The 142,026-nt window shown below is 40.2% G+C and overlaps 9 protein-coding genes across 12 annotated transcripts; 8 read left to right on the top strand and 1 right to left on the bottom strand.

Moving 5' to 3' along the window:
• The first annotated feature begins 3,150 nt into the window (after positions 1-3,150).
• gck (glucokinase (hexokinase 4)) lies at positions 3,151-7,493 on the top strand. Its single transcript, XM_030737808.1, is given in 16 exon segments — positions 3,151-3,336; positions 3,527-3,619; positions 3,621-3,690; positions 3,829-3,983; positions 4,112-4,139; positions 4,142-4,171; positions 4,174-4,229; positions 4,592-4,687; positions 4,809-4,908; positions 5,020-5,203; positions 5,826-5,917; positions 5,920-5,980; positions 6,308-6,488; positions 6,490-6,543; positions 6,618-6,619; positions 6,723-7,493. Coding segments are annotated over 16 exon segments (1,464 nt in total). The 5' UTR covers positions 3,151-3,258; the 3' UTR covers positions 6,907-7,493.
• A 1,350-nt stretch (positions 7,494-8,843) lies between these two features.
• On the top strand, positions 8,844-11,476 carry myl7 (myosin, light chain 7, regulatory). Its single transcript, XM_030737807.1, is given in 9 exon segments — positions 8,844-8,900; positions 9,052-9,152; positions 9,719-9,794; positions 9,947-9,978; positions 9,980-10,052; positions 10,143-10,154; positions 10,157-10,220; positions 10,310-10,358; positions 10,447-11,476. Coding segments are annotated over 8 exon segments (384 nt in total). The 5' UTR covers positions 8,844-8,900; positions 9,052-9,116; the 3' UTR covers positions 10,489-11,476.
• Positions 11,477-15,190: 3,714 nt separating this feature from the next.
• Positions 15,191-20,566, bottom strand: agpat9l (1-acylglycerol-3-phosphate O-acyltransferase 9, like). 2 transcript variants are annotated; one of them, XM_030737737.1, is made up of 14 exons: positions 20,491-20,566; positions 19,981-20,169; positions 19,811-19,877; positions 18,353-18,501; positions 18,099-18,244; positions 17,557-17,631; positions 17,338-17,427; positions 17,153-17,246; positions 16,921-17,036; positions 16,592-16,647; positions 16,406-16,491; positions 16,172-16,300; positions 15,806-15,885; positions 15,191-15,598 (listed from the first exon to the last, which is right to left on the bottom strand). In XM_030737737.1, exons 2-14 carry the CDS (start codon positions 20,122-20,124, stop codon positions 15,490-15,492), a joined length of 1,341 nt encoding a protein of 446 aa, XP_030593597.1. In that variant the 5' UTR covers positions 20,125-20,169; positions 20,491-20,566; the 3' UTR covers positions 15,191-15,489. The 2 variants fall into 2 exon arrangements, with proteins under 2 accessions (XP_030593597.1, XP_030593598.1); XM_030737738.1 differs by lacking the exon at positions 20,491-20,566 and adding an exon at positions 20,331-20,470.
• A 2,991-nt stretch (positions 20,567-23,557) lies between these two features.
• On the top strand, positions 23,558-44,668 carry LOC115786362 (A disintegrin and metalloproteinase with thrombospondin motifs 12-like). The gene is made up of 24 exons (XM_030738487.1): positions 23,558-23,827; positions 23,966-24,324; positions 28,957-29,134; positions 29,308-29,516; positions 29,627-29,710; positions 30,292-30,416; positions 30,545-30,694; positions 31,475-31,618; positions 32,274-32,418; positions 32,511-32,603; positions 32,769-32,914; positions 33,069-33,238; positions 35,158-35,291; positions 35,470-35,590; positions 36,504-36,748; positions 36,986-37,127; positions 37,253-37,379; positions 37,920-38,130; positions 38,274-39,395; positions 39,553-39,705; positions 39,901-40,077; positions 42,231-42,377; positions 42,512-42,665; positions 42,869-44,668. Exons 1-24 carry the CDS (start codon positions 23,713-23,715, stop codon positions 42,982-42,984), a joined length of 4,767 nt encoding a protein of 1,588 aa, XP_030594347.1. The 5' UTR covers positions 23,558-23,712; the 3' UTR covers positions 42,985-44,668.
• Positions 44,669-50,269: 5,601 nt separating this feature from the next.
• Positions 50,270-57,562, top strand: fgf10b (fibroblast growth factor 10b). Of its 2 annotated transcripts, XM_030737995.1 has the most exons (4): positions 50,270-50,577; positions 50,982-51,687; positions 56,363-56,466; positions 56,824-57,562. In XM_030737995.1, the coding sequence occupies exons 2-4, from the start codon at positions 51,228-51,230 to the stop codon at positions 57,013-57,015; spliced, it is 756 nt and encodes a 251-aa protein (XP_030593855.1). In that variant the 5' UTR covers positions 50,270-50,577; positions 50,982-51,227; the 3' UTR covers positions 57,016-57,562. The 2 variants fall into 2 exon arrangements, with proteins under 2 accessions (XP_030593855.1, XP_030593854.1); XM_030737994.1 differs by lacking the exon at positions 50,270-50,577 and having other exon boundaries at positions 50,719-51,687.
• A 2,530-nt stretch (positions 57,563-60,092) lies between these two features.
• On the top strand, positions 60,093-67,644 carry paip1 (poly(A) binding protein interacting protein 1). The gene is made up of 11 exons (XM_030738299.1): positions 60,093-60,542; positions 62,178-62,329; positions 62,453-62,650; positions 62,746-62,858; positions 63,267-63,378; positions 63,877-64,002; positions 64,109-64,215; positions 64,417-64,534; positions 64,650-64,704; positions 65,164-65,242; positions 66,536-67,644. Exons 1-11 carry the CDS (start codon positions 60,344-60,346, stop codon positions 66,621-66,623), a joined length of 1,347 nt encoding a protein of 448 aa, XP_030594159.1. The 5' UTR covers positions 60,093-60,343; the 3' UTR covers positions 66,624-67,644.
• A 6,399-nt stretch (positions 67,645-74,043) lies between these two features.
• itga2.2 (integrin, alpha 2 (CD49B, alpha 2 subunit of VLA-2 receptor), tandem duplicate 2) lies at positions 74,044-100,139 on the top strand. Its single transcript, XM_030738433.1, has 30 exons — positions 74,044-74,170; positions 75,904-76,027; positions 77,696-77,805; positions 77,945-78,036; positions 80,068-80,182; positions 80,793-80,920; positions 82,091-82,239; positions 82,343-82,493; positions 82,959-83,124; positions 84,725-84,801; positions 85,349-85,487; positions 86,364-86,509; positions 86,602-86,745; positions 86,957-87,160; positions 87,273-87,403; positions 87,514-87,677; positions 88,975-89,126; positions 89,256-89,366; positions 89,734-89,819; positions 91,316-91,457; positions 91,715-91,801; positions 91,911-91,987; positions 92,080-92,163; positions 92,278-92,377; positions 92,471-92,581; positions 94,353-94,463; positions 94,807-94,920; positions 95,044-95,133; positions 95,417-95,533; positions 95,855-100,139. The coding sequence occupies exons 1-30, from the start codon at positions 74,125-74,127 to the stop codon at positions 95,936-95,938; spliced, it is 3,552 nt and encodes a 1,183-aa protein (XP_030594293.1). The 5' UTR covers positions 74,044-74,124; the 3' UTR covers positions 95,939-100,139.
• A 1,301-nt stretch (positions 100,140-101,440) lies between these two features.
• On the top strand, positions 101,441-107,528 carry fsta (follistatin a). 2 transcript variants are annotated; one of them, XM_030737570.1, is made up of 6 exons: positions 101,441-101,624; positions 102,768-102,959; positions 103,141-103,359; positions 103,476-103,700; positions 104,285-104,515; positions 106,376-107,528. In XM_030737570.1, exons 1-6 carry the CDS (start codon positions 101,534-101,536, stop codon positions 106,462-106,464), a joined length of 1,047 nt encoding a protein of 348 aa, XP_030593430.1. In that variant the 5' UTR covers positions 101,441-101,533; the 3' UTR covers positions 106,465-107,528. The 2 variants fall into 2 exon arrangements, with proteins under 2 accessions (XP_030593430.1, XP_030593429.1); XM_030737569.1 differs by having other exon boundaries at positions 102,768-102,965.
• A 574-nt stretch (positions 107,529-108,102) lies between these two features.
• On the top strand, positions 108,103-130,319 carry ndufs4 (NADH:ubiquinone oxidoreductase subunit S4). The gene is made up of 5 exons (XM_030737819.1): positions 108,103-108,245; positions 111,326-111,404; positions 128,407-128,579; positions 128,740-128,813; positions 130,125-130,319. The coding sequence occupies exons 1-5, from the start codon at positions 108,163-108,165 to the stop codon at positions 130,226-130,228; spliced, it is 513 nt and encodes a 170-aa protein (XP_030593679.1). The 5' UTR covers positions 108,103-108,162; the 3' UTR covers positions 130,229-130,319.
• Positions 130,320-142,026: the final 11,707 nt, after the last annotated feature.

Genomic DNA, 142,026 nt, shown 5'->3' with positions numbered 1-142,026 from the left:
ATCTATCTATCTATCTATCTATCTATCTATCTATCTGTCTATTGTCTTAGACTATAAATGGGCCATAAATAAACAGACATTCAGATTGTTTGTGTCATGGCTTCAGTTGGAAACAGCACGTTACACATGACAAGACTGTGTTGAAAGGTTTCCATCTCATTGTAATCTTTGGATGAACACAGTGAGCAAGCTGTCCTTCATGTACCGTTTGTGGAAATGTAACATAATTCTACAGATTTTTACGTATCCTTTTCTTGTGATTGAACAGCATAGTTGCCTCAGTCTTTGAAGTTTATTTGTGAGAGACAGCTGGAGATCCATCAGGCAGACCTCTGTGCAAACAGTCTCACAGGTTAAATTAACGGATAATCAGCTATTGACAAGCACTTGGCATACATTCAATTTCTTCCCCTAAAGGGACACAAACTAACAAACTGTGAGTGTGTGTGTGTGGTGTGTGTGTGTGTGTGTGTGGTGTGTGTGTGTGTGTGTGTGTGTGTGTGTGTGTGTGTTACAACATGCTTGTAACAATTTCATCATTCAATATTTAATAGCATTTTTATTTTAAATCTCCAAGTCAGAACCACTCAAATACATCCCAGCTGGTGAAAATCAAGTACATCAGTGGCTTCGGCTCAGTTGTTAAATGACACTTAAACTTGTCAAAGTAAAATAGATTGTTACTTCTCAGTTAAATGTTTTACACCACAAAACATTTAGAACTATTAATTGTGTGAGACATCACATACAGAACAGTCCATCTTATCAAAATCTGTTTATAGCAGGTTTAATTCATGAGTGTGTGTGTGTGTGTGTGTGTGTGTGGGGGGGGGGGGGGGGGGGGGGGGGTGATTTTTTACTGTAAACACAACAGTGTTTCCAAAGTACTTATTTTCAGATATTAATAGTAATGTTTTTTTTTCATATTTCCATTTTCTTTACTGTATCCACAATACAAGTGTTGTGTGACCATTACATATATAGATGCAATGCAAAATGTTACTTTGCTTTACAACACAGAACGTTCTGAAGAATATTCACTTTGATGAACAATGGCAGATAGTTATCCTTAGATAAAAAGGAGACATTTGGCATCAGGGAAGCCCTAAATGATGTCATACTGACAACATATCTAAACATTTTGACCAGTCTGGTTAACCTAGTGTCAAAGCAACTTCACTTTCACAGATGCAGTGTAACTAGGGTAAACTACTGCATGTGTGAGCTGTTTTGGCAGATGCACATTCAGCTCTGAGAACTTCAAAAGATTTTCCAAAAAAATGCCTCAAAGCATTTGCAATTTGTTTTTTACTTTTGAGTTAATATTTCAGCCCCACTGATCAATGTGAAACCCCAGAGTTAGAAAACATATAAGATATCCCACACAATTATTAATGTGGAAATTAATAAAGCATCAAGAAAGTTGTTGTAATCATTCATCATACATATTATACACTTTAAGAATTTTTAAGCTGTGACAAAACAACAAAGAGATATAAAAAAAAATACAAATAATGAGTTTTAGGATATTTAAACTTGAATGTAAAGTCAGTGGCACTCTTATCTGGCAGTACTGGCACTGATCCCTTATAAATCAAGGCCATTGCTAAAAAAAACTCTGAAATCAGGTCTAACATACTATTGGAGAAAAAGGTCAGAGCTAAGTAAAGCTCTAACCTCTGGACAGGTAAACTATTGGAGCTGATAAGCACAGGAGACCTTCACCTCCAGCAGACTATTTTAAGTTTTGGAGGTTATTCATCCCTCATTGTTTCTAATTTAGGCATGTTTGCAGTTTTGCAAACATACAAGATCCACTCAGGTTTCAAAAGGTCCAACATTGAACAACCCTTAGCCTTGAATGATGTCCTTTAAAAAAGAAAAATCAATAATAAGTTCAGGCTACTGGGTTATTTAACATGTCATATTCTAAAATGTTTTAAGATAAATCACTCGACACATAAAAGCAACAAATAATCTAGCAAACTTGAAACTTAACAATACTGGGTATTGAGTTATATTATTGTGACATAATTTAAAACAATAACAATAGCAGCAGTTAAACTGAGTTAAAGAGAAACAACATAAGGCACAAGTTCAGTGGTCAAACTTGAATCACAACAGAATTAGATCAAAATGATGTGGTAGCCCCAAAAATCATTATTCATAAATCCAATCCTACATTAAAAAATATTTTATTGTGATTATGTGGGGTATGTATTAAATAAAACAACATTATACTCTGTCATTATTTTTGTTACATTTTTGATACATTTGAGAAAAAAATCCATATTAATGTTTATAAAATCATGATAGAGCCTCTGTAGAAACAAATAATGACAAAATCTTCTATCCAAATATTTGTATTAGTTTTATTCAAGTTTATTATAGTTAACTCTAACTAATTAAAACACTAGTCAAATGTAATAAAACAAAAACTAGATGTTAGAAATAAAAGTTGACAACATTTTCATTGTGTACTTACAAAATAATGATTTTTACTGAGATGGTCAGTAAAATAAAATAAAAATATGCAGGATGTGCCTTCGGGTTTAGCCTTTGTCCGTGTTTATCACAATTATGAACCAGACACTGTTGCATATGTTTGCACTCAGATGTTATGTGATTGTGTGCTGGTATTATGATCCATATCATTACACAAAACTACAAACTAAGCACTGAAAGAAGCCAAAACTTCTCTGGAAACTTACTGAAATTAAACTAAATTTAAAAAGAAAAAGAAAAATATAAATAAAAATAAAAATGTATAACCGAATAAAATAAAAGATAATGGAAAATATAAAACTACATTACTTTGGGTCTATCCAAATGTTTTGCCAATCATTATATGTAAAAAATTTCTCTATGCAATAAAATTATATTTACATTTTATTTATTATATTATTATCATATATATTATATTATTTATTTATTTTATTGTATTTATATTTTCTTATGAGAAATTAGGTCGCACCAGTTTTATAACTTTGCCCAGAGGCTCTACCTCTTTGTGTGTATATGTGTGTGTGTATGTGTGTGTGTGTGCATGTTTGAACTTCTGAGACCAGATGGGGTGAGGTTGGAAAGGGGTGGGGACTGGGTTTTAGTGCATCCAGCCCCCTTCACCTGAGCATAAAAGCAGCGGATCGCTCAGTGGTACAACACACTTCACTCACTCTGCTCACACACACTGCGTGGACACACACTCACCAAACTCTAGAAACACACGCAAGCTAATTTTTTGTTAAGCCTGTGAAGATGCCTTGTGTCAGCGCTCGCCACCAGATGGTTAAGATGCCTTGTAGCTACGACTCGCTGGTTGATAAAGTCCTTGCGGTAAGATTGCTTTCTTTTCAGCAAGTTGTCTATGCTGTGATTGTTTTTTTGTTTTTTTTTTACTGTATCTGGGTTTCATGAAAATGATGTTTCACAACATGGATCGCCAACATGTGCCCAGTGTTTAAAATATGTGGTGTAAATTAGGGGGAAATGTTGTGTTGAGCGTCTCATCTCTCTCTTGAAGCAGGTTGAGCTGATCCTGTCAGAGCTCAGGCTGAATAAGGAAGACCTAAAAGAGATCATGAAGAGGCTGCAGCGCGAAATGGACAGAGGACTGCGTTTTAGAGACACATGAAGAGGCTAGCGTCAAAATGCTTCCAACTTATGTCTGCTCCACCCCTGAAGGATCAGGTAGGTCATGATTATTGAAAAACAGAATTGCCAGTTTTTATACAAAGTCTTGCTTATGCGAGCTTAGGTAAAGTTTAATGTACTGTTCAGCAGTGAAAGACGTGAATGTACTGTATGCATGGCGTTTTCTCTCGATAGAGGTTGGTGATTTCCTGGCTCTGGACCTGGGGGGCACAAATTTCCGTGTGATGCTTGTGAAAGTGGGCGAAGATGATGAGAGGAGCTTCAAGGTGGAGACAAAGAACCAAATGTACTCCATTCCTGAAGATGCCATGACGGGGACTGCTGAAATGGTTAGTAATGCTAGGAATAATTTTTTTACTCTCAATAAGTGGTGATTTTTCTTGCCCACCCTCTTGGGGGTCGTCTGTAACATTACAGTTTTGCATTGGAAACATATATATATTTTTTATGTCTGCAGCTATTTGACTACGTAGCAGAGTGTATGTCAGATTCTTGGACAAACACCATATCAAACACAAGAACTTCCTCTGGGTTTCACTTTCTCCTTTCCAGTACGACATGAGGACATTGACAAGGTGGGTGAAATGAAACGCATCATCCTTTCTACCAGAAAAAATCACTGTGTTTGCCAGACTTGTAGAAGCCTTTGTCTACAGTGCTGAATACATTTATTAGACCACCTACCATAAAAATGAGAAAACACAAATATTTTAGAAATTTGTCAGGAAGTTGTTTAAAACTAAACATTACTGAATTTGCTGACCTGAAGGGAATAAAGAGAGCAGCCGAAGAAGAATAAGACCGGTGGTGTTAGTTTAGAGCAGCTGTGGCTTAAACCTTACTTTGGGTTGTGAGCTAATAAATTTGTTAAGCACTGATAATAAAGGTCACACATTAAAGTTTAACCGTTTTTTTTTTTTTTTTTTTATCATCATAGGGAATCCTGCTTAACTGGACCAAAGGCTTCAAGGCTTCTGGTGCAGAAGGCAACAATGTTGTGGGTTTACTCAGAGATGCCATCAAGAGACGGGGGGTGAGTGAATGCATAATAATGACTTTTTCTTAAATTTTTTCTTAAAAAAATACAGCTGTATAAGTGTAATTAGACTTCTTACAGCGACTTTAAAGCCTTTTAATTTTGTATTGTCGCACAGGACATGGAGATGGATGTGGTAGCCATGGTGAACGACACAGTTGCCACCATGATCTCCTGCTATTACGAAGATCGCAGCTGTGAAGTTGGGATGATTGTTGGTAAGAAGTTGAAAACACAAACACGCGAGCAGACTGAAGGCTGACTCGTAAACAGACTCCTGAAGAAGTGAACAGTCCGTATAAGGTTTTGTGTGTTTGTTTTCTTGCCAGGCACCGGTTGTAATGCATGTTACATGGAAGAGATGAGGACTGTGGAACTGGTAGAAGGGGAGAAGGGCCGGATGTGTGTGAACACTGAGTGGGGGGCTTTTGGAGACAACGGAGAGCTAGAGGAGTTTAGACTGGAGTACGACAGAGTGGTGGACGAAGCCTCAATTAACCCCGGGCAGCAACTGTGAGTAAAAAAAAAAAATTTACGTTTAGTTCAAACATTGCAGATCACACAGCTCTTTCATTTTCAAATGGACACCGAATGCACGTGCAGTCAAGACTGCTGTTTGAGATGCTTAAAGTGGTGGGCATGTAGTGTAACTTTAGTCATTTACAACATCCAAGATGTTCCCTCCTTCACGGTCACGTGTTTTTTCTGAATTAATTATCCTTGTCTGGTAGTACTCGCCTGATCCTCACCTGAGCTCTCTGTGCAGTTGCTTAGTTACCACTTTTTTCCTCAGGATGTTGTTAAATGGCCAGAGCCCTCATACGTCAGTGGTTAGTTCAATGGCGGGAAGGTTAATCATCTATCTCTGCTTCTGCTTCTGCTTACCAGTAACTGTCAGCCTAATGGCTGTTTACCTTTTTTTTTTGCAGAGCCAACTGCTGAGCCTGGCCTCATTCAGCCTCTTTAGCTTTGACGTAGCCCTCCCCATCCATTCTCATTCTTTCCCAGCCCATAATAGTTGTTTGCTCATGTGTTTTATGACATATTTCTTCCTCATATTTCCTCACCTGTCCTATAAAATATTTTCCTGTTATTAAGGTTGTCTCTGCCTTCTTCTTTGTCCTGTGCCCTGCAGATATGAGAAGCTTATCAGCGGGAAGTACATGGGTGAACTGGTGAGGCTTGTTATGATGAAGCTGGTGAATGAAGACCTGCTGTTTAATGGTGAAGCTCAGAGCTGCTGAAGACACGTGGAAGCTTTGAGACACGCTACGTCTCACAGGTGGAGAGGTGAGCATCAGTGAATCCTAACCTGGGTTGAGAAAACACATTTTTAAAAGAAGCGTTGCCCATACAAATATGACAAAAGATCATATTTGATAAAACATGCAATCACTGCATCTGCATATGAATGAATGGAGGAAATAACAGATGTGGTGGTGACTGAAATACTTTATTAGGAGAAAATTACACAGCTATATAAGGAACATATTACGGTTGTTATTAGAATTGATGTATTTAGTGGAAAAGAAATAAAAGAACATTTATTTTCCGCATACTACATTTTATGCTTTGTGCCTCTACAACCTATATTTATATTTTATTTATTTTTTTCAGTGACACCGGGGACAGAAAAAAATCTTACAACATCCTGTCCTCACTGGGAGTTCTGCCCTCAGAGCTCGACTGTGACATTGTGCATCTGGTCTGTGAGAGTGTTTCCACTCGCTCTGCTCATATGTGCGCCGCAGGGCTCGCTGGCGTCATCAACCTGATGCGGGAGCGACGAACGCAGTGAGGAAGCCCTGAAAATCACAGTGGGAGTTGATGGATCTGTCTATAAGTTGCACCCCGTGGTAAGGAACGCTTTCTGTCTTAGACTTTTGAATAGTGTAGATTTTAGTTATCTGTGCCTTAGTATCTAAAGAAGTTAAATAATTAGATAGCTAACATTAAGGGAAGACAGTAAAACACAAGAGGAGGTGAGAGAGATGAAGATGGAACTGATTCTGACCAATTCCTTGTATGTCAGTTTCCGTGACAGGTTCCACCAAGTCGTCAGGGACCTCACTCCTCACTGTGAGATCACCTTCATCCAGTCAGAAGAGGGGAGCGGTCGTGAGCAGCTCTTATCTCAGCGGTGGCCTGTAAGATGGCAACAAATCTTAATTAAGGGCATTTATGCACTAATCGGTTTCCTGAATGGGCGATGGTGAAGAAAGCCTGAACTCCGATTGGAGAAATCCACAGATGTGCAGTTACCATGGCTGTTTGTAAGCAAACTGATCCCCTATTAGTGTAAGGTGTAAGGACAAGAATGCATCCAAACTCTTTTTGAACTCTTATTAGAAACTGTATGTGGTAGTATTAGGCCAGATTTTAGCAAATACATGATTTCTGAAATTTCTGAATGTTGTTGTCGAACATAAAAACAGAAGTTTACTGTGAGAGCTCATTTAACGTTCATGCTTCTCGTGTGTCACTTCCTGTTGGTTGAGTGACCTATTGATGATAATGTAATATAATACAGCTTACACTGGTTCATTGTACAACACAAGCATTTTGTAAATACTGCTGTAAATTATGACTCTAAATTAAATTCATTGCTTTGTTGTGTAATTCCTGTTGGTGAGCAATGAAATATGTCTTTGGTATTGTATATTTAAATATTATGTTTACAGCTTGTGTAACTCTGTTATCCAGTATTGTGTTTTTCTTTAAATGTGCTTTGGATGTGAATAAACTGTAACTGTACATTAAAAGTGCTTAATAAACAATTAAAGTTTATGTTTCCTTTCAGTAAGCAAGTCTGAATCATTTTAATAGCACAAAACACAACAAAACAACAAAACACAACAAACAATGCCAGTGCAAATCCAGATTTGTAATAGGCAGACAGTCACCCTAATGTCACATTCATGAAATAAAAGATATCAAGCATGAAAATAATATATTTTTTCCTGTAAATGCAGCAATTATTGTCAAAATTGACCCATAACATTGACAGATTATAAAAAGTTCTAGTATATGCAGTTCTATGCAGATGTTTTACTGTATACATTACACTGTATTGTCCTGAGAACTGAGGAAAAAAAAATAAAAGCATCTTTCAATTAAACTTTTTTGTGACCACTACAGAGGACATAAAGTCTCGGGAGGATAAGGATGAAAGTATTGGGGCATGTAGCCAGTCATGCAGTCTGCCTTTACAAACATTTGTGAAAGAATGCTACAAGTGCTGCAAGTTATTTAATAATATTTCTTCTCTCCTAAATATTCCATGATCAACGCTAAGTGGTATTACTGCAAAGTGGAAGCATCAGTAAGGGAGGGAGCAACAATAATGCAAAAACTGTGTGCTTGGGAACTTGATGGGGTGGGCTTCCAGGGCTGAGCAGCTGCTGTAGGTGTAATGTGTAGGTGGCTCACTACTACCTAAATTTTTATCCTTTATTTTAGGCAATAAGAGGACCAGAGTCCTGTTTGCATGACCCTGACAAAACCCTGGTCCTGACAGTACGGAGTCCCTGGGATTACTTAAAGAGAAAGAAGACAATAAGATAGCAACCTGCTGTACCTGCCAAGTACGTTTGGTTCTTAAAAGGTAATCACTCGCATAACTCACAGTTTAGAGTTATGCCAAATAGTCTGGATTTATGGTCATTTCACCAAGAAAATGTCCTGGCCTTTTTTAAAAAGAGGAGAAGAAGAAGGAAAAACAAACAAAACCTTTATTTCTTTTTTAGCTGTTTAATCTGTTACATTTTTTTAAATTTAAACATTTGTTAATAAAATGAGAATGAAACAGAATAAAAACAGAAACTTAATGATTCAAGAAAAAGAAAATCTTTAGTCCACATACAGTTTTGACAGACCCCTCGCTGTGCAGTGATATTCTATCATTTCTCTGTAAATGAATTGTGAGTATTTGTCCGACTTTGAATTTTTTTGACTGTCAAATGTCAGAAGCCACTTTGTCAGTCTCCTTTCCCCCTCTCTCTGTTCTTATCTCTATTTTCCAGCTCAGAGGAATCCTGCTTCACCGCTTATCAGGACCCTCAGCAGCGCACTGAAACAGCTATAACCATGTAAGGGTCCCGGCTGCCCAAGGCAGGCTATTATAGGAGAGTGAGAGATAAGATGGGCTATACATAAAATCCACCCTAGCATCATGCCCTGGCTGGAGTCCACCTTCATTCATTCAGACATGGTAAGGCAGTCACTGTTTTCAGTCTGTTTTTGGTGATCTTGAGCTGCTGTGTGTTTAAGAACAATCAATTATTGTGAAATTAGGAGTTTTGTTCAGTTCAGTGCACTTTCTATGACCATGTTTAAGAGTTAATTTTTTTTCATCTTCTCAGGCAAGCAAGAAGGCTTCCAACAGAGACAGAGGGGAGGACAGAAGTCCAGCTCAAATGTCTTTTCCATGTTTGAGCAGTCCCAGATCCAGGAGTTCAAGGAGGTAAAGTATTGTCTCGTGACTCCACTCCCCCTTTTTTTTATTTCTTATTTCCAATTCATATTTAACCCATTTTCCATTGCTAGTTAATGATGGAAAACGGGTTAAAATATTAAACTATGAGGCCACTCCAAAAGACTGAAAGTGGCCTCATATTGTATCACTGTTGTACAGTATCACTATTTAATGCAACAAAAAGTAAATGTATGTATAAGAATTATGAGTTAATTACATTAACTAACTTCAAAGCAAAAGCAAAGTTATCAAACATCAGTTTTCCCATCTAAAAATGAAATTATTTCATATTAACGGCTCCTCCTAAATCGTCTCATTAAAGGTCAATGCAGCAATGATTTACTTCTTTCTTCTGCAACAGAAATAATGTAGAAACCTCCCATCCATCCACCTTGTGGCTGGAGCCTAGCCCTCGGTGGTGTATTAGAATCTGATTTTAAAAAGCAATTTTATACTTAAGCCCTTTAATGAAATTGATAAAAACCTTTCATATAATTCAAAAATGTTTTTGCGTCACATTTTATTTGAAATATTCTTTGTTCTTCATGCTACAGGCGTTCGGCTGCATTGACCAAGACAGAGACGGTGTCATCAAAAAACAGGACCTGAAGGAGACTTATGCACAGCTGGGTACTTTCTTTATTTTCAACCTTTTTTCATTCACATATTTTTAAGCTGTAAAAAGTAGGTATGAATTGATATTAAATAAACTACAGTAAATGAAAGCCTGCTAATGTGCTGCATTTACTGAGCGTATATGTGTGTGTATTTTTGTGCACCAGGGAAGCTCAATGTCAAAGATGAAGAATTGGATGAAAATGTTGAATGAGGGAAAGGGTCCCATCAACTTTACTGTGTTTCTGGCTCTTTTTGGAGAGAAACTCAATGGTGAGTAATTTACAGATGCTCAGAGAAATCTTTGAAATGTCTGTGAGGTGCTTTCTGATGATGCGGGACAATATTTTTGTCTTCCTGCAGGTACTGATCCTGAGACACCATACTGGCAGCCTTCAAACCTTTTGACCCCAATGGGACAGGCTTTGTTAATAAGGATGAGTAAGATAATTTTGTTAATTAGCTTTCATGTTTCTCCATATGGGTTGTGGCATTATAGTATCTTATTTATCCTCTCCTTTAACATTCAGATTTAGACGATTACTCATGAACCAGGCTGATAAATTCACAGCCGAGGAGGTTGTGTTTTCCATTTTTATTATGACATACTCTCACAGAACTTTAAGATATTTTTCAGTTGACAGATTTCCTCTTCATAAATCTACAGGTGGACCAGGCCTTTTGCTCTCGCTCCCATAGACCCAACTGAACATTGATTACAAGTCTCTCTGCTACATCATTACACATGGAGATGAGAAGGAAGAATCATGAAAGGGACAGCTGCGTGAAGGCATCTCACAAAGTTCAGCTAAACCTGTCAAAATGTCTGATTCACTCCACCTCACACTCCTGCAAAGCCTTTTGGAACTTTCTCATTTGTTTCTAAGTTACTAAGAATAAAGTTATGGCGTCCTCAAAAATTTCCTTATTGATCACAAATGCTCATTTTGTTCAATTCTGTGATTCCAAAAGAAATAAATCTCCTGCACATTGAAAAGGTCAGTAAAGGCAGGTACATGTTTTGTTATTCCACAAATTACATTAAAATATGTTTTTACATAAGAAGAGATAACTGCCAGGATTAAAAGCTATTTTTGTCATTATATGCGGGAACAAAAACCAAAAGCAAGATTTTATTGTGTCTGATGCAACAAAAATCACCAAAATAACCAAAATTTTTAAAGTAAAATGGGAATTAAAAAGCAAACAAATAAACAAACAAACAAATCCCCCCAGAAAACCATGACAGACAGGGAAAAAATAAGAAGAAAGACACAGAAATAAACTAGGCTCCAGGAGAGGGAAACAAAAGACATCTTCACATAGGACACATGGAAGACTGGGCTATATACATATACCCACAGAGGGCTGATCAGGGATAGAAACAGGAGACAACAGGTGAATCAGGGGGAGAGCAGACAGGAAGCAAAGCTAACCTTCAAAGTAAAATGGAGGGGAAAAAATAAGAGACATCAAAACTAACACTGGACGAGGAAACACGGAGGACCAAGACAGAAACATGAAGATAAGAGGAAGGTAGGCACAGGCAAGAACACTGTGGAGACCTCTGCCATCTGTTACTTAGACGTTGCGGAGTTGGTTATTGGTGTGTTCTAATTTCTGTTCAAATTTTGTAGACCTGCAATCAACTTCCAGTATTTTTATAACCGATTCGATGTTGTGTTTACTGACCCACTGTCACCACCTCACAAAAAATAAATAAATAAAATAAAAATCACTCTCATAAAGTAATAAGACTTGAATAAGTTTTTCAAAGTTGTGTCAGTTTAATAGGACTTGCTGGGTTTTTAAACCTAATAACACCCATATAAACAGACTCACTTTCTTGGTTGGTATAGAGCAGATGCCCCTGATTGGACACAGTTTCAGCCACAATTACTGCAGTTCCATTCTTTTAAGGGTACAGTTGTCATGGATACAACAACAAATGGCCACAGAAACTCCAGAGCCACATTTTGTTACCCACACATTAGCCAGTCTACGAGAGGACAAGGAGCATGTGAAGCCCTGAAAGGCAAGCTCCTCTTTCAACAACTGCATCTGCAGCAGCATGTTTGCATCCAGATGACTGAGAGTTTTGTTTTTCTCAAAGTTTTTCTGTGGTTCTGTGGACAAAGATGCCAATTGCATCTGGAGCTGAAGGCAGGGTGGATGTAGGCATAGACACAAGCGTAACATGGACACCACAAGGACTGAAAAAGAGAACAAAACCTACCAACAAAAAATGTGACTCCTATCTGCAAAGGTGAGATTACTAAATATGACTGGAACTTTTGGAATGATCTTGATTAATGATGTTTTTAGCCTTGCAAGTACTCAGATCATTAGATAAAATCGTGATTTCTCTGAACCACTGTGAAATTGTGTTATTTTTTAAACACAAATAAAAAGCAGCGCTGTATAGTACTAATATGTTTTGGCTGTGAAATATCAGCCGCATTCACAAAGAAACGTCTGCCTTACGAATGAAAATCCTGCATTTTACTGCTGGTTATATTTGGCAATAACAGTGATTGCATGTTTATGATATCCAGCTGGCTCATGTTAGAGGCAAGGCTGCTCTTAATGCAATAACTGCTGCATTAAACTATGCTGTGGACCTGTTGGCTTTTATTGCTAAGAGATAAAGGCACCCTAATTTAACTTGGCCCATTTGAATCAACAGCGACCTGTTTGTCATCTGAACTGTGCAGAAGGAGACACAGATGTTTGACACTAATCCCACTCATAAATATTTCACCATCGCGTTTGTTTTTCCAAGCTGGGTCACTAAAAGAAGAGACGAGAAGTCATGAAAGCTGTGAAATACTGGCTGTATTTACAGTTAGGTCCTTCAGTATTTGGACAGCGACACGATTTTTGTAGTTTTGCTTCTGTACCCCACCACAGAGGATTTTAAATCAAACAATCAAGGTGAGGATGAAGACTTTCAGGTTTAATTCGAGAGTTCAAAAAAAACTTGTCCCCTATTTTCAGAGGTTCAAAATTAGTTGGACAACTGTTTTTGTTACTTGGCTGAAAATCCTTTGCAGTCAATGACTGCCTGAAGTCTAGAACCCATGGGTATCTCCAAATGCTGTTTCCTCCCTTGAGATGCTCTGTGACTCTTTTACTGCACTCCTCTTCAGCTGGTGGTTGTTTGTGGGTCTTACTGCCTTCAGTTTTGCATTTAGCAAGTGAAAAGCTGCTCAGCTGGGTTGTGATCAGCTGACTGACTTGCCCCTTGATGAATATCACATTTCTTTGCTTTGAGACACTCTTGCATTGCCTTTGCTTTGTGTCATTATGCACTTGCACTGTGAAGTGCTGTCAGATCAGTTTTGCAGCATCTGATTCATTTGGAGCCTATAGGGCGAGTGGCAGGGTACACCCTATACAAGTCACCAGCCTAACAGACAACCATTCACACTCACATTCATACCTATGGGCAATTTAGAATTGCCAGTTAACCTAACCCCCACTAACTGCATGTCTTTGGACTGTGGGGGGAAACTGGAGTACCTGGAGAAAACCCACGCAGACATGGGGAGAACATGCAAACTCCACATAGAAAGGCCCGACCCAAGGTGGATTCGAACCCAGACCTTTTAGCTGTGAGGCAATGGTAACCACCACACCAACCTGCTGCCCATTCATTTTAAAAATGCTCCAGATTGTCCAATTACCTTTCAGTGTCTGAAAATGAGGACTACGTCTAAAACTGGCTGTAATTCCTAACACTTCATGCAATAAGTAATTTTTTAACCCCTTGAATAAAAAAATGTTCTTGTCCAAATATCTATGGACCCGACTATAAAACACACAAGTAATCCCTCTCCTTAAAATGTAGATTAATTAATCTCTGTAGTTTCATGGCTATGATGTTCTCTTGTCAATAATACTTGCAGATATCAGGAACTCAAACAACAAAGGAGTAAAAGTAACTTGGTGCAGGTGAGTACTTTCATCGGTTGAAGGCTGACTGGTTTAGAGATTGTGAGTCACAGTTTCATTCATTTAAGTCACACTTGTTTTTAAGCAGAGCACGCAGGACAACACAGATCCCAGCGATCGTGAGAATGATGGTGAGATTGCTGATAACTTGACAAACATATTGAAAATTCAACATTCAAAAACTGACCTTAAAACAAATGTTTCTCCAATCTGCTTTAAGGGCCCAAAGAGGAACACGCAGAGAAAACTGGAAGCAGTAAAGATGAAATCTCAGGAAAAGTACCCAATGAGGAGCCGTCTAAAAAGTCTGTTCTGTGCCTAATACTGTGAAGCAGTTACATCTTATACTGTCATTTAATGAATGGACCGTCACGCACAACAACATTAACATCCATTATTCAAGTGTCAAACTCCTCTGCTTCTTTTGTTGCTGTGGGGGGAAAAAAAAGCAGAAGAGGTCAAATTTCCCTTTTGAATAACAAATACTATCAGTGCTGAACTCAAATGTGTTTATTTGTGCAAGTTGTCCTTTGAGAACTATGAGACACATTTTGGTGTTTATCAGTGTTAATTATTTTGCAGTATAACATGGCGAGATCTGAAGGGATTTGTACAGGACAACATCAACATTTTTCTTATATAATCGTACAATGGGCAATTTGCAATTTGTAAACAAAACACACACACACACAGACACACACACACACACACACACACACACACACACGGAACACATTTAAGTCAACCGGCTGTAAAAATAGATACATTCAGGAAGTCAGGTTGTCAAACCAGCATCTCATCTACAAACACACATTTCACGTCAGTGCACACTTTGCTCAGTGGTTTGGGGGCCACTTAAATATGCTCTTTGTTTCTCATCTACTAGAACATTAAGTTGATCTGAAATGTTGCAAATGTTACCCAGCACAGGTTTATCAGAAATCTAAATGATCATGTTAGCACGGCTGAGAACTGTTAAAGAAGCAGTTCACTTGGTTAGCTGAGTGTCTGAAGCCTTTGTTGCATTTTAGTTCTTTAAAAAAATGATCATGAAACTTGCCACAGTAGGCTTCTTCTGAGAAATGAAAGCTAATCCACGTCAAACTGCCTAAAACAACAACAACAAAAAAAATCGTACAACAGTGTTTACTACTCCCTTCACAACTCAACATAATCTTTCACTTTTGTGTACAATTAAGGAACAGTGCCAGCTGAGGAATCCGTTCACAGCTGTGAATTGGTGCACCCATTTCCTATTCTGTGATTTATTTGTAATCATCAATCAGCCCTTTGATATGATGAACTTGCATTACCTAAAATAATGTGCCACTGGAATACTACAGTAATAGCTGCTGAGAAAATGCACCTGTCTTTTCTTAAACAAACAACAAACAAACAAACAAACAAACAAACAAACAAAAAAAGACTCCCCCCCCCCCCCAAAAAAAACCCCAAAAAACTATGAAATGCTAAAATGACCCCAAACCTTTGTTGTGATATATGTTAAACAGCAGTAAACACAGAGAGCTTTCCTTTTTCAGTTCCTCAAAATGTATTGCACTTGTGTTATCTGTGAATCACTGAGACTTCCCCCGTTTTAGCTGTACCTAAGTTTCACAGTGTTTGAGGAAGTATCGCTGTAGTGTATTCCCAGTCAGGTACAGGCAGAGTGAAAACACTGGAGAAGCGTGGTGTTTTTCCAGTAGATATGCTCCAACACAAGTCAAGGGCTTGTTTACTGGCCTGACTGAGGATCTCAGTCGCTGTTGCTGCTGCTGTCATCTCTCACCACCACGCTGCTGTACTTCTTCTGCTGCTGCTCTTTGAATGTCTCTTTCACTTTTGCTCTCTTCAGGCCTCCATCCCTGCGCACAGACAGGACAAAATGACTATTTGACCTCATACGTTGGCCTGTATGATAAATACCAGAGCATTCATTTTCATGAGTTTTATTTTTAGCATTCAGAGAAAGAACTGCGTGTTTCTCAGTTCCTCTTGGAAAATAAAAAATATATATATACATATTTGCATTAAGTTAGAATCCCTTTAAAAGGCACAAGGCCAGAGCTTACCACTGTAGATCTACGAGTCCTCCCTGGTGAGCAATGGCTGACTTCACTCTGTTGGCAAACTGGACTGCATCTTCACCCTCCTGATATTTTTGAAAAAACAAAAACCTCAGTCTATTGTGATGCTGTGGGTACATATATCTGTTTATTATGAGGACTAAAGGCAGTTTTAGTATAAAAACTTACATAGGTGGGGATAAGAGTAGGTTTAGGTAAGTTAGACAAGTAGGAGTTAAGCTTTAAGTCACAAGAAAAATAATATGATCAAAGTTAATGCCCTCTAAAGTCTATGTGCACGTGTGGATGAATAGTTTTATAGAGACATTCATGAAGCCTGTGCACACTTGCTTCCACACATGTCATACACACCTGTTGGTGCATGGCTGGCAGGTACCAGACGTTGCATACAAGGGCCCAGCTAGTCATCATCCTCAGCAGGTAACTGACCATGCTGTACTTGGAGCTGTTCCAGAAAGCATCTCCAAACTTTGGGTCATACTAGAAAATGTTTAAAAAGCAAAGACATGCAGTAAAGAGCACAATCGTGTGACCCAGACTGCATAAAAACATATGGAGGGTGGATGATAGGCAGGGCTGGAGTACCTTAATGGCTACTGGGTATATTGTTGCTCCAATTTCAAAACTTCCCTTTTTAAACATCATGACAGATGTGTTGTTGATACAAGTTCCTAAAGAATCACAGCTCAGTGGTCAGATTGCCATCAAACACTGAACTAAAAGAACATTAACTCAATTTTTTAAAAAATCTTTCTGCATGGTCACACTTACCCTCTGGAAATATCAATATGGGAAGCTTTGTTTTGTCATTCACATGATCTCTCAACCTGAAAGGTAATGGATACAACATTTGGAATGAGTGTCTTATTGAGGATGGGTTACAGTAAAGAATCTGGAATCCAAACTGCACTGGTCCGGCATCATCTCTCCAAAACATACTCACCCTTGTTTGTAATAGTAACGAGTTCCTGAAGCCAAGAAAATGTCAAACTTTCTGTGCACCACAGCAACCACAGAAGGGAAAATGCAAGCGAGAAAAGCAAGAACTGACAAGCCGAGAGAGAGAGACACGTGTTCAAGTGAGGAAGTAGAACACTGACCTTTTGGTCACTAGATGGCGATCTTTCATCTCTGACCTTTCAACCCAGACATGAGGACAGGACCTCACCATGGCTCTCTGAACAACTCCCATCAGACCACCATGGACCTGACCCACCTAGGGAAAACATTATATTAAAAAAATGTGAATGACAAGTCACAATTTGTAATAATAATAATAAAAACTTTATATGTAAAACTCCAAATAAGTTGATTTGTGGATGGTTTCTTCACCATAGCATAACAGCCATCGTTGCACAGAATCACAATGTCGATCGGGGAAGTGTGATTGGCAACACAGATTCCTCCTTTTTTGGGTTTATTTTCCCTGTGGTCGAGGTGACAAGAATGAACTCAAAAACATAAGATAAAACTAATCTTTTTTTAAAGAATGGTGCATAATGGGAAAGCTTAGGTACCTGTTGTGATAGCGGATAGTGGCAGAGAGTCCTCGAGCACAGATTCTGTAGCACATCACATGGACCCATTCACTAAGCCAGAACTTTATCCTACAAATAAATATTCACAAGGACAATGGAGCACAGTTGAGAAAAAGTTGAGTCATTTCCACTGTAGTGTTTTTTCTAATGTAAGTGATATAAAAAGAAAATGTTAGGAATACTTATGTTTATAATCACCTCCAATTTGGAAGCATTCCAACTGCAGATGTTCCTATTACCAACCAGCTCAGGCCAATAATGGTCAGTGTTATCCTGGAGAAAGATTAGGTCAGAAAGAGTCAGAAGTTTTTATTTAAACTTTACAGAAATATAAAGTTACTGAATTGAAGAAGTACCAGAGGCCAGCTGTCAAATGACTGGAAAATATGCTCCAAATGTAACGTTATTCACTGACGGTAAACCTCACTTATTATAGATGCACATTCACTTTGTCAGTGCATCGCTTACTTACTGGGAAACTCACATGCGAAACTGAAACTGTGCAAGCTATGTAAAAAAAATTAATTTTAATTTACAGATTTTATATTTCTGACATGTTCACAACATAAACTTCTCCCTCTCATACAGCTTGCATTTTTTACCCAGTAGGCTTTAAACTCAGCTCATTTTTTTAAACACAACAAAGGACACAGTGAGCCTTGACTCAGTCCTTTACATTACTCCTATCTGGAGGGCAGTGTTAATTTGGGATGAGCGGACTCTGTGCAGTATTTGTATACCTGAGGGGAGCAAGGATGCAGTATCTCACAATGATGCCAAGACCGTAGACCAGCGTCAGCTTCAGACTTATGTACTGGAAATCATTGTTGGTACGTGTCAGTAAGTTCCAGGATACCAGCTCCTCAGAAGTGAACCGCTGGGTCACCTGATTTCAAAATTAAAAGAAGGTAAAAAGCAGACAAGCATAACTAAAACATATTAATTTGAGACGTAAAGCCGAGGTTTGCAGATGTTTTAATAAATGAAAATTTACCTCATCATCAACAATACTCTCAATCCCACGTCGGGTAAAATAGAAACAATCACTGAGTGTGAAATCGCCACCCACTGGCGGTTTGGGGCGACTTTGTCTAAGTTCCTCCAGCTCTTTCTCCATTGATCCATTTTCCCTTTGGATGAGCCCTGACACACACACACACACACACACACACACACACACACACACACACACACACACACACACACACACACACACACACACACACACAGTAATGAAATCAAACTAGCTGACAGGAGTCTTTATCTTAGTAGCAATCTGGTAGATAAGTCGGCCTTGCCACATCTCTTCAGACAGTGATTAAACTGAGAGAAAAATCAAAGTTCAATCAGGAATATTTTTCTTGGAAGGGCCTTATGTGCTGCACTTTGAAAATATACATTTAAAAATAAAAACCAACAATTTCAAAGAATGAACCCATTAAGATAAGATTAAAAAGTCTGTAAAAAGGACAACAATGACCCTGCATCCTCTCAGTGTCACGTGGCACAACAAGCAGTCATGTAATACAGTCACTGATAAGATACTCGATCTACAGTTCTCATCACAGGAGGGACTTGGTGAGAAAAATCACCTTAAATAACCAAATGTCCCACCTGAGACGCGTCCTTACACCTTTTCACCTCGCAGTCGCGTGCAGTCTTCGATAATAAAGGTTATACTGAACAGACTGTAAGCCAAACAGGTCTGAGAGCAGTTTTAAAGACAGCCTCAGCTTGAACCCCACATTATCTGATATCTCAGCAGGCAAAGTCCAGAACCTCGACTAACACACTCTGTATTCAGCATTCAGTCAAAACGGTCCGAACAATGTCTGACCTCTCTGTTCGTTAGGCAGTTTTACTTCTTGTACACTTTGTTCATGTTAAAAATGTACTGCTGACACTTTGAACTTTGAAGAGACCACATTTGCTGACCAAACCGTCTTTATATGCTAAAGCAGGGGAAACCAACCCGTGCAGCTTAGTGATTAATAACGAGCTGAGTTATTGCATCTTGTGAGATAAGACAAAGTTCCCACAGCAACTTCACTTTGTTACCTATCATAAATGTTCCTAAGTTAACTGAGCCTCGGTGCCACAGAGAGACTTTTCGGTGCAGAATTAGCTGTCTTACGGAGGAAAAAAAACCCATTTCAACTGGCTACATGACAGAGTTATTGCTCCCTGAGTATTTTATATGTATGCAGAAAAAACATTGGCCACTATAAAGGTAAATCAGTCTCGTTTTTAAAATGTGGCCATATTGTTGCAACATGCCTGCACAGACTTGTGATCAAGTATCTGATGAAATCTCATATTGCAGCAGGTACATAGCTTTCCCTAAACCCAAAGTTTCACAATAAAGGATATGACATCAACTTATCTTAAAAAGAGTGCCCCTGAAACAAGCATCTATTTTCTTTAGATTTACCAATCATTTTTTTCTACTTACCATTAGATGAGGAGGGCTTGAGTGTTCTTTCATCTGAATTTGCCTTCTGCATATTCAGAGTGGCCCACTGTGGAGGGGAACAGACAGGATATATTCATGGCCAAGAATTAAAGTTTCGGCATAGCTTAAAGCATGTCTATCTATGAGGGACATAAAAAAGACCTCAGTACCTCCAAAGTTTTGACCAGGATGTTCATGTAGGTCTCGGAAATGCCCAGCGAGAATCCAAACATGGCTGGAATCATGATGAGGCTGATTATGAGGTACAGCCAAATCTTCAGTGCCCAAAGGGCACCTGCCCAGAAATCATCCATCTCCAGTTATTCCCTGAGGTAAACAAGAGCAGCCCTGTGGCTCAGCTGTAGGTGGGGAGAGAGAGAAAAAAGATATTTTATTTCACTTTTCAGACAATTTGGCAACATATAATAATAACGAGGGGGTAACACAACTAAAACACTGAAACACTCCAGTTAATTACATTAAAATCAGGTCACACTACACTTCACAGGTACACACTGACCCCGCGAACAAAAACAGTGACGATCAATATCACGTAACCCGTCCAGTATAAACAAATCCACAGACCACGGCAGAGCTCCGCTCTACTCTGACTACACAACTACATTCATCCTGTTAGTTTTCTAGCGGAGCTGTTTTCAAATTGAACCAGCTGGACTTACCTGTCAAACTTCAGTCCATTTCCCTTCCTACTACAGATCATTTGAGACTCCACACACAGCCAACACGCCCATTTACTAACCAGAACAAAGTTCACGACCTACAGCGCCTTCCGGTGGTCATAGAAATAAGTGCAGATCGGTGGCTTTAGGGTAGAGCCAAAAAAAAAGTCTTTAGACACTATTAAAAAAAAGAGAGAGAGATTTAAAGGTTTGATTATATTTAATAGGTAACCCCTTTTATCAAAACTAGACCAAATTAATGGGGTTACTGTTTAAGTCAAAGTTAAGGATCACACATAGAAAGCTCTTTTTTTGGAGACGTGATATTTCTGGATGAGTCTGAGCCAGGGGAAGCACTCAAAGGTTAAGTTAAAGCATGAAAGTGGGAACTATTTCTTATAATGCTGAACCTGTATTTACTAGTGCTACCACAGACTCCTTTGTTCTTCTATATTTGCTCAGCAGCCTAATAACGTATATATCATGCAAAAAAGAAAAAAAGGGGGAAAAAGGAACTAGTTTGTAATTTCACTTTTAAAATTTCAATTTAACCATTTAACTAGGTTCTATAAAGCTGACCAAACTGACTGCGGCATTAAGGGATTCAGTAATATTAATAAAAAGCTTCAGACAACTCACCACAACACAGGGAAGCCTTAATAAGGAATTTGGCAACAGTCTCTGTGTGGCAGAGCCTCCCTCTCTGACCTAAAACTAACAAAAGGTTCTGATTATTTTCCAGGTTCAGACATTTCACAGTCTGTTGCTCATTACTGTAACAGGGGACTTAAGGGGGGCAGTTTGGGTAACGTCTCTGGGCATGATAAGAGGGTGATTCATTATGGGGCTGAACCCCATCCAGAGAGCTTTCCACACCTCAGTGTGGAAACTTTGCAAAGACGAATTTTCAAAAGAAAGCTGGCTACAGTAAAACACAGATATTTTTCCATAAGATGGTGCAAGTCATCACTAAAATTTAGTCTCCTTAAAAGTGTAAAAATTTTGACTGATGACACTGTTTATTGTTAATAAATAAATCAAACTGCTTAGGCCTGAGATTCCAGATGTGTAGAGAAACTCCAGTCAACAACACACTGCCCTTTAATGGGTGTGTTAGTTCCAGTAAGGCTGTGTGTTAGTTCTTTATTGTAAGGCTCAACACAGACAGCCCACTACTTATTTCCAGTTGGTTTTACTGGGTCCTGTCAGGGGACCTCCACAGTGGCACCCATTAGGGTTGTTGTTGTTGTTGTTGTTGGTTGGGGTTAAACTGTCGTATATGGAATATTCTGAATGCTATCAATTGTTTGCTGATTTATTTTTCTCAAGACCCAAGAGAGAAAATCTTCTGTCTCTTCTTACTTTATACTTAGATGGAAAAAAAAAACTATGTATTAATGTTTAAAAGTCACTCCCCCATTACCCAGCTAGGAGATGTCTGTGGTAGGTCCATAAGTCTTCTTTTGTACTTTAGCTACATAAATAAAAAAGATAAACACTGACCAAATCAGATGAGTTCACTTTAAAAAATGTTTTTTTTTAATTTATTCACAAACCTTTAAGACAGATACATGTGCACAACACCACGCCTGTAAGATTTGTAAAAAGGAGGAACTCCCAAGAAGCTGCTTGCCTCTCTCTGCATGTCCTATGGCCAAAGGCAACCCGGGTGGCAATGTGTCATGTCTCAGTAATCTATTAGTCACACATAAGTCTTCAGGGATACATATTAGACACCACAGCAGTATGTGGTAAGTAGTGTGACTTTAAGGCCCTGAGAGGATATACCAAAGTCCTTCAAGTGCCTCATGTCCTTTAGGCCTCAGAAAAGCTAAAACTATAATAAAATGTATCTGAGGATAAATTCCTTGAATTCAGTACATCCTGCACACAAAAATCTAGCTAATATAAACCAAAAAAGAATATATCTGCGAGCCAAGCAGTTCAGAGGACACTGTAGCCACTGCAAAGTGATCTAATCATAATAAAAGCAAGGCTAGAAGAATCCATCCATCCACCCATAAGTGGAAGGCTAGAAAGACTGAGAGAAAAAAAATCCTACTGTAAATGTAACATTGCAAAGAAATTTCGCATTGCTAAAAGTTTCTTATTACGCTGTACTTGGCACCATAAACCTATTAGGAAGCTGTACAAATGTAGTGAGGGAAAAGGTAATTTTCGTATAGAGGTATAATCCAGCGACACCTCTTTAATGTTGAGGAGTCGCCATTTACTGGTCACCAGAAAGAAGGCAATCCGTACTGTCCCCTACTTTTATATAGACTCTGAGTTTTAAGAGTGGAGAAGGGCAAAGTAATTATTAATTCATCTGTCATTCATTCATTCCATTTTAATGCCCCATTGGGCCGAAAAACAAAATCTTTGGCACACAGCTTGACAGTGGAGTTACCCCGCTCCTGGTCCCGATTGGCTAATCCGTCATCCTTCACCATGCCCACTCATTGACACGTGTTTTTGTTTGTTTGTTTGTTTGTTTTGTTTTTTAAAATAAGAAACCACCTTTTGACTCGACAGTACCAGACCACTCAACCTAGTGAGGTGGGCAGTTGGCTGGAAGGGTCGGGACCCTTTTAATATCATAAGTATTGCACCGTGTTACCCGTTTGTTAGCAGGCTTATTGATATTAGTAATATTATCATGGAGCTAATATTGCTCCCATAAAACTATAAAACTGGACGGGAGTGCACGTCCTCACATCTTGCAGCGCTTTAGAAAACTGCGAACTTCTTAACGCATGATGAGAGAGCGCCTATGTACTAGTGATTATGCCACCGGTAAAAAGAAATAATCAAACAAACAAACAAAAAACAGTCTATATAGAATAAACATATGCAAACACCGACTTCGCATTAATGATGCACCAGCTGCGGCGCAGAAGACAAGTCTCACAGGACAAACCAGGTTGGTCTGTGAAGCTTGTTCTTCTGCAGCAGCTTCTTGCTCTGCTCCCCCTCGCTCCTGCAAGGAAAGTAGACACCGGTCCAAAGAACACGCCTCCCCTCCTTCCTCCACAGAGACGGAGCTTTCTCCCTCTTTAAACCATGATCTGGCTCCCAGTCTTCCTCGGCGCATGTTTCCCCTCTGAGCTTGCTCATGTCATGACACAGTGCAGCGAAGGATCGAAGTGGTCCCGTCTAACGTCACGGGAACTCCAAAGCCGAGGACTCTTCTCCAGTGCTTTCAGTTTGGTTACATGAAATATGCTATGTTCGCAGGACTGCACTGTTCTTTTTCTGCTGCACTTTGTTTTGATTTTGGCAGCTGGCCACGAAGGAATCGTCTCTGGCAGTTTCCTCTCCTTCTTTGCAGAACAAGGTCAGTGTGCTGTGGTGCACTTCTGTGCATGACCCGATGGAGTGCATGACTAAAAGAGTTTGTACTGTTAAATGCATATCAATATCAATATGCACTAAAAGTAAAATGTATAATCTATGTTTCAACTCTGTTCTGTAGGTCAGTTGTCAGAGTCCGATCCATCTATTGTCCACCCAGTAAAAACCAGCGCTGATGGAGGGTTCATCTCCCACTCTTTGTCTCACCACTTCAAGGGTGGAAGAATCAGGCGTGACGTGCAGTCCCATTCTCCAGAGAGACAGGTTTACTACAAGGTCATCTTCAAGGGAAAAACTTTAATGTTCAATTTGACTGCAAACAATCACCTGGTTTCAAATGACTACATCCTGGAGAGGAGAGATGGCAGTGCCAACAGGACCGAGCACCGTCTTTCTGATGGCAATTCCTGCCACCTTCTTGGCACTGTGGAAACCTCTGATGTGCGAGGAACTGCTGCTATCAGCACCTGCAGTGGGCTGGTAAGGTGTTCCGGTGTTTTATGGTGGTAACAGTGAAAAAAGGTCAGTTTTAACCGCACTCTCATTCATCAGATTGAGCTCATATCTTCAGGGTGGACACATGGACCTGTGAGGTTTAGGCACCCCTTCCATCTGACAGTGCTCTGTCTGTTAGTTCACTCTTCAAAGACTTCCTGCCACTATTTGCAGAAGACTGCTGCAGACCTGCTGACAGCTGCTGCTTCTCAGACAGCCATGAGACCCTTTGTAGTCTCATGGCTTCGTTGTAGTTCAGATGTTCTCCTCTTTACTTTCACTCATTCACTCACTCACTCACTCACTCACTCACTCACTCACTCACTCATACGCTCACTAACTCACTCACTCACTCACTCACTCATAAATTTACATGATCATCTGTTCCTTCAGAGACACTTCCCAAATGCCATCTGGATGTGAGAAAGCTTCAGTAATAGAATTTGGCACATTCTTGTGTGTGAGTGGTGCAGTAAAGTTTGACAGACAGCGAGAGAGAGGATGAAATAGAGCCAAACTCTGTGTCCTGTGAATGTGTGCTCTTTTTTTTTTTAACTTATAAGATGTGAACATGTCTGGAGAAATTTGTGGTTTACTGATTTCTGAGCGTTTGAGTTTTAATCCATTTATTCGGCACATAAACTTATTTCACTTATTTCACTCTTTGGGGTTTTTAAGCACGGTTTACACAATATTACTATATTTTGAAATAGCTCAAAAGTAAGAGGATGTCAAAGAGAAGGAACTTCCCTGCTTTTGAAATGAAAGGATGTGTCCGTGTCACTTTTAGTCACAAAGAATGTTTCAGTGTTCATGTTTGATTGTCTCACAGCAGGAATTCCACTCCTGCAGGGTCTTGCCTCCTGCCTCTGTGTTATGTGTGTGTGGCTTGCACTGCATGTTTACACAGTTCATTTATAACATGTGACTCAGAATGAGTCCAGAATGACAATCAGAGCAGCACCACAGTTTACATTTGACCCATTTCACAAACTCTCAAGTCATCTTAGAAGGAAAAATGTGTTGTGTCACTCTAAATTCCACTTACCCACAACCTCATGTGTTCTGGGGATTTTCCTGCAATGCTGAATACTCCATTTTATCCCTTCACTCCAACCTGCCAGGGAACCTACTATGATTTATTACAGTGATTTTCTGTTCTGTAAAAGGAGGTTTATAGCTGCTAAAACCAAACAGAGACCACTAAACAGCAAGACTCAGCCAGACAGATGTGGGAGTGAAATCCTGCCAGCTGCTGCAGAGATTATTCACCCTCATGAGACAAGTAGAAGTGGAATACTTACAAATAGATATTCAAGATAATTATTTGTTAATGTAGCTCAAAGCATGGGTTTCATGCTTTGCATGAGCAAGAAGCACAGAAAAGGAGAAAAATGCTTTATATAAGACATGATAAGCATTTACAGATGCTTTATGAAGATTTGGAATATATTTTTGACTTTATTTTTGTAATCAAACCCATCATTGATTCCTGATTTTAATTAAAATAGTCACAGTTTCTTCCATAATAAATGACTTACAGTTAAGTTACTTGACTAATATTTGACTGGTAGTAAGCTGGCAACAGAGCAGCATTCTTCATTGCTATAAGGTCACAGTGTTGCTGCTATTACATTAACACCTCCACATCCTGTGCAATTTTAACATCCTGCAATCTGATTGCAAACCAAGGGTCTAGTTGCTCAAACAAATAAATCTTTGCATTACATTATGTCTTTGCAGCATGCAGGTACCCCTTCACTTTTAGTGTTTACTGTGCACATGGAGCCATAAAGTGGATGGCAAACGGGTAGAAAATGCTTTCACTGTTCTTTTTTGTTTCTATGGGAAAACCATTAATTTAGGCAGACCAAAAGCTTTCTCAGCGGAGACTCTTCTGATCCCTGAGGCCCAACGCGAAACAAGAACGTGCAAGTTCAGACCTATTATATTGGTATTTTTCCCCCGCTTAAATGCATGTTTCTCCCACCATGCAGATGAAAAATTACAATAATGTCTTTGACCTCTCAGGAAGAAATGAGCTCACAGGTAGAATTATCTCACGGTTTAAAGAAACTGAGAAGCAAGTGTAGGGAAACCAAGAGTTACTGATAAACAGCTAAGAATAAATGCAAGTTTGTTTGCTAGAAAATTGTTGTGAGTAATCATATTGCAGTAATGAGCACCATCTGACCCCACCTCTCCTTTTGTCCAACTAATCACTGCTGAGTCCACAGGCTGTATAACAGAGACTTTATTTCAGACCTAGTTGGCCAGTATTTGGAAACCCACAGAAGCAGGAAACAGGAGTAAAGCAGTTCCACATGGCTGATGTATTTAGAACAGAGACCTGTGTTATGGTAACCTCCCCTGGCTCATCCACCTCACACCCAAACATGCTTCCTCAAAGAAGGGGGATTATTGGAGAAGTGGGGGAACGAGGGCGAAGAGGTGGTGAAAGTGTGGAGCGATCTCAAGTTTGACGCTGTTGGCACAGCATTCAGGATTTAATTTTTCGACATTCGTTGCTTTGTTAAAATGGAAAACAAAGTCCTAGTGGATGTCTTTTAAAGTTTTCTTTGGTAGTTGAGCCAGAGGTATCACAAAAGATCTGTGTCTGGTAATTTAAGGATCACAAGTAACACCATAACCATACTGTCTAAGCAAATCCACACAGGCTGTGTTTTTCAGTAGAACCGCATTTGGTATGCACATCATGCAGAGCAATGGCCTCAGTGTTTGGAAGGGTCTGCCTGTAGCATTCCTGCCTGGTTGATCTGCACTCCACCTGCCTTTGTCTGCTGGAACTGACTTGAGGTTTCCCACAGGGATGCATACAGGAGACTACAGAAAAGTAGGCTAGCAAACATTACAACACGACTGCCCCTTACATGCCATATTTATTTTTATATAATCTGTATTTGTCTTGCAGAAACACGATACAAATGCAAAAGCAAAGATATGATAATATATTATCTCAGACACACAGTGTTTGTGTGAGATATAGAGAAACAGCAAAATCAGCTTGGTGCTCTCTGCGCAGGGCCTTTGGGAAGCCTTCCCAGCTGACTGTAGATATATCACCCTGCATGCCTTGTAGATGAGACCACCGCAGCTCTGGGAACTCTGGCTGAAGGCCACACTCTGAGTCTGTCCTCTTTGACCTTTATCAAAATTGTGTTTATTTTGAGTTTGAACAAAAATAACCAAACTTCAGACATAAAGAGACGAGGTTTGCTTAGTATTTGCAACACTGTTCCTCTTGTAATGAGAGAAAAACAATTCTGAGTGGCTTAATTGTATCCTACAAAGCTAGTCCTCCAGTTTGTGGAGCACTAGCAATTTCATTGCAACATATGGATTAAGGTAATCTTTTCAGAGATCTGTAGTTCCTGAACTCCCTGAAATGAGCAATAGGATATTCAGTCAGTGACTTTTTTCTTCTTCTAAGAAACAGATGTAAAACTTGTCAGGATAACCCAGAAAGCTGAAGAGCGTAGAACTACAGTAAACAGTGGGGTAGATCCCCAGAACCACAACGAGCCAGACCGTAAACACTGCATGGCCTAATTTTTCACATCTGCCTTTGGCTGGTCAAACAATTTGAAAAAATCCAAGAATCGCATTCACGTTTAAGTCAGCTCTGTGATATTTTTTTCAGTTTATTTACTTTTTGCTCATTTGCAGTGAAGAATAAGATCATCTCTTTGCTCAGCTGCACTGATGCAGACTCTCTTCTTTCCAGTTGACTGTTGAAAGACTCATTATCATATGTCTGTCAGTCTGTGTTTTGTGAGTTAATTTAGTGAAGGGGGGGCGGGCTCATCTTGGATCCGTCTGGGCATGTTTGGACTCAGCTTGATTTAAAAAACATACAAACACTCACACAGTCACTTTAATTTAAACAACTTGCAGCTTGCATATATGCTTATAAAGGAAAAACTCAACAGATTTGCATTTTATGTCTGATTGCATGCATATACTGTAAGTTTTCATGTCTTCACCTTTGTTTTTTTAGGCTTTGTTTCTATGTGTGTGCTCATGAGTAGAGCTCACTGAGTAGCAAGTAAATAACCAGCACCAGTAAGAACATGCACAGCATACTTAGGAAGAAGTTGTATTACTGCAGCAGCTGACAGAGAATGTGCCTGAGGGAAGGAGAAAGGTTCATATTCAGATCTGTTCACTAATGATAGCTTCCACCCAGATGGAAATGACTGTGAAATGACCTATTTTAGCAGGTTTTAAAAGGGGAACACCTACCCTCTCACCTTTTTAGTGCAGGAATTGTAGGAACACTATCCTTCTTGGTGATTTATTGTCAGGCTCTTAAATGCAGTGACACAAAAGTATGCTTGATAGGCTTTTTGTTTCAGTCACAGTCTGAGAATGCCCGACATTAGACAAGAGACTTAAAGTAGCATTAAGTCTTTGGCATTATTTGGGGATAAAAGATAATCTTTTTATTCTTTATTACTGTTTGGATTTGTGACTGAGTAGAATACAAAGGCCTTTATAACCGAGTGTAGATTTGCCCCCAGATCTAAACTTTTACCCTTGCTCAAACATTTTTTTTTACTCAATGCATTTATTCTATCAATGTATTATTTTCCACAGAGAGGTTTCTTCTCCTTGCCAGAGGGACACTATTTTATAGAACCCGTCCAGAAATCTTCTGATGATCATACAGGGAGTCCAGAGCCCCACATTGTCTATCCAAGAGTTTCTACACAAAGTCAAAGAAAAAAAAGGAGCCTTGAGTCCAAAAAGACGCCCAGTTCCTGTGGAGTTCGAGGTGTGTATCAGAATTCAGAGTCAGTGAGTGGTGTGTTTGTGAGTATTCTGCTGCAGCTGTTTGTGTAATCATACATGAGCCTTTTTTTTTTTTCTTCCTCTGGCTGCCCCTGTGTCAAGAAAGATAAGCCACCAGTGGACTGCAAATAATGTCTTCCATTATTCATGCTTTAGATGCTCCAGCTGACTCCATCCAGGTGGAGAGGGAGAGGGAGGAATGGGAGAGGGAGCATCGGAGAGGAGAGGACCAGAGTCAGGCGCGTTCACAGCGCTCAGTCAGTAGAGAGCGTTGGGTGGAGACCATGGTGGTGGCTGACTCAAAACTCATCCAATACCATGGCAGCAATAATGTGGAGTCATACATCTTCACAATCATGAATATGGTGATGGGTTTGAATTAACTTTTAACTTGATGCTGCAATCAGCCATTCTTAGTTGATGCCAGGATACAGTTTTTAAAGCTTTGTGCAGTGAATGTTCTTTGTGTTAACAGGTGGCTGGGATCTTTCATGATGCCAGTATTGGGAATGCCATTCATGTCATCTTAGTGCGCCTCATTTTGCTTCATGGAGAGGAGGTACGCCTCATCTGAAGAAACCTTAATGTGCTTTTGTAACATTTTGTTTGGCAATGCTTTGCACTAAATGTGGAACAAGAAAAGCAGACATGCATTTGTGAAAAACCAGGTATCTCAGTGATACTGTTAAAGCTTGCTGTGCAAACTGAACTCACTTTCCAGGTTAGTGGCTGGACAAACTGTGAAACTAATTAAAATTGACAACATTTAAGAAGAATCCAGAACAAAACCATTTTAAATCAGTCAAACATAATGTTTTCTACAATTTACATAGTTTTCAAATGTGTAATAAGGAATTCTGATATGTAATAAGTATGTAATAAGCACAAGACATGCATTAACACATATCAGTTCTTTAATATGTGGCCTCCCACTCTTCCTCAGGCTGAGGATCTCTAAAGCTCTAAGTTACTTCTTTACACCTCATAGTACACTCTGAGATCTGAAAGTATTGAAAACAAATAGAAAGAACAATTTTATTAAGCATTTAAGTTATTTGTTAACTGTTCTGCAGCTAAAGTTTAAAAAAAAAAACCCTCAAGCATGTTGAATTATTTGTTTGATTGTGCTCGTTGTTGCAGAAAGGGTTGAAAATTGTTCACCATGCAGACACCACCTTGGCTAGTTTCTGTGCTTGGCAGAAAAATCTAAATCCCCAGAGTGACACACACCCGGCTCATCATGATGTGGCTGTGCTGATTACCAGGCAAGTGGCGCACAAATATCCATGCATACACTGGTGCTCTCAATAGCATATGTGAAATGTTTACTTGCCCTTTTTCTGGTGGCTATTAAGCATGTATACAGATGGTTTGCTTGTGTCTCCCCCTTCAGGAAAGACATCTGTGCTGGAATGAATCAGCCCTGTGAGACTCTGGGTCTGTCTCATCTGTCTGGGATGTGTCAACCCCACCGCAGCTGCAACATCAATGAGGATTCGGGCCTACCTGTCGCCTTTACAGTAGCTCATGAAATGGGCCACAGGTCAATATGTGTGTGCATGAATGTGGATTTGTAATTACTGTGAAATACTAGAGTATCATAACAAAGAAAGCATATGTAGTTCCTGTGATCAGTTGCTATCTAGAATGTACAGCTGTGTCATAAAATCTCCTACCATTAGCTCATCGGCCCATTGGTGAATTGGCTGTGGAATGACTAAGTTTCTAATAACCAGCCATAAAAGGGACGGATACCTGAGAATCCTGTTGCGGTGTAGATCATGTAATAACACTAAAAGTGGATGGACAGAGGTATCGGGTTTGTTTCTAACTTTAAAGAGACACAGAAAATGATTTTCTCTCAAGCTTAGTTGACTCAGTCAGAGGAGGCTTTAACTATAAAATGAGAGTTGTTCCAGGTCCTATTTGTGGTTAGTATTTGGTTTCTTGCCATGTTCAACTTCTGTTAAGCGCCATTAACCTCAGCAGCTGGGCTGATGTCAAACCACATCATATAATATACATGTTATGTAATGGTCTTCACATTATCCTGTTTGTGCAGTAATTTAAAGCGCTTTTCCACTTTGTACTGACGTGAAATTCTAGAGTAAGCATTATATGTACACAAACAAAAGTCAGTCAAATGGCTTCAAAAATGACCGATTTCAAATTTGGAAACAAATGCGTTACAGGGTTGGGACTCGGCGAGCTGTGATATCTCCATTATAGCAGTGTGAGCCATAAAGACCATCTATCCTTGTAAAACACCTCTCTGCGTAATCACATTCTCATGAATATTAATGCTGATTGTGTTTGAACACAGCTTTGGAATTCATCACGATGGCCAGGGGAACGACTGCGAGCTGGAGGGGAGGCATCCGTTTATCATGTCCAGACAGCTGATGTATGACAGCTCGCCTCTCACTTGGTCTTCCTGCTCCAAAGAATACATCACACGCTTCCTTGAGTAAGCCTGAATACTTTATTCTAAAGCCGTTAACAACAAGTGGTTAGCTTCATACCTGTTTGTATTTGTCAGTGTAATGTGCGTGAATTTCCATGCATTTTTGAGGAAATGGGCGACTACATTGGCAGCTGCATGAAGATTAAACAGATATGCTGATGTGGATTTGTATGGAGGTTGTGAAAATGATCCAAAACACATATTGGGTGTGGTGTGTGTGTGTGTGTTGTGGGGAGGGGAGGCGTGGGGCGGGGTGCTATTAAAACAAACATGCAGTAAATTATGGCAAGCTTAGTGAAGCAAAGAACTGAAGCCAGGAAATTATGTAAATGGCAGAAAAACAAGATGAGCCTAAAGCAGCATTTAGAGGGTGGCAAATCTTGCACAAGTAGCTGCAAAGCTGTTTTCACAGATGAACTCTGGACAATGTGGGAGGATCAGGTCCTGGCATTGTTAGCACTTGTCCTTTCATACAACAAGAAGCGTGGAAGTCAAACGCATATCCAGTGCTGGAAAACCTCAGTTTGATTTAAATGATGGTGCTGCCTGATTAAAGCATGCAGATTTTCTTTTTGCCTCATAGCCATCACACCCTTTATCCCTTTCTCCTTTCCTAAAAGGTCCCATTGAATATCACATCTTTGTTTCTCTGTCTTAGCCGTGGTTGGGGTTTCTGTCTGGATGATCGTCCTTCCAAGAGGGACTTAACTACCCCGCTGGCACGCCTCGGCGTCCGCTACACCACACACCACCAGTGCCAGCTTCAGTATGGACCAAATGCTACCTTCTGCGCTGAGGTTGATGTGAGTATTGTATATATCCTGAAACATGAATGACAGAAATCTTGTGGAAAACAGTTCTTTCTCATTGTTTTTGGGTTATGTGTTTCTTTCAGAATGTTTGTCAGATTCTTTGGTGTTCAGTGAACGGTTCTTGCCGCTCTAAGCTGGATTCGCCCATAGACGGTACTCGCTGTGGACCAGAGAAGGTGAATTCTGATACTTGCCTTGTTGGGTCTGGGTGTCATTTCTCTGGGGAAAATGACGGGTATGAGCAGCATCATGAGGGTGGTACTGTCACAAAGACATCAGCATTATCTTTTACTAGTGGTATTTGAGTTATATCACCTTTTTGTCTTGTTTTTTTTATTCAGTGGTGTATCTCAGGAGAGTGTGTGATTGTGGGTAAACTCCCAGAGACAGTGAATGGAGGCTGGGGACAGTGGAGTACCTGGTCTTACTGCACCAGGACCTGCGGTATTGGAGTTCAGTCAGCAGAGAGGGAATGTAACAACCCCAAGTAAAAGATTACTGTAACACCATGACGCACATTTGAACTATTTTTCACACTGTGTGGCTACATACTTCATATTTTTTTGCAGTTCGTTGGTTTATTCTGCAACAAAAATCCTGATTACATGGTTTACTCACAAGTCTGCTGCCCTTTTCCACAGACCTGAGTTTGGGGGCAAGTACTGTACCGGTGAAAGAAAGCGCTACCGCACCTGTAACACAAAACCCTGTCAGAATAATATACCAACTTTTCGAGAGATGCTGTGCAGTGAGTTTGATACTGTGCCTTACCACAACGAGCTCTACCAGTGGATCCCTGTGGCAAACTCATGTAAGTGGCTAAAGCCTTAAATACACAGTAAACTACCAAAGATAATTAGATGCACACTGTGCTAGTAGCGCTTCTGCTCTCTTCTCCCTGCTGTAAACCCAGTAGCTCTCAAACTGTAGGGAGTAGAGCCACTGCAGGTAGCATGAAAACAACCAGGTTAAAAATATGAAGTAAAGTTAAGTTGAAAAAAAAAGCCATTTTTACAGGAAAAATAAACAACTTTGCTGATGATGTGTGCAAAAGACTTGAGCTACCCTTCATTTCTTTATATTTTGCTCATTCTTGTCACTTTTTAAAGTGCTCTTAAGCAGTAGTTCTCCAGGCTTTCTGAAGGTCTTTCAAAGTTTGGCTTTCAGTTCAGTCCTTATACCTGACCATTATCAGAGGAATGTGTTTGTTAAACTGCTTAATACTGACCTATGAATCATTCAAGGTGCCTAACTCAGCACTGTGTCTACACATGACAGACAAATTAGCAAAGAACCAATTTTAAGTTGTACCTTTAGGCACTTTGGTACTTGCAGCCTGGCACAAAAACAGTAATAATATATAATAGCAATAATAATGTGTTCACAATTCTTTAGATGAAATATCATTGATAACACAGTTTGACAGGCATAAAATAGTATTTTAGCACCAGCGAGGTGGTTCCTAGAGAGCTATTAGCTGAAAACATGGCATATCTTGGCATGGCGTGAAGTGTGTACTTAAAAAATTTGAGGAAATGGGAAAAGTGCAGGACAAAAGAAGAAGTGACAGACCTTTAAAAAAAAAAACCCATCTACAGCTGATGAACAGTATCTGAAAGGCACGTCCTTTAGAAAGAGTAACATATCCAGTAAAGACCTGACACAGGTCCGAGATAAGCATCTGGGCATTCAGTTGATCCATCTACTCAGTAGAAGGGTGGCTGTCAAAGGAAAGGAATCAGGGAGTAAAGGCTGAGGTATGCCAAATTATGCAAGAACTGGACAGAAAATCAGTGACTACAGGTCTTACGTAGTGAAGAATCCAAATCAGTATGTATGGAGGAGGTCAGGAGGGAAGTACAACAGTGAGTGTCTATGGCCATCTGTAAAACACGGTGAAGGCTCTGTTATGGTGTTTCAGCCAGTGGTGTTGGAAATCTGGTCAAAATTGATGAAATTATAAATGCAGAAAAGTACCAACAGATTTTCATCCACCATGTAATGCCATCTAGAAAGCATCTGAATTGCAGCAGCCTCATTTTTCAGCATGACAATGATCCCAAACACACTGATAATGGCGCTCAACTTTATTGAAGCAGTGTAGGATCATCTTGACAGAGAACGAAAGGCAGCCAGCATCCAAAGAAGAGCTTTGAATGTGCTTCAAGAAGCCCGGAGAACTGTTCCTGAAGACTACTTAAAAATTTACAAGAAAGCTGCCTAAGAGATCAGACTGTGGTGAAGAATAAAGCTGGTCATACCAAATATTGACTTTCAAGCTCATTAGAATTGTTCAAGCTCTGTTTTCACCTTATCCATGTATGTTCATGTTTCAGTAAATTTCTGCAGCTATTTCCCATTTTCCTTGCAAAATATAAAGAAATGAAGGGTGGTTCAAGACATTTGCACAGTACAGTATATTTTACTAAAACTGAACTTCCTTTTTTAGAACCACTGGAAAATCAGTGGATGCAATTGTATGTGCTAAACAACAGGGGGCAGCATTTACACTTAAAAGTTCACACTGATGCAGCGACCAACACTGTATCTCAGGAGGGGCACAGTACTGTCCTACCAAATGTGTGTCCTTTTTTTTGTATTCAGATCAGTTTTATTATAGTCAATTACTATCCTTTGAATTTTACAATATTGCCAATCTCATTGTACATCCTGTATAATGACAATAAAGGCATTCTATTGTAATATGTTCCATCTCACCATCATCCTCAGTAAATCCCTGTGAGCTCCACTGTCGTCCAGTCAGCCAGTATTTTTCTGAGAAGATGTTTGACACCGTGACAGACGGAACACCGTGCTTCATGAACAACAAGTCCAGAAACATCTGCGTTAACGGCGTGTGCAAGGTAGTGTGGCTGGGTAAGAGACAAATAGAGACTGGGGAGGGTTGTAGTGAAGGATGCTGATACACTGCAGAGTTACTAAAGTATTAAAGAGGCAGATTTTTCTGGAAAAACCTGCACTGGATTGTAATGTGTTTTCTTTTTTATTTTAATGTGTTGTGTGTGTGTCTTTTGTCTGTAGGAGGTTGGCTGCGACTACGCCATAGACTCAAACGCAGTGGAGGATCGTTGCGGAGTCTGTTTGGGCGACGGCACAAGCTGTGAGACAGTTTATAAGTCATTTGATGAAGAAGAGGGCTTTGGTGAGTGCAACACGGAGCATTTGAGCAGCTGGAAACAAATTAAATTATCTCAACATAAGAAATCATGCCATGACAAAATTGTGTTGTAACGCAAAACAGACAACCTATTAATGAGGAAAGACTTTGATGTACCCACTTGGAAGAGTGTGAAAACACAGAGAAATCAAAGATGTCTACAGGCACAAAGTCATTTGAGGACAGTTCATTACCATTACACCATTGTGTTGTTTCTTTGTTGTCATGGCAGCCATTTTGTCCACACTGTGCAGCTGTTTGTCCTGCTGTACTTGGTTGGTGTTATGTGCGTGTGCATGCATGTGTAGCTGCAGGCCCATGTTTGCATTTGCCTAAAGATACACATCTTTTGTTGCTTTTACTGCGCTTGGAAAAGTATAACTCACCCGCCAAATCAACATACCGCAAAGATAGATTCATAGAAAAGAGGCTCTAAAACAATAAGAAAGTTCCCCTCCTTTCTCTCTTCTCGCTCTCTTTCTGTGTGTGTTTGCCCTGCAATGCATCCTTTCCAGATAACCAGCCCAGATGTGTAAGACTTCAAAAGGCTTAGACCAAGGGCAAACCTCCCCCTCCTTTCACAAACACACACCTTCCCACAAACATCATTAAACTCCTGAGACCCTCTCACTGCTGCTTTCGTCCTCCCCCATCCAGCCCCCCCATCTACACAATAAAAAACAGAGACAGGGCAGTGCCCCCCACGCTGAATGCGCACATATACAGTCACACACACACACACACACACACACATGCCAACCACCCCCACAGACGTGGCCCACCCTCTATTAAAGATCAGAGAGAAACTGTCTGGTAGTCTGGATGTGAGTGTGGCAGCAGCCATGGTGGGCCATCCATTATTCTGCTGTGACTCTGACTCCCCTCCTGAATCTCCCAGGGTACGTGGATGTGGGTGTAATACCTGAGGGGGCACGGGACATCCTGATAAAGGAAGTGGTGGAGGCAGGAAACTTCCTGGCTCTGAGAAGCGTGGGGTCAGACGAGTACTTTCTCAACGGGAACTATATCATCCAGTGGAATGGGGAGTATGAGGCCGGTGAGACGACATTCTTCTATGAGCGCAGCGGGAACATGGAGAACCTCACTGCTCCTGGACCTACCAAGCAGCCAGTCATGCTTCAGGTAGGTCATCATATTACAGAGGTTAAACATGTTTGATAGGTATAGAAATCAGTAGAGAAGTAAACAAAGTTCCCTGCACTTCATTGCAACCCACATACTTTAGGAAAAATAATTAAATCTCTCTGAGAACCTCTCTGCTTACAAGCAGAAGATGCAGGAGTTCAAAGTCATATTGATGAGGTGGTGAATGAAGTCTTTAAATTTAGAAGGGTACCCATTATTCATGTGGCTGTTCAGTTGCTGTTTCAGGAGAAGAATCCAGGTATAAAGTACGAGTACACCATTAAGAAGACCAAAGAAACAGAAAATGAGATCCTTGAACCTATTTACAGATGGAGACAAGGGGCATGGACAGACTGCAGCACCACCTGCGGCTTAGGTCCGAGTTACATTTCACTAAAACAATTTTATTTCTTTATTCTCCCATACCACAATTTTAGTAGGAGGATTTAAGGATTTTTGATAGGATCACGATTTTCCTTCTGGATTTTGGCCTTTTTTTAGGTGAGCAACACCAGCCCGTGCGCTGTTTTGAGGTGGATGTGGGCGTAGTGGATGAGTCTCTGTGTGACCCGGACAGCCGTCCAGAAGACAGACACCGGAAGTGTAAGAATATGGATTGTCCTGCAAGGTCTGTATCCTCAAATTGTAATTTTTATTCATTTATTTTTTTTGCAGTCAGTACTCTTAAGACTATCAGTTACCTTCTTTTATAACTTTATCCTTATAGCCTTGGTTTACACTTAACCCGTCCTGTTACACTGTGTTTGATTATAATAATTACAAACAGTGAACATAAAGTAACGTTTTGTAATAACTAAAATGTGTTTGAATCGAAAGCTGTTCAGATTTATAGTTTTATTTTCTTTGATCAAAGAGGTGAAGAAAAAAAAGAATCACCAGTTTTAGACAAGATTTTATTTAAGTTTGCTTATTTTCAAAGTTTTGCTGATTCAGTTAAATAACGAAGGAAAGGAATTTTTCAGATTTTGATACTGAAGCTCAGGTTTTATTAATACTATAAAACATTCTGAAAGATACGCAGCTCTGTTCTCTGTGTGAGAAAGATAACAATGTTATTGACTTGCCGTGCATTCCCCATTTATTTGTTTATTTATTGCCAGTGGTCTCTTTATTCACCTTCTTTTCCTTTCTAAATCTTTGCCCTCAGGTGGTGGGTTGGGGGTTGGCAGCAGTGTACAACCACCTGTGGCTCAGATGGGCTGAGGAAACGAACGGTTCTCTGTGTCCGCACAGTTTTCGGAGAAGAAAGAGTGCTCCACCCGGTGGAATGCAAGCATCTCCTAAAACCAAAGCCTGTGGTGCCGTGCAACAGGGATGTACCCTGTGGACAGGAGTGGGCTGCTGGCAGCTGGGAAGAAGTAAGCCTTTTTCTATTTGCTTTTGACTTGAATCTTAAACATTGCAGATTTTCATAGCATGCATCTCCCCGACTGTAAAACTTTCATTCCTAAGGTTATGCCTTCTTTGTGTTCTCTTTTATTTATTTATTTATTTTTTGCAGTGCCCTGTCACATGCGGAGGAGGTGTTCGCTCCCGCATAGTCACCTGCGCGCTGGCACCCAAAAAGACCTGTGACCCCTCAACTAAACCTAGGTCCAGATCACTGTGTGGCTTGCAGAGCTGCCCTAACTCAAGCCTTCATAGACGGCCCGGGGCCCCCCCTAAATACCGCCACACAAACGTGCCTAAGATTCACTCCACTAAGCATCCTGGTTCTCCATCATGGAATCCCATTATCACCACGGCCACAGCTGCACCTACAGCTGCTATCACTACAAGCAGCAAGCAAATTACAACTGCTCCCATCCCTACCACGAGCTCCCTTTCAACCCCTGAAATAATAAACACAGATGATCATGACTTTAATAATATGATAAGGAAAAATGAGGATAAGAGAAGGAAGGTTTTCCCAGCTAAATCCAAACATGCTGAAAAGGATGAGAAAGAGATGGAGGAAGAAGAGGAAGGCAGCACTCCAAATGTGGTCCTGTTCACCCCAGAATACAATTATGTTGCTGATCGGACAACAGAGGAGGAGAGGATTATTGATCTAGATGTTTTTACCACAGCTTCATCACTGAGAAATCCTGTTAAATTGACCACAACAGCACCACACTCACACATCACACCCACTCCCCAAGCAAGTCCTCTTACAGTGCACAAAACCAGAGAACCTACCACATCTACATACTCCACCCCACACACCAGCACTGAAAGGTGGGCAAAAACCACTTACTTTTTACACAACCCCCACACCACCTCACAGATTAATCTCCTCTGGACACACCAGGTCCCGCTGACCACTCCCATGCACAAGAACCACTCAATCACATCAAAAACTGGTTTCCAAACAAAACCAGCAGCTTCTACACTGGCAAGCAAACTATCCACCACTGCAGCATTGCCACAGCCCACATTAAAGATGAATAAAATGAAGAAGCTTGTAACCAGTTCTGTATCTCGTGCTAAAAAGCCTACGTCCAGGGACAAAGGTAGTCGCTCCAAGAGCCAAAAGCAGCGATCAGGACATCACAAGAACAGCTCAGAAAGTGACAGAAGCAGCCCGATGCCCACGGAGCCCGTCACCATCAGTGTATTCTGGGTTGTAGGAAACTGGAGTGAGGTGGGTAGATATTTTATGAGCACGCTCCTGCTCTCTAACTACAGGCTTGATGTTAATGGTAATGTCGAGGCAGAAAATATTGTTTTATAATGTGCAAGCTCCATTTTAAAAAATATCAAATATGAGTTTTAACCAGTAAACTCTCCTCCTTCCTCAGTGTTCAACGACATGCGGGATCGGAGCAATATGGAGGACAGTCAAGTGCAGCTCCCAGAATGATGAGGACTGTGCCAACGTGAAGAGACCTGAGCCTGCTCGTACATGTCACCTGCAGCCCTGTGCCACCTGGCAAAGTGGCAGCTGGAGCAAGGTGAGTAACGTTAGAGTTTCTCTAGTCACTGAATCTGATAATTGCACTTCTTACTTATTAAATACGCTTAATACTTAATTATACTTGCACTCATTGTCTATTACTTTTCCAGATGATGAATTTGGTTCAATCTGATTCAATTCTTGCTTGCCAATTGTTTATGACTTATTTCTTGTATTATAATTTTCTCCACAGTGTCCGGATGTTTGTGCGGTGGTGGGAAGGAGGTACCGTGATGTCCAGTGTGTTGATTCTCAGAGTAAACGTCCTCTGAGACCTTTTCATTGTCAAGCTCTGTCCAGCAGACCCCTTAGCACCTTAATTTGTCCCCACAAGCCCTGTATGAGCTGGAGTGCATCACCCTGGGGACCGGTAGGAAAAGCATGCACTCACATTTCCATACATGTCACATCTGCTATCATGCTTATAAAAAACTGGAATGTTTATCTTTTTCATCTTGAGCTGTGACCGTACAGTACCTTGGACTTAATCTGCCTCCGTTTCGAAATTTGTACCCTTAAATTCAACACTTTATGGGCACGAGCCTTGTGAACCTGAGTCTTTAATCTTTAAAATTATTATCACTGTTTCTTAAGCTGCCTGTTTTTTTTTTTGTTTGTTTGTTTGTTTGTTTTTTTAAGATTTTGTTAACTGCTCTGATGTGAATGGATCGAAAACGCTTTGTGTTTCATCTTACACATTTCATCCTGTTTTATAGGAACCATTTCCAGTAATAACCAAGGAGGAAATTGCAACTGTCTTTGTCTCTACAAATTTGTAGATTTTGTCATGTTGGTGTCCCTTACACTCCCCTCCAAAGGTATTAAAACAGTGAGGCCAATCCCTTTATTTTTGCTGTAGACTGAAAACATTTGGGTTTGACATTAAAAGATGAACAAAGATCAGCATCTCAGCTTTTATTTCCACATATTTACATCTGGATCTGATTCACAGTTCAGAAGATAGCATGTTATGTCTGAACCCACCTGTTTTTTTTGTGAGCAAAAGTGTTGAACTGGACTGACAGGTGTGTTTTGTTACCCAGGTGTGTCCTGTTACATTGATTATTCAAACAATAAATAGCGCTGATTGTCAATGCTCACTTTCAGATTTGGGTTTTGCCTCTGCAGATTGTGCGTTTATAGTTTATACAGTAACTAACATGAAAACCAGAGAGCTGTCTATGGCCGAAAAACAACTGTGAAGCTGAGAGAAGATGGAAAATCAATCAGAGCCATCAGACAAACATTGGCTATAACCAGTACAACCATTTGGAATGTCCTGAAGAAGAAAGTTGTCACTGGTGTACTAACAGATGTTGAACAGACCAAAGAAAACAAAACAGAAAAGAAAAGAAAACAGCAGTCGATGACAGAAACACTGTAAGTGCTGTAAAGAAAGACCTTAAAACAGCTGTTAGTGACATCAGCAACAACCTCCACAGGGCAGGAGTGAAGGTATCACAGTCTGCTGTTCACAGAAGACTTCATGAACCAAAGTACAGAGGCTTCATCAGAAGATGCAAACCACTAATTAGCAAGAAGAACAGGACGGACAGGCTGGAATTTGCCAAGAAGTACAGAGACAAGTCTCAGAAAGTCTGGGACAAAGTTTTATGGACTGATGAGACAAAGATGAACCGTTACCAAGGTGATGGAAAGACTAAAGTTTGGAGAAAGAAAGGATCTGCTCAGGATCCCAAACATACGAGCTCATCTGTGAAACACGGTGGAGGTAATGTCATGGCTTGGGCTTGCATGGCTTCTTCTAGGACGGGCTCACTAATCTTCATCGATGATGTCACACATGATGGCAGCAGTACAATGAACTCAGAAGTTCACAGAAACATTTTGTCTGTCAATTTAAAGAAAGATGCAACCAAACTGATTGAACTGTTTGGGAGATCCTTCATCAAGCAGCAAGATAATGATCCAAAACACACCAACAATACAAAGGAGTTCATCAGGAGCAGGAAGTGGAAGGTTTTAGACTTAAACCCTAGAGAGCATTTTACCTGCTAAAGAGGAGACTGAAGGGAGTAACCCCCCCAAACAAACAGCAACTGAAAGAGGCTGCTGTGAAAGCCTGAAAAAGCACCAAAAAAGAAGAATGCAAAAGTTTAGTGATGTCAGTGAGTCACAGGCTTGATGCATTTATTGCAAGCAAAGGATTTGAAACTAAATATTAAGTCTTATTCTCTTTAATCTAGTTTAAGTTTATCTGTTTCAGTACTTTTGAAAAATGGGTGAGTTCAGACAAAAGGTGCTATCTTCTGACCTGTGTGTCAGATCCAGATGTAAATACCTGGAAATTAAACCTGAGGTGTTGATCTTTTGTCTCATATTCATCTTTTAATGTCAAACCCAAATGTTTTCAGTCTACTGCAAAAATAAAGGGACTGGCCTCACTGTTTCAATACTTTTGGAGGGGAGTGTGCGCTGCTGATGCAGATATGGGTAGAATAGATTTTATTGCCATCTAGGAGAAAGCAGATTCACCCCTTTGAATCCTTTTGCTTCCCTCAGTGTTCTGGCAGCTGTGACAAAGGTGTCAGAGAGCGACTGGTGTACTGCCCTGAGCCTCATCGCTGTAGCAACACACTGAGGCCAAACAGCACAGAGTCGTGCAGTTTAAAACCGTGTACTCGGTGGAAGACTGAGGACTGGGAGAAGGTCAGCTGCACTTTGCACATTCAAGGAATTTTTAAATGCTTCTGTGCTATTTTAATTTATATTAATTAGGTTTAAAACAGCCATAGATGTAGACTGAACTATAGCTTTGTATGTTGTTTTGTGTAAATTTGCAGTGCTCTGTAAGTTGTGGTGGGGGCCAGCAACAGCGTGCCATCAACTGTGTAAGCGAGAAGGATTTGGCTATAATGCCAAACAGCCTCTGTGAGACGATTTCCAAACCAGAAACACTCAGGAAGTGTAATATGCAGGAATGCAAGACAAACAAAGGTTTGTATGCCAAAGTCAATGACTTGGATGGAGATTAGAAAAGCAGATTACCTGTTAAAACATACATGCAATTTCCATTACGTTTTGCCTTTTTTTTTTTTTTCTTCAGGGAGGATGTGTCTTAGTCAAAATCACTCTAATTAAATTTTACATTTGTGTGGTTTCAAAGTATTTGGCCTCAAGTTGTGTTCCTTCTTATGCAGGTCCAGTCTGCAAGAAAAACACCATGTCCTCTCGCTTCTGTGACAAGCTGAAGCTGTTGGGTCGCTGCTCTCTCAGGTCGGTTCAGAAACAGTGTTGTGCCACCTGTGGGACATAGCCAGGGCTCAATGCATCCTAACCAGAATACTTACTGTATCCTCCTGAATCACTCCTATAAAGCCATGCCATCCACAGAGGAAGAGACCAAAGTGTTAATGAGCTCTTCAACAATCAACACAAGTGAACCTGGGTTAACTATAACTTTTTTTTTTTTTTTAACACATATTTGGGGTTTTGTAACTTTTTTTTGCTTGGAAACTCAGCAAGAAAACAAGCCAAAGCACTGATGGTGAAAACACATTTGGACTGATACAAATATTAGAGATGTTCGGTGTCAGAAGAAATGCTTAAGGTATACAATTTGAAATATTGTTAAATTTATTACATTTAATATTTTTTTAAGGGCATCGTGCAAAATTTGCCACACAGTGAATGCTTCTTAAAATAAAATAACTTAGTCAGTACATACTTAACAGAAAAAAATTTTAAAATCTAAATTACTGATTTAAAAGATAATTCAGAAGCACAATTCAGATGTTACACACTGTACACCTACAAATTTTTCACACATGAACTTGGTTGCAGTCATTGTCTGAAGTTGTCCTTTCTCACACAAACATTATGGAGACAGACAGTGACCTGCACTATTCATGCACAGGCTTAATTGAACATCATGTGGACTTTGTACTGTGGAGCTGGTGAGGTAAAGACACTTTAATGTCTTTTCATTTTAATTCGCTCACGCACAACTGCCGTGGGTAATTTCTAGAAACATTCAGGCTTGCAGTTCATGTGTGAAAACAGCTTAAGTTGATTTATACTTTTCACATATTAATTTCTTTTCTTTTCCTGCTTGAACATGCATTTTTGTTCTGAGCTGGCACTGGATGTTTACATTATCATTGGTACATGTGCCTTCTGCTTTAGTCATTGTTGTTACAATTTTAAACAATAATTAAATCAGCTACAGCATTTGCACGATCCTGCAGACAAACCTGTGGTGCTCCTCGTCTGGTGTGAGATTTACCAATGAGAAAGAGGTGTTGCAGGTCATCCCTCTCAGGTCATTCTAAAGTTGGCCACTGTGTTTAATGTGATGTTGTACAGGCATTAGCATTGCCATGCACAGGGTGTGTCACCTTGACTGATTTGTCCTTAGCATGGCTCCATCAATAAATGTGACGATAAACAATATTTGTAATGAAATTGCTTTGTTTTTGTTTGTTTTATTTTTACTTTCAGCATGTTGGTATGCTGTTGTCAGACTTGTCTGGGAGAGTTTCATTCCATCCAAACCTTTATAAGATTCATTATCTTGTTCAGGTTGGATGCCAGAAACATCTATTTGTAAATTTACAAGTAAAAATAAGAATATTAAAACCCAATTCAGCCTTCAGGACCATTCTTTCCATAACTGACTTCTGCTTTGGGACCTTTTGCGTTGACAAGGTCATTCTCACCTGAAAGCACCACATGCTGATGGATGTATAACACCTAAATCAGCAGCGCCAAGCTCTGTTTCAGGGATTGGGTTCAGCTGGCCCAGATTTACTGGGCTCCTCTGTGCCAGATAACTTGACACGAATGGACTTTGCCCTGCTATGAGCACCATGCGGATGTCATTCAAGCCAGAGACCATGAGTTAGTCAGCAGTAATGGAAGGAGTAACACAATACAGGGTCAGTGTGGAGCATTGTGCCCTAAAATCCGCAAGTGTGTGTGTGTGTGTGTGTGTGTGTGTGTGTGTGTGTGTGTGTGTGTGTGTGTGTGTGTGTGTGTGTGTGTGTGTGTGTGTGTGTGTGTTTTCATGATGAAGCAAACCGCCATCGTTGTATTACCCAACCACATGTTTTGCTTGATTTGCAGAGTTTCACACTGCATAAGCAGCTGACCTCAAAGTCAGGAAATAACTCAAAATGTCAGATTTGATGGTGATTGTGAGCTCCTTTGCATGAGATAAAATAAAAAAAAAATATTGTGGAGCTTATTTATGATTTTTACTTATGACATCAGTTTTCTAATGTAGTAGTTTTCATCAAAGCATTCTTTCATTTTTCATGCAGGAGTACGGTCTTTTTACTAATCTAATTATTACTTAAGTGACTGGCCTGGCACAGCTCATTTTCAGCTGTTTTTAAGGGAACATAAGTGTCTGATCAATGTTTTTTCATTAAAAAGGGAAAAATGTTAATGAAATTACTCTCAAAGGCCTGTGTTCTACAGCTATGGTTGTGGTTTTGGATTAAAAACTCTAATGTTTACTGCATCATTGGCTGATTTTTCCAGACGTTCTCAGCACAGTACCAACAGTAGCAAACAGATTTTGCATCCAAAGCTTTGGGGCATGTTACAGTGATGGTTAGAACATGTATGGTAGTAAGTGCATAATACTTTGTATAGAAAGTGCATTAGATGGCTTGGGGTCAGTCACCATTCCTGAATAAAAGGTGTTCAGATTCAGAATTTCTATGTGCCAACCCTTAGCTGTTAAAATACCAGGTATGCTGAGTAATCATAAAGAAAATATTGCATGCATTTTAGTAAATATTTGGAGGCCGCAAGGGAGAATTAGGCTCCCAAGCACAATGTAAAGTTATAATTCACAGGCAAACAAGTGGAAAAAAAAAATCCTCTTTGAATCTGAAGTCACTCAAATGCGAGACTCTGCGCTTGAAGCCTCAGTGTCAGCATTTCAGTCACTACCATGCTGTGTGTTTGGAGCCATGGGTGCCTTGCAGAGATGCGCATCCCTGCTAAATTGCAGTTTTCGGCACAGTTTTTTTCTTTTTTTTTTAAACCAGTTGAGTAATCTTTAATCTGATGAGAATATCTGCTTTTTGCTAGTCTTGTAAGTACCTAACAATGCAAAGTATTTAAATATTTAAAATCCAAGATTATACCTAACATAAATTATTATTGATACTGTTGACTTGCAACTTTGTACACAGTAAAAGAACAGCTGCTAAGGTGTAAACTGAATGGCATTATTGTTTGGCACTGTACCCCTCAGTATTATAAAAAGCTTAGCACTGTCACTCCATGTAGTCCTGCAAAAGTCAGAGGATATCTCTGTATGGATCAGCTGGTCCAGTGACTGACCTGTAAATAAACTCCTGTGATCTGCTGAAACTGACACTTGGTTTCAGCAGAGGAGGATGATGTAAGTTGTGTTCATGACCAGGAAGATAACATGACAAATATCTATCACTGTAAAGCAGGAAACAGCAACCTCATCTTGTAGGCTACCAGATACCCCCCCAAACACAACAGCCAGGAAGACATGAAATATTTACATTTGGTGACTAAGGGGAAAAACAAGGCCTCCAGGATGAGCTGGGCAAATGTTAGCGAGTGATCTGCTTGGAACGTGAAGCAACACATTTTCCTGTGATCTATGAAAAGCTATCATTAAAGGAGAATGTTTCTTTAATCTAATCGCTTAGCCCTCAAATCCCAGTGTAAACCCAAGCAAAGGCTTGAGGACGAAGGCAGTTCTGTGTAATCCCTACACCAACTGGCTGCTTTCAAAGGAAGAAGTCCAGTCTGGTGGCTTTCATCTGGACCCCATCAGGTTGCATGTCCCCAGGCAGTTAGACTGGTATCCCTGTACCAGGCGTGTTCCTTTATTAAAGCCTTGGCCTCCTCTGACCCAGCTCACACAGTGCAGGCCCCAGAGAATACAGACAGACAGACACATGCACACACGGTTCCCACAGGCCAGTGTGGTTGTTTGTGAGTTGTGTGTTTAATTCCTTCATGGACCACATATGGACTTTAGCTTTAGTAACTGAGAGTGCGGTGCTTTTCTTTGTAAAACATCTGCTTAATGATAGTGTACCAAAGAGGATGGGTCATTATACTCACAGCGAGGCCAAGTAAAATCAGGGACACATGATATGAATAAGGCACATTTCCACAGTGGAACTTGTTAATGTGATACAGAGAAACAGATTGAACTGTACTCAGCCCACAATCCACCTGCCACAGGGGTCATAATTACAGGAACACGAGCCAGAATGTGACTTCAGCAATCTGAAACTAAGATGAAATTGCTCCACTTGGCATGCAAGACAAAATGAGAGCCTCAATTTTTATATTTGACTTACAAGATAACTGCTATGTCAAAATAAATGCAAAGTTTTAGAAACAATCTGACAATTTTTTTTAGTCGTGTTGGTCAACATAATTAATTATTGAACCTAATCAAACTAGATTTAGGATGATGGCTTCACGGGAAGAGAAAGTCGTGTCAGCAAAAGCATTTTCAGAACTTTTCGGGTGCAGCTCTGTGACCTGTCGCAAACTTATTAAGTGTAAAGTGGCTGCACAAGACTTTAAGCATATTTTTGGAGCTGGATAATTGTTTTGCAAAGTGAAACAAAGTACTTTTTTTTTTTTTTTTAGTTAAATAAAAGTTATAATCAGATTTAAGTAGCTTAATATGGGCAAGTTGTAAAATCCAGAAATATTCAGAGCACCTGCAATAAACATACTCAGCATGTAGAATGAATAATGCAATTACCTTCAAAAGAATAGGAAGTAAAAAAATATATTTGCATCGAAAATAGAACACAGAAAAAGCAGAACATAGCGCAACACAGAAATACTTGAATGAAAGTACATGTAAATACAAGTACACTAAACCCTCACTTCATGAAATTACTTCAGTAAATGATTTCATCCAGTGGTGCATTCATTGTTCAGCTGATTTTGCTCTTCTGCACTCTCAGCATTAAGTAACTCAGTGTAATCTCTTTAGCCTAAAACGGATCACAGGGTAACTCACAAACATACACAAAACACCATAAGCTGCAACAGGAATTTCACAGAATGGTCAAATATAGCTGCATGTTTAGTTAAAAATGCATGAAACTATTAAAGTAAAAGAAAAAACACTCAGTGTATCCAATAAAATGCTTTTACAGCTAAATTTGGTTTTGGCGATGTTATAAATGAAGCACTAAACATCAGTATTTAGTTTTTAAGCCCATGAAGCTCCCATGTGATAATATTGCAGCTACAATTAATGATATTTCTGCCATACCCAAAAGTAATCTGCTGAATGGTCAACAAGGTACTAAATATGTCACTTTGTTCCTTGTACTTCCCTGTGTGTGAATGCGAAGCCCCCAAAAAATCTGAGTCAAGAGTAACTGCCGCCCGATGTGCTTTCTTGGGATGGAAAAAAAAGACCTGGATTATGTGAAAATGTTACAATTACATGCTAAAAGGAATAAAGGGAAACTTTTCCATGTGTGTCACCTTGATTCATTTTTCTTTTTGGCATTTGGAGCTGTGTGAAATCAAATCTCCACTAATGCGTATAAATTTCCGGCATTTGCCTTTATTGTAATTATGTTTTGATTTCTGAGAACAGTGTAAAAACACAGCTAGAGCCGCGGCCTGTAGGGAAGGATCAGAAGCACATTTGTCTCTTCTATTGTTTCATGTCTTGAACTTTGAAATGCAATTCAGTGAGATAGATCTATAAAGATAAAACTGAGCGCTAAAGCTGTAGAGCAAGAAGGGGAGACGAGTCCATCTCCAGGCCCTGCAAATCTCATTTATATTGCGTTTAGCAGGAGGGAAAAAAAAACAAAAACAGACAGGCATGGTTGTGTTTACAAAGAATTTGCTCCTTGGCCTCTAAAGAAATCCTGCAAATCTTGTGAGTCTGTCAACATCATTTGAAGCCTGCATCCCTCTGAGGCATCCACGGATCACACTCGTACGTGTACCGCCGGCAGGTATTTTTTTAGATGGTTGCATCTCTGAAACCTAACAGCACCTGACATTTTCACGCACTCGTCATTGTGCATGATGCATATGTCCACAGTCACTTCAGTAAATCTACAACAACTGGTCATTCACTATTATTATTGTTGAAACAATAATCAGTATAAATGACGCTTGCTCCTCGCAGCTCTGTGTCCACTACATTGACTCAGGTTATCACAGATGGAAGGGATGCAACAAAAGATAAGAGTGTTTTGTTTGCATCCTCAGATAAAACCAAGACCAGAGTTGAAGCCAGACTGCTGCTCTGGCCATAGACCGTTGACAGACGCTAAAGCAGGCCCTAAAATCGCAGACTTAAGAGAACGAAAGCTGAGACCAGGAAATATGCTGACATTAAAAAGAGGAGGATCAGGGAGAATAGATAAGACTGCCAGCAGCAAGTTTTGTTTATCACATTGGATTGTTAAAATGCCACTTAATGCTGCTTGATAATTGTTATCCTCTTAATAAGCCACAAAAGTTCAACTGGTACTGACTTTAACCCCATATATGCACAAAACAGATATTTTTTCATCTCCTCCTCGTGTATGATTAAAGTTGATAAAACAATCAAATAACACTTGATGTTATTACTATGATCTGGAGTTCCTACATAAATGTAGTTTATGAGACTACTGACCATCCCTACTATTTTGCACACATCGTCACCCTCTTAAAATAATGGCCTGAGTCTTTTTTTAATCAAAGTTTTATTTCTGCCTATATCATCAGATTTTTAATGTTTGGTTCAGTTTTTTTCCTTTTCTGAAAAAACTGAAAAAAAATGACAAAACCATTATTTTAAGAGGGTGACAATATTCTACATTGTTGCCTAGTCCACTATGACACTGTCCATCCTGTGCCTGTCCTGCCTTTAGGAGCAAATAATGGTCTGTAAGGGAGTCTCGTTGGCTGATGTCCACTCAGACACCTGAGTCACAGAGGAACAGAGGTCTGGTGAGTGAAACTGGAGAGTTTCATTGCATTACAGCTCCGCAGGGGAGATAACACTCTACGATAAAGTGCCTTGAAGGAAAAAGAGAGGCCTTAGAAAGATGGTAGTGATAAGCCAGCTTCCAGACTTGTAACTTTATATGATTTTTATCTGTAGAGGAGGAAGGACACTTGTCAGGATTATCACCTTAATGAGGCGTAAGTGAATTCATTTTCAGTTTGTAATACTTATCTCTTTCACACTCATTTATACAGGTCTTAGTAGGCCCACTTTTTTATATCCAATACACTTAAAAAAAAATACTTGACAAGTCTTTGATTAACCAATAAAGCAATCACCAGTATAATCTACTGCTGCAGGGACGGATCGAGTGCTGCCAGACTGCTGCTTCCTGCATCTACAAAGATAAATCCTTTTATCACTTCTCACCCACTCTTATAAGTTAGACTCGGTTGTACATAAGCACGCACACCAACACACATGCAGAGCAGTACTTGCTCCCATATGGGGGGGTGGGGGGGGGGGGGGGTTGAGTAACGGAGGGAGGGATCAAATAACTAAAAGAGTCGCACACAGCTACACACAACACAAAGTCATTTTCAGTGATCACCCTTCAGGTGAGGAATTCTCAAATAAAGGAGAAGAGGTGAACAGTTCTGACTCAGTCCAGCCAAAAAGACCTCCCTGGACCGTTACCTCGATGCTGTATGAAGGTGGAGTCATTCTGGGTGGAGAGAGAGAGAGGGAGAGAGAGAGAGAGAAATGAGGAGAGAGCGAGAGGAGCTGGGCACCCAAAGAGGACAGATATGCGTCCGGATTGACCAACGTTCCTATTTAAGTCTTGAATCCTGTTTTTCGTCCTCAGTAAAATCTGGAAATGCTTTCCTGCACATGTGGAGTTTAGCAGCTTTGAAACAGGTAAATGGTGTCATGGTGCATCATTTTTTTTTAATTTCACTGGAACTAAAGACTTTTGCCAGGTTTTAGAAAACTTTCTACTTGGATATTATTACATTTCATCAACTGGATATTTTTTGTTTGTTTGTTTTTATCTTTTTTTTTTTTTTTAAAGTTGAAAAACAGCCTGGAACTAAAAGGCTCACACTGGAGCAGCCTTGAGTAAGACTTAAAAGTTCAGGAAAAAAATTAGAAAGAATTAGAAAAACAAAATATTTTTACTGGAATGCACTCCCAGTCACTGTTTTCTTTTTTTTTCATTTGTTTTTCTTTTTTTAATGTAAGCTGTGTTCATTTAAACTGAGTTGTTTTCCAAAACAGACTTGGACTGTCGCATTTCTGATAATTATCCTAAAACCTTTCAGCAGTGGAAGAGACCTCAGTGGAATACCAGCTTGAAAAACAGAGACTTGCTGATATTACATCATCAAAAATCATTCAGAAGGACATATAGGCATTTTATACCTGTGCTGAACAGTGTGGACTCTGCTGGGACACCTTCACCCTGGTCAGTGGAGGGCTTCCCTCCCTGCCTTCTTAGGCTATCTTCGCCCCCAGCAGCATGTCCCAGGCTCTGAGGCTGCCTCTAGTCTTCCTCACAGCACACTACCATGATCAGATGGGCTGCTGGAGGGAGTAAGGCTGCCTCTGCCTCGTCCTGCTCCAGGGCTGGGTTAGGGGCTTGTTTAAGCTCTGGGGCAACCTTCAGATTAAGGTCATCAGCACTGCTTATCTCCCCGACTTTTCCTGTACTAGTCACCCTGTTGGTTTTTTTATTATCCCTACATGAGGCTGCCTGCCTTCAGCTCCACCGTGACACAGAGAGGCTTTCCAGCCCACGGACTCTCAGGGCTCCACTGAACATTTCTGAAGCAGAGCTGATCTCCAGACCCAGGGCCAATAGGGGCCCTGTGGGTCGAACTGGAGGAGCACAGGGGAGGCATGTGCGCAGCTACAATCATCTACTGGGAGACATACGAAGGAGAAAGCTGTTCTCTTTCCAGAAGTTTTTCCTGAGGATCGATAAGAATGGAAAAGTCAATGGAACCAAAATCAAGGACGACCCCTTCAGTAAGTAAACCTTTCAATGTACAGAAGTAGGTTAAGAAGAGGGAATCAGACCCATAACATGATCTGGGGTGGCTGCAAAAGTTAAAAGTGCCCCTGTCCAAGGCTCATTCAGCCTGAAATATTTAAATTAATTTTAACTCTTAAATCATCAGTGTGGAATCAAATCTTTTAACCTCTGTAACCCAAACCTTTGCTCTTGTGGAGGTATTAGTTTATATTAAATATGACAAAAGCACCTGTCTTTAACCGGGACATGTCTAGCACCAAGAAACACTATTAAATGAGAACTCAGATGCTGGCGCTTTATTAAAAATATGTATCTATTTGACTTAACAGCAAAGTAAACATATAGATTGGATCTATAAAAATATAACTTTGTGTAAATGGTGAATTCAAAGGAAAAACGTAATTCTTCCCTGTTTAGCGAATGAACTGTTGGCAGTTCATTCATTGGTAGTTTGGAGGAAGTGATCCTAATTTGAGTTGTCTTTTTGTTTGAAACCAGACATCCCACTGATATCTCTCCTGTCTAAACACTCAGCACAATGATGGTAGCTCTCAGATGGTCTAAAAAGGAGCAGGAGCAGATAACCTAGCCATTATCAGACAGTCTTCACAGCCCAGGGTAAACAGCACTGATAACGCCCATAGAAGAACGGGGAGCTGTGGCAGGGGGAGGATGTGAATGTCCATCTCATTGTGCTTTTAGAGCCTTTTTGCTTCTTTTTCACTGTTTCTCTCTCACTCTCCCACTCAGATTGCCTTCTGCCAGCCAGCATAAGCAAATTACACACCCTCAGTCACAAATCAGACATTTGTTTAAAGCAGTTTGACGTCTTCACTCAGGCAAACATGTCTTTAAAGTGATTACATGTTGTATGTTTCAGCGTATCAGTCAGTAAAATAGCATTCTCATTAGTCTCCCAGCATTCCCACCGAGCAACGTGTGCGTGCCTATCAGCCAGCAGGCAATCACACGCTCCAGTGGGTGTGATCTTATAGTACCCAGCAGTGGCACATGTGCTCGCACACACGCACACATACATGCATGTTAGCTGTTGTCATGTGCTTCTGTTCTCCCTCTGATCTCTGTTCCCCAGTCTCATAGTAAGAGCATGTGGAACCTTAAATGTTCCTCTTGGGAGAGGTAAACCACACTTTCAATCAAACTGACTTGGGGGAAATGGCACAGGAGGCAAAATGTCAGGGGAGATGTTTGTTTTGACAAGGTCATGACAGAAGCAGCTTTATTTCCTGACCGTATTACACAGTGATGCCTTTACTGCTGCTTTTGTTAGTAGTTTCCTTTAAGTTGTAAAACCGAAGGGGTGTGAGGAAGTCTGGCTCAGCTCATCATAAGAGAGGTGGTGTAAAGTCATTCTAAAGCTTATGCATCTTTCTAAGATAATTTACCCCTCTGTCTTCCCTTTTTACTGACCCGCACATCCACATTTTTCATAGTGTATCGCTTTTTCAAAAGTCAGTTTGCATTAGTAATGAATTGAGGTTCAGGAAAGGGAGGTGAAAGTGAGATACTCTAGAGGTACAAGTTCATGAATGACATGCCTGAACATTACTGTGGCCACATCAAAGCTGTTCACCTTCAGTATCAATGGTGGTGCCATCACAAAGCTGTGTCCTAAGGGGGTCTGAGGACACTGTGTATGGATTATGTGCCCACATATCAGGTTCACATGGTAAAGAATACTACACAACAGCAGCTTCAGTCTTTACTCTGGCCCCTGAGGCTAGACATGATCCCTGGACTGACGTCCTTTGTAGACCCTTGAGGTCCCTTGAAGTGACAAAATATCACAAGCGCTGGGGAAAAAAAGCATTTCTGAATCAGAAGTTGCAAGCTGTATTGGATCTGGAGGATTTGTTTTTGGGGGCTCCCTGTGGCCTTGCAGGGACCTGGTTCACTGTTTGCTAAAGAGCCAGCATCCAGCCTCCTACAGATTTATGGGGATGCCTGTGCAAAACTGTCCCACATGGCTTTCTAACCCGCTGGGAACCTTTGCTGAGGTTACAGAGAAACAAGGAAAAAAAAGGGAGGCAGATTGTGTTAAAGTCAGCTAAGTAGCTAGCTGCGTGGCCTAAGCACAGCTGAGTTCTCTTAAATTTACAGACAACTAGCTGCTCCGAGTGAAATATTGCTAAACAAGTCTCAGGCAACGGCTTCGCAGTAAAAAAGTTTGGCTAATTATCCATGGCTGGGATGGCGTGAAAGGTTGAACCTATAAAGATTGTGTCTGTATACTTGTGTCGGTCCTGTGTGTGTGTGTGTGTGTGTGTGTGTGTGTGTGTGTGTGTGTGTGTGTGTGTGTGTGTGTGTGTGTGTGTGTGTGTGTGTGTGTGTGTGTGTGTCTTTGCTAAAGAGGCCATGTGCACACAGGACAGTTCCTGGCATATCCTGTGAATATAATAAAAATAATTTCTTTGAATATAGCAGTGACCTTTTTTGCATAGGAAAAACAAACAGATGGTGCTCTTATGGAGGTCCGAGGAGGAAGATGTAGTCAATGGCCTTTCTCAAAGGCAGGGAAAAGGTTCCCTTCTACGTAAATACACTGAGTGTGGTCCCTATCAAGTGTTATTACTATATTTCCTGATTTTCACCTCACTCCGTTCCATCTTTCTGCATGGAAAGGGTAACAATCGATGTTTTAATTCTGACTTATCTGCCCAAATGCTATTTTGTGCAAACAAAAACATCTATTTAAAAAAAAAAAAAAAAAGTCAAACTAAGAGTGAGAAAGAATAACAATACTAAGCTGGAAAACACACACTTTTTGGCATCCCACTGTGGAAAAACCACTGTTAATTCTCACTGGCATCACATGCCTCCATTTCACAACCGACGCACCACTCACTGTTGTAACTCCAACCAGAGCGTATCGAACATTAGGCGCAAAAAGCTTGCAAAATAAAAACTGCTGAACATGGCTGGCCTGCTTTGGGCTAGATTTTAAATGAGATTCGTAAAACAAACCCCATAGGAAGCAATACTATCACATTAAAGGTTTAAATAAAGCTAATTGATGAGCCCATTTTCCCATACTGGCAGCTGTGACCTTATTACTTCTCTGTTGTGAGTCAAGATAAGCATTCAGCCATTCAACAGGGAGCAGTGAATGGAGATTTTGTAGTAGTTTCACAGCCAGGATGAGTTAGTATGTTATATGCAAGTGCGTATTCACCTGCCTCAAAATACTTGTGCAAATGTGAGTGTGTGAGTGTGTGTGTGCGTGTGTGTGAGTGAGTGAGTGAGTGAGTGCATTAGTGCATGTGTGTATATACAACCTGTCTCGCCCCTGCCTCCGGTGGCTTACTTTGATCAGTGATCATTACAGCCTTTCTAATCCTCACTCCACCCCCAGTCTCACTGTCATGGCTCCTCTGTCCTCCTCTGTTCTCCTTCCTTTCATCACTCCCATGTTTACAGAGCAGCCAGAGACTGCCATAGATTGTCTTACATCCTCACTCCATACCCGACATCCGATCCCATACAGAAACCAGCTCTTCTCAGATCTTCAATGACCGTTGTGTCACAGTCCCCAACACCGCCTTGCAGCTTCAGACCTCACTGCCCTGAGGTGCCACTGTTTGAACTAGAAACTGATACAGTCAAGACCTCGCGAACGAGGAGAGAAGCTGCTGTATATTTAACAGAGGGATTGTTCTTTGGGGCACACCTGTATCCTCCGCTGTCCACTCAGGTCCAAGGCTGGCAGCCTACAAGGCCCCCCCAGCCACCGGGGAGTGAGTCTGACAGTAGAGCAGGGTGCCACACAAACAGTCATCAGACAGAGGAGGGGCCCCTGATCTGATCAAAGGATGTCGTTGACTTTCTGGAGTTCACGCCCCCATACTGAAGTGCGTGTGTGTGTGTGTTTGTGTGTGTGCTCACGCATACACATATGGGTGTTAATTGGGATAAAATGACGACAGCTCACAGGAAGTGGGAAAAGGAAGCTAGGGAGGGCGGCATGAAATCAAAGGTGCCATGGGAACCAGTGGGGTTCAATAACACACACACACACACACACACATACACACTGGTATAAGATGAGACAAGTGGGTTTTGTGGTCAAAGGACACATTAGGAAGTTATATCTCTCCGACCTTTGATACTGAGCCCACACAAATAACCACAGCTGTCTACAGCGAAAACCCTTTTTAGCCGAGGTATAAATTCACTCCCCTAATAGTTTACAATAAACCTGAAGTATTTGCACAGGGACTTGGAAACCTAAATACCAAGCTGAACATAAACAACCTGAGAATCTCTGGGAAATCCACCTATTAATCTTTAAACTAAATGACCTGAGCAGCTGGAATCCTTTACACAGGTGTAGGCTGTAAAGGAACTTTATAATATCAGAAATGAGAAATGTGCCCAAGAATAATTGTAACCTTGCACAGAAATCCCACACATTCCCCCCCATGTAAATGTCCCAAAATCCCAATGTAACATGCTGCTACTCATTATACTGTTACTGAAAAATCTGTGGATTCCTCCAGGTTTATATCTGCACTTCATGCGGGTGGTTTGTGACTTCAACCGGAGCGTTAATTCTTTTAAACTCTGATCTACAGCATTCATTCAATCATTCATGACATAAGCATATTGCTTACACATATTAATGCAGCCTTCTTTTTTGCTGAATCCTAGGTATTCTGGAAATCACATCAGTGGACGTGGGAGTGGTGGCCATCAAAGGGCTAAACAGCAACTACTATCTGGCTATCAGCAGGAAGGGAGAACTGTACGGCGCGGTTAGTATCCGAGTCAGAGGTCAATCTGGAAGCTCCAGAGAAAGAGACCTGATGTTAGAGTCTTCAGTCCTTATCAAAGGAAGCCTTATCTATACTTCTACAACTGCTGGGTCAACTCTGAATCACAACCAGACCAGTGCACACATGTGAACCACTGAGAAAACTATGCACAAGTTGCACACAAAGCAAAGCAAAAGCAAAGCATGCAGTGTAGACTGAGGAGTAGTAAATAATCACACATGACCACAATGCATTTGCACCAGAAAATGATTTGTGTTTTGCCTTAACCTCACATGCCTGGGTTATAACACTGAAACATGATGCCTGCTGTTTTTGGTTTTTGGTTTTTTTTTACAGAGAGAGTTTGGTGTCGACTGCACCCTGAAGGAGCGGATTGAGGAGAACGGCTACAACACGTATGCATCAGCCAAGTGGAAGCACGGGAAGCGGCAGATGTTTGTGGGTCTGAATGGCCAGGGGAAGCCGATGAGAGGAAAGAAAACCCGAAGGAAGAACACAGCCACACATTTTCTTCCAATTGTAGTGTGAATTGGTACACTCGACCAGAGAGGGACAATATGAAGCTCTGAAAATGGGAGGTTTTCAACACTGAAAAATGAGAAATCTCTCATTTGAGGCCTAACACTGTCATGCATACAAGTGGTCCCTGCTCCTGACTTTAAGTGAGACCATGTATTTCATTTTCTGGGAGATGGTGTTACCTGTGTTTTCACTGGCACAGATGCAATGCTTATTCCTTTTTTCTTTTTTTTTTTTCTGTGCCAAACAGTTTGCAGCTGGACTAAATGTGTGTGATGTGGACACAACTGAAGCTACTGTTTAAGTAAATAAACTGTAGTAGATGCAGAAGTATCTCAAGATGTTATTTATATCCATATTTCTCCTGTGAGACACATAAATGTAAGGTTCAGAAAATGCATAATAACATGTGGGAAACAATCAGTGAGTCAGTTTATCGTGGCAGCATTAAATAATAAAAGATAGAACGCATTTAAAGCAAATGTTCAATACTTAACCACTGTGTTTTGCTTGAATTGTAATGATTTATTTATTTTGTGAAATATTTAACTGGAGGGGAACACAAGCATTTCTTTGCATTCCTTTTGTTTTATAAGAAATCTATTATGTGAAAATAAAAGTACCATATCTCCCCTGCAGCGCAGTGACCTTTCTTCTGTCATATTCCAAAGACCGAAAGAGGTGCAGGAAAAACAGTACCATTTAACAGAAGTACTGAGAAACCCTGGCAAATGTTCAGGTCATGGTATCCTTATCTGGCTCCCTGAGGTAGGAAGGGACAGAAGGCAACCATTAATTCCTAGCCAGATATACCATGTGGCAACCATTGCACTAATGATTAGTGCACAAACAAACTGAAAACACAAGACCAACCACAACAAAATGGGAGGGAGGAAAGTTCCCTGGTATGGCCTGTAGATGCTGACATCATCAGTTGCAACCTTCCCCGAATGCAGAAGGACTTACTTAGTAAAGTTAGCTGCTAAAGCACCTGGTTATAAATATGAAAATTGATGCCTACAGGTTTCCAGAGGGCCTTGGAAGAGGATCTGAATGTATGCATGTGAGAATAGAAATATAAAAGAAGTACATAAAGAAATATATGACCTGTGCCTGACCACCCACTTCCTTCAGTAATCATCTGCACACTAATCATAAACACACTAATCAATGGCAGCTGCCTTAATCCCAGATCAAAAGACCATAGGGAGAACATTAACACCACAGGCTTCCGGACCTCATGTTCTCTTATCCTGCCTTTTAAAACAACTATCTCTGGACAGGCATCAAAAATTGGGAGATTATAGGAAGACAGCCGAGAGAAGGGCTTCAAAAGGTTTCTTTTGTCTTCAGTCCTAAATTCATCCAGTTTGGTGTGCGACTCGAGACCGGAAGGAGTGAAAACAACAAAGGCGATCTGATCTATAGCTTTAGTATATTGTCCTTTAATGGCCGTTACTGTGCTGAGTGATTTATACTGAGGAATGCTGCAGTGCATTCCACCAGTAAGGGCCAACTGAGTGCTGTCTCGTGCACATCTCTGCACCCTGCACAGCTATGTGTGCTCTCGCCAGTTCATTCAGCAATATGGTATGACCATAGCACCTCTGAGACCTGACTCACAAAAGCATCCTAAAGATAAACCATTAGATATTACCCAAGAAGAAAGATTAGTAAGGTCAAATTAAGGTGCGACTTCTGAAGAAATGCTAATTTTGTAATTTACACACGTCTTGGTCCTGCACAGACTTCCAAGTGTTTTAAAGGTGATTTTGAATCCAATGTATCTATATTTCAATAAGGACTAAAGAATGGCTATGCAGCAGGAGGTTAATCACACCACACACAGTAGCATTTGCTTTGTTGGTTTGTCCTTAATTGCTGTGTATGTGAGATAAAGATCCAGTCAAATAAATAACCAAGGATATGACCTACATAATGCATACTGCTGACCCCAACCCCCACGTACTCACCCACACACAAACACACACCAATCCAATTCATTTGTCATCTTCTGCATTCCCTTGTGAATGTTTGAACTCTCTCCAAGACACTGGCATGGGGAGAAAAAAAACAGCAATAACACAAAATAGGCGCAGCAATCTTCTATCAAAGCATGTCTCTACATTTCTGGCGCTGGAATTCTCTATGGCATAATGTGATCCAGCTTTAGGAAACAAGTGGAAAAAGACTGGAGGCTAAAACAACTAATGAATACTTACACTGAGATGTCTGGTAGAACACATGTTTGCAGTGGGCAGCTACTGAGAGAGGCTTGGGAGAGGCACATCTGAGGGGGTTGTTCAGGTTCACAGCCTTTCCTCTGGGATGGATAAATAAGCATTTTAGATCAACATGAAGCCCTTCAGCACGTGCTCACTGTGTGCAGACAACCACAGATACAGCAGATTACACGCTCCGAGGTCGTGACCTTAGTTTTTATTTAGAGTTAGTTGTTTTAACAGAGCAAACATGAGTTTATATGCAATGAAAATTTTTAGATAAAGTTTTAGAAACATTTTTATCTAAATGCAACTGAGAATTAAAGCAAAAATGCAACTAATTATAGATGTTGATTATTATTTAAGAAATTTCAAATTTCTCCACCTGAATTCCTGGTGCAGCAAATGATTGGAAACAGAATTTAGACTTTTACAAGAGTTGAATTTGTAATATGATGGTGAGCAATCACATTTAACTTCTGTGAGATGTTTGTAAGTTTGTCGTCGAAGTTGACGTCGGCTGTGGGAATTTTTTTTTTATTTTTTTTTTTTCTGAACCTCCTTCAAGAAGCATGAAGAAGTACTTTAACTACTTCCTGAAGGCTACTTAAAGAAACGTCAAGAAAACTTGCCTGAGAGAGTTCAGGCTGTGTTGAAGAATAAAATGTGATAATACCAAATATTTACTTTCAGGTAGAGTTGTGCGAACTCTATTTTTTACCTATATGCTGTATTTCAGTTTATATTTGCACATGTTTCAATAAATCGCTGCAAAGAAATGTGGGCTGGCGCAGGACGCAGCGATCATCCAAGACGGCGTTTACTGCAGAGTTTCCACTCCATGCCACTAGAGGGAGACATGTTTATTTTGATTCTTTACAGCTGATAATGGGCGACAGCAAGTTTGTTGTTAAAGGAAGTGGTCGAAAAAAGTTATGTAGCGTTATATACAGTGATACTATCCGATAGAGAAAAGGCCACCATGAAAGAGAGATAGGGTGTGTTTTACTGTCATAAAAACACAACCACTTGCCGCTACGCACGTGAAACGGCAGTTGGAACATCTTTGTTTACATCAGATGCTGTTTTACAGTCCAGGCTGACACCGAGCAGTCATGAACGACAATTTCGACCGAGCTCCCGGAGCAGGGAGAGCCCGTAGTTTTCCAGCAGACTCCGGGCTCGTGACCAGCGCTGGGGACGGTGACACCATGACCCCTCTCTTCAGCCAAAGAGAACCGCTGAGACAGCCGCGAACAACCCCTCCTTTTACCGACAACAGCACTGGCTCGTTCGGCGACATACCTGATGGAGGTACGGATCTGGTAAAAACAACTGAGCTAATTCGGCTAGCTGCTTTCAGATTCGATTACTTGTAAATGCAACTCGCTGGCACGGAGACTTAAGGCCCAAACCGCGTTTGTTTGATTTATGTCCTCTGGTTGATATCGTTCCATTGTGGAATGCTTGGGGTTGTGATAAATCTGGAGTTGTTAGCAACAGTAGCTGCTAAAAGAAGGCTAACCTTAGCACGATTGCGTTGTGAAATCCACGCATTTGTTGAATTTCACGTGAGCTTAGGCAGCATCTAAATAAAGCTCCCACTCAGTTAACTCTGTTAAACCCAGGTTAAACTTGTGCTTGTACTTGTGGAGTTGAGTTAGCTAAAGCTAGCCTATCCTCAACATAAAAAGGGGAAGAACCAGTCTGACACTGGGGAGTGGAGCAATGAAAAAAGCTCTCAGGGCTCAGTGTAAGTCCAAGTTATGCACGATTGGAAGCCCTGTTGGGATCTTGTTTCTTAAGGGGTTACTTATTAAACAGGCCAACCAAATTTCATGAGATGTCACAGCAAGAAAATACTTCACAGTAAGAGGAAATGATCTGTCATGAATATAAGAAATACTTCATGCAGGAAAACGCAACATTAGTCATGTAAAACCTCATGAACTGTCAGGAATACGCGAATTATCTGTACATTACTATACAATTTTTCAACCCAGTCCTTTTTAGCCACTTAAATAACTTTACAGAACTGTTATGTTATACAGGATGTCCCATAATGATGGAAGACATTTTAAATACAAGTATCTTGGATTACAATAATGTTGTTAAATACAAAATATATTTATTACATAATTAAAATACAGGAGTTCATCATAGCATCTTAGATCTGAATATCACTCCCTTAGATGGTCACCACCATTAAGAGAACATTTGTGGGCTCTCTCTGTCCAAACACAGGGTGGCTTAGCGTATGAATCGGAATGGCCACAGTCTCTCTACAGATGCTTTGTTTTAACTCCACAGCAGTGCAGGACTTTCCTGTGTGCAACCCTTCGTTGAGGTAACCCCAGAGGAAGCAGTCTACTGGGGATCTGGATGGCCAATGGATATCACTGAATCTCAAAATGAAGAGTGCAGGGAATTGTTCTGTGAGGAGCTGTCATTGTCACTTGTGCTGTGTGACGTGCAATTTCTGATGGAGTCCACGACATTAGAGTCCACCATCTGCAAAAAATATATCAGACACCTGTTAAAAATATATAAATTAACTCCACAGCATAAACATTAAAGTACACGTTTCAAATGCAGATGAATGACCATGCTCTTGTAAATTAATAAAAGCATGCATCCCATCATTAAGGCCTGAACTTCCATCAGGTCGATGACTTTTGGGGCCGGTGTCATATACATCGTCTTTCTTCTATAAACAGTCGCCTTGAACTAAGTCCTCCCCACAACATGTTTAAGTTGTGTTTGCTCAAAATTAGTGAGCCTAGCTGTTTTGGAAATTCACTGAGCTTGTTTTACAAAATAGAATTTTATATTTGTAACCCAAGTGGCTATTGTTTTTTTGGCAGGTATTCATTTTTAATACTAACAAGAAAATAAAAAACAATATAGTATCATGTACAGCAAGACCTGAAAACATTTTTGTTCTTCCAGATTGTAGAAGACAAAATAAACCCCCACAGAGTGCAAATACCAACAATACATCTGCCTCAGGAGATTATAATGATGTGGATACCTTGGTCAAGTCCTCAAAGCTTTCAGCTAGTGCTCCAGAGTTTGTCCCCTTGGGATTTAACCCATATGATGTAAGAGGAATTTTTACACCATCAACACGTTTATTCTGATGCATTTTATGGTGATAGTTTGTGGAGTTCTTGTTGCATTTTCCTGTTTTATCTTTTCCTGTTTTTCTTTTGAATTTTGAAAAGGACTCTGCTTATTACGATGACAGCGATGCCTATTACGGCGAACAGACCCTGGCCGATATGGTCACAGAGTTTCTTGCCTTCCTGAGTTCCTCACCAGGCTCCTTTGAGTCAGATGTTGAATACATGACCAGTAATCTCAATTCCTGGGTTACTACTGAAGAGTTATTGAAGGAGCTGGTGGAGCTGATCTACACACAGGTTCAGAGATGCACTTTCAGTCCTAATTTTAGCCATTGTATAATATAATTTTAAACTTTTAGAAACACATTTCTTTCTTTTTCTTTTTATTGCAGTCTACTTCTATTCCAAACTTCGCTTACACCGGTGCCAGGCTTTGTAACTACCTTTCCCATCACCTCTCTATCAACCCGACAAGTGGCAACTTTCGTCAGCTGCTTCTGAAAAGGTCTTTTTTTTTCTCTGACTTTGATATGTGCATATAAACTTTTAGAAAAGCTCTTATTTAAAGTAAATTAAGATGTATTTAAATATTTTTTAACAGTTATACTGTGCAGAAGCAGTAGAAATGATAAGAATACTGGCACTCTGCATCTCTCTCTGTCGTAGGTAATTAGCCAGCTCTGGCACAAAGATGGAAATTTAATTTTCTTTGCAGTTTCTGGCATAAAGTTGTTTTTTTTTTTTTTATGGGACTGGATTGTTACCCTTTAACTATCTTTCCCAACCTAGGGGACCAGATTTTATCTGGCACCTACACTTTGACCTGCCTGGCATATAAATATAAGAGTTAATAATTAGAACTAAGGTGTACAGCACCAAAGAATATTATAGTTCAGAATGTTGTTTGTTGCAGATGTCAAACAGAGTTTGAACAAAGGAATGTAGCTGTCCGTGGAGATCCAGAGACTCAGAAGAAATTCCACTCCTATGTGCTATTTCTGGGAGAGCTGTACCTGCATCTGGAGGTAAGAACCCACAGTCACTGCAGTCTTTCCTTTGGATTCTACTTGTGGGTAGCTGGGAGATGTGTGCCCACCCCAGCGAGACTTTTGTCCTATGGTCAGACGCCAACTCAACTGTCCAGGAGAGCATTTAGCGTTGATAGTCCTCAACCTCAGTGAGCCTGGTGCAAGGGCATAGGAATCAGTTGTCCACCTGCTGCAGGTCCTGGTTAGAGTGGCTCTATGTTGCAGCAGAACTACAGATCACAACAAAGACTATAGTCACTGTCTGCAGTCAGAAGAGGTGGATGCCATTTTTCTCTAAAACAGTTGAAAAAAATGCCAAAAATGAGTCACTGAGACCCGTCTCCCAGGCCCCCCAAAGACCTGGGAGACAGGTAAAGTCTGTGTATGGGAAGCAACTCAGCATAAGTCCCAGACACCGGAATGCTTATCAAAATGTTGTCAGCTTTTAATTGTGTCGTTTACCTTTCCACATTTGTGTGAATCTTTTATGTTTAGATAAAGAGCTTAAAGGGACCCCCGGCTCGAGCACGTGTTCTCCTCGCTGCTCTGAAAGAGCTGCTGATCAGTCTGTTCTCCTGTCCTGTGGATGCAAATCTCATCTGCGCTGTCAAACTGCTTAAGGTGTTAAGAGCTCCCTTGAATATTGTTACCAGATATGTATTAAAATCTTTTTTTTTTTTTTTATGTATTTCCATGGAGGAAATGAGAATGTGTTTTGAATTTACAGTTGACAGGTTCTGTCTTGGATGATGCATGGAAAGAGAGTGGAGAGCAGCACATGGAAGAACTGATCAAAAGAATAGAAGATATTTTACTTGATGCTGCCTGCAGCAGGTGTGTCTAATCTTTGTGTACAACATATGTATTTTCAGAGTTTTCTAAACAGGAGATTGAGTTTTAGCTTTCTGTCATATACACAACGTTAAAGGCACATGTACCATCATTTAAAAGGTAGCCATAAATTGGCACATCAGCTTATAATTAAAGTTTTATAAACCTCCTGGGTAAAGCTTTCTGATGAATTTTTTGCTTCAGAGATGTGAGACAGATGCTTCTTAAACTAGTGGAGCTGAGATCCAGTGACTGGGGCAGAGTCCATGCAGCTGCAGCAGCCAGCAATGCCACACCAGACAACGACCCCAACTACTTCATGGTCAGTTTCAACTGTGGCATAAGCTTCATTTTGGTTCTTGGCTTTTCTTTAATTCTGCGTCTTTCACTGCCTTTGTATTTTCTTATTGTACTACTTTTGTGTTTTGTCCCCTCAGAACGAACCTACCTTCTATACAGAAGACGGTACCCCCTTCACAGCAGCAGACCCAGGTGAGTCTACAGACATGTCCATGCATACAGAGATTTCTGGAAACACAATCCTGCATATGAATATGCCCAATTTGTAGGCAGGGGACTTTTTTTTTTTTTTTTTTTTAAACTGGAAGTTTTCAGGTTTCTGTTAGTAGTCATCGTGTTATTGTCTGGTAGCATTTGAGCAGACCTTGGTTGCATGCAATTAAAAGGTCAAAGGACAGCTTGTATTTGCCAAAATAGAATCTGGAAATCATCAGCTATAGTCAGACACATATTTGACTTTTTATTAATTGCTCTAAATTTGACGCCTGTACCGCAGAACACCACATTTTGAACCACACGCTTTGCTGTTCTTCATCATCCTGGTTCTCAGGTCACTTTACTGTATGTCATTTACATGCTGAGAAAAACACTACTACTACTTGAAGAGGGCATATACTTACGATGTACGGTGTACTTCCTCTGCTTTTACAGATTATGCTGAAAAATACCAAGAGATCTTGGACAGGCAGGACTATTTCCATGACATTGATGGTGAAAATGGAAATGAAGTGTAAGTAACCCACCTACTTTACTGGCTTATTTATTGAAGCTTCTTGTTTTGCTAACCAGATATGCCTGTTAATTTTTACATAAATAGAACACGTTTCTGTGATATTTGTGTTGTCACAATTGGCAGGCATTTACGGTAATGCTTGTATGTCATCTATGGGTGATGAAAATAAATAAAATAAAAAATAATTAAAAAAAAAATCTATATGCAGAAAACATGAACTCAAATGTAGGCATTAATTCATAAAATGTATTTTTAGCTTAGTATTTGTCTGCATATTGATTTAGTCTTACAATTAATTCTGTTTATTTACAAAGCAAATGCATATAGAAACATTGAAAGAGTGCAGAAACACATATTGGGGAAAAGTGCAAAGGGAAAATTATACAGTAAAAAATATGTAAGTAGAAAAATTTAAAGAGGAATAAATTTAGAAATGCAATGGGGAAAAAGTAAATTAAAATTAAAACTAATGTAGACTAAATACTTTTTTAAAAAGACCAATTCTTTCTGGCGAATTTAATTTATTTACTGAATCATTTATTCATTTTTAATTTTGACGGTGTTTGCCCTCCATAGTCACTTAGCAAATGCTGAGGTTGGAAGTTGAACGCAGCATCAGCATTTTTTTGTACACCCAAAGGCCCCTCAGGAGCGCAATTAATCCACACATGTAAAATGGTGCAGACATTAATTTGGTTCAGTTACATTTTCCTGTCTGACAGCAAACTTTTTTTTTTTTTTGGACAAGTATGTGTGTAAACATGCAGAATTACAAATGTGAGGGTAAAATAGGGATGATCAGTGCATTACTTTGAGACAAAAGCTGAGCATTTCTCATACCACACATACACTCAGTAACACTAGAGTTACACGAATTAGCTTAATCTTTGTATCATATTACCATGGTGTCCTTTAGAACACCTTTTGAGTGAATTCAGCCGTGTCACCGTGCTTGCACACCTTCAGCCATGTGATTGGTTAGTAGCTTCACAAGACAAGTCATGTGATCACCACTGACCTGTGGGCCCCTGAGCTTGGCAGCTGAATTTGACTGCCCCACAATGCAACAGGGCTGACCACAGTCTCAGATTCAGTTTAGTCAGCAACTGGGTGTCAAAGAGGGCTTAACACCCCCCACACCCCCCTGAGCTGAGTGTGTCTTTGTGTATATGTTTTAAAAAGGTTATTACTTCCACCTAATGTAGGCTATGCAAACAATTAAAAACACATTTGTCTGAAGGAACAGGTAACATTTGTGCATTTAAATCCCTCACTGTGTTGTGTTCACAGATACGACTTTGAAGACGAGATGGAGCCTGAGATAGAAGAAGCTTTTGAGAATTTTTGTTTAGAATCAGAGAGGAAGCGACAACAATGACGTGAGAGTGAAAAAAAATCCGTGAGTCTGAAGCAGGCATATACCGTACTTTTCCCACTCCGTGTGCTGAAGAAAAAAACAAAAAAACAACTACCATTTGATAGGCTCAGACTTTTCTTTTACTGCAAGCATTTTAACAAAATGAGCTGTTCTTAGTTGCACTAATGACACTGTTTTCAGTCAGTGTTAATTAGAAAAAATTGGGACAATCGGTGGGATAACTGTTCAGAAGGTTGTGGAAGACTTCTCTTTGTTCTTTTGAATAGATTCCAAAATTTGCTTTCCTTTATGCCTAAACTAAATGCCAAGAGGGAAGTAGTGTGCTGTGGATTTTCTTTTTTTTTTTGTTATTTTCTTAAAGGTGGATGTGTGTTAATCAGATGTGTGCATAATTTAACTGTTAATTAATTCCCCAATCTATAGGTAGATGCCAGAAATGGAGCATCTCAGAGATGATCAGAGATGCTTTATCCTCATTCTCTGTAAATGAGTGAGGTGGTTGTTTTATTACATACCTACAACCAGCCTTTATCTCTACTGTTGTGACATTGTGTCACACTGTCAGTATTCAACACTATATCTTGGGCTGTTCACCTGTTCATCTGGTTGCAGCTAGCTTATCTGAAAGCTGTGCAGTTTAGAAAAAGTTGTATAGCACCTACATTAAATACATATATATATATATATATATATTTAAATTCATACACAAACTGTGAAGTGGACATTGGTTAAAAAATTGTAAAATTCCATTGGGGTGGATCAAAGCTATATAACTTTAACATTTTCTGAGAGTGCAATGCATCAAAATCCAACTTATTTCCTGAATGTACTTTCAAGTATGTGCACACATCTCACAGGTCAGGGTTGCATAACTCATCTGCAAAAACAGGCTCGTTGTTATCCCAAGACTGAAAGACTGTTTACCAGCAATCTGTGGAGCCCATAAAAAGGAATGTTGTTTTATAGTTTGTAAATATTATTTATAGCATTGTTTGCCTGCAATAAATTCTTTCTAATGTGAGACTGCATTCGTTTGATTTGTGTGAGAGCCTTTTATATAGCAGTTGTGTTGTACCTAGTTGCAATAGCAGTTGCTTCTTGCAAATGTTGGAACACTGAGCTACGAATTGTTTCGATGTCAGTCTGGATGTTGGGTATTGAAGGATCCATAGGTCCCATATCTTCTTCATGTTACCCCTTCCACCGGGATTACATGCATGGTAGCATTCCAACAGTTCTCGATGCTCATCTATGCCATATCTTCTAGTTCCAGTAGCCCACTTACAGTCAGTATGCCCTGGTTCCTCAACATCTGATGTGGACCTTTTTAATCTGGGCAACATCAGAGCTGGTATGGCTTCAGTCATGTATCTCCACAAACCTTTTCTGGCAGCATCAAAGCATCGAGGCTAGACTTGAGCCTGTTGGCCTGCTTGTTTTTTGAAGTCACTACATTTTTACCAACCTGAACTAAACATTTCCGTACAGCATCATATTAAGACTCATCTGGAAGGAGACTGAACTAAATCCATAATCAAGGGGAACAACAGAAGCCAGGTAGGCTTACCAGTGGGCATGCACATCAAGCTGTTGTTTACTGGAAAGGGTGAGGCTTGTACACTGGGAATGACTGTCTAAATTAATGGTTGTATATCTATATGTCACTTATCTGAACAATACTGAAAATTAAAAGTGTAACTGCTCTGTAATGAAATAAATCCTGGATATTCCCCCAGAAACATTTTCTGAACAAACTCTGCCATCAACTGGTAACTTTGAGTCAGTGCAGCGCTGCTCAAACAACTGGATTTCATCAAACCAGGCCCGTACTCATTGCTACATCGCTACCTGCCACCAGCAGAGCGCTCTACCAAATTTTAGAACCACATTGTGTCCTCAGAACATCAAACATTAAGCTCAATAGTCAGAATATTTTCATTATATTAGTATAATGAAAGTACTATTAACAGGGATGGCAAGACAAATAATCCTCTTATGCACTGTTTTAGTTATAATGGTAAAACACTGAGCCCATGCAAACTGTAGCCTCAGTTTCCTGTTCTTAGCTAACAGGAGTGGCACCTGGTGTGGTCTTCTGCTGCTGTAGCCCATCTGCTTCAAGGTTCAACGTGTTGTGTGTTCAGAGATTCTCTTCTGCATACCTTGTTGGTAAAAGTGCTCACTGTTTCCCTCCTATCAGCTTGAAGCAGTCTGGCTATTCACCTCTGACCTCTGGTATCAGCAAGGCATTTTTATCCAGAGAACTGGCTGCAGACCAGCCTGTCTGGCACATGTTCAAACATATGAGGTATCTGTGTTATAATAGCAGTTGAACAGGTGTGCCTAATTTAGCAGCCGGTGAGTGTCCATATATAGAGAAAGATGTCTTTATTCTAACATAGTTCAAGGTATTTGTAGGTTTTTGTGGGGTTTTTGTTGTGTATTATTGTTTTACATAAAGTGGGAAAACGTGGAAAAGCACATAGTGTTGTATTAAAAATTGTTATCTTAATTGCACTACGTATTTTGGTTCCACCCCTTTAACTGGTTCACAGTTTACAGATATATTAAGTTTTTTGATTCAAAGTCACTTCACTTTACCAAAAGTGTGAGAATACGTACTAATAACTGTTACATTTTATTTTAAATAACTATCTCTTATCAGAGTTTGGTTGTGTTAAAATCTGCAAATTACACATTACTCATTGCTACCATCTGGTGAATAAAGTGAATAATGTTTAGAAAGTGAGTAAGTCATTCACTGGAAAGGAACTGCATCAACAGTGTAACACAGGACATTTGATACTTTGGTAACTTTTTGTTTTTTCTTGTGATTTAAATTATTGCATTAAGAAATGATCTAGTTTCAGTCCTGGCTGTAGATGCTATGAAGCTGAGTCGCAAGGGACAATTGTACGTACATCGACAGTGAGGTGATTGAGAGTAGAGTGGTGAATAGTGCCAAGTTTTCTGACAAACACAAACACAAAATGACAACCTCTCAGCCTCGCATCTCTTTTATTGCCACTTTTACATATTTATTCATTCTTCTGCTGCTTCTTTAGATATCACGTGCATGTCAGAAAGTTGTTACATGTGTTCAGAATGGCATTAAAATTCTTAGTTTTTTCCTTAGTTGGGAGGAAAACAGTCATGCTGTGTTATTCCTTCAACCACAGTAACACACCGCAGGTATTTTTCTTGCTTTGTAACCATCAGTACCAGCTGATCATGTAAAAAGTTTCAATAAGAATATATTTTGTTCTTTAACATAGTTTGTATTTCTCTCATGTCTGTCAGGGGTGCTATGTATTTAAAGCACTGTAGTGACACATTTACGTGAAATGCAGACCAACAATAACAACCACAACAGTTATGCTGCAGTCTGAGCCTTGAATGAGGCCCATATTAGAGCAGCTGCCCCGTAATGTTTTAAATGTGTTTTCAATTACCAATTCACATCCCTACTTAAAAAAAAGAAAATAATGTTCCATGGAAATAAACAGGATCTGCCAGTCGTTACCATTTTTTGGGCAAATGTGGAAACACTCGCCTTTAAGTCTGTATACAATGTATTGCCAGCAAGCAGTTATCTCTTCAAACTGCTGTGCTAAAAATGATCATATATATGTCTAATTTTGGATCTCAGAAATAAAAAAAACTACTCATGAGTGCAGTTTACATGTATGTGTCATCCATAGGGCTGCTGAGGAAGCACACTGCACACGGCTGATATCTTAATCCACAAACCTCTTGAGTCTGTCACCTCATGACTGGCATAAAATAAAGCTGAGAAAATAATCCCTCTTTTCCCTTTAAGTGCTTCTCTTGAGTTGAAAAATACACATCCACAAATCTTGAATATGTATGTATTTATTTATTTTTTTGTCATGTGGCAGAATAGTAACTTCATGCAGTCACATTTCCACCACCGTCTGTGTGCAGTCACTGACTCGTGAGCCCCTGTGAGCCTGCTGGATGTGACTGTGTGGCTCAAAATGCAACAGGGCAAACCAGGGCTTGAGATTCCCATTGGTCAGCATTTGGGTGTGAAAGAGGGATTAGCTCTGCGCTACAATTCACTCACCCAGAACCTGCCCTCATTCCTGTATTCATGTCTCTGCCATCCACTGTATGATATGTTTAATAAGCACGGAAAACAGCAATAAATGCCCCGTGTCGCAAAGGCGATGACAATAGGAGCACGTGTATTTCTGCATTGATTTGTGAAAAATTAAAGAAACTTTGGAAGCGCTGTTTATGTGTTTGTAGTGGTCATTACGTTTCAAGAGGTGGATGATAAAGTGGTGATTTATATACAGATGCTACACGCAGGAAGTAAATGAGATGTGTGCTCAGTTTGTCACTCAGCATCACAGAGCTGTGAATCAACACTGTGAGGCTGAGGTTTGTAAATACATATGCCTGAGTATATTAACTTTGAATGTTGTAACTATGTAACCACAGGTGTAAATAAATCACCTCTTTTATAGTGGCGTGGTGGGTTGCACAAATCTCCACACTGCAGATGTCAAAACCTGGAAAAATACGCACTAAAACCAAAATTACCTGACTGCCAAGATGCTACGAGAGACCAATAAGGAAAATAAGTTTACATAAGGAAAACACACGTACGCGTGTGTGTGCGTGTGTGTGTGTGTGTGCGCACGCGCCTCATACTATGAAACAAAAGGCTTGGCCTGTGATTACAAATGGTCTCCTAACATCCTGACCAACTTGGAATGATTCATGCTCCACCTCAGAGGGGATTTTCATTCTGTACATGTCTGGCAGGAAAATAAAGCATCGGGTCATCTGTTTCAAGATCCTTCCTTAAATTGTTCAGTATTATTTAACAAAATTAGCTCTCTAAAACCCTTGATGCTGCCTTTGTGAAACAATATATACAAATAAAGGAATATAGTATCCTGTTAAAGGCAGAAGGCTTTAAAAGGAGGAGTTTGCTTTGTATGAATAACACCACTGAGTCAGGCATTAACTTTTTCACCCTTGTGAAAAGTTACACTTTGAGTTTCTCAGTGCAAATCTTATTAAAACAACCATAAGAAAAGAAGGCCGGCCCCTTCCAGGAACTTCTTCACGTCACTACTACAGAATTCCTTGGACTTGTTCATTTTGACCTTGAAGTGTGCTCCAGCTTACAGTACCAGATGTCTTACACATTTGTCACGCTGTGCAAACAGAGGAGGTAGTTCTAGTACAACACTTCGGCTGTGAATACTGCCCTGCATTGTTTCTTCCCGTCCTCCTGAAAATCACTGAGTAAACTCAGTTAAATGAGGGTTTTGGAGCAGAGGCCCACCTTCCCAAAGTCTGCAGAATATCTGATTTGGTTTAGAACATTTACTGCGTCAGTGAGTAAATGAGTTAAGTAACAACTGCTACACAAATTCATGGTGTCTTGATGTTATTACATTTGTATCGCACCTCCTTGCAGAGCTTCTAAGAGAGTAACATTAGTGTATATTTATGTGAAACCCTCATATCAGTTGTCGCCTAACTGTCATTTAAGATTTGACTCCTGGAAGGGAGGAAATGGCAAATGATGTTGTTTGCCAGTGAGTTTTTCAGACTTTTCAGAATCCCAACGCAGATTTCTGTGTTTCATCTGATTAGACAGGTAATTATTCTGTATACTGTTGGACCCCATGATATGAGATCAGTCAAATATCCAGGCTTTAACACCTCAAACTTCTAATGCTGAGTGTGGAAATAATTAGTCTGTAATTACTGTCTGTTTAACACCAATACAGCACTGTGGTCCCTACCTAATTGGCTTGATTATAACCAGTGGTGTTGTGGAGTAAAATTAATGAGCCTGACAGTGGAAGTGGTTAAATAGGTGCTTGTTTTAGTATTGTGCTGTTTAACGGGACAAAATCAAATGTAAGTATTTTTCCTCTGGCCTGTAGTGCTATGTATTCATTTTAGGTAATTTCATGTCTGAAGTTCTTTATTTCTACTGTCTGCATCCAAAACCCAGGGTGCTAATATTATAGCTCAGCTGAAAGGGGAAACTAGTCCTTTTTTAGATAGTCAGCTGTGATTACCATGAGCCACCCACTGAGTTTAAACTGATACTTTCTTTTATAGTCAGTGTCGCCTGTCGGGTGAAATAAATTTGATTTCCTTCTTTTATTTCTGCAGTGAATCCACGCGACAAAACGTACTACAAGCCAGATGCAAATTTGATTTTTGAGTGCATGACCCTATAAATGGTTCTCCTTAAATGTGTGGGATTAAGCTGGAAAGCCAGGTTTCAGACCAAAAGACAGTTTGACTCACGCTTTCCTACTACCTTCTTGTAAAAAAACAAACACAAAATCTACATTTTCCAAAATAGAACCTAAATCCTTCACTTGACCCTCACTGCTTGGCAAATGCCAACATCCCTCAAATTCCACAACCCCTGTCCACAATGCTGGCTTTCTTTTAAACAGATCCAGCACAGATGAAGTGTGTCATTACTGTTCTTTTCAGTCCTGCTCTGCACCCACAGACTGAGTCAGACTTCTGAGTTAACGTGAACAATCTGAAGAATCCTTTAAATAATAATAATGATGTTGAAATGGTTTCCCTAAGCAGCCTAACTACGATGAGTTACGCTCACTAAACACTGTGACATCAGAGGACGTAATTATCTGTCTGAGCACACCGAGCAATGAGCTCCAGCCAAAGATCTTTCCAAATTAGCATTTTGGAAAAGAACCACTGTTTCAACTCTTTCACCACCCTGACCATTTCCTTTATGAAAGGCCTTACGTCACTGTTTTCCATTTAATGTAGAAAGGCTTTTGGTTAGTCTTCAGAGACATCTCATAGAGTTTTCTATTGTTTGGGCATCATTTTATAGGTTCTGGATATTTTACAGCTACCCTGTCATGAACATAACTCTCCGCTCTGCAGTGATTTGTAAATATATAGAATATAGCCAGAGCTCAGGAGGATGAGAAGAACTGTGAACTTGTTCTCTGTTAACTGATTGATGATAATTACTTTTATTTGGCAGCGGATGATTTAAGTGTTGCTATTCCACAAATGACAAAGCCCTGGAATGATGATTAAAGGGGATTTAAATTAAGGCTGACGGGTGTGGGCTCGTTTGGAACACTCACATTTTCTTTGTTTTCGTCTTGGAGATCCCATCTTTAAAGCGCAGGACTTCAAACTGGACACTGAAATCTGTCCGGGGCTCTTTTCGGAGCTTCTGTCTGCTCTTAACATGTTATATACAGTTGTATAGATCGATAACTTCACCATTCGCCAGACTTCCTGTGATCCAGTTCATCTGAGTTTTATTGCCGATTCTCTGAAGTTACTTTCGGGTCCAAGTTTGTCTCGGCAGGTAAGAGGAAGACAGGTCCTTATTTAGAAAATCTGTCCGGTGCGTCACCGCTGACTTCGCTGCTGAGCCACTGTCTGTTTTGACAAGTGTGGTAACTTTATTTTTGCACTTCACACAAATGGAATAAAGACGAGGATGGAGTCCTTCTGGGGGAATATCGTCTTCACTATAATTGTCATAAGTAAGTACCAAAATTATATTTTTGGACTTTGAATATATTAATAACATTCCCCCCCTCGTCTTTCCGCCCCCTTTCGAGAGTTATAAACAGATTATTCTCGCCGGGTAAAGTAGCTGTTTCATAGTTTTTTTTTCAGAAGATCTTGTTCTCTAAGTTGTATTAGTAATTCACTGCAACTTTGACAACAGCCTCTAAACGGTTTCACGCACTTTCACGCACCTGAAAGATGTTTGAATTTACTGAATAATCATTCGGGAAAAATCTCCGTTTTTAATTAGATTCCAAATCGTACTTGTATCTTATAGAATACATGATCATAGTCAAGGTTCAAAGTTTTGTGGATCATAGAGGAGAAAGCTGACATAATTTGAATTGCTCGCTATCGCTGCCCCCAATCTGCGGTAGTTGTAAAGCACCCACACTAAAACGGACACTTTTACATCCAAACTCTATTTTCTGTTCGTGTGTTTTGCGGGTTTCAATGGACGCAAAGTGCTACTTTGTGCTGCAGGTACAAAGGCGTGGCAAGAGACGGGGCTGGTGGAGATTTCTGAATCCAGTATCATCCAAATTCCTCTGTCTGCTGATGGAGGGGAGAGGAGGGATAAATGCTGAGCTTTGCCTGTTTGGGCTTGTGGGTCTAATACTGCAGCAAAATGTTCTACCTGAGGGGATCTAAATGGCTTCGATTTATTTACTAAGAAACAATCTGTTCCCTTACAGTTTCTACCAACGCAAACTTCAGCACATCATCAATTGTATGAGTTTGGAGTGTTATGACACCTTTGAATGCTCTGCTTTTCTTGCATGAGTCAATGTGATGTGGTTTTTTAAAACTGCATGAGCCACAGAATTACCTCACAACTCAAAGGAGGAAGTCAAGATGCCTCAGATTGCTGCTGAAGATAAAATTTAAACTTCCTTCCCACAACCACTTAAAAATTCAAACTTCTTGCTGTTTTGACATAGTTATTCGCAAAAATTCCCTGTGTGTATATATATATATATATATATATATATATATATATATATATATATATCGGGTCCTCTGGTAAAGGTAGACCCTTGAGGGTCCTACACGGTATCTGTTCTCTTCTGAACAGCGATCTCAGATGTTGATCCAGGAATCTGCTGGAGCCATTCTCCCAGTTTGGGGGGGTCACTGCCCCGAGTGTTCTGATTACCACGAAGACCACTGTTGCCTTCCACATCCTTTCTAGCTCTTCTCTGAGCCCTTTCTTCGTGATGTTATAGCAGCTGGATAAAGTGGTGGCAGCATTACGGTCTTTGGAACAGGAGATCGGGGGTTCGAGTGAACATACAGTAAGGGTCCTGAGGCTAGACGCCCCCCCACCCCCATGCTACTCAAGGCTACCTCAGAATATGAGCGAGAGATCCATGACTGTAGCCATACTGGCTCGGATGCCGCCCAGATTAACAAGGTCTGCATCAGATGTTGAGGAACCAGGGCTACTGGATACGGCATAAATCTACACGAGATGAGAATCTGGAACTGTTGGAATGCTACTACAAATGTAATCCCAGTGAAAGGGGTTACAGGAAGAGGATGTGGGACCTCTGGATTCTTTGACACACACACACACACACACACACACACATATATATCACAAATGATCCTGCTCTGACATCATAGAGTAATATATGATCTTGAAATGCAGACAGCTGTCTGTGTTGTCACACTGTAATGCTAACTCCTCCTTTCCTTCCACCAGCTGACAGCATCTGGCAGGCACAGTCCTTCAACCTTGGTACTGCAGGTGCTAAGATCTTCAGTGGATCAGCAACAGAAGAGTTTGGTTACACAGTCCAACAAGTCGAAAACCATCAGGGCAAATGGTATGAGTTTCTGTCACCACATAAAAAAAGCTTTTTGAATGAAAGGAGAAGTGTCATAGTCACATTTTATTCACTTTTATCTTTTATAGCAAAAATGTCAAGCTGCTATAGTCTTCAAGTGGTGTGCATATTGCTTTGCAGTTTTGCTCGAAATAGCATTAAAAGTGGGAGAGATAATGACATTCCCAGAGGACAGTTTACTCTGAGGTCATCATTACAAGCCTGCACGCCACAACAGGCTGAATTCTGTGTTAAGCAGCGTCTGACATGCTTCTCAAAGATCTGTCTGGCTCCACACTCACTCAGAAGTTTCAAGCAGTTGCATGCTTAGGAAGGAAAAAAAATCCTGTTGTTGTACACAAACTCTGATATTTCTGGCTCTTTGAATCAGGTACTGTATGTGCAGTCACAGTTGTTTTCAGAAGCAGCAAGTTTAGAAATGATAGCCTGTTACTGCAAAGAGTTGGACCTAGTTATCAGTAATGTTTAAGCCATTCATTGGCATGCAAACATGCCTCCATGCTATTACACTACCATCAAGTTCAAGCAAGCTTTCAAAGCAGTACATTCCAGTGCAAAAACGTGGCCTAGTCTTTATTTTCTTGCAACATCCAGCAGTGATTACAAAAGTCTTAATTAATGTGTGGCCAGTTCACTTGCATTATTTAGTTTTTAAGTGATGTGGATGGAAATTGCAGTGGCCTTTGCTCATTTCATTCCAAGCTTTAGGAAGCTGTGCTTTGTTGTTGTTAAACACACAGCTGTTGTTCATCTGCACTCTCATACCACCCTCTTAAGGGTTCTAGTGGGTTGACGCTGCCTTTTCTCAGTGCATCATGAAGTTCTGTAGAAATTCAGCTCTTTCCTTCCCATGTGGTATCACCACGAGGCCGAGCTTTTTCAAGCAGACATGAACACGTAACTAAACACGTGTTGGTGTTACCTGTAAAGACACCAAAAAAGGCCTCACAGACTTGGATTATTCATGTATAACAGCTGATGAATATTGAACAAGTTACAGATTTTTTTAGACTTGAATATTACAAGTTGCTGTACTTTGTTAAACAACAATTCTAGTTTAATTACATTTAAGCCAACTATCACAGGCAATCTTCTTATGTTTAAAGACTCAAATGCTTTGCATTACTCATGTGTAATAGCAGTAAAGCAGTAATAAAACTGGTGTCTGAATGTTGAGTCACCATCTTTCAGAACAACTCGCCGCCTGAAGGAGTGTCCTGTTTGTGTAACTTGGGGAGAAGCTGATATCTGATGTGATAAAGGCCTCCACTTGTATGCTTCAGTGCAGTGTCAGAACTAAACAGGAGATACACACTATTACATGTCATTACCATACATGAAAAAAATGATGCATCTCACTTCCTGTGCCTTTTTTGGCTCTAGATTTGAGCAATGTCCAAGTAACATCTGGATGTTAAATGTAAGGATAAAGTACATGAAGTACACAAGTTATTAAAAACAGCCCCCAAACTTATTGTTTTCAAACTCAAAGCCTGATATAAAATCAGCTTCCTGTGTTTTTTTTTCCTTATGTGAAATTCTTTTTGTTTTTGTTTTGTTGCCAATGTTTCACATCAATAGACAGAGCTTTAGGGATAACCCCAACAGTGCACGTTTACCAGAGATAAATATTATTGTTTTCTGCAGGCTCTTGGTTGGTGCTCCTTGGAGTGGTTATAGTCAAAACAGGAAGGGGAATATTTACAAGTGTCCCATCACAGGATCCCAAAACAGTTGCGACAAGCTCAACCTGCAAAGTAAGTTTTGCTATTTTGTTTTTTAGCCTTGACCTCTTGATTACTTCATATTTTGAGCTTTTGATTTTGCAGATTGTATACATTTCTGAAAACAGCTTTAATCTGAACTGCGGTGTAATGTTATCTCTTATTTTAACAGATTCTGTCAGTATTCCAGATGTTAAAAATGTCAACAACAACATGTCACTGGGTTTGACTCTCACTCGGATGACTGATGAAAAGGGTTTGATGGTATGTTGATTTGAGTGTGTGCGACACTCAAATCACAACTCCCTGAGAGGTTATATTAGGAGAAGGTTTTCTAGTATATATGCTCAGTAATGTATTTTAATAACCACCTCAGTTAGTGACACTTTATAGTCAGATGCAACTAGTTATTCCTGATCACATGCATATTAGTAGCCATCCTGGCTTTTTAATAGTTCTAATGAAGACCTTATTGCCCATGACCATGCTCAGCTGCAACTACACTATTAATCTCCTAATTACTTACAAGATGACATAACAATATTGTGTGACTCCATTCATAAAAATATAGGTGGTCTCCTTGGGCTGCATAGCTTCCAGCCGGGCTGCTGTTTTTAGATTGTTCTCCCTGGAAGTCATATTCTGACCAAAGTAATTATGCGGTATTCCCCTTGGATGACAAAGCAGCAGGGAGCTACATCTGGCAAGTAGAGCTGGTTGATGGATTGGAATAATGGCATACATCACAGTTCAGATGCTTTGTCTCTCAGATACCTCAGAGTGTTATAGCACAACACAGTCTGACTCTGAGGGACAAATTCATGTTTCAGAGCCCGGTCCTAGATAGTAGACACATTTGGGTATAATCTGTACACGTACAGCAAATGCTGTGTAGGTGAGACAAGTAACATATGTCAAGTTAGGCTTGACATACATTACTGAAAGTGTAGTGTGGGTCAGACATGGCTTCACTGTCACAAAGCTATCACAATGCATGACATCCAGCCCACATTAGATGAGCCTGTGACTGAGTTGTGTGAATACCATTAGTCAGGGCCAAATATGGCCCTTAGAAAATTGCCAGTTTGAGACATTTGCTGTCTGGGAGGAAGAGTAAAAGAATATTGAGCTCACTCCCAGTTGTACCTAATGCAGAGATGTCATCACCAGTGATGATCCTCAACATGAAGGTTTGAGGTTCTAAATTTTAGGTCTGTGATGAAGATACAGAGCATCTATGAAAGTGTTTGAAAATGGGATTTCCATGGAGTGATGTAAAAATAGCAGCCATGTTGAAAGTTGTCCAGAAGTGCACAGAGAGATGAAGGAGGAATTGAACAAATTTTTAAAAGCATGATGTGATATCAAGTAAGGAAATTGTTGTTCATAAATTTGTAGTAGCTCAATATGCTTTGCTCAGTATGGGTTTTATAAGGTTGCAGTAACATAAGTATATTATTTTCATAGCTTTTGATAAATATTACCTATAATTTCTGTCTATATCTATGGTCCATCCATAGTCTAAAAAAACACAAAACTACAAGTGTTGATTGTATCCAAATAACTCTAAATTAAATCTTTCTCTATCAGAATATGTATCCCATTCTAAAGTCAGCTCTTGTTCGTAACTACTGTACCTCACTAGCGGTTTGACACCTAACAGCTCACATGGTTCCCTTTTCTAAAGATGCACCTTCTTCACTTTGAGTAATCCCATCATATCACACAATTACCACAAACTGAAAGACCTCATTCTTTTTTTTCTTGGGTTACACCTTGAATATCATCTACTCTGGTGGGCAAATTATATTTCAATTTGGTATCAGAGGAACAAAGTTAAAACAAGAGTCATCTGATTTATTAAATAACCACTTCAGATATTTCCAGACAGACTTATTAAAAGTTTTTGTAATCTTTTCTTCAAGGATATGTAAGGTAATATTATTAGCCAGTAATGTGAGGATGTACTTGTTAACTCAGGATTTCCTTTCAAATTTACATGAAAAATATTTTTAGGTTGAAGGAAGTGTGCCAGTTCTTTATTTAAATTTGTTACTGATACAGGATGAAATTATTTCCAGACCACTGAGTTACTAAAAAAAAAAATGCACCCAATGAATGTTGTTATTGGTCCCACTTTGTGATTATTTCCCAACAAATAGATTAATGTGTGTTCAGACATATTTAGGACAAAATACTCAGGCACAAGAGCTTACTGGGAGCATTTAAAGGCACCGATAACCCCAAGCTTCCTTTAAACTTCTTCGTTTCTTCTTCTGTGGTTGTCTGATACAGATGTGCGGTCCTCTTTGGGGTCAGAACTGTGGGACTCAAAACTTCTACCCAGGAATATGTGCCAGATTGGACCCCCTCTTTCAGCCTCAACCTGCCATCTCTCCTGCTGTCCAGTGTAAGAAGTTTTAATATGTATAGTTAATTCTCTTTCATGCAGTATTTACCTTTCCATACATGATTCACTCAATACTGACTAAAGCAAATAGAGGTTTTTGTCATTTTATTGCTTGTTACTTACTTGTTGTTTCACATAAATTTGGGTGCTGATGTAAAAATGTGACAGAGATTTTAGAACTGGCGTGCAACAAGCTGTCTTTTTAATTAAAGGCCAAGCTTTAAATAAATGTTTTCCCCTCTAGACAGTGTTCTTCATTTTTAGGCTTCTTCGTGTTTCATTGTTAGTCACATCTTTACATCTTACCTTCTGTCTTACTGTGAACGTTCGTTTTTTTTTGCATGCCTTGTTGTGGTTTTACTTCCTGATTTTGATCGTTTTGTTCCTTTGTGATTCTCTGCGTCTGTGCCGCGCACTACGGACCCTCTCTCTAATGAACTGTTTAAACACACGATAATGTTACCAAATGGAGAAAAGCAACTAAGAGATAAATATAGCATGTTATGTCAAGCAAGTGTCAGAACTCAAACCAGTGACTGATTGAATGCTAATAAATAATTTGCATGAACACAGTGCAAATAATTACTACAGACTTTTCTTTTTTTTTCAGCATGTGGAGGGCCGATGGACATTGTGATTGTTTTGGATGGCTCCAACAGCATTTTTCCTTGGGAACCCATTACAGATTTCCTGAAGAAACTATTACCCACTCTCGACATCGGACCCCAGAGTACACAGGTGACACTGAAACTAAAGCTGAGAATAACTTTGACTTATAATCATGGTAAAAAGAAATTACACCCTCTTTCATTTCTGTGGTTTTGAATATCAGAACATAACCACTTTTACCAGGTCTTAAAATTAGTTAAGTACAACCTCAGATAAAAAACAAATTACATATCACACCATTATTTACTTACCAAAAACTAAGCCAAAATGCAGATGCAATGTGGCAAAAATTAAGTAGAGTCTGTTGCTTAGTGGCTTGGCAACTTTTTTTTTTACAGTGTTGCTTCAGTTTGCGGATTTGTTGCCATTTTCTTATGCACTGCTCTCTTGCATAAATGTCAGCATTTGCTGTCCCGCCACAGCATCAGTTTGAGGTTTGGACTTTGTGACACCTTCACTCTAAAATGTGAATGTGCAGAAAGTTGAAGTCACTTAAAATTTTAAGTGAAAACAATTTACATTTCAAGCTGAAATGTAGATCATTTTCACTCAAAATTTTAAGTGACTTCAACTTTCTGCACATTCCCTTTTTTATTGTGTTGATTATTTCCTTTTTTGAGCTACCCTGTTGTAGATTTGCAGCTGTCCTCTGGATCGTTGTCCTGTGGCATGGCACAGTTTTGGTTTTAGCTGTCGGACAGAAGGCCTCACATTAACATCAGGAGTCATCAATTACATTAATCCAAGGGCTGGAATTTTTCTCGGCAGACATTATGAGTGCCAGATGCTCTCATAAAGTAAAATAAAATTAATATTGTATCCTGACTATTATATTATCGTTTGATATTTCAATTTTCCTTTCAAATTCATACTGTTTTTAATGATGTGTTACATGTTCTTCTCTGTTATCTTGACGGTTGTTATGAAAACACCGCAACTGTGTGCAGTTGTGCCAGTAAATAAATAATGACATGGCATAATAAGCCATATTTTGTAGTGCATCTGAAATTGTATTTACTTAACTTTAAGACCTGTTAAGACCAGATTACTTTTATTATGTCCTGATTACATATCAGGACATAATAAAAGTAATCTGGTGTAAAACCCTGTAACTGAAAGAAGGTGCACTTTCTTTACACCATGACTGTAATTTTTCTGGCTACTTTCTTGTCTTCTTCTTATCATTATTTCCACTTTCTGCACTTTAACACACCATTTTTTTTAATGTCATTATGCCAGGTCAGCGTCATTCAGTATGCTGTTTACCCCAAAATTGAATTCACACTGAATCAGTTTGAAACCAAAGACAAGATGATTGTTGCAGCATCAAAAATCACACAGATGTCTGGTGACATGACCAATACCTTCGAGGCAATCGAGTATGCCAGGTTGGTTGACTTTTTTTTTTTAATCACACTGGAATTATGTAGTTGTTTTATTTATTTCTAAATAAAACCAATATAAAACGTCTGCCTTGTCATCTCCATTCAGTAAAGAGGGTTTCAGTGAGAGTAACGGTGGCCGACCGGGTGCTGCCAAAGTGATGGTGGTTGTCACTGACGGTGAATCTCACGATTCTTCTGAGACGAAAAGAGTCATTGCCAGTTGTGAGAAGCAGGGCATTACTCGCTTCGGTATTGCTGTAAGTGCTGATCTGCCATTTACTCTGATTATCTCATGTATAAAAAGTATGAGTTAAGTAAAGTATTCAGTTAAGTCAGTTCAAGTCACATATTTAAGATAAATTTCCATTATTTAAATCGTACTTTTCATTTCATCATGAGATTTCATAATCATTCTGCATTTAAGCAGCCATTTTAAAAAGGAAGTGCCATCTCTATGTACATGCAAAATCTGATAAGTGTACATTGATCTACTAACAAGTAAAGAATGAATTTGATAGTTTATCCTTCTAATTTATAGTTGTAATGATTTTGCTGTCAGATGTAAATTGACTTTAAGCTGCGGTGCCTGCTGATTGCACAGCGCTGACCTGCTTTAAATTCCTGTTCTGAAAGTTTGTATCTGCTCATTAATTTGGATTTGCAACATGAACCTCACTATATTTTCTGATCCGGAAATTCTGTGTGTGTGTTTCTTTTTTTAGGTCTTGGGTTATTACACAAGGAATCAGATCGACACAAAAGACCTTATAAATGAAATCAAATCCATTGCCAGTTCACCCATAGAGAAACATTTCTTTAATGTATCAGAAGAGGCAGTCCTCTCCACCATTGCTGGAACTCTGGGCGACCGCATCTTCAACATAGAAGGTACATAGTCTAATCTTTTTGGTGTATGCATTTTAGCTATAAACGGCAGATATAATCTACTTCACACTAGATGTACAGTGCAGTGAAAAAGTATTTGCCCCCTTAATGATTTCTCATTTTTTTGCATATTTGCCATACTTGAATGTTTCAGATCATCAAACAAATTTTAATATGAGACAAATATAACCCAAGTAAGTACAAAATGCAGTTTTAAAAATGATTTTCTTTTATCAAGGGAAAAAAGTAATCCAAGGAAGAAAAAAAGGCGTCCGCACACCAGCAAGGCTCCTGAATAATAATAGTATTTAATACAAAAACCTTTATGGAGAGTAACGTTTCGGGCTGAAGTTGCCCTTCCTCAGACTTGACAATGCAGGTAACACGTTATTTATGCACACCCACCTCTGCAGAGGGTCAGTCACAATCACATGACCCTCCGTACTCTCCTTAAGGTCATTCCAAATCATCTCAATAAGATTTGAGTCCAGACTTTGACCAGACCGCTCCAAAACCTTTTTCTTTTTTGAGTCATTCAGAGGTGGACTTGCCGGTGTGTTTACGGTCATTGTCCTACTGCAGCGATCCTCAAATCCAGGCCTCGAGGTCCGGTGTCCTGCAGGTTTTAGATGCGTCCCTGATCCAACACACCTGATTCAAATGGCTGAATTACCTCCTCAGTGTGCAGTCAAGTTCTCCAGAGTCCTGCTAATGACTTCTATATTTGACTCAGGTGTGTTGAATCAGGGACACATCTAAAACCTGCAGGACACCAGACCTCAAGGCCTGGATTTGAGGATCCCTGTCCTACTGCACGACCAAGGTGTGCTTGGGCTTCCGGCCACAAATTGATGGCCGGATTTTTTCCTTCAGGATTTTCTGGCAGAGAGCAGACTTTAGGTTTCCATCTTTTAATAAAATGCTCAGTTATTTTTATGCAGATGTAATGGGACATTATTTTAATTTTTGTCTCATCAGTCAACAGAATATTTTCCCAGAAATATTTTTTTTGGTCAGCAGTGGTTTCTGCCTTGGAGTTCTCCCATGGATGCCATTTTTGCCCAGTCACTTTCTTATTGTTGAATCATGAACAATGACCTTAAGGCAAGTGAGGCCTGCAGCTCTTTAGATGTTGTTCTGGGTTCGTTTGAGTCCAGAAGCCTTAGAAATGCTAATGTCTTTGTTTCTTATCTGTTCTTGAGTTTTATTAGATTGTGACATGGTTTGTTGCTTTTTTTTTAGATCTTTTAGGCTGCTTCACTTTATCAGAGAGGTGGTGTTTAATTGATTTTTAGATTCAACAGGTTTGGCAATAATGGGCCTGGACGTGGCTATTCAAATTGAACTCAGCTTTCCAAAAAAAATGTGGTTAATCACTGTTTTTATATGTTAGTGTCAAAAATGTACAAAAAACTAAGAAACCAGGATGGGAGCAAATACTTTTTTACGGCACCTTAGATGCACGTCACAACACATCTTTCATAGCTTAAGATATTAACGAGGACTAAAAGTAAATCTGTGCACGTGTGCGTGTTTTCATCATCTTTATCTTAATCTTTTGGGTTTTGATTGTGGTGTACACATAATGCTTTGGTCCCACAAGGCACTGGAAAAGGGGCTGACAACTTCAAAATGGAGATGTCCCAGGTCGGATTCAGTACTCACTACTCCAGCCAACAGGTATAGCACCCAGCCTTTTATATTTCTGTATTGTGAATATAAAATAAATGTAAGAGGCTGTGTGGGCATGAGTAAAATGTATCAGATTTAAGAGGGTAAAAGTTTATCAAATGTCCTTTTTTTTGTCTGCTAAGCTGTGAAAATGTGTGCATAATCATTTTAAAAATAGCTGTCAAAGTATCACATGTGACCACAGTATTACGTTACAATGATTTAGGGGCACCCGGGTGGATCAGCGGTGGTGCAGGCAACCACGTGCAAATGCCACATTGTGGTGGGGGTGGAGCAGGTTTGAGTCCCAGCCTGTTGCCGACTTGCCTGCATGTCTTCCCCTGCATCCTTCCCTCATTTCCTGTCTATCTTTACTTGATAGAAAAGCCGCTGTGGCCAAAAATGGGGTGGGGGGGGGTTATGATGATTTAAAACATTCATATGTGTTTGTCAATTTTTTTCTTGGAAACCATTAAAACACTCAATCTAAACAGTATGATGCTGTCATGGATTGGTGTGATTTTTGTTGACAGGTTTTTGATCTTTTCTGTTTAAGGATGTGCTGATGCTCGGAGCAGTGGGAGCCTACGCCTGGAGCGGGACCGTCGTGCATCAAAAAGGGTCAAAAGCAGATATTCTCCCTTTCTCAGCCTTTGAGGAATCACTGCAAGACAGAAACCACAGCTCACTACTGGGTAGGCATTTGCAGTTAATTCTTCATTTATTTGACCAAATCTATAATACAAATCTATGTTTGCGTAAAAAACACTGCAGGGATGGGGGTAATGGATGGCTATTACTATTACTACCAACACAGGTACACTACAGCTGCATGGCTTTGTGGGTTTATTATAGATACAGTACTGTGCAAAAGTCTCGAGCCACCACTAATGTCTTTAAATTTTGCTTTCATGGAGCCAGAATTATTTGGCCGTTTCACGCATTCCAGTCCAGTCCTTGTACTTTTTGGAGGAATTTGTTTGTTTGTTTGTTTGTTTGTTAGGACACTATCAGTGGCAACAGGTCTTACGGAGTGATGAATCCAAATTTGACATTTTTGGTTCAAATGTACACAGGAGGTCAGGAGAGAGGTACAACAGTGAGTGTCTTCAGCTATCTGTAAAAAAACAGTGGCAGCTCCGTCATGGTTTGGGGCTGCATCTCAGCCAGTGGTGCCGGGGCAGATGTGTTCTCTTTTGTTTCAACTTCTTGGGACAGTTTGGGCATGTGCAAACTGCTCTTGACTGATATTGTTCTCATGAAATTTTATAGCGCCTGTTGAGACACGACAACTTTATAACTTTCCAAAATAATTCACAGCGCTTCTACACCCACAGTATGCCTCACTAGAGGTCTGATCAGCCACAATAATTGAAAATAACTATGTTGTTATGCAATGAATTTAAGTTCCAACATAACTTAAATACATTTTAAATAAATGTAGTGGAGTACTTATGAACAGGACTAGTTGAGGACGTGAGTAAATGTATGCAATCACTCTACATTCTGCCACTTTCTATGTCCCAAGTTAAGCTGTCAGTTAGTGAATGTGTTCCTTATGTTGTTTCCAGGTTACTCTGTCACAACACTGCGTGATGGACCTACCGAGTACTTTGTGGCTGGTGCACCTCGCTCCAACCACTCTGGACAAGTTATTGTTTACACTATCAATGCTCAGAAGCAGTCTAGTATCATAGACTCACAAAGAGGGAAACAGGTACTGACATAAGACAACGTGAGTTAAGCATCTGAGTGCATGCAGCGTGACGCGTGAGGAGTAGCGTTAACAGTGGTCTATTGTATTCCTAGATCGGCTCATACTTTGGAAGTGTGTTGTGCGCTCTGGATGTGGACAAAGATGGGACAACAGACCTCCTGCTGGTTGGTGCACCCATGTACATGAGTGAGCTAAAGAAAGAGCAAGGCAGGGTCTATCTCTTCTCTGTCACCAAGGTAAAACTGACCACTATTTTAATTACATTTTCTAGTCTGGATTTGCTGTGCAACAGTGCAAAAGAGACTGATCTCTCTCTTTGCATCATGTCATAAAGAGAGACAGGAGCAGATATTCTGCTTCATTTATAGTTTTCTCAAATTTAAATAACTGTAACAAGATACTTATCTCCATCAGCCACACACACACTCTCCATTTCATCTTCTGAAGGGCATACTGAACGAGCGGGGATTCCTCAATGGTCCACCCCAAACTGAGGATGCGCGTTTTGGGATGGCTATCTCTGCCATTCCTGACCTGGACCTAGATGGATTCAGTGATGTTGTAGTTGGAGCGCCACTAGAAGACAAAGGAAAAGGTCTTATTTACATCTACAATGGACAGAAGAAAATGCTAAACACACAGTTCTCACAGGTACAGCCAGAAACATGTAACAATTGTGTTTACATGAAATATTGCTAACACTTTTAATATAAACTTTTTAATAATATATGGGAAAAAAAGATTGTTTGTTTTTTCTTTTCAGAAAATTCTGGGCTCCAGCCTGGATCCTCAACTGAAGTACTTTGGAAGATCTCTAGACAGCTATAAAGATCTAAATGGTGATAAACTCCCTGACATCTCAGTTGGAGCCTATGGCAAAGTGGTGCAACTCTGGTGAGTTACGCCAGTGCAAGACCACGGAAAATATTATGCAATAATTTTCTACACTGTGTTACTTATATTAATCCATGCTCATGATAATTTCAAACTGAACTTGTTCTCAGGTCCCGTGGCGTGGCGTCTGTGACAGTTAAAGCTTCTTTCAACCCTGATAAAATCAACGTTTTTAACAAACCCTGCAGCATTAATGGCCGAAAGCTTTCATGCTTCATCACCAACCTCTGTTTCACTGCTGCATTTAGGCCCACAACTCCTGTTGGACCCATTGGTAAATCTGATAACTTCATTAATAATATGTGTGCTCCTTTTTTAAAGTAATGATTTGAAGGTTGATGAATTTGTGCCAGACTAAAAGAGAATTCAGACACTCAGGTGGATGTTCATGTCAGACCTTTTTTCTAATACAGAAAAGTCAAATAACAAAGTCAAGGATGTTCAGTACTTTGGGACATGAGTCAGGCTTGTTGTTTCCCCTTTCTCTCTTTATTCTAATTTATGGTAACCTGGTGGTGGCCCTAGTCTTACAGCATCAAATGGACCGAAATATAATGTTTCAGAGGTGTTCTATTAGATTTAGGTCAGGTGAGCATGGAGGCCAGTCAGTGGTATCTAGTCCTTCATCCTCCAGGAACTTCCTGCATACTCTCACCACATGAGGCCAGGCATTGTTGTGCACAAGGAGAAACCCAGGACCCACTGCACCAGCTTGAGGTCTGACACTGGGTCCAAGGATTTCATCCAGATACCTAATGGCAGTCAGGATGCTGTTGCCTAACCTGTAAAGGTCTGTGTGTCCCTCCATGGATAAGCCTCCCCAGACCATCACTGACCCACCACCAAACCGGTCGTGCTGAACGATGTTACAGGCAGCATAATGTTCTCCATGGCTTCTCAAGAGCCTTTCACGTCTGTCACATGTGTTCAGGGTGAAAGGCTCTCATCTGTGAAAAAAATCACAGGACGCCAGTGGTGGACCTGCCATTTCTGGAATACTGTGACAAATGCCAGTCGGGCTCCAGGGTGCTTGGCAGTCAAGCCCTCAGGCCACCCTCATGAAGTCTGTTTATGATTATTTGGTCAGAGACATTCACACCACTGCTGGAGATCATTTTGTAGGAATCTCCTCCATGCTCTTGAGACTGTGATGGGAGACAACAAACCTTCTGGTAATGGCATGTTCTGATGTGCCATCCTGGAAGAATTAAACTACCTGTGTAACCTCTATAGGGTCAGGATATCGCCTCATGCTACCAGTAGTGACACTGACCCTAACCAAATGCAGATCTAGTGAAAAAAAACAGTCAGAAAAGGTGGGGAGGGAAAAATATCAGCGGCCTCCAGTGAAGCCATTCGTGTTTTGGGAGTTGTCTGATTGTTGCCCCTCTAGTGCACCTGTTGTTAATTTCATTAACACCAAAGCAGCTGAAACTAATTAACAACCCCGTCTGCTGCTTAACTGACCGGATCAATATCCCAGAAGTTTAATTGACTTGATGCTGTGCTCTGATTAAAAAGTGTAATTTTTTGAGCAGCATAGGTTTTTTTTAATTTTTTATTTATTTCAGATATTACATACACTTTGACTCTGGATGCCGACTTGCTGTCTTCAAGAGTGTCATCGAGAGGAATGTTTACAAAAAATAACGAACGTTTCCTGACAGAAAAGGCAAAAGTATCATCAACAGACCTCTGTCGAGATTACCAGGTTTATGTTCAGGTAATGGATTGTCTCAAGCTTGTTGATATATTACACCACTTTTTTTTTTTTTTTTTTTTTTCCAGAATAGGTATGAATTATTTTGGAAAAAAAATTCCTCAGTTTGTTCATATATTGTTTATTCAACAGGAGGCGCCAGACTTCGTGAATTCCCTCAGTCTGAAAGTAGAAATTGGACAAGAGAATGTAAATGCAAACCCTGTCCTCGACGTGTTTTCACCAAATGCCCAGGAGTTCTTTGTAAGTATCTGACACCTAGCAGCACATATCCCTGGATCCAGGTTAATTATTATTATTTTGCTCCTACAGGAAACAAATCAGGTGGCAGATGACCTTAAATGCAGTTCTAAAGGTGTTTGTACAGTCATTTAAAATAATGTGGTATACCTGTGTGATAATTACTGGCTTATTTCGGTAAGTCACGCTGCTCTGTGATTTCTCAACAACAGGATTGAAGATCACCCCAACAAAACAGACATGTAATAATCTTCCTTTATGTTGTCTGTTCCAAATTCATACAGATAACAGGAGAGTAGACTGTGGAAAATGCAGTTTCTGAGCAATGCCGCATAATTTTGCTGAATTTGCTGCTGTGTTGTTGTTTCAGATCCCCTTCACAAAAGACTGCGGCTCTGATGAGGTGTGCGTCAGTGATCTAGTGCTGAGTGTGAAGACGGATTCAAAGACATCCAGGTAGGAAGCGCCGAACTGTGCAGCATGTAGAGAACACAGTTTTCAGGCAAAGATGGGATCAGCTTGGTTTTATGAGTTTACTGTGTGGTGGTTGGCCCTGAAAACAAATTTTTACTCTTTAAGCTGTAACTACAAGTCATATAAATAAAAAAAAAAAAGCTATATATCATGTCATCATATGTGAGACTCTTCCTTGGATGTGTGCCACTGTGATGGTTACTGGATCCTGTTCAGGGAGTTGCTGTGGTCTGTTCTTAGATCCACTAGCCACTGAGCTGAGGTGTTGTATGACATGCTCTTCCAGTATTGCTCCGTTTCCAGCCTTGGTGGGGGTGCTTTTCTCATATTGTTCCCCTGCCACTGAGAGTACACCTTGGTTTATTCTAAGTTTCTAAGGCCTTGGCTATGGACAGCTTGTTGTACTTCTTAGGCACCCCTTTCTTCATCACAGTACTAGCTATTATTGGGGCTTGGTACCCAATCTCGGAGCGTGAGGATGATGAAATCTCCCCCCTGACCTGTCGTCCTGGTTCCCCCTTGTGTTGCACCTTGTTGAGCTCTAGTTGCAATAGTAGCTGCTTCCTTCATATGTTGGAACACTGAGCTACGAGTTGTTTCAATGTCAGTTTGGATGTTGGGTTTCGAAGCATCTATAGGTCCCACTTGTATGTATGAATGCATGAACTGCATGATGTAAAAATCTCACTTGCTGCCCCTACATGTTGTTCTGAGTTGACCCATTGGCCAGATGTTATAGTGCCATGATATTATAATACCAGTCAAAACGGAAAAAAAAAACTCTTTGTTTCTCTAACAGGGCTGAAATCATGTTGAGTGGGAAGTATTTATTATGTCACAAAAAGACATCTAGTAGTGTCTTCTATGTCCACCATAAAAGAAAGAATGCTTGATAATTCCATCAAATCTGGCAATCTTCTGTTTAATACTGTGCCTTTTAACTCTGAACAACCACTGCACATTTTTCTGTTTTCTCTGTTTTACGAGTCTGTCTATATTCCTTTTAACTGCACACATTAGAGCCCATAAAATGACTGGATCAGACTCTGAAAAAACATAAAAGGTTTGGCTCCTCTGTGTATTAGCTCACAAGAAAGCGAATGAGGAAGGACTTTATAGACCATACAGCAGCGTTTTAAAGTACTTGTGGTTTTGCAGCTAGTATTGGTTTCTGTTTTGTGCGCTTGACTGTTTGGTTCTCTTAACCTTAAGGTAGGCTGTCCAACACTGTGTAAGGTGGAGTGTTTATCATCTTAAGTAATTATGGTTAAGTAAAAGAATGTTAAATATATCACCCACCATTAGTAGCAAGTCATGATGTTTGGTGAAATAACCAACTTTAAACATTCCTTCTTATTCCTGCTCACCTGAATAATCTAGACAATACTCATGGTCAGTATGTCCTTACGTAATATGTGACATGCATGAATGAAATCACATGAATGCAGAGAAAAGTAGTTTGATCTCTTGTGTTGCAGCTCAGCACCCATTCTGGTGAGTGCCAACAACCGAGAGCTGTCATTTGAAGTTGCTGTGAAGAACAAAAAGGAGAACGCGTACAACACACAAGTCGTGGTAACTTACTCCAGTAACCTCTACTACTCCTCCGTCATTCCTCCAGTAAGTAAGCTTAATAAAAGCGATTTATCGTTTCCTGGTGCTATTATAAAAAGACATACATGCTCTTTGAGTAGACCTTTTGGGGCAAATTTGTTTTGTTTTTTTTTATTATGATTCTCACTGAAGTGTGTGTACAGGGAAAAAAAAGAAAAAAGAAATACCAAAGAATTATTTGAAATGTCAGAACATTAAAGAAGCCAGTGCAATAAAGCCACAATCCATAATGTTGTGTACTGCACTAAACTATGCATTTATAGACAGATGGAGATGGAGTCAAATGCACCTCACAAACGGAAAAGGTTATTTGCCAAGTAGGATATCCAGCATTAAAGAAAGACCAAGAGGTAAGTACAAGACAAAAAACTTATTGTCTACTTTCTCTAATCTTTTTGGATACACTTTTTAAAATTTTTACTAATCAAAAATATTGTTTGTTTGTTTTTTTTATTATAGGTGAAATTTCACATCAATTTTGAATACAGTCTTAATCAGCTGCAAAACAAAGCCAGTCTAAATTTTGAGGCCAAGAGGTACACTGAATTACAAAGAAATTCAGCTGCAATGATCAGCTTTATTATAATTATTGGCATGTAATAATGTTCACCATCTTTTTTCTTTAAAGTGATAGCGAAGAGGAGACAGCTACAGACAATAAGGTGGAAATATCCATTCCTATTCGGTATGATACGGGAATTGTTTTATCCAGGTGAGATTTTCCTACCTCAGCATTATTTTTTTCTCCTTAGTCTCACAGAATACATTTGAAAGCTGATGCTGACAAATTCATTAAAACATTTATTTTATGCTCTCTTTGTTCCAGGGAGGCAAATATTGATTTCTTTGTGGCAGATGCAACCACTCCAGTTTTAACAGTGAAATCCTTCGATGACATCGGCCCAGAGTTTAGCTTTACAGTGAAGGTGCAATAAATAAATCAGTCTCATAAAATGCCATCGTATTTTTTTTAGCTGTATTTTAACAAATTTATGGTCTTTAATGGAATTTGTTTACAGGTTTCTACAAGTAACTTCCCTGTGAGCCTTCTGTCTTTGACCATTGCTCTGCCAATGACCACTAAAGGTGGAAATCCGCTTCTATATGTCACCAGAGTGGAGACACAAGCAGTGAGTACTCAGTTTCCAAAAAACAAGAACTTTCAAAGAGATTAAAAGCTGCTTAACGTCATAAATCTGAAGGTATCTGTAATGAAAATATTAGAGACTGCAACTCTAAACGATATGATACATATAGTCATGGGAAAATGAAAGTACACCCTCTTTCAGTTCTAAGGTTGTACGTATCATGAGATAAAAAATTGTTTATTGTCATTACGCCATTATTTATTTATTAAACTAAGCAAGCTGGAATGCACCTAAATAGGTTGTAGAACCACCTTCAGCATCAATAACTTGAAGTAATTGTTCACATTGACATGGGAGACTCGGTCTCTCGTGTCTCTCTTCCTCACATAGTTGCTTCAGTTCATTGAGGTTTGCAGGCATTCATTTATGCACAGCTCTCTTCACATCCTGCCACAGCATTTCAGTCGTGTTGAAATCTGGACTTTGACCGGGCCATTGCAGCACCTTGATTGTTTTGTTTTTCAGCCGTTCTGTTGCAGATTTGCTGCTGTGCTTGAGGTTTGTTGTCGTGTTGCATGACCCAACTTCAGCCAAGCTTTAGCTGCCAGACTGATGGTCTCACATTTGACTCTAGAATACTTTGGCATACAGAGGAGTTTGTGCTCGACTCAGTGACGACGCCCAGGTGCCACCATTGTAAAATAAGGCCAAATCCACCACTGTGCTTCACAGTTGGTATGAGGTGTTTGTGCTGATATGCTGTGTTTGATATGGTGCTGTGCATTGTGGCCAAACATCTCCACTTTGTTATCATCTATCCAAAGGATATTGGTCCAGAAGTCTTGTGGTTTGTTCAGCTTTGCAAACCCAAGCAATGCTGCCATGTATAATATGATGTGAATACCTTGTAAATATGCATTATGCATTATTGTTATAGGTTACACAAATAGAAAGACAGGACAAAAGACACTCTGTGGAAGAGAGACAGAGATTAATAACTAATGATTAAATGCAGAGTGGTGCATAAACTGAATAAAAAGAGGTGAATGAAAAGAAACACTCAGTGCAACACCCAGCAGCCTAGGCCTATAGCAGCATAACTAAGGGATGGTTCAAGGTCACCTGAGCCAGCCCTAACTATAAGCTTGATCAAAAAGCAAAGTTTTAAGCCTAATCTTAAAAATAGAGAGGGTGTCTGTCTCCTGAATCCAAGCTGGGAGCTGGTTCCACAGAAGAGGGGCCTGAAAGCTGAAGGCTCTGCCTCCCATTCCACTCTTAAGTATCCTAGGAACCACAAGTAAGCCAGCAGTCTGAGAGCAAAGTGCTCTATTGGGGTGATATGGTACTATGAGGTCTAAGATAAGATGGGCCTGATTATTCAAGACCTTGTATGTAAGAAGAAAGATTTAAAATTAAACTCTGGATTTAACAGGCAGCCAATGAAGAGAAGCCAATATGGGAGAAATCTGCTTTCTTTTCATTAATCTCGGGAGGATATCCCCATCGGTGATGAGTCTTGTTAAATAAATATTGGCATGGTGTAAAATGTCTCGTGTCATCTGTTTATCTAAGGTTATAGTTACCGTACCTAAGATGACTTTTTAAATTTGTGTTCTGATACATAAAACCTTAGAAATTAAAGAGGATATACTTTTTTTTTTCATTATGACTGTATATGTTTTGATCGGTTACCAAAGTGCTACCCTGAAATTTGTTTTTCACTATCAGATTGTGTAAAATTTCTTCAGCTTTATGTGCATCTAAGTGTTATATTCATAGAATAAATGACAGAGGGCGTCTCCTCCTTCCACAGGGAGGTTCAGTCAGCTGTGATATCAGTAATCTCGTCAATCCTCTGAAGATTGGTGTGGACATCAAGAAAGTGTCGTTCTCTGAGGAGAGCTTCAGAGGGATGGAGAAACTGGTCAGTAAAACATTTCTAGAACCGTCACTTGTAGAAGCAAGTTATGCACAGTTCTATATCTGCATGTGTACACAATGCACCTAATTATTTTTTTATGTGTAATATAGTACCAAAATATTTTGTATGCAAAAGGTGATGGTTTGCTACATGAATTATAAAGCTAAAAAATCCACATATATCAAAAATATATTTTAATAAATAACTGTAGGAACACTTTTTTTTCCTTTTGTTTACATATAGCCTTAAAACATATGCAGATGGCATCTTAAGTAATTTCACCTTGTTTTTTCATACATATTGAGTGCTGTACCCTGTTTTTCTTTCTTTCTTTTTTAACTAACAGGACTGCAAGAGCGCAAAATGTGAATATATAAAATGCATCCTCAAAGACATGGAAATTAAGAGCAACTACTTTGTGAACGTTAAAACGAGGATCTGGAACGGCACATTTATTTCAGTAAATATCTTCAGTTATCGATTTTATAACAGCGGTCTGCTTTTATTGCTATTCATTTTAAGTCACTGATCAGTGGAACTTATCAGTAACTTGAATATAATTTGTGTAATTCTGTCACATTAGGCCACCTATCAGACTGTTGAGCTGACCTCCAGTTTGGAAGTGGAGACCTCCAACCCTGATCTGCTCATTATTGGCAACAAACAGCTGTCTGTAAGATCACACTTCAGTTACTTGAAGAAATTTAACAAAGAAGATGCTGTTTGTGTAAAAGTGCAGCAAGATTGCTGCGACTCACGAGTATACTCCAGCGTCTGAACCATTTTCACTATTTTGCATGCAAAGATTATAGTGTGAAGCATAAGAGTGGCCACATGTAAGGGTATTTTATTCAGTTATTTTTGCTAATTTCTGATTTTATTTTAAACTATTATGTCTATGTGCGTCTTATAGAGACAGACAAGGCAGTGATGTGTCCTCTTCTCTTGCTCTCTAGGTTGGGTTGAGAGTCAGCAAACCAGGAGAGAAGGGTGATGTTCCAGTAGGAGTGATAGCTGGCAGTGTCATAGCTGGACTGGTGCTGTTGGCTCTGGCTGTTGTGCTGCTGTGGAAGGTATGTTTTTTTTTTTTTTTTTTAAGCTGTGGAGGAACAGCAGTAAATTATTTATATACCTTAGGATGATGTAAATTTGTAAAATGAGCACATCACCTATGTTGCCCCCTCCTCCTATCAGCAGGTATGGGTGTTTTTTTTTTTTTTTTTTTAAATCTGCAGCTTCAAGCTTAGTGATTCTAAGAAAACCTGATTCATTACCAATCTACTAAATAGCAGAGGGATCTAAGAAAAAACAATTAATACTGACAATTTATCTTGTAAAATATGCATACAAGTGTTTTTTTGATTCATTTTTTGTGTCTTTACTTTACTTTCTAGTTTGGGTTTTTCAAAAGAAAGTACCAGCAGCTTCAGAGGGATGAAGATGCACAGAGCAACGCGCACGTCGATGAAGTGCTGTGAGGAGAAAGCCCGCAGCCTTCTCCTGCTGCTGGTACTTCTCATTAGTTCTCGTAAAGTGTAAATAGACTGCAGCGCCGTCACTGGAAGCTGGGCGTTTTACTGGAAATGGGAGCTTCAGTTTGTGGGTTACTGGGATTCAGCGCTTTGTCCACTTTACAGAGGACTTTTATCGATCTTTATTTTTTTTGCTTTGTTGAGTATTTGCACTGACTTTGAAATGTCTCTGTTAAAAACTGTATTGTTTGCTAACATTAGCATCCTTATGTACTGCAGTGATTTTTAGGCCTTTGGTGAGATCCTCAGTTTGGATGCCAGCGTTGGCATTGAGTTTCACACTGTAAAACTGTTTGTTTTTGACAAATTTTGAATATCACTCTTTCAATTAGAAATCCTAATGAATGTAGCACGTTTGTCAAAATATTAACCTTTTTAGCAGGCAGTCACTCTGTAGTGTAAACTGCCTTAAGATCCATCACCTCTGGCACTCAGGACTGTTTTTTCTAATAAGATTATTGATATCAGGAGCTTATATGCAAAACAGAAACATTACCTGAAATATGCAATTATTGTGTTAGTACTGTATCTAAATTCAAATCATGGGGTTTCATATTCAGTTTTATATATGAAAACACTGTTGGCATTATGGGTCAATGGAGTGGCTATTTGGGTTACTAGGGGGCCAAACAGCGACACTGCAGGCAGCCATAATAATTCTAGGTTTTAATATTATTATTATTATTATTACTTCATCATCAACAATGTTTTTTCCCCTCTCCAATGGGAGTCTATGGCAGCCCCTAGAACTGTCTGGTCAAAAGTTGTGAAATTTGGCACACTTCCTCAGGACGGTCTCATTATCATTTTCACCAAGTTATGTGCCACTACCTTGATTACTCTAGCGCCACCATTGGGGCAAAATTGGAATTGCGTTTGCGACCGTAACTTGTGACCCATGTGGCTGATTTTCAGACTCGAGGTACTGTTGGAATCCATGAATTTAGCCAAGTTCAATGCACCTCATGACATCATTTTCTACCATATTGGATTTTATGGAAATCCTTCAAAAGTTTTCACAGGTCACAAAGTTTGTCCAGTATTCACCAAAATTGACTCAGATTATCTTCAGGCCAAGTCTCACAAATGTTATCAAATGGATTTTTGATTGTCCAAAGCACTTGCTCATCAGAGCCGATCAAAATCAGCTGCGAAGTCACCAAATAGGAGCTGAGCTCAAATCTTGGCAACGCTTGGGACCCCTTCAGAAAGAAGCTTGATCATTTTGGTGACGCTTGGCTGTGATTAACAAAAGCATCTTTTACCATACACCTGGCAGGCAGAGCTTAACACATCTTCCTTACTATTCTCACAACTTGTTTCCTTTTGCGTCTCGCTGCTTGGCCCCCTCATTGCTGCTTGCAGCTATATTTTTATATCGTTATTGATGATATTTGTACGATGCCATTAATGTCACAATTTTTCAGGTATGACAAGTTTAGTAGCATATTGTTTAAGGATGACCATTTATGCGTAAGTGTGTATCATTCTATTTATTTTTATCAGTTAATCAAAGAATGGTTTCCATATTTCATTTCAGATAACAGATGTATAGCAGGACCCAAGAGGGTGTTTTCAAACTGGCTGTCTTTTTTTTCCAACACAGAGGAAAAAAAAAACCAAACGATTAACAACACAAGACAAAGAAGGCAGAATATGCCAGCAATGTTTTGGCACTTTTGCGTGATTTTCTCTTTCAGACCTTATTTTGGAGGTTAAAAGGATGTTTTCCTTTAAATCAACAAGGGACACAGTGTTTAACTTTCATCCCTGTGCATATTGCACACTACAGAGCAAAAAGTGTTGTACTTACAAATGTACCTGAGATGTGGTATCATGGTTACTGCTTTTTGTTGGTTGCAAAACAGCAGCCAGGGTAATTTAATCCTTAAACACATTCAGTCTGTATCCATGTTTCCTAATTAAAGCAGGAAGTTTTTGAAAAGATTGAACAAATCCAGTGCTTTGAGGGCCAAACATGTACTGGCACTGCTTTGCCACAAGATGGCAGCATGTTATAAAAGGCAATCTGTGAATGCGCTTTAATTTCTTCATTGCTCTGTTAATGATTTGGACATTCCATACTCTTATCAAATTGTCTATCATCATTAAGGAATTATCAGTTGGATTTAGTTTGTCTTTTTTGTCCTCTGTGACCCCAGTCTGCTCCTCCTTTCCTCTCCTCTGACCCTGCTGGGAACCCTACTTGGACCACTCCAGTACAACTGAAGGTTCCCCTCAAACTCAATTAATTTCCTCTCACATTTTTGACTGTCAGGTTCTCCCACCGTTAGGTTAGTCTGTCCCTTGACTGTTTAGGAATGTGTTTCTGAATGTTTTCCTTTCCAGCAAGCCAACACCAGCACCCAGCAGAGTCTTTAGTGTACATTTCATTGGAACTGGCTCAATGGAATATGCTATTTGTCTCTAATAAGTGGCATATTTCTTGGGAGTTTGTGCTGGAGCCTCCTTGTTGGAGAGAATATATAGCATATGATAAATGACTGAACTACACTGTTTCACTATTACTCATTTGTTGCAGTGTTGTGAAACAGCCTTTGGATTCTGTCTATATGTGTACAGGGAGCGATGTGGAAAGAGCTGATGAAATGAGATACAGTGAAAGTGTTTGTATACTGTTTGCAAATTCAGCTCGCCGGGCTTTCCTGGAGATGATTGGCGGCTCCTGCCAAATAAATGAGTTATCTCATAAAGGGGTGATTACTCACAAACTGCTGTAACATGAGGTCAGAGCAGATGATTTAATAACTGTTGGCCTTTTTTTTTGCACTTTGTTAAATCTTCAGCATTTCCTGCATATTAACTATAAACCCCACATAGTGAAACCAAGGTGCTGAATTTTTCCATTTCTGTCTTTAGATAATAAAAAAACTTGAAAAATTCTACAGACATGGTCAAAGTAGATTATAGATATTTTAGCATGCAGTATTGCAGCCTAATCTTTTGGGATTTAACACACCCCCATGACATCAAGAGTGTGTGCAATGAATCAAGTTTTTATTACAATCTATGGCAGTGATTTAGAGTAGCAAAACATTCCAGTTAGTACTAAACATTTGCTTCATGGGTCTGTTTGAACCAAATTCAGCTCAGAGCCTGAGCCCTGCTTGTCCCTTTGCTTAGGCCATTAATGGCTTCAGGACCACAGCCAGCACTTTAAAGTTGATACAGCAGGACAGAAGAGTACTTGCATGTTGGGACATGTTTTGGAAACTTCAACTCTTCAGAGACACTGATCTCACAAATCATTCACACCAGACACTGAATGATTTGTCAAACATAACTCAAGATCAAATGGATGTTTTTTTTTAATTTGTTGAAAGGAACAATTGTATCAAATATCAATTAGAAATTCCAAAACAAGTAATATATGAGTCAGCTGCTGTAAGGTCTATATATGACCTAATTTGTTGGCACATTTGTTCATTTTGTTGTCAAAGGCCAGCTAAATGGCCACATTCGCGAAATTAATGAACTTAAATTCTTGATTTGCCACACAAGATTTTATTACCACGTACTTTACACTTTTGATAAAATCACAAATCTTCAGTGGCATTTAAGCATAGGGCATAAAAGTGTCCAAACAGATTATATTTATTTGATTTTAGGGACCTTAATTAATTCTCATCACTCAATGATGTTTCAGAAAAGTTTGGCTGAAAGGTTAGGTCTTAATCCAAATATGTAAAATTGCATAGTGCTCTGGTGATTACTCTGATAACAGTCAACACAAGCTATAAATCATTCTGATAACCCTTTTCTGTAGAAGGTGACCAATACTGGATTAAAATGAAATATAAATATACAAATATTTGCCACCATGATAAGCACCACAGATAATGGTCCAAATGTTTGTTTTGGGCCTACATTTCTTGTAGCTGGAGCATTTTTATTTATTTAATTTGATTACATCCTTGAAGGAGATACTGTAGCAAGAATTCCATCTAAAGCACAAAAAGGGAGCACCTTAAATATAAATGCACAGTCCTTTTTTTTTTTTTTTCATGTCATAAAACCGGTTTCACACTAAAAATCCAGCAGTCAGAAAAGTGTGTTGTCTTCTTAAATGATGTGTGACAGGGAAATGTGATTGTAAGCTGCATTAGGATGTGTGGATCGTTTTATTTTGAGTGCTGTGCATGCCTGCTGTGGAACAACCCTTTGAGTGTATCTGTTTTTATTTCTAATGCTAATAAATGCAATCAAATTCATATTTCCTATTGCTTATAATAGTAATGATCTGTCTATAACAGTAGAGATCACATAGGCCATGTAGCCCCCTCCCCACAGCCTGGTCTATGTACACATATTATAGAGATTTGATGGCAGATTTTCCTATCATGTAAATCAACTCTACAGCAAGTGGTATTTAATTGGAGTCAGAGAAAGAGATCAGGGCGTCTTCTGCCTGACCGTCAGTTAATTAATTTCCTGGTGTCTGATTCGCACAGCAGACACTTTGCTCTGGAGAGCTGTAACCAGAATTCCGCTGAAGAGGTCGCGCAAGGACTTCTGAAGGAGTTCAGCGTCTGTGAGCGGAGAGCTGTGTGTGTGCGTGCGTGCGTGCGTGACTGCGTGCGTGTGTGTGTGTGCGCGCGCGCGCGCGCGTGTGTGTGTGTGTGTGGTGTGTGTTTCATTCAATGAAACGCAACACCCTGCTTCTCTGTCTGAAGCCTCTTCGGAAACAGGTTTGATTATATTTAAAAGCTTGACCCGGGAGAGAAACCCAAACAACTGTCTGTTCTAACATTAGCAGTGCGGCTGCGGACTACTACGAATTCTATTATTGTCTGGGCTCGGAGATGTTCCAAAAGGCAACTCACATCAAAAAGATTTGCTCTTTTGTCTGCAGTTGGTGGAAAAATATCAGTTACCACCAAATTGTGTCCTTAATTTGAAGGACTGCCTGGAACGGCATGCTGGCTATGGCCCTGTCTGCTTATAAAATAATAAAGGCCTATTATTATTATTATTATGATTATTATTATTATTATTATTATTGCTGTTGTTGTTGTTGGTGGTGTATCCAACCCATGTATGTGAAGGATATAAAGCCAATAATCACTCCTTCTTCCAGTGGTATCATATGAAAGTGAATAAATGATGATTAAAAAAAAGTACCGAAAGGACTGAAATTAAACTTCAGTAACAGTACTGATTTTTTAAAAATCATATCTCATACATTTTGCCATCTGCCCTTTTTTTCACTGCAACGCTGCTTAATCTCCAAGTATTGTTTTATTTCAAATACTTTCGTATCCTTTAATTATTGCGGCAGGAGAAAGTTGCTTGTGACGGTGTCACTTGATTGGGATTGAAAGAACTTTGGTAAGAAAAAAAAAAAATTTCCCCACCCCCATGGAAGAGGAGACCGCCCACCAGAGACAGTCAACTGGAGACCCCTTATAGATTTAAAGAGAGGCTGCATTCTCAGACTGACACTTATTCAACACTGCCACCTTAAGCAGATTACTTTTGCGCTGCCTGTGTCAAATACGTGGTTCACTTTGCCTCTCCATCATGTTTGGGATGCTGAAACACCACCTTCACCCGGGCATTTTTCTCTTGTTCGTATGGCTTTGTCACCTCATGGAACATCAAAAAGTTCAAGGTAAGCTCTCCTCACCAATTTCCTTTTATTCTCTTTCGCTTTTTTCCCCCTTTTTTCTTTTTAAACGTCCAGTGCTGTCAGTCACAAAACGCGCGGGTGTCTTACCTTTGCTGCCACCGAGAAACTTTTCAAACTAAGTTTCTTGATAAAAGTCTTTCTACATCAGGCGGTGCGTGCGTAAAGCGTATAGAAAACAGGTGCCCTATGGCAGGTTTTGCAGCCCTCACCAGGCGCGCACACCACGCCGTGTTGGTGACAGTTTTTCGCAATACCTGAGCATATTTTTGTAACAGTGTGAGCGTTTAGCAGTGCGTGATGTTGTTGTCAGTCCTTCAACAAACTTCAGAATATCCACTGTTAGTTTATGGGCGTGTTATTTGTATATTTCCCGCACGCAGCCTTTCTGCATTGTGTGCAAAAATGTGCTTTTTGCAATTTTAAATATTTAGTTATGACAAAAAATAATGACCATAGAGACTTTTGCACCCATCACTTGTAGTTTCGGGGCATATATTTCAAACAGAACCCTGCACTCAGTAGAAGAGACATACCATCTCGTGAAGACATAATGTGTTTGTGTCTGTGTCGGTTTAAACATCCTGCTGTTGTCTGGAGGAAGGGATATTTTGTGGCATAGAACTGGGAAAACTATTGTGTTTTAAATTTTTATATCTCTGAAATCAACTTTACACTGTTTTGTTAATAAGTAAGTCATTGTCTGGTGGGTGTCTGGGATAATGTAGTGAGTGAGGCGTTGGAGACGGTGGTGTGTGTAGCCTTGTTACCTAAAGACCGTGGTTTTCTAAAGGAGAAAGACTGGCTGCTATTTAACGCTGTCTAGACGCTCCGGTTTCTGTCCAGTGATAACAAGCAGACACTGGGAATAAAAGACAGCCCCCCTCCAAAGATTCTTCTTACTTTTTTGGTTATGGCTGCATTGTAAGGGCTGTCAGTCACAGTTGGGATAGGCAAGTGTTAACAGTCTCGCAAAAAATCAGACAAAATACTGTCGGGAGGGCGAAAGGGGAGGGAGAGAGCGTCTCGGATAATACGCCTGCGTGTGTATATTGAGTCTGGGTCAGCGGGTTTTTTAGACGTTAACCATGCGGCATTTGAGCTTTTTTTTTTGTTTTTCGTCTGCAGCTGGGAACTGCTGGTTGCAGCAGGGGAAAAACGGGAGGTGCCAGGTGCTCTACATGCCCGGGATGAGCAGGGAGGAGTGCTGTCGGAGTGGAAGGCTGGGGACGTCCTGGACCGAGGAGGACGTCCCCAACAGCACGCTCTTTAGGTGGATGATCTTCAATGGCGGTGCTCCCAATTGCATACCTTGCAAAGGTGGAGGTGCAATCATTTCCCTTCGTTTTCTCAAATTACATATAATCACTCATTTTGGTCAATGAATTAAACTGGTGTTCTGGTTTGCATAATTGTCCCATTGCTCTGCACTCTACGCGCCAGAATACGCACAAGGACAAAATCCTCATTAGCATCACATAACACAGAGCTTTTGTTTTAGAAACCTGCGATAATGTTGACTGTGGGCCCGGAAAGAGGTGCAAGATGAACAGAAGAAGTAAGCCGCGCTGCGTGTGCGCACCAGACTGCTCCAACATCACCTGGAAAGGACCTGTCTGCGGCTCCGATGGAAAGACCTACAAAGACGAATGCGCACTGCTGAAAGCTAAATGTAAAGGTCACCCTGATCTGGACGTACAGTACCAGGGAAAATGCAAGAGTAAGTAAATATAAATTTCACCACATTTCTCAAAGCTGAGTGCACTAGAAAGAATCCGGTGCTTTCTTCCAGTTCTTGCATTTTCACACGTTGTCCCGATGTTATTGTCTCGCCAGAAACGTGCCGTGACGTCTTGTGTCCCGGCAGCTCCACATGCGTCGTAGACCAGACAAATAACGCGTATTGTGTGACGTGTAATCGGATTTGCCCCGAGGTGATGTCGCCCGAGCAATACCTGTGTGGAAACGACGGGATCATCTATGCCAGCGCTTGTCACCTGAGAAGAGCTACCTGTCTCCTCGGCAGGTCTATTGGAGTGGCATATGAGGGGAAATGCATCAGTAAGTCTGCAACTATACACGCGAAAGCGTGAGACTTTACTCCCTGAGAGAGAGGTGCAGCAGCCAACTCTGAAAACTGTTTGAGTGCATTTTCTTTCTGGCCAGCTCTGCAGTAATTCACTGCTCATTTTGCCAACATTCCAGTGAGGAGGGGGTGTTAGAGGGAATGTGTGTTTGGTAGTTGCTTGTGTTTGCTCAAGAAATGATAGACATCTTATTATTTCCTGATGTTGGCAGCACTTTCCCATTTGGGATAGAGGGAATGAGAGGGGGGAGGGAGAAAGAGCAAAACAGGGGAGTGCTGGGGGCCATGAAGACATGCTTCAAGTTTTGAGTCAGATTGATTTTTATCCAGATAACAGTCAGTTTAAGTCTTGTAGTCTTAAATGTAGCTAATTAAAACAAAACTTTCTATTCCCCACCACAAGACATTATCCTGTAAAGCAGGATTTAGATTTTATTCCCTCTAATTCTCTAAAAAAAAAAAATCCTCAGTAGTCATCTGATCCTACTTGAAAAGCATTCATGGTAATCCATCTAATCAAAGATTTCCTCTCTGCTTATTTCCTTTTCTCTTCTCCTAGAGGCCAAGTCATGTGAGGACATCCAGTGCAGCGTGGGGAAGAAGTGTCTGTGGGATGCTCGGATGGGCCGGGGCCGTTGCTCATTGTGCGATGAGTCCTGTCCGGAGAGTAGGACAGATGAGGCGGTGTGTGCCAGCGACAACACCACATATCCCAGTGAATGTGCCATGAAGCAAGCTGCTTGCTCAATGGGGGTGCTGCTTGAAGTCAAGCACTCAGGATCTTGCAACTGTAAGTAAATTGCAAAAGCAAAATATGGAAAAAAAACAAAAAACAAAAGAAACAAAATCCTCCCCTCCCTGTCTGAGCAAAAGACAATATTCTATGTTGCTTTCCCAACAAAACCCCCCAAAACCTCCCCGCCCCACTCTGACTTTCCCTTAGCTCCCACCCCGGCCACACCACCAACCACAGCTTAAGCAAGCAGAAAAGACTTGGGGAACGGAAGAACTTGCATGAAATTGTCCTCGTCGCTGGCTTTTGTTCTCGTGTTGTTTTTCGTTTTTTCTTTAATTTTTGTTTTGTTTTCACTTTTTCCAAATTCTCCTGCAAATCGCCCTAACAGAAAGATGAGCGAAAAAACGTATTTCTATAGCAAAAAAACTGTTTGCAGTGGAACACTTACTGAGAAAATAGTCGTGTTTATGGTCATGCTAGTGACCTGCAGGAGCAGGTTGCCTTAAATCCCATGCAGTATTTTTCAGTCATTAATGGTTTACTGTCCATATCTTTACAGCTTGTAAATTCCATGGTCATAATGTCAACTTCCTGGAAATCATTTCATTTTTTTTTTTAAATATTATTTCCTTTATGTTGTTTTTGACTATAATCAATCAATTCAAAATGCACTGCCTCTTGTGACATAAACCACACTGCCAACATGTCACTAAGAAAAGAATATGTTTAAACAGCCTCATATGATGTGCATAAGGTGATTGTAACATTGGTACCGTTGATAATAACGATGGATTTGAACACTGAGATTTATGTAGACTGCCTATCATAGACCAGTGTGACCCATTTATAGACCCACAAATCTCAGAGCAAAATATCCGATTTAACAACAGTTTTGAGGTCATTTCAAATTTACATTCCAAATTTCTATTCAGGAGGTCGTTTTTTTTTTTGTTTGTTTGTTTGTTTTTTTTGTTTTATCCCGACTGGCTTAATATGATGTGTCTGAGGTTTGCAATGAAGTCCAAGGGACCAACTTTATGATCACCTCATGAGCTAAATGTGACAATTTACAGTGTGCAGGATGAGCATAGTGTAGGTAGGTCCATGCTCCCTTACGTCCCATCTCATCGTCAGAAAAACATTTATTAGCTAACTTTTATCATTCATGCCGTTTCCAGTGAATGTGTTGAGTATCAGAAATGACAAGTCCATTTGGATTAATGAGGGACTACCTGTTTTTTTTTTTTTTTTTATGTATTGCTGCCCTTGTGCTTGCTTGTGTGCTTTTTTTAATGTGTCCACTGTAAATCTCTTGTGTAAAAAAGGAAAAGAAAATACCTCAGAACTGTGCTAATAATCTCTGACCTGCTTGCTAAGTCCAGGCTGTGACACAGAGTCCTCCCTCCCTGTTCGTTTGAGCCAGAAGCTAAAATATTAATAATCGGAGAAAGAAACTATAGCGAATCCAAGAACACAGGAGCACTTTTCTGTGTCATGTGTGTCTGCTTTCAGAAATCTGCTCAAAAGAGACCTGAGCCACTGGAACCATGAGCCCCAGTGCCCCTAAACCAGCCACCCATCCCCCCCCCCAACCCACCTTGTGACCTACCCCTAACCTCCAATCTGCCTATCCTTTCCATTGTCACTCCTTTTTCTCATGTTGCAGCCCTGACTTGCTCGATTATGTAAATGGACATTGTATAATTAATTGGGGATGCCACAGCAACTGCTGCTGCCAAGTCACACAGACTCTTCCTCACACACACACAAACATAATCATATACGCAAAAGAAAGAAAGAAAGCGGAGACTGTGTGCCAGTGGCTTAATTATGAGATTTATTTTTTTGATAGTGATATTCTGAGCTGTTGTGGTCCATATTCATACAACAGCTACCATATATTCTCCCATATAGCCATTACAGAAGACCAGGAGGAGGATGAGGAAGATGAGGACTCAGACTACATGGCCTATGTCCATATATCTTCTATACTGGATGGATAGGCTCCCATCACTAAGGGAACAGTCCTAGGGCAAGGAATCATGTCCATACTGTACATTATGTGTATGCTTATTTATTTTTTAAAGAAAAAGGAAGTATACATATAGTTCAGTCTGCTAGATGTTTATTTATACTTTTTGTGTTTTATAATTTATACATTTACATTGTCAGGCTATCACCTACCATGATATATTGTGTTACCACTCATTTCCCCTTTTTGTTGTTGTCCCTTTTACTTTCTTTTTTTATCATGAAGAAATATATTTGTCCAAAGAAAAGCAGTGTTATTTATTTTTCATGGTACCGTGTAAGTATAAGTCCTCTACAAGCTGTAAATTGCATTCCCTGAGCTGTAAAAATCTGCTTGTTTCTGTCAAATCTCTATCACAGATGTTTATGTCACACATACATAAATGCATGTTTAGGCTGTGTGTTTATTTATTGGGAATATATCAGTCATTTTATGTACAGAAGTGTGTCTGGTTTGTTTACAACTATAATAACTGACCAAAGGGATTCTCTCAATGGTTTTGCAGAAGAGCATTGTAAATGGTGCAACACAGCAGTGATGAAATAGAAAAGAAAAAAAAAAAGAGCCATTTTTGTTTTTTCTTTTCTTAATTTTAAGGTTTCCTTCGGTTTTAGCCCTTTAGGTTCGTTCCACTTGGAGACTGTAGACATAAGTAAATATTTTATTTTGTCTCACTACATTAGAGATAAGAGAGGTAAGTTTTGGGCAATACTTGATTACTTTGGAAACAATGTGCCATTAACATTTGTGAGCTGTCTTCTTGCCAATGTACTCCGTACTGCTCTCACAGAGCTACACTAGGACTAACGTACTGCAATACTCCACACTATATCAGACTTCTTCACTTTGTTTCTTTCTGTTTGTTTTTTTTTCTCCTCAGAATTCATTTTTATTTTCAATCATCACAAGAGAAATACAAAATTCTGTTATGAATATATAGTTTTGTATTTTTTATGTAAATGTCATATGTACATACAAGTTTGATGGTATTGTACAGATATGAAGAGTGAAACAATAAAAGTTTTTTTCCTTATACTTTTTTCTGACTCGGCTCTATTATTAGTGAAAAACATATTTTAAATGTATCGTAGTTTCAATGCATGTGTTTATTTAAAAGGAACAAAAGATTGGACCTGTATCAAATCAGCTACCAAACCAACAAGTATCCTTAACTCGGAGGATTTAGCTGATTTTGCTAGAAACTATCTGTTCCAAAAAAACAAAAACAAAACAAAAGTTATGACTATACAAATAACTTGACATGGGCATTGCACACTATATAAAACATGTTTTAAGTGCAAGTAATACCGTATCAAGTAATTTGCAACATTAAAACTCACTCAGGGTTTTTATTATTCATCTTATTAAGCAAAGCATAAGAAAACGAGCAGAAAAGGAGGAAATATAAACTTCTGTGAGTAAGCATGAAACAAAAGCAAATTGAAATTCTTCTCAGCGTGCGGGTTTTTCCTTCCATTTACACCAAAATCATTGTTCTTTGTTATATAAGAGAGCACTGGCGTAAGTAGATGTCTGGGCGTCCCTTGGTGTGTTGTGTGACACATCCAAAATTTCGGTTGGCAAAGTCCTTCGTGTACCAGCTGTCTCCGCCACCCGCGCGTACTGTTTGTTCCTTCGCGGTTGCCGTACGTCATTGTTGACAACAATCATGGCGTCCTCAATGTCACTTCTCGCTTTGGGACGTTTGTCTGCGCTCAATGCCGCTTCTAAAACGTTCCTGAATCCTATCAGGTAATTTCATATTCATTGTTTATCAGGTTTGTGTTCGCGCTTGATACTCAGAGCTGAGTTTGTTTAATTATTTAACTCCCAAGTCGACTAAAGCGCGGAGGCCGTGTGTCTGTTAGCTCGCCAACGTCAGAGCATGTTAATGAAAAAAGGAAAAACAAAAAAAAAAAAAAAAGGGGGGGGGGGGGGGGTGCACTTTATGCGGTATAATCGGCGAGTTTACATACTTAACAACGTCCCAGTCTGCACGCTTTGTCTTGAAATTCATTAGGCTTTTAAATAGTGTCCTCAAAGCACCTGCTGCCCAGCTAGTTGGCTAATGCTAGGGCTAGCTAGAAATTAATTTAAAAGCTAACACAATTAAACTGTGCTCATTGGTCTGCACAGCATGTGTAAAATACCAGACAGGGACAACTTTATTAAATAAGAGACTCAACCGACAGCTAAAAATACAGGAAACTGTAGGGAACCTGGAAACTAACAATTAGCATCAAAGTAATACACTGCTATTGGACACAGTGCTCTTCTTGAAATAACATGTTTACTTAAGATTTGCTCATTCTTAGTTCTCACACCCCAGCAATACAATCTAAAGAAAAGCTACCTGTGTTTGTAGCAGTGTTTTAAACAAACTGCCTGATGTTGGTCCCTGTGCTGCTCCAAAATGTTTCCCCCACTCTGAGCTTTTAAATTTTTATATTTCTAATTCTCCAAAGAGCTTTTACCATCCAGTTATCCACCACAGCAAAAGAGTTTTGAGGCACTTTAAAAGTGCTGTCTGAGGTCTAATGGTGTTTTACTTTAATAAACGATAGCTTACTGTCTCATTTCACAAGCTGAACGGGATGGGATGATTGCTTGCCTGGCAGGCATCAGCATCATCAGTATTGCTGGCCATACTGACACAACAATTATTAAATTCTGTTTTAAAATAGTAGTTTGGCTGTTGTCAGTGGTTTTGTTTGTTTTGCTGTTAGCTATTTGCCACATTCCTACAAGGAACTAACAAAAAGACCGGAGGCTGAGCTGAAGGTGGCAGAGATTTTTGTTGGGAGTGACCAGGATGGACAAGATTAGAAATATCAGAGGGACAGCTCAGGTTGAATGGTTTGGAGACAAAGTTAGAAAGGCAAGGCTGAGATGGGTTGGACATGTGCAGAGGAGGGATAGTGGCTGTATTGGGCAAAGTATGTTGAATATGGAGCTGCAAGGCAGGAGGAAAAGAGGAAGACCACAGAGAAGAGAAGAGGCCAAGTAATGTTTGTAAATGAGAACTGATTCTCAAAACATTTTACCTGGTAAAATAAAGGTTTAATAAATAAATAAATTTTAAAAACATTCATAGATGTGGTGAAGGAGGACATGCAGAGGATTGGTGTGACAGAGGAGGATGCTATCGATAGGGTGAGATGGAGGCAGATGATGCGCTGTGGTGACCCCTAAAGGAAACAGCTTAAGGAAGAAAAAGAAGAAATAAAAGTATTTTAGCTGTTCTTCACATTATTTTTTCACCATTTAGTCATAGCAGAACTGATGTTACACAACAGATAAAATTGGTCATTGTCATTGAGGAATACCATTGTATTTTCCAATAAGCCAATGATGCATCAACAAAGCAGATCTAATAATTTTACTTACAGTCCTCATAATCTGGATTTAATATAGGAAAAAAATTATTTAAAAAGCCACAATATTCACCTCAATATTGCCACTGATATCTCCAATCTCTTTGTACATTCTGTATAATGGCAATAAAGGCATTCTGTTCTTCTATTCTGTTCTATTCTAAGAGATACTGACAGAACAAAATGTTCTATTCTTAGAATGTTTTGTGTGTGTGTGTGTGTGTGTGTGTGTGTGTGTGTGTGTGTGTGTTTTTCTGTTTAACTGTGTGATCTCTGTGTGTGGGAAGGGAAATGGTTTTACATACAGAGCTGAGCACACAGTTAAACAGTCAGAGGTGAGATGGATGAGGTAAAAATAACTTTACATGAAAAAAAAAAACAGCCTTTCATGTTGCACAAAAGCTTCCAAAGTGTTAATCCATCTAAAACAATGGGAGAACTACTCTCAGAATTACATCATTCTTGTCTTTAAAGAAACTAAGAGACAGGAAGCATCACTGTTGTTTTAGCTACCTGCTCTTCATTTTCAATCCATTACTAATATGTTGTTTTGCTGAAACAATGTGCTGAAATTAGCAAAGCACTTTTCTCATCTCACTGTCATTAAATACACTTGTATATATAATACAAGTTTATGTACGTGTCTGCAGGTTTCCTCTGCACAGAAGATTTTTTTGGCACTCCCTAAAGAGTTTCTAGCCAGACCAAAAAGAAAGCCCCATTCTCAGTGTTGCACAAAATTGTCTTTTTGTTTAAAACCATTTTTGTTAATCTGGGTTTCATTTACTGAAGCATAATTTATGTTTTTAATTAAATGAACAGAAATCAAAGGGAAGTGCACAGATTTCTGTTAAAATAAAGCATAGGACTCATTGCTTTATCTGTTCATGGTGATTGTGTATACTGCCATGTGTAGTTACTCCCCAAAGCTCCTTCCATGCCAGGAAAGAGGGCAGGACCTCATTCAAGTGTAGGAACTGAGCAAATTACACCTGAACCACACTTGTTTCTTTCTTTATTTTTTTTTTTAAATCTCTGTTTTTATTGAAATATAAGACCTGACACGTAGTGGAAACTTAACATTTATTTGAAATAAATACAAAATTATGATTACATGGAATGTGCTGCTCTGTGATGGCACATTGCCGTTTTGTGATCGGACACGGCTGCACTTTGACAAAGAGCTTCACAGTCCTCGCCTGACAGTTGACCACAGCCAACATTAAGCACGTCCTGTCATTAGGATGAGAGTGAGAGTCTGCAGAGATTCACCAGACAGAACTAATAAGTGGTGGGGGGATTCCCTCCTTGTTGCTTCCTTTTCACTGTACCCCCACCCCACCGCCTCCTCCAAGATCGTCAGCGGCTCCAGAGCGTAACTTGTTTGTGTAATTTTCTTCTTTGTCACTTGTGCGCCTTTGGTGCTTTGCGTGTAATGACTATGTAATGATTTTTCAGGTCTACAAGCACATCAACATTGAGGCTGGCAGAGAAACCAGGACAAGACACGCAGCTTATTACAGTTGATGAGAAATTGGTAAGGATTCATCCCTGTTCAACGTGAGTCGTAGATTGGTGTTTGTCTGATCTGCTGTCTTCCAATTACTCTGCTAGAGAGAGAGAGAGAGAGAGAGAAAAACAGTTAAAAAACTTCCTAATCTGCTGCCAAAATGAACTTGTCCCAAACAGTAGGCTTTTGTAACAATGACAATTCAGATTACTCCTATCTTCACAATCCTCCTAGATTTTAAATGCCGAATCATTTTGGTTAACCGTTCCAAAAACGACAGTCTCCATTGCTTTTTAATACCCGTCAGTACAGTTGAAAGATGGGGACACTGTAGTGACATATTGCCTTAACATGTACAGGGTGTGTTGTGTCTCAGCTCCCATGTCAATACCTCCCCTGCCTGAGCATTTTCCCAGTTCATTAGTGACTGAATACTGTGAAATGTAAGTAACACAAATGATTTATTTTGCACTTTATGAAGTTTCACAGGTTTGACACTTCTTGAGGGATCTTTGCTTAGCATCAGCAATTAACAGCTATTGCATGATAGTTTTATTGGCCTCTCTTGGCATAACTATTTCATAACACTTGCTTTGTGTCTACTCTGTCAGTGGAAAATTAGAGCAGACAGGCCAGAGTAAGCTTGTTCGGTTGGTAACATATGCCCAACAAAATTATTTTGTCTGGACTTGTCGATTTCACCTACTCTGCCTTCATACAGTTGGTAAATTTTCAAAGTTGATGCAGCAGAACAGTAAATGTTTTCTGTGTCATACACTGACCCACAAACTAGGCAGTGTCTTGTCCTTGTAGTGCCTTGTAGTTGGTTTGAGCTGCTGAACACAGACAGAGAATACTGAAGTCACTAAAGACAGTTTATCAGGACTTTTCACAACTCTTTCTGCACCCACAAAAGGCTTCACGGAGTGGTGTTGGAGAATTATTGTGCTTCCAAAAAATGGCTATCGAGAAAGGGTTACCATTTTTATACCCACCTTGTGAGGACAATTGAGCCAGGTAGAATTTGATGTTTAAGCATACACACATGAAACTGGGTTACAGGGGGAAAAAATAGGTGATGTGTTTTAAATGCACTCCAGCAACTTCTTTGGGTTTGGAGTATTAGTCAGACAAATCAAGCAAATTCATCAGGGGTATCTTGGGCAAGGATTGAAGGCTGCTAAGTTTCAGTCTCGCTGGTTACACATGTACAAGACCAAGAAAAAGTTGTCTAACATTTACATAAAAATTCAGGTTTCTCAAATCTCCTATGGAGTAAGGGTTTTCTTTTTACAGGCCTAGTTTCTGACTTGCATAATGTTTATGAAAGTAATTTCAGAAATCTGACTTTCAGTGCGATTGTTTAAGTGCATTTAAAGATGGTGAATGATAAAATCCCTATGAAGCCCCACTTTTTTCTTTTACGTAGCATCTCTGACTTTTTTTTTTCCTGAGCTGTCTTTTGATGGGTTGATCAGATAATCTGTTTTTGGTGCACAGCGTTGCTCCAGAGGAACATTTTAGTTTGAATCAAGGCTCAGTTAGAGCAAAGCTAGTTTACTAGACAACAGTTACTTTACTGAATTAATTTGTCTAGTATGTAGTATAGCTCTGTTTCACTTAAGTCTTTTTAGCCTCTTTCAAGAAGTGTTGAACTACAGTCTAAATAGTGATAAGCAAGTATTTTAAGTGGTTAACAATGTACCAACTGTACAAAACAAAGACTGATCTTTGACCATTAATGCTTTGTCATAAAAAGACGATTGAGATCGAAGATTACGAAGAAAGAGGGAGTTTGGGGAGAATGTGGGAGTCTGTTGTGGACTTGTTTTGGGGTGGGGGAGCAGTATGGGCAGCGTCAGTGTGCTTTTGTCCAGACCAAAGCTGGCCATACTGGCAGACAAACCTTTGGCTGGGTGGAGTGTCTGTCTCTGTCCTCTCAGTAGGGGCCACAGAGAGGCACAGCAGAGGAGAGGAAAAAAAGGGCCTCTAAAAAATGTGGAGGGGTGGGGGGGTGAAAAAAAGAAACAAGCATGGAAAAAAGTTTGTGAGACACCCTGAGACTCACGAAAAAGACAGTGGCCACTTCAGTGTTGTCGGCAACAGAGGTTCCTTTGTAGCGTGCTGTTACTGGCGACGAGGGGAAAGTACTCTAATGTTCGCCCAGACAGGCCGAAAAGAGAGGCCCTCAGCTGTTTACAGTACAGTGGCCTCCGTCTCACGTGGTAGAGGGCATTGAGAGCACTCTCCCTTTTGGGCATTCAGCGTATGTCAGCACGCTAGTACTTCATCAGGCTGTCAATAAGTGTGAATTGCTTTCTGGTTTGACCAATCAAAGAAAGATCTCGATCCACTGAGAGGTTATACAGGGTTCGCATGCTGTCTCTCTCAACCAGCCGAGGAGAAAGTGGTGTGCTGCTCGTCGTGTAGTGAACATTTCTGAATAACCTCGTTCAGATGAGGTTGCATTTGGCCTGGGCAATGATATTTTGAATTCACTCCAAAAACTCTGCTTGAATGTTTGTCTGATACTCATTATCTTGTCCTTAGTTCTCGTGTGTCCAGAAAATGCAGACTTAACAGGAACATGGATCTCTACATTTTGTTTGGCCATCTCCGTTACAGACTAATTTAGAATCTCCTGCGGGTCAAAAATCAGGGAAAAGGACATTAATGTGATTTGAACTGCAGACAGAAAAATACTTTTTGGATAACTGATTAGTCATAGACAGCTTGTAATCTAAGTTTTTATCTTGACAGGGATATAAACACACAGACTGCATTTTTGAGTGTGTTTCACTTAAATTTCAACATTTCAACACTAATTTTTCAAGCAAAACTGACAATGTGACTATGTAAGTCAAGTAGCTTTGGGTTTTGAACTGCTGATCAGGCAAACAAACATTTTGATAATGCCACGTGAGGCTTTTAAAGAGTAAAAGAGGAACTGAATAAGAAATATGTTTGAGAATCTGGGTTCTTCCTAGCTTAGGATGGGCCTTTGGCTGGCATGTCAGTAAGCATGTATAATTAGGGCTACTTGATTTTTGGCAAAATTCTCAACTATTATGGTTGTTTACATTATAGACTTTGGAAAAATACAAATTTCTGAGCATAGCAAAAGTGCCCTTTTAACAATGGAACTGAAAACGAAATGTGAGTTTGGAAAGCACTTAAATATCAAACAAGAGCATCATCTTAAAACTATATTTGCTTTACTTTTGGCTTTAATAATCATTGGAAGCCATATTTGTAATTGAAATAGCATTTTGATATGTCGCACAAACCTGCATACAGTAAAGACGTGGCTTGGGAGTGGATTTTCCTTTTAGGGTTGCCTAAAACTACTTTGGGAGATGCCAAAAATTTGCCGGTTAGTCGTAGATCTCGACTGTTTTCGCGTTTTTTTTCCATATGTTTAAAGACTTAAATTTGACTTTTATGAGCGAAATTTCGGGGTCATTGGCTGATTTTCAGAAATGATGCCAAATAAAAGGACCTGCGTGATGGAGCACCAGTGCCCGTAGCTGTTCCCTGGAGCACCCATGCCGACCTGCTTTTGTTTGTAATTACTGTTTGATAAGCATGCTGGGCAGCTCCCAGTGTCCGACTGGCTGGCCACTGATACACAGCTTACACGGAATGTCTGCGACCGCAGTCAATTAGAGCCAGGCCTTTTTGCTGCTACTCTCTGGCCCTTTGAAGAAACAACTGTGGTTATAACCATAACAGCTGCTTCAATATGCAATACAATATCTCCCACTTATGCCTGAGTCTGCGAACAGAAAATCTACTCCTGCCTCAGCTGTGGCCAAGTGCGCTCCTCTGTCCACATAAAGGCAACACCATAATCTTAAAGCGCTTGTGAAGCCTTGTTATAGAGTTCTCTAAAGGCACTTGGGTTTTATGAGCCAGAGGAGGACAGTATTAGACTGCAGGGAGTTGAGTGAAAAGGAGGAAGAAAGACGGTGAGAGGAGAGCGTAGGTAGGCTCAGTGGATGCCTGGCATGTCAAGTTTTGCTAAGTTTTTGGTTTCTTTATTTATTTATTATAATTTTGAGAACAGCGTTTGCTTGGCAAGATGTGACATCACATTGGCCTAAAAAGATGTGGGATTCGATTGCGGTAATGTAGTTGAGTCTAAAAGCCTGTGCTGGTTGTTTCTAAAGACAGAAATTGAAATCAGATTGTAAGATCCTGTGGTTGAGACGCAGGATTTATTTCCTTGTCAAACTCTCTAATACAGAATAATTGTTTTGCAAGTGTCAAGTACCTTCAATCACCAAACCTCAAACAGTTTTTGTTTTGTTTTTTTACATTATGGGAACTGGAAAAAAACAAAAAAAAACAAACTCTGAATCCATTAAAATTAAAAAAAAAAAAAATTTAAAAACTAAACAGCTATTCTAGCTATGGGGACATTAAGCACCACACCAGTTTAAATCTGCAGTACATGCGTGAATGCTGTCTGTTGAGCCTCGGAGACAGAGTGACCTACAGTGGAGCAGACCACATTCACCCCCCCATCAACCCCCTTTTCACTCTCTCCCCTCCTCCTTTCCTCCTTCCTTTGCACATAGACACTTAAGTGTCTGTTTTGTCTGGTTGCCCTCTTATACAGCGCACTTGTGCAAAAAAAAAAAAAAAAATATCTCGGCTCAAGTTTGAAGTAGTGGCTGAGAGGATGTTGGTCTTTGATGAATGCCAGACAAGAGGCTTTATTATGTATCATCAACTAAATAGTATTCATTCATTAGCACTCTCTTCCATAGAGACTAACCCTCTGAAGAGGACTCCTCAGCTCCATCAGCACTGGGGAGTTTTAGGAAGTGTCCAACTGCTAAGTGTTGTGTTTGCAGACTGATGAAAAGAATTGCTGCTTCTGTTTGACAACACTTCCATTAATTCATTAGTTGTAAGCTACCAGCTCTTTTTGTAGTTTTGCAGGCTCTTTTAGCATTTATATAATCACAACACCAAACTGTATGCATTTTTTTTTAAATCAGACAAAATGAGACGCACCAAACAATTAACCAAATAAAAAAGTCACAGGCTTAATATACACTAGGAATATTAATATCACAAGAGGAAATAATGCTTACTATTGCTGCTGTCTTTCGCCTTTAAATTTTTTTTTTTTTTCCTCACAAAGTTGTGTCCAACAAACACTTTAAACCTCAAAAGATATTCACAGTGAGATTAATTTGAAATGTAGCGCGTCTTAGCTTGACATGTTCTCATAGTTTGGGTTTATTTATAAATTATTTATTATAAATGACATTTGAGATGCTCAGACAAACAAACAAGTGTGTCTGCATCCAAAATATTCATAAATGACCTCTGTCCTCTCTTTAGCAGTATGTGTAATGTGAACTACAAGATGACTCTCATATACCAGCTGCTTCTTGTTCTCCAACATTGAACCACTCCCACACATGAGCAAGCAGCATAATATTTGTTTCTATTAGAGATGCCCCCTGTGTCCAGTCAGTATTGGCACATTTTTTCCACTTCAAAGACGTCTGAAGGTGGAAACCAGCCGAGGCTGATGAGTGAGGCTCTTGGTCTGGGTGTGGGCTGGACAGTGGGGGGTTAAGGGTGATGTATTTGGGCTTTCAGCACTTGCTGACTCAACATGATTCAGCTTGGGTGACCTTTTGACCCCTCTGGGTGCCAAGTTATAGTTTTGGCATACAGGTGTACATGTTATGATGAGCAGTCCTAGTATCTATAAAAATGTGACAGTGACGCTTAGAAATGTTCTGCCAGAGCCAGTCATCCTTTGTTTGCTTGTTTGTCTGCTTTGCTTGGTTTACTGTACTAACAGGAGAATACACTGTGTACTTCAGCTGAGATTTGAAAACCTTTAACGAGCCATAAAAACAGGATGCCAGTAATAATGTTTAGGCAATATGAGCGGGCTGTTTTTGCAAATAGATTTTAACCAGTTAACCATAGCCAGGACAGGTGAAGTGAATAACACCAATTATCTCATTGCAGTGCAATCCTCTGCTGGGCAATCTTTGCTACTGGCATTCTTGTGGTTGCCCTCCAACTGTAGCAGCATCTCTGCTGACAAAACCTGTTCACGAGCAGATAGTTAAACATGACAAAAGTGTTGGCCTGGCCTCCAAACATACCAGAACCTTTTCTTCCTCAAATTTTAAAGGACACATTGCACACCATGCTGAAATATGCCAAGTTTTTGATTGACAGCTCTTTGGGAAGCAACTTGTTACTGCAAAAACACTATTTTATTCTTGTCGAACTGTGTATCTTTGGCATTTTTCATAGTGCATTAGGGCTGCAACGATTCGTCGACATAATCGATGATGTCGACTACAAAAACTAGTCGACGTGGAATTTTAATTGTTGACGAGTTCATTCTAAAACCCATCCATCCATTTGATTCCGCTTATCATGTGATTTTGTAACTGCAATACACTACAGGAAGATGTGGGGGCAGTATTGCCTCCATTGTCTGCTAATAACAATATTAATGAAGAAGAAAGTACCATGAACAACAGAAAGGTGGAGAAAATGAAAGGAAATGGAGACAGACTGTCAAAGGTGTGGGAGCATTTCACAGAAAACAAAAATAAAGCAGAGCAGAGCTTTCCTTCCACGGCAGCATCACTGCAATGCTGAGCGTTAAAGGCTCCTGGATGGGGACGTCTTAGAGAGTTAATACGTCGTAGATACCTGTTAGTGTTTGTACAGTAATGTTTCTGTTAGTTTACCTGTCGGAAACAAGGTCTCACGGATGATGTTTGCTAAGCAGCACCATTTCAGTTATGTTAGCTAACGAGTGAAGGAGTAGCTATGTTGGCTCCTATTTTTTTTCTTGCATTAATATTAGCATTCATAATTAATAGTAAACCTCTTCATGAAACTGAATCATATGTAAACTTTTCAGGTTTTGGACGGGAAAAAATCTTTTTGATTTAATTTGAAGCCTTGTTTGAGCTTTTGGACAGAGCCATTTTTATTTACTTGTTTGCACATATTTTCATTTAAAAATAAAAATATGCATTGTCCTTTAATATGCATTGTTTATTTGATATTTATTATGAGGTCACAATGTTAAAAATACATTTGATTAGTTTCAAACTTGTTTTTTTTGGGGGGGGGGGGGGGTCAGTATTTAATCATGAGAAGAAACAACAAGGTGATGTTAACAGGTGGGCAGGCTTGAAGAAGAAGAAGAAGAAAGAGAAACAGCCTTATTGTCCCACAGAGGGGAAATTTGGGTGTAAACAGCAGCCGCAGTTATTATAAATATAAATAAAGATATAATAATTCACACTATTAAGAGAAGAATATATATAAAATCAACAAACAATTTAACCTTAATACTACTAATAATAACACTATATACAGTAAGATTGAAGTAAGATGAAATATCCATCCATCCATCCATCCATCTATCCTTCTCTTCCACTTATCCGGGGCCGGGTCGCGGGGGCAGGAGCCTAAGCAGAGAAGCCCAGGCTTCCCTCTCCCCAGCCACCTCCTCCAGCTCATCCGGAGGGACCCCAAAGCGTTCCCAGGCCACCCGAGAGATATAATCTCTCCAGCGTGTCCTGGGTCTACCACGGGGCCTCCTCCCGGTGGGACATGCCCGGAACACCTCACCCAAGAGGCGGCCAGGAGGCGTCCTAATCAGATGCCCGAGCCACCTCAACTGGCTCCTTCGATGTGGAGGAGCAGCGACTCCAACACCCACAGGAAACGAATCCGACTTATTACCGGCTATACAAACCAAGCTCTCACTGCAGTTGTACAGAGATTGAATGGCCTGCAACAACGGGCCAGACACCCCATACTCCTGCAGGACCTCCCAAAGGATACCCCGAGGGACACGGTCGAATGCCTTCTCCAAGTCCACAAAGCACATGTAGACTGGTTGGGCAAACTCCCACACACACTCGAATATCCTTGAGAGGATAAAGAGCTGGTCCAGTGTTCCGCGATCAGGACGAAAACCGCATTGTTCCTCCTGAATCCGAGGTTCGACTAACGGACGCACCCTCCTTTCCAGCACCCTGGCATAGACCTTACTGGGGAGGCTGAGGAGTGTGATCCCCCGAAAGTTGGAGCACACCCTCCGGTCTCCCTTCTTAAAGATGGGACCACCACCCCGGTCTGCCAATCCAATGGCACTGCCCCAGATCTCCACGCGATTTTGCAGAGGCGTGTCAGCCAAGACAGCCCTACAACATCCAGAGCCTTCAGGAACTCAGGGCAAATCTTGTCCACCCCAGGGGCCCTGCCATCAAGGAGTTGTTTAACTGCCTCAGTGACCTCACCCCCAGTGATGTCTAAGTCATCTCCCTCGTCCCCAGACTCTGCTTCCACTACAGAAGGCGTGTCAGTGGGATTCAGGAGGTCCTCGAAGTATTCCTTCCACCGTCCGACTATAGCCTCAGTTGAAGTCAGCAGCACCCCACCCGCACTATAAACCGTGTGAGTGGAGCACTGCTTTCCCCTCCTGAGTCGCCTGACGGTTTGCCAGAATTGCTTCGATGCCGTCCGAAAGTCTTTTTCCATAGCCTCACCGAACTCCTCCCACACCCGAGTTTTTGCTTCGGCCACTGCCCGAGCTGCATTCCGCTTGGCCTGCCGATACCTGTCAGCTGCCTCCGGAGTCCCACAGGCTAACCAAGCCCGATAGGACTCTTTCTTCAGCTTGATAGCTCCCTTCATCTCCGGTGACCACCATCTGGTTTGGGGGTTACCACCACAACAGGCACCAACCACCTTGCAGCCACAGCTCTGAGCAGCAGCCTCAACAGATTTAAATAATCATTGACTAATTGAAAAAATAATTGACAGATTAGTCGACTACCAAATAATCTTTAGGTGCAGTGCTATAGTGAAGTGTCATTTCATAACTGAATCTAAGAAGCGAGCACAAATTATGTTTTTTGTGACAGGCTTCTCGTTCCAAAGATAAAGTTTAAAGATACAATTTAAAATTAGTTCTTTGCTAAGTTTTCTCTTAACACACACACAATAATCAGGCCCCATCCTATATGTCACCTCTTTGCACTTCACTCTCTGACTGCTGGCTTACTTGTGGTTCCTAAGGTATTTAAAAGTAAAATGGGAGGCAGAGCCTTCAGCTTTCAGGCCCCTCTTCTGTGGAACCAGCTTACAGTTTGGATTCGGGAGACAGACACCCTTCTCTACTTTAAGATTAGGCTTAAAACTTTCCTTCTTGATAAAGCTTATAGTTAGGGCTGGATCAAGTGACCCTGAAACCATCCCTTAGCTACACTGCAATAGGCCTAGGCTGCTGGGGGCTTCCCGTGATGCACTGAGTATTTCTTCTTCACTCACCTCTTTTCAGTCTCTTTGCGTTTATACTCCACTCTGCATTTAATCATTAGTTATGATTAATCTCTGTCTCTCTTCAAAAGCATGTCTTTTGCCCTGTCTCTCCCCTCTCCCCCAACCGGTCGTGGCAGAAGACTGCCCCTCCTGAGCCTGGCTCTGCTGGAGGTTTCTTCCTGTTAAAGGAGTTTTTGTTCCCACTGTCACCAAGTGCTTGCTCTGATTGAATCATCTGATTGTTGAGGGTTTCTCTGTATTATTGTAGGGGCTTTCTCTTACAATATAAAGTGCCTTGAAGCAACTGTTGTTGTGATTTGGCGCTACATAATAAAACTGAATTATGTGTAGATGGAACACTAATTTATCCTATGAGTTAGGTGCCTTTTTTTTTTTTTTTGAATGATTCTTAGGTCCGTGTTAAGTGGCTTGACAAAAAAAAAATCTCTGAAAATGTCAACAACAAGAACTGAATGTGAGTGAAAAAGGAGCCAGTGTCTAAAGGAAACTTTGAAGACCTTCAGAAAGGCTGCAGAACGATTGCTTTAAACAAAATGACAAGATCTCGATCGTTGGAAGCAAAATATAAAGAAAAGAGTACTGTATATACCAGCCAAAGTGCACCGAATCACATTTGACCGCGTTCATGTTGATTAGTTTATATATGAGCTGAACTGAAACATGCCTGGCTTTTAATCCCCTTTTTAAACCCTATTTTCAAGCAACAGTGGTAATGATGACCTAATATGAGACATTAGCAAAGTTAGCAGCTTTTGTCTTAAAACAATAACTTACAACTGTAGCGCTGTGGTGGTCAGATAAGGCCACAGATGCCACTGGGCTCACACTATGGTTGAAACCCTGAAGTCAATAATGGTCCCGTTGTACCCGTCCTGTACCCACGTTGTCTCACCCCTTTGGTTAATTGGAGTGCTGATCCTTCTCATAACTAATACCGAGTCATCCTGGATAACATCAAGGACAGATGTGAATTCCTTTTTAAGTATTATTTCATGTTTAAATCATTTTTTTAGGGAGTATCTGGGGATTAAGTGAAAGAAGAACAGGGGCAATTAGTTCACTGAGTGATTAAACAGAAGGGTCATTTTATGCACATGTTTTCAGTCTTTGCCAAAGCTGGGCACTTCCAGTTGAAGAACTGTTCATTGTGTTTCCAAGCAGTAGATATTTTCATCAAAATGGAATTAGATGAATAAAAAAATTTATGATTTATATTGTTTTACTTGGACATTTTCTCAAACACTCTTCCCAACTGATATCAGTTTTCTTTTTCTTTTTTCTTATTGGCAAACCTCTTTTTGGGGTAAACTACATTTGATCTCTCTCATTCCCCTTTCAGAAATGCAATCTATACCACAAAAATCCTTAAAGCCTTTATTTATTTGGATTAGATCTGCAGATAATATCAGAAATAATATGAAAAACACATTTTATGTCACAGAGCAGGCAAAACTGCCTTTGTATAAACTGTGGGAAATGAACTGCAGGAAGTGTGGACATTCACCTGCAAATCATCCGAAGCTGACACGATGTGTTAAACAATATGAGAAGAGTGCAGGCTGGAAGAACCTTACAGAAACAGACATCCACACCCGGCATCTTGACTTCTTCAGCAATTAAAATAGGCCAGTCTTTGTCTTCATCGGCGACTGGTTTCTATATTGGTGAACAACTGAGCCAACTTGAAGATGGGTTTGAGAATAGGGGCTGCCAGAGTCAAAGAGAAGCACGGGTGAGTTTGGCGCAGCAATAGCAGTTCTGGCAAGTCAATTTACAGCCGCCTTGAATATAGATATTAAATGCATGCAACACACATCCCTTGTGTACTAGTTTTGAAGGTGAACTCTGTGTTTCTTGAAGATAAAATAATTCACACCATAATAATTCTCCAGCATTATTAAGTACTGCCTGCTTAAATTATGCACTGCTATGAAGCTTGCTGACATATGATAAACCTTCAAACTCTGTTATTCAAACTGGACTTCCAGCTGCACATTTCGTTCTGTTTTCCTCCTTCCAACATGAACTAATCATAACTGACCAAAGGAGGAGATGAATTGAACTGGAAATCAGACCGCTAGATTCCTATGTCAAGAAGATGGAACATCGCAGCACTTCATATTAAAATATCCAATTTTATTGCTCGCAAGCTACAGTGTAGCTTATTTAACACAGGCAAGATTTTTACAAAGATCCTGATGATATAGATTTTGAGAAATCTGTCTTTTGGCCTGTAGATCACTTGTCTCAACCATTCATCCAATCCGTGTCAGACTTGGTGGGACCCGATGAGTGCATTTTCAAGTTTGAGGTCACTCTGATCTAAAACTCACACTTCTCACAAAGGCAGCTGGACATTTATTTATGCGTTATCTTTGGTTTCCTGTGATATATGACTTCATTCACTCATGTTGCGTGGATGAGCAGTTCCCGAGAAAGCTGCAACCCAAAGCTGTGGTTTGAACAGACAGACGTGCACATGTGTAGTGAATGTATCCTTAAAGGTGGCCTCATTTCAAATGATTAATGGTTGCCTGCATCTAACAATTCAAGGGGACATCAGTAAATTGTAGCTACATAAGTAACCTTTGAACAGAGACTGCACTCATTAATATAAATAATTAATTTCAAAATATTTGATTCGGTTGGCATTTAGGCATGTACCCCCCCGTAAAACTGTATTCTTTATCCTTTTCTTTCTTTGCTATCTCACTGTTTCCTATCGTTTTTCCCCATATTTAAGCAGACTGAGATTCTGTCTTGTTTACAACCAAAAATTTCCATCCCAGTCCTCAGTTGGAGAATTAGGGGTGCTGCTTTCAGCATTCTGGTGGGCCCAGTGGCCCCACAGCGACAAGCCCCTGTGCTCTTTATTTGGCACGTAGCCTGGAGGTGTCAGAAAATATCGGACACGCTTTCACGTGACGGAGACTTTGCCAGCCGTTACCCCCCCCCCCCCTTTGTTAAGCCCTGCATTCTGTCTGCCCAGCCAGGTATTGTAGGGCCCCGCTAAGGCCCTGTGAATAGTGGTCAAACTTGATAGTTTCTCATTTCGCTTCCTGTACGTGGCAGAAGAAAAAGTGCCAACCGTGTTGGGTTTTCCTTTTGTGATGGTCCTCTCTAGTCTTCCTGGGAACACACCACATTCCAACCACAAATCATTCCTTTTGTGAATCTGGGTATTGTGGGTGAGCTTGTTATGCCAATAACCCTCCAAGCTTCAGTGTAATGCATGCAAATATCATAGAAGTCTAGACTTTTATTTTTGCAAACAGTGCCAAATAACAAAGCCAAAGGTTTTCATTGATTTGGCAGAGCATTTGTTTTGACACATTCTTCCTCATTCTCATCCTCATCTACACCTAAGATGTGATTTAGGGTGTGTTACATCTGGAGAAATGTTTGCATCAGTTTACCAAATATGGGCCTCTGTTGTCATGCAGGTTTCATCTACATACATGTAACTGGCCTGCTTAGGTTGTAATTTCTAATGCGTCTCAGAGAGGGACCTTTATTTCTCTCTGCCCCAGAACTGCAAATGTTATAAAACTCAACTCAAAAAATGCTTTTTGTAAAAGATTGAATTTTCCCCCCAATCCCAAATGTGTCCAAAACACTCGGGAAGCTTTTATCTCTCCTTTAGAATAGAGAGATCTTAGAAACATCGCCCATTGGAAATAAAACATTACAACTTGCTGCAGGCCACATTTTAAAGCATTTTTGATTACCTGCTGAAAAAAAAACCCCCCCTTGCATCCCATTTTGTTGCTGTTTAACACCATCTTGTGTGTTATTGTGTCATGAACCATTACCCCCTCTGGGTGAAGAGAACATGTTTTCTTCCTCTTTGTGAACAGAAGGAATTGTCGGGTTAAGTAGATAGGGCAGCCGGAAATAATTACCAGGCACTTGTGACGTTCACCCCCCTCTTCTTTTTGTTCGTCTTTTCCCTTTCATTTAACGATCTTTTCAATGCGCAGATCTTGTTTTTGATTGCATGGCAACAGTGTTTCGCTGAAACAAGCAGTAGTTAGCAGTTGGACTTGTAATTTACCAGGCTTAAATACCCGTTGGAAGCTCCTTTGCCAAAGGGAAGGCAGGCTTTTTGTGTGGAGTTCATGCAAAATGACCCACTTTGTACAAATCAACTGGCAGATGACAGACAATGATGAAAATTTGATTCTTTGAAGTTGTAATGGCCATTGAAATGTGTAAAATTCTTGTATTGAAAGGAGAGCTCCCTGGAAAGCCCTCAGTCTTGGGTGGCTGCTGCCTGCGTGCTGGGAGGTTCGTCTGTGTTTGTCGCCGACTTCCCATTGCTTGTTTGCTAATTCCCTCAAGAATTGGACCAGATTTTTGATAGGCACTCCAAGGGGCATTTAGCACGCCCACAGGCCCCTCCTCCTCCAATTGTCACGCTGGCCTACTTTATGAAGGTCTGCAACAAATCAAGTGTTAGGAATGAATTTCATAGAAGGCTATTATATTTCTCATTTTCCTTTTTGTTCTCTGACTCCAGAATTGACCTTTTCACACAGAGTATGTACGCCTGATGAGCAGTACCACCACAGTCATGTGAAGTACTTTTTTGTTGTAATTCCATTGCAATGTATTCATGAAAAATTTAATCCAAGAGATATTCGTTATATTTACAAGTAACTGCAACTTTTTTGTATGCTTTCCGTTAATGTCCAATGTGCAGAAATGCTAATAAAAACATAAACACATGCAAACACATGCAAGAACCACGAAAAACAAAAAGTTAAAAATAGACAATAAATAGAAAGAATAGAACCCCATCCTGCATTAGTCATAGGAAGACACCTTGATTTGTGTGTTCATATTAATTAAAAAAAAGAAAAAAAAACTAAACATTTTATTTAACTGTTTACTGTATACACACATTACTTAGATCTGTTTTTGTAGTATTGGCATAAAAGACAAAAATAAAAATAGTAATGGTGCAAAAGCCAGATTCATAACTTTAATTCATCTTCGTGTATCACATCCATTGAATCTTTTTTTAAAGTCTCCTTTGTTTCTAGTTATTTACATGTGAAGTACTTAATTTGAAAAGAGATAAAAATCACAGTAACTTCAAGGCAGTTCAGTTATAGTAACATTACACAAGATGAAATATAAGCAATACAATCTTTAAAAACAACTAAAAAAAACTATTACAAACTTGTTTCCCTGTTAGGATTATGTTGGAATGATGGCTTCATTTTCTAGTGCTCTGATTGGTCAGTTGTCAGGCTGTGATCAGGTTAGCTGTACAATGCCATGATGCTATAAATCAGTGAAAAGTGAGGCAGCTTTGTGATGCAGGACAGCCTGACATAAGTCCAAAAACATCTTTCTAATTTTCTAATGTCTGCTTCCAGGTTCATTTTATTTTTGCTGTAATGTTGCTAACACTAAAATGGTACACGCATGTAAATATGACTCCCTAAAAATATACAGACCGGTTCAGGCAGGTTAAAGCTGAGGAGAGATTCATGCGTAGTTGTTCGCACTTGTGCTGGCAGTAACAAAATTACAACCCAAACTTAAGCTTGTTTTACAGCACCTATAAAAAGTGTTCACTCCTCAGATTTTTTTTCTTTAAATGTTTTATTGTTCTTTGACATCAAAGATGTATTGACACCCTTTTTGCACCTCAATATTTAATAGTGGAAATAAATCTAATAGGTTGATGTGAAGCACAGAAATATAAAACATAAAGCATTTGATTACATAAGTAACTTTTATAGCCATCAAGCTCTTTCTGACCACTATTCCTCTGACACATCTGCAGGCTAACATCTAACGTCCTTTCCTTAGAAGAAAAAAAACAAAAACACATGTTTTGCATGAAGTCCTAATCTCTGCAGGGAGAGAAAAAGACATGATTAACCAAATCAGAGTCAGAATAGTTCGTGTGGGTTGCTGGCAACCAAAACCACATTTTTTTTGTTTTTGTTTTTGTTTTTTAAACATATGGTACCATAAATGAAAAGCTTTGACTGTGATGTCAAACTCTCTTCTAGCTTCCTCATTTTGCCTCTTCAAAAACTCAGAAATTATATTTGAAAATATCTATCTTTTTCCGCTTATCCTTCCCAGGGCCACGGGGGCTGGAGCCTATCCCAGCTATTTGGAAATATTATTTATTAATTTCTTGTATATCTGTAATCACCGATGTTTTAGGCCTCAGTCACACAGGCCCAGAGACTGGTTGGTGACTGCTGGGCAGCCACTTGAACTGGGGGAAAAATGTATATTCCCTGAATGGTTGTGAGTGGTTGCTGGCAGTCATTGTGAAACTGATCGCTAAAGCCTTAGTCATGAAGCCCTGGAGACTGGTCAGTGACCCCCTGTTAACCACCAGTTGCTATGGAAAAATGTGTATTGAGTATGAGTTTGCTTGCTGTTGCTAGGTGAAATTGGTCATAAGAGCTACACGGTGCTGCACAGAGAACCTCCAACTCACCAAATACTTGCTAAGCATCTGAAACTGTGACGACTGCAAGACACACCGGAAGCGCAGAACGTTTGCCTTCAAATTAAAAGTTGCACCTTTTGAGATATGTTGGCTTCAGCACTAAGGCGCACAACTTTTAATGTGAAGGCACACATTCTGCATTTCCAGTTTGTGTCCACACTGTTCACCACTGCTAGGGGGTTAATTAGCAAGTGTTCGCAGACACGTTGTCGTGCAATCTGCTAGCAACCAGAGCAATCATGAGGAGGTTTTGGTGCCGAATCCTCTTTGTGACCAATTTCACAGCCAGCAACCTCCATCATTCAGTCACCAACTGGTCAAGGAATAACACACTTAATGACTGCAGTTGCCAGGGGTTCGTTGACTGGTCTCTATGCCTGTGTGACTGAGGCCTTATGTTTTTTTTTGTTTTTTTTTTTTAGATCATTAACAAAGGTGCAGATCAGTAGTTGGAACTGGGCTGAGCACCATCAGTAACCAGTGTGACCAGCGTTGAGGTCATATGTAGTAATAATAATTGTCGTTACTTATTTAATACCTTTAGAAAGTATTTCACGGCACGATTTAAACTGTCGTACAAATACCCGGACTAATCAAGAGGAAATGCTCAACACCTTTCATTGGACAACTTTTCCTTTACTCTGTGCAATACTGCAAGCTTCACAGCCTGTGTCACCTTTTAAAAATCAGGCTTTGGTTGCTTCATTGGGGGCCCCATACTCTTATGTTGACATCAGCCTGCGATCAGGGGTCTTGTGCTGCTAGCTTTGTGTTAGATTTGATGTTGTCTTTGCAGCAGTGTATAGGTCTCTGCTCTCTGCACAGTTTGCACATTACTGTCACATTGTTCTCTCGTGCAATTAATTTGAAGTAATGTGCATATCGCCACCTCTCAAAAGTTGTACACCACTTTTCTGTTTTTAGGTCAGGGAGTTATTACACAAGCCTGCATGAAAAGGAACCTTTGACAGCTTGTTGTCACGCTCTTTGTGATGGTAAATGTAAAAACAAAAAAACTTAGGGGACACAAGTAGGGGACAACGTGTTACATCAGTCGTAGCATTGGATAGTAACATGATGAAAAATGAAGCCAAATTTGAAGCATTTTACAGGTTCAGCTTTTTATCCTGGTGTTTTGTTGTCTTATTTACTTTGTTAAAGTTCATTGTGTTTAATTTCTGTGTCCTTCAGGACATCACCACTGTGACAGGCGTCCCAGAGGAGCACATCAAAACTCGTAAGGTTCACATCTTTGTGCCAGCCAGGACAGCCATGCAGTCCGGAGCGAACAGCACCAAAAAGTGGAAGATGGATTTTGACACTAGAGAGCGCTGGGAGAACCCACTGATGGGCTGGGCCTCAACGTAAGAACCTCCCGCCTTCACCAGCTGATCCCTGCAGCACATAAACTGATGTTATATTACTTCATGGTGTTTTACAACCATCTTTCTTTGGAACCTCTTTGCACAGTTGTTGAATTTGAGGTTATAATGCGTAACATTTCTGACTCTTGTTGTGTTTTAGGGCTGATCCCTTATCCAACATGGTGCTGTCATTCTCCTCCAAGGAAGACGCAGTAGCCTTTGCAGAGAAAAATGGTAAAGATTTTTTCAACCTTTAATTCAGTCAGAAAACATGTAACAATATCGCTGTTATAATATTTTGTCATTTTTAATCAGAAACTAATGAAGTAAAGTCCTTCCAGAAATGAGCCTCACCACTCATTAGCCCTCCTTGAAATTCTTAAATTCATTTTAAGTGGTTCCTGATACATTAAAAAGAAAAGAAAAAAAATCCATATATAGAGTCACCAAATATCCAAATTTTATTTCTCTTGTTGCTGGCTGCAACAGCATCTACTATCAACAGTGGAATGAGCAGACTGGACAGGCAGCAGTTCATATTTTATGTAAACAGTTTTGAAGCTCATTTCCTCGGCTCTGGATCAGATGATGAGTTTGAATCTTGTAGCCTTTTCCTGTGGTTTGGGTTCTTTTCACGTGGAGAAAACACCAAATGAACTAAAATGCATCAAACCAACCATGTGAGAATGTTCAGGCTGATGTGTCAGTGGGTGACTGCGGCTCATCTGCTGATCGGATGGTTGGTGGTTGGATGCCAAAGTATCCTTGGGGAACATGCTGAACCCCGAGTTGCTCGTGATGCATCCATCAGTGTGAATGTTCATTAGAAGGCACTTAGACAAACGGGCGTGCTTTGAGTGGTCAGGTAGAGTAGAAAAGCACTTTATAAGAACCAGATTCTTGAAGTTAATCTCTTTTAGCATAGACAGTATTCTCAGTTGACTTTTTTTTTTTTGGCCACAGCGGCTTTTTGTCACTAGTAAAGGGAAACAGGAAATGGGGAAAGATACAGGGGAAGACATGTGGGCAAACTGGCGACAGGCCGGGACTCGAACCCGCGCTGCCCGGACCGTGGCATATGCATGTGTTTGCTTGCTCCACCACTGAGCTGCCCTCAGTTGACCTTTTTAACCAAGCACTCTCATCAGGTAATGATGATAGTGGTAATCCAAGCACCTGTCAAAATAGCAGATAACAAAGTGAAGGTCTCATAACAACTAATAAAACAGGAGAACACTCTTAATGGGCCAGCCCACCTCATTAGACAGTCGACCACAGGCCTGTTTTAGTAAACCAGAATGAGGTGGTTTTCTGTGCGGCATTAGTCAAGTTCACTTTGACTCAGAACTGAACCATCTGGGAAAGTTTGTTGAAACCAAGCAAAGGAAACGGACTTACTCTGTTTATTGCACCAAAGCGATTAGAGCCGTTCTGACTACACACAGCCTGTTGGTTTCTACAAAACACCTCATTGTGGTTGGAGCTCGTCCAAAGGGAACATGCGTGATGTTCTCACCCCCGTCTCTTTACTCTGTTTTCCCTCAGGTTGGAGCTACGACGTAACAGAGAAGAGGACCTCAAAGCCACGGGTGAAATCCTACGGAGCAAACTTCTCCTGGGACAAGAGGACCCGGAGGTCTGCCAAGTAAACTGAAGACACCCACCTGCTTTGGTGGCCTGACCTGCAGCAGACCTGTATCATTCGTGTTAATAAATACATAATTATATGAGTATACCAAACATTTGGGTCATTATCGCTTTTTTCTTCAAACTTTCACCTCACTATTAATTGGGTAGTCCACCCAATTAATGAAGTTTTTGTTCTCCGAGTCGAGCTGTGCGCAGCAAAACAAAGAGGAACATATTATTACAATCAGAACCTGTTTAAAAACAGGGATAAATACGTCTGTAGGCCAAAAGCAGTGACATTTTTCCTACGTGAGTGTTTGTTTCCATCCGGTTACCCTGATTGTTTCGGTGTTTGGAGAGCTGCACAACTGGAATTCAAATAGGACCTTGCAACATCTGTGTGAAATCACCAAGTCTTTTACAATCCAAAGCCAAGAAAATGTTAACCTTCATCATCTGTTTAATGAGACCAGCAACATTCATTTTGATTTTGATTTCACAACAGTAATCCACATAAAATTAGAGCTGGAACAGATTCCATTCAGCATTAAAATATATTACTGATCGATTGGTCTGTAAAATGTCAAATTTAATCAAATTTCTCAAAATTTTTTAAAGGTCAACGTGCTAGAACCTCTCCAAATATTCATTTTATAGGTGACAAATGAAAAGCTGCAAATCCTAACAAGGTCTTGGCAACAGACTTCACATCACAGTCCATCTTATGAAAAACAGAAATCACAAAACCAGATTTCAGATGCTGCAGAAAATAAGACTTGTAATATTAATTAGATGTGAACGTGTCTTACATGAATCCCACACTCTCTTCCTTTCCTAGTTTTAATGGTCTTTAAATGCTATTTGCCTGAAAGCCAAATAACTCAACGAGCCAGTAAAGCTATGCTAGTCTCACTGCTGAGAACTTTAGTCATAAATTCCCTAAAATGCCCAGCTATTTACACTTGGCAGTGTGGTTGATGCCCGCACTTGTAGTTGCTCTTTGTGTTCAGTAAACAGTGGTGTTACTTTGCGCCAAGTCCCCAACCTGCGTGACTGCACTGATATTCACACACCAATCATGGGCGCCTAATTGGTATAGACCTTCGTTAATTAACGCACTGCATTGCAAATCTTTCACAGCCTTGCGCTAGCTATTTATTTTGTTCTGTCACTCGGCACATCAAAAATGCCGATCTGATATGAGCGTAATGGTCCATCTGAAGAGCAGGGCATGAATGACAGCATGTGTTGCTTTTCCCCTTTGAAATCCCCTCAGAGAAGCAGCGGGGAAAAAACGTTCTTGGCACAACTTTGTACCATAAAAGTTGAAAGCATTCCTCTAGTCTTGGCCTATAAGCACAATAAATTATGTGAAATGAGAAGGGCAGCACAGTGGCATTGTTCGAGACCATCGCTTCAATGCAAACAAAAGTGATACAACAGCTCTCATCAGTCCATCCATAAACGTGCACTTGCAGTCTTTTAGCAGCCACAAAAACAGTGTTACTCGTAACCTTGTTTGCAGGGGCAGCACAATTGTTACGATGGTTTGCCTGATTTCTAATGACACCTTAATCTGTTCCTGCTGTCAGCCCAGTGAATAAAGATTGAAGTCTTTATGGTTGTGGTGCTCACAGCATTAAAAAAAAATGATCAGACACAGACTGTGTATAAAAGAGGGACAAACCCACTATAAATTCACCTTTCAAACCTCAATTTTAACCTCAACCATCTTGGGTTGTGGCCTTGGAGACAGACCTGACCATATTTGGACAGGAGGGTACCGTGATAAGGAAGTAGCTAATGCGTGCAACTTGGAGGGCAATGAAAATCCATAAATTTCAGTCACCAAAACTGGAGCACAGACATTTTAGACAGGTGGTTGGTGCAATCAACCACAAAGCAAGCTGCTGTAAAATACTATCTTCTCTCACTCACATCACAGAGCCACTGACACCAGTCTGAAACTTAGGCCATAGTACACAGTATATACACTCACTGGCAGCATTGTTCGGTACACCTGTTCAACTGCTCGTTAACCCAAATATCTAATCAGCAAATCAGAAGGCAGAAACGCGGCATTTAGGCAGGCGGACAGGTCAGAGAAGAACAGCCAGATTGCTTGGAGCAGATAGAACAGAGAACAGTAACTTAAAAAGAAAACTTGTTACAACCAGGGTGTGCAGAAGAGCATCTCTGAATATATCAAACATTGAAACAGATGAGCTACAGCAGCAGAAGACCACACCAGGTGACACTCCTGTCAGCTGAGCGCAAGAAACTGAAGCTACAGTTCACGCAGGCTCACCAAACAAAAGTTCACTATCCTCAAATTTTACACGTAGCATACATGATGCATATGTGGCTGGTAGAATTGGCAACAGTGAAGCACCTGCTCCTCATTAGTGTTGAACAGTGTCATAAGGTTTTATTGTGTTATGGGTTAAGTAATAATTGGCCTCACCAGCTGGAATGTACAACAAGCAGGTGATGGACGCTGTGACACACTTCAATCATGCATTCGAGTTGCATTGACAGTGTAATGCGGCTCTCAGACAGTTCATTTTGCAAAGACTCTTTTTAAGTTGAACCATAAAGTCCAAAGAATGAGCAGAGACATTTCTGTAGACGTTATGAGTCTGCAAATGGTGTTTTAAACTAAGAAACCTTAATTTGTTGTATTTGCTGTTTAGAGAGATTACAGTTTGTTGTCATAAAACTTAAAAAAAATACTTCCACACTCTGGAAAGCATCCAGATCATTATTGAGCCCAGCATCCTACTTCAGCTCAGCAGCTGGATGTCAAAGATTTAGTTTGAATGTTTGCCAAGAAGTTATTTGCTGATGGAGCTTCTCTAAATGATACACACACACACACACACACACACACACACACACACACACACACACACACACACACACACACACACACACACACGCAAACTGCTTTCTGGCTCACGGTGACCTGATGATCACTGCTGTCTGTGGTCGCCCTCTGCTGTGAACTCTCCGACCAAGGCGGCGAAGCACGCAAGCCAACCCGTCTGCAGCCAAAGACCAGCTTCCTCGTGTGTGTGTGTGTGTGTGTGTGTGTGTCTCTGTTGTGTGTTTTCATCACAAACACTATGCGGACTGAAGCTTGTTTTGAAAGGCACAGATTGATGATGACTTTCGGTTATCCAAACAAGAGCTCACAGCGAGTAACACCGAAACTAAAGTGCAGTGTTTGTTATTCCTGCATCAGCTGGTACACTACAAACTTGTGCACTAATTATCTTACTGCATGATAAGACAATAAAAACAGCTTGGCCAGCTTAATCTTCGAATAGGTTTATGAAAAGGGCATAGTTTATTTTCTTTCATAGAAATTAAAACTTCGTGTCTATGAAAGAAACTGATCGTTCTGACTTTAACAATCACACTTTTTAAAGGCTAAAAATTTAGGACTGACACTGTGACATAATTGCAGGTGAGTACTGCACCTTTTCTAAGTACCTATCACTTCTTATCTCTGTGTTTTTATGGGCAACAATACAAAACAATATGCGGAGCTGATTTATAGCTTTCTGTTTTTTTGTGATTTTTTTTTTCATATCATAAGTCTTTAATTTTGTTTAGCTTGGCCAGAAACACACATTCCTGTCTGGTTGTTTCAGCTATAAAATGTTCCTAATAGAGTTTCCAGAAACTTTACTATGTCATCATTTGCAGTACTATCCAAACGTCTTAGATATTTAGGTTGTCATCAGTCATGCAATAATATCAAGGAGGTTCCCAAATTAATTGTGCCTGGTGACAACAAGCACAATTATAGAATCATAAAAACTTATCTTTGGTGACAAGGAGTACAGTGAGTCCCGGAGCAGATGGTCTGGCGCCAACAGAGCACTGATTTAAAAAATCATGCACTCAGTCTGAAATTATATGAAGAGACAGAAGACATGAAGACAACTGGAAAGTTCTCCAAAACTCTTGAAGCAATGGGCCTGCCAAGAACCTTGAAAAACTGAGCAAGTACAGAGTGAGCGATGTCGCTCGCAGATTATTCATCATCCTTACTTTACTGTAAACTGTGATATATTCATATCCATTCATATCCATTCTCACTCAGCAGCCACTTTATTAGCTACGTCTGTTCGACTGCTCATTAACAAAAATATCTAATCAGCCAATCACGTGGCAGAAACTGTGTATTTAGCCACGCAAACACGCTGAAGTAACTGAGCATCAGAATGGGGAAGAAAGGTGATTTAAGTGTGGCTGAAGATTCCAAATGGACTGGTCTGAATATTTCAGAAACTGCTGACCTGCTGGGATTTTCCCACATAGCCATCTCTAGGATTTACAAAGAATGGTCTGAAAAAGAAGAAACTATAGAGTTCTCTACCAGAAAATACTGGGAAGGCAACAGTAATGCAAATGACCACTTGCTACGACCAAGATATGCAGAAGAGTATCTCTGTGTGCACATACTGAACCTTGAAACAGATTGGCTACAGCAGCAGAAGACCACACTGGGTGCACCTCCTGCCAGGAGTGGCACTCAGATTTCTGCTGCAACTTTTGGATGGTAGGGTGAGAATCTGACTAGGCTGCCTCCTGGGCTCCTCAAGGGTGAGGCGTTCCGGGCATGTCCTACTAGGAGGAGGCCTGGGAACGCCTTGGGGTCCACCCCAGATGAGCTGGTGGAGGTGGTTAGTGAGAAGGAGGTTTGGGCTTCTCTGCTTAGGCTGCTCCCCCTGTGACCCAGCCCTGGATGAGTGGAAGATGGATGGATGGATGGATGGAGCATTGTTTAAACACCACAGCCTACCTGAGTGTTGGTGCTCACCATGTCCATCCCTTTATGACCACAGTGTAGCCAATCTTCTGATCTCAGCTTCCAAAAGGATAATGCACCATGTCACAAAGCTCAAATAATCTCAAACTGGTTTCTCTAACATGATGAGTTCACTGTGCTCAAATGGGTCCCCACAGTCACCAGATCTCAATCGTGGTGGAAGAGGAGATTTGCATCACGAATGGACAACTGACAAATCTCTGAGCAACTCTGTGATGCTATCAAGTCAACATGGACCAAAATCTCTGAGGAATATTTCCAGCATCTTGTTGAATCTGTACCAAAAAGAATTAAGGCAGCTCTGTAAGTATGGGAATTATCCGGAAAACATTTTCATATAAAAACACATTTATTTTAAATTTGAAAGAGTTATTTGATAGTTTGGGCCCTCTGAGCAAAGGTTTCTCTTAATGTCTATAATGTTGGAGTGGCTGTAGAGGCTTCATACCTCATTTACATCTGATACCAACATGCAGTTTGTATCTGGATAACGTATCAGCTGGACCACATGTGGAGGTGGTACTGTGACCTGATTTCAGCCAGGTGGAAAAGCAATTTGTACAGTGAGAACACATTAAAAAAAAATCAATCCCAAAAGTTGAAAGGTCACCTGACTCCGCCTCTTCTTGACAACTAAAACAAGCCTGACTAAGACCACAGGAAGAAGCAGTAACTTCAGGTCAGAGATTAAAGAAAGAGAAAAAAAAAAGCCCAGTGTTTTTTCCAGTTACCTGGAACTCACCATGTGTGGTCAGTCAGCCACACCTACCTAATGATATCATATCATATCATCATATGATATCAGAACAAATTGTGGGCAGGAAATAGATAAAGAGAAACATTTTAATACCAGGTGGAAATGCAAAGACCCATAGATTAGATAGAACTCTCCAGATAATTGTATCCAAATTTAGACTGCATTTTAAAAGGAAGTTTGTATGGGACACATCAGAGCCAGATCTCAAATCCTGGGCAAACAAACCTTATACATGAGCGTGCTTAGAGAAGACGAGAGGCTTCAATTAATTAAGAAAATGAATTTTCTGCTTCGACATGTGATATTGTCAGCAACTAATCCCACAGTGCATCACTGCATATCTTAAAGCTGACGCCTCTATTCTGACTATTCAGTGGTTCTGAGTATAGAATGTATTAGGAACACAGACACAGACAATATCTGTTAGTCAGTTAGTAGTTAGATCAGTTCACTGATAATTTTGGTCTTTTTGTGGCAAATGCTGACAATAAGAAAAATATGAAAAATCACATGACTGGATCCTTATGTGCAGATCCATGTGCTGAGTCTTAATGAAAGCTAGCAGGGAGTATGTGAGGCATGCTGCTTGATTCCAGCATTGCTGTCTTCAAAGCAACACTGTTAGATGGCGCGACATCACCCCCCCCACCCCTTTGCTTCTCAAGTCTCCAGCAGAATAAAGGCTGGGGTTAGGAAGGCCCTCTCCTGGGACTGAAGGCATCCACACCATAACACACTCATGTTCCGCTATTTATCAGTTGCTGTATTCATCTTTTCTGTTTCCCTATTCACACCACTATCAGGTTGGACATGACACCACCCCCACAGAAGGTCAGGATAAGCCCCCCCCACACACACACACGTACAAACACACTATAGGGTTATCCTCCTGAAAGAGATCAAAGATACTATTGATTGGCAAAGAAGACAAAAGGTAGCTGAGGTGGTTAAAGTAGCTCAGCTAGGATGCCGATCCCTCTACGTCTGTCTTAATGAGCTCTGACGTTCAAGATAAATTCCACTGGTGAATGTTTAACATCCCATTAATGGGTGGAACAGACCACAGAAACGTCTCTGCTGCCCTTAACAGACAATTTAAGAACAGTTTTCTCAGGCATAAATCACTTTACAGCATGTTTTTTGGTGTAACTTCTATGTCACATGTCTTTGTGCAGGCATTTAGGTGAATAATAAATTGAACCCATGTCCACACTAATCTCCTTGTTGCCAAATTAAAGACAACTTCTAAATATTTCTGGAAAAGTAATTCATATTGCCGGTGTTTGAAGTTGTCTGGCACATGGCGGGTGACGATGAATTGTCCCCCAAAGAGTTAATTGATGGAGAGGAGAAAACCTTCAGGGAGGGAAAAGTTCAGTTTTCTGCCTCCCCGTCCTGTTTGAAGGAGATGTGAGTTGGCAGTGCAGGAGAGGCTTGAAGATTAATGTTGCAAAAGGGGGCTCTGACAGCCTTTCCGCTGGTTGCGGTTCTCTTGGGTGGCCCGATTGGTCTTGGATGTCACTTTTGCTACTTAATCTTGTGTATGTGAACCAGGCTGATTCAGAGGGCTGGGGGTTGGTGGGTGGGGCTGTCCGCTGGGCAGCAACAGGAGAGACAGAGGAGAAAACAAGACTGTCACTCTCCTAATTTTTAGCAGGTTACTTTTTACCTTTTTTTTTTTAGTAGTTTTATGCAGATGAAAGCAGCAAAAATAAAATACAGATTCGGTGTTGCCATGTTGAGGTTATTAATGTCAGTTTTTAACTGAACAAATCACATTCAAGAATTTATTAAATGTAACTAAATCGAATGCATTTGATTGGTTTGTCACCTTTAAATGTAATGTACTGTATACTAAAGGTGGTGTAGAAAATATCCCTTTAAATAAATGAATGTAATAAAACAATACTGGTAGCCCCTTAACTGGCAAGGGCCCGGTGACGGGCCGTTTGTAGTCCCTTTTATATGGCAGGCTAGACCCTCCCATTTTTATTGACACGTCATTCGGCCAATCATGTAACTGGCTGCACCAAATCACCTGACAAAGCTACGCGACGCCCTCTGAGTATTATTGGCTCTGGGAAACCCATTTCTTAACATGATTGGCCGAATGAGGTGTCAGTCAAAATGGGCGGGTCTAGCCTGCCATATAAATGCACTTCATTCGGCCCGCGGACCAGACGCAGCCGATTAATAGGCTATGAAATGGGTTGTTCAGAGCCAATAATAACCAGAGGGTGTTATGTAGTTGTTTCAGGTGATTTTATTTGCTGCCAGTTAAGGGGTTAAAATAATATTTAAAGCCTGGTTGTAAAAATATTACTTGAGGAAGATTAAAATTTACTTGCTGTGTGGGGAAAAAATGCCGTCTCTGAGTGCCGTACAGTTCTGTTATATATTATTGGATTATTACTGCTGATGCACTAAAGTACATTAATGTGAACATTTTTAACAAATATTCTACAACAGTGAATCATTTTTATGCTCATCAATATTCATTTCTTTTACCGGCATCAGGCTAAATTTGGAAAAATGATGAACAGGCCATTCAGAGCATTATTTAAATGTATGATGCAGCCATTAAAGAGAGAGAGAGAGACTCAAATTTGAGTATTTCAATTAGGTTGATGGTAGAATGGATCTGCTGCAGGGACTGCTGATTGGTTATTACATTATAAGCTCTATTTACAAACACAACTCGAGCCCTACCATCAGGCACAGAAACAAGTGTGTGCTTCCTGTTTCATTTATAAAAAAGAACAGACAATTTTATAAGCTTATACTCAGTGTGACTCACTGAAATTAGTTCTTTTTTAAATAAGAGCAGAGCATGCAACCTAAAAACATACTGTCTGTACTTTACTTTACTCTAATTGAATATTTCCAAATCAGGATAATTTATATTAGGAAAACTGCACTTTTTACTTCACTACATTTATCTGAATGCTTTAGTTAATACTTTTGACGTGAAAAATTAGTCACACCAGAGTAAAAATAGGATGACAACTTTGCTGCAGCTAGGAAAACGAATCGCTAGGTGCCTCTGGGCAACTAGCGGGCATTTCACAGGTCGCCTCGTCTGAGGCAACCTGTCTCCAAACAGTCGTGTTCTGACTCAGACTGACTGCAGTCGCTCTCAGACAGATTGGCAAAGGCTTGCAAACAACTGGCGTCTAAATGGCAAGCACACTGTCAGCAGGTTGCATCTGAGTCATTCTGTGCTGATGAACGCAACACGTCTGCAACACGTCTCTTTGCAATAGGGAACCCAACTCAACTGGTTGCCAGCTGGTTTCGTTCCTATATAAAAGCAAGGTTGCTTAGGACCTGTGTCGTTTTGCAGTTAAATTGCCATCGTGCAGCAACTACGTCACAACCTTCAATCTACGAGGTTCTGGCTGGACTCTGAAAGTGAGCAGTTAATGTGAATTTCTGTGTCTGCAGACAGCAGCAGAGTTGTGAGTTTCACCGATTTATCACACTTAATTGCCGTATTATCATAAACAGATTGCATGAAATTGCCAACTTGACCCCATTCAATCCCAAACTGATGCTGACTGACTCCATCTTATTGCCGTTTTATTGCCAATCTTGAAGCACCGAAGTTGCTCTGAAGACAGCAGCTGACTGGACGAACGTGTCTGCGAGTGGTCACACAGCTGGCTCGTATCTTCCAAGCATATCAGAGGCAACAAGATCGCAATTTCATTGCAGACAGTCACAATAATTGTGGCTGTTGCCTGATCTCCAGCCAGTCTTTCCCCTAATGCGACTGACAGGCGTTGTGATGGCGCCACTTTGAGCTCTGAGACAGTTTACTGATTTGTTACTAAATATTCCTTTTAGGTGAGTTCACAGCCCTTCTGAAAATATCTGATTTTAATCAGGGGAGTAAAATCACCTGTTCAGTGGCAGCAATCATATATAACGCAATAAAGATGTTAAATAAAGCACCAACTAAGACTGAATTTTGATGACAGCTGTTGGGTTGTTTGGGTCTCTGTCAAATCTGATCCAACAGCACCTCCAGCGTGAGTCTGATTAAACATGTTTACACTCAGACACTAAATGTTAAAAAACAATAAAGAACTGAAGCCCTGCTTTTAGGGACTGCCAGCTGTTTTGCTTATGACTCTAAGACTTTAAACTTTAGCAGAACATTATATTTGTTATATTTCAATTAAACAAAAATGGAAACTACTGGAAATAAATTTGAATGAAAACTTAATCTATGCAGGATCAGATTATTTGCTAGTGATTGTTTTCAATTTAAAAAAAAAAAAAGGAAGGAAAATGTATTGTGGGCCAAAGCATAAACTTGTTATGACTACACAGATGTTAAACAGTGAAGGGCCATCTGGTAGGTAAAGAGAGCAGTTTTTCTTTTTCTTCTTCTGAGGTCCTCGTATTGGCTTATCCTATTAGAGGATGTTTAGGTTCAGTCCTCAGAAAAACAGTAAACAGAGGGGGAATACTGCAATGTGACACCAAAACACTGCACTGGAGACATTTAATAATTCTCAAATTGACCAAAAAAAAATTAAAAACTGATGACAGGTGAGGACTGTTCATTATTAAACATTTGCTTTTAAGCCTGGGATTTGTTTAGCTTTGTACTCAATCAGTTATTAAATGTTAAACAATGTTAAATAAACCCACGAGCCGTGAACTTGTCTTTACAGTGAATCAAAAATAACGTCACAGATTTGTGAGTCTTCTCTACATTTCCAGAACTTTTTTTTACAAGAAGCTGCATTTAGGTTTATTTGGGAATGAAGTCAGTGAAAAAGAGGCTGCAGTTAGGTAAGCACACAGTTGTATGTTAAGTACAAACATGCTCAGAAGTCTAGCTGCCAGCTGACCAATCAGTCAGCCAGCTCCTTCCAGCTAACATCTCCAAACCAGGCTACACTGGTCTCTTACTTGACCCTGCTGACATTTAACCCTAATCCTCAATACCTTAAATGCTATTTCTGGCCTCAGCTCTAATCTTATTCTTACTTTGTATCTACAGCTTGCTACTCCAGAGGAGCTGAATCATCTCCCGTTTCTATTGTTCCCTTTGATTTTTATTTGTGACCGGCTTTGCAGTTTCCTGCATGATTCAGGGTGTGCGACGTGATTGCTGTAAGGGCGACATTAAATTTGCACCAAACCAAATATGGCTCCGGCAGTCATCAAACTGCTCCATGCCAAAAGTTTGGCAAAACACAGGTGTTCCCTCTCTACGCAGAAACCCTGTTTACTAGATTGTCCCTGTGAAAGACTCACTTTTTCTCCTTTTTTGCTTTCACATGAAAGGTTTGTGTTTTGAGAGCTGCAAGCTGCCTACATAGTGTCGTCACTGGAGCTGCTTTCCCCCATAAACTGTTTGGATTCAATGAGCTAATCCACCTACAGCGTTTGGCTCCGCGCCACACAGCACACCAAACACGCCATAATGTATGAAAGGCTAAAATTTATAGGCAACTGTTAAATATTTACTGCATATTAGCGACTGATTAATCACCTGTTGCCTGCACACTCACTGCATCGGCTTGTTATGGGAGTTTTCAAAAGGCCAGGGCTCATAAAAAAAACTACAATCCAACACAATGAATGAAGTAAATGTCACATTGTTGTGTTAGTTAAAATAACTCCACTGGGGTTTTATTATTTAATTTCGCCTGTCTCATGGAAAATATCCCCTTCAACAACTTCACCCACATCTATCCTTCCCTATGGATCTGGGTGTTGAGAGTAATTTAAAGCTGGCATCTGCACTACATGAAAGCCACATTACCTTCTGAGAGTGCAGCCAAACCACAGCTGTACTCTGCACATGTTCATCTGGTCTCCTGGAGTGAGAGGCAGTGCATGTCAGAGCCCTCTCCTTTTGCTATTCCCTGTTCTTCTCAAGCCGTGACGATAAATTCTACAAGGTCCGCGAAAAAGGACAGTCGGGGTGTCACGGCTGTCTGTCTTCAAAGAGTTATGACAAGAGAGTCACTAGTAAAAAGCAGAAAGTCTGATAGCCATCAGCAGGACGGGGACTCTAGTAAAGGGAGCACTGAGTCTAGACCACTTGAGACGGGCATGTTAAGGTCATGCTCATAAAAGTACCCTAGACACGTCACTCCTTACAGGCCTGGAGGGGAAGCGGCAGAGCAGGAATCACCTGCACGGCTGAGTCAGGAGATGCTACACTGCAAGCTCCTACTGGGTCCCCATTACAGAGCGAG

The sequence above is a fragment of the Archocentrus centrarchus genome, chromosome 9, assembly GCF_007364275.1.
Source record: "Archocentrus centrarchus isolate MPI-CPG fArcCen1 chromosome 9, fArcCen1, whole genome shotgun sequence".
Classification (NCBI taxonomy): Eukaryota; Metazoa; Chordata; class Actinopteri; order Cichliformes; family Cichlidae; genus Archocentrus; species Archocentrus centrarchus.
Note: the sequence above shows the minus strand (reverse complement) of the source record. Positions and strands in the feature narration are given on the sequence as shown.

Coding starts and splice junctions, on each gene's coding strand:
- itga2.2 (XM_030738433.1), top strand. CDS start 74,125: ATGGAGTCCTTCTGGGGGAATATCGTCTTCACTATAATTGTCATAA. Junction 74,171..75,903: donor CTTCACTATAATTGTCATAA/GTAAGTACCAAA, acceptor TCCTTCCACCAG/CTGACAGCATCTGGCAGGCA. Junction 86,746..86,956: donor ATCTCTTCTCTGTCACCAAG/GTAAAACTGACC, acceptor CATCTTCTGAAG/GGCATACTGAACGAGCGGGG.
- fsta (XM_030737569.1), top strand. CDS start 101,534: ATGTTTGGGATGCTGAAACACCACCTTCACCCGGGCATTTTTCTCTTG. Junction 101,625..102,767: donor GGAACATCAAAAAGTTCAAG/GTAAGCTCTCCT, acceptor TTTCGTCTGCAG/CTGGGAACTGCTGGTTGCAG. Junction 103,360..103,475: donor GTACCAGGGAAAATGCAAGA/GTAAGTAAATAT, acceptor TTGTCTCGCCAG/AAACGTGCCGTGACGTCTTG.
- LOC115786362 (XM_030738487.1), top strand. CDS start 23,713: ATGCTATGTTCGCAGGACTGCACTGTTCTTTTTCTGCTGCACTTTGTT. Junction 32,604..32,768: donor CTCGCTGTGGACCAGAGAAG/GTGAATTCTGAT, acceptor TTTTTTATTCAG/TGGTGTATCTCAGGAGAGTG. Junction 42,666..42,868: donor GGAATGCAAGACAAACAAAG/GTTTGTATGCCA, acceptor CTTCTTATGCAG/GTCCAGTCTGCAAGAAAAAC.
- agpat9l (XM_030737737.1), bottom strand. CDS start 20,124: ATGGATGATTTCTGGGCAGGTGCCCTTTGGGCACTGAAGATTTGGCTG. Junction 17,037..17,152: donor ACGATGGCTGTTATGCTATG/GTGAAGAAACCA, acceptor TGTTTTCCCTAG/GTGGGTCAGGTCCATGGTGG. Junction 15,599..15,805: donor GGACTCGTAGATCTACAGTG/GTAAGCTCTGGC, acceptor GTCTGTGCGCAG/GGATGGAGGCCTGAAGAGAG.
- paip1 (XM_030738299.1), top strand. CDS start 60,344: ATGAACGACAATTTCGACCGAGCTCCCGGAGCAGGGAGAGCCCGTAGT. Junction 62,651..62,745: donor TGGAGCTGATCTACACACAG/GTTCAGAGATGC, acceptor TTTTTATTGCAG/TCTACTTCTATTCCAAACTT. Junction 62,859..63,266: donor CGTCAGCTGCTTCTGAAAAG/GTCTTTTTTTTT, acceptor TGTTTGTTGCAG/ATGTCAAACAGAGTTTGAAC.
- ndufs4 (XM_030737819.1), top strand. CDS start 108,163: ATGGCGTCCTCAATGTCACTTCTCGCTTTGGGACGTTTGTCTGCGCTC. Junction 108,246..111,325: donor ACGTTCCTGAATCCTATCAG/GTAATTTCATAT, acceptor ATGATTTTTCAG/GTCTACAAGCACATCAACAT. Junction 128,814..130,124: donor AGCCTTTGCAGAGAAAAATG/GTAAAGATTTTT, acceptor GTTTTCCCTCAG/GTTGGAGCTACGACGTAACA.
- fgf10b (XM_030737995.1), top strand. CDS start 51,228: ATGATCAGATGGGCTGCTGGAGGGAGTAAGGCTGCCTCTGCCTCGTCC. Junction 51,688..56,362: donor AATCAAGGACGACCCCTTCA/GTAAGTAAACCT, acceptor GCTGAATCCTAG/GTATTCTGGAAATCACATCA. Junction 56,467..56,823: donor AGGGAGAACTGTACGGCGCG/GTTAGTATCCGA, acceptor TTTTTTTTACAG/AGAGAGTTTGGTGTCGACTG.